General features: G+C 39.0%; 3 protein-coding genes across 5 annotated transcripts; 2 read left to right on the top strand and 1 right to left on the bottom strand.

Annotated features, from left to right (window-relative positions):
* Window positions 1-57,019: 57,019 nt before the first annotated feature.
* LOC135707840 (tyrosine-protein kinase Dnt-like) lies at window positions 57,020-95,559 on the top strand (the record flags this gene model as incomplete). Its single annotated transcript, XM_065229754.1, has 6 exons — window positions 57,020-57,087; window positions 86,477-86,882; window positions 86,950-87,705; window positions 87,770-87,989; window positions 88,064-88,140; window positions 93,955-95,559. Coding segments are annotated over 6 exons (1,639 nt in total), but the record flags the coding sequence as incomplete, so codon positions are not given.
* A 21,721-nt stretch (window positions 95,560-117,280) lies between these two features.
* LOC135707832 (ferritin-2 heavy chain-like) lies at window positions 117,281-118,011 on the top strand. The gene is made up of 2 exons (XM_065229744.1): window positions 117,281-117,564; window positions 117,622-118,011. Exons 1-2 carry the CDS (start codon window positions 117,324-117,326, stop codon window positions 117,996-117,998), a joined length of 618 nt encoding a protein of 205 aa, XP_065085816.1. The 5' UTR covers window positions 117,281-117,323; the 3' UTR covers window positions 117,999-118,011.
* On the bottom strand, window positions 118,007-122,890 carry pigeon (protein). 3 transcript variants are annotated; one of them, XM_065229743.1, is made up of 6 exons: window positions 122,787-122,889; window positions 122,550-122,700; window positions 121,096-122,486; window positions 120,256-121,040; window positions 119,769-120,193; window positions 118,007-118,267 (listed from the first exon to the last, which is right to left on the bottom strand). In XM_065229743.1, exons 2-6 carry the CDS (start codon window positions 122,635-122,637, stop codon window positions 118,116-118,118), a joined length of 2,841 nt encoding a protein of 946 aa, XP_065085815.1. In that variant the 5' UTR covers window positions 122,638-122,700; window positions 122,787-122,889; the 3' UTR covers window positions 118,007-118,115. The 3 variants fall into 3 exon arrangements, with proteins under 3 accessions (XP_065085815.1, XP_065085813.1, XP_065085814.1); XM_065229741.1 differs by lacking the exon at window positions 118,007-118,267 and adding an exon at window positions 118,331-118,810 and having other exon boundaries at window positions 122,787-122,890; XM_065229742.1 differs by lacking the exon at window positions 118,007-118,267 and adding an exon at window positions 118,331-118,810 and having other exon boundaries at window positions 122,550-122,688; window positions 122,787-122,803.
* Window positions 122,891-123,533: the final 643 nt, after the last annotated feature.

Here is a 123,533-nt window from a genome sequence, read left to right as displayed (position 1 = left end):
CAAGTTTACACGCATGAACGTTAACATTATATTTAAAATTCAGATTTTTTATCTGTGTATATGGCCTTTGTAGCTCAAAGTCAGGAGGGTGAACCAAATCCGAAAGATCATTGAAGGAAGTCTTAAGGCCTCCAAGCATGCCCTTTGCAGTTGATTCCACATAAGACTTCTACACCGTTTGAAAAATTCATGTAAATTTCTGCGAGATATAGCGCACATAAAATTAACGCTAGATTTGGCATAAATTTACGCGATATTTCGTGTAAATTTAAGCGCAATATCGCATAAATTAGCAATATTGTATGCAAGCTTGTAAACGATTCCGCTGTTTATGCCAAGTATAGCTCAAAATTAAACGAAGGGAGATTTTACGCGATAGTTAAAATTCAGATTTTTTTCTGTGTAGAGATGACTTATAAAATATCTAAACTAAGACTGTTAGGTCTATGAAAACAGCACGTTAGGCCTCGGAAGTTAAACCATTTCACAGTGATGCATAAGATTTAAAAACAAGCCTTCAGAAGATCCCAGAACTTGTTTACGGAAGTTTCCGAAAATTGACTTTGAAAGATCTCAGATTTTGCCCGTGAATCAAACGGAGCGCTCAAAGATAATCTAACAATCATTAGAAGCAGAATAGGTGCTTATTCAGGAAAAAATATGCTTTTTTCAGTTTAAAAAAAAAATGGTGATTCAGCCTTTGATCAACTTAAAATGTTTGTTGGAAAGCACAGATAAACAGAATTTGTAAGTTTTAGAAGAGCTCCAGAGAATTCCTAGAAAATATTTTCAGTAAATTCAAAAGACTCCATGTAAAAAAAACATGAAAAATGCTCCAAAGAACTCTCCAAGACCTGCAAATTCAAACTATTCTGTATCCACCACCGATGCTCATCGGATCCATATGAAAGCTTATAGCTTTGACATTCACCAAAAGCGCAATAAGCCTGCCTTCTTAGCCATCAGGATCTACCTTCGAATTTCGAGTCTTCGGACCACTAATGGACATTTTACATTCTTGAAAATTCCTAAACCGAAGCGGTAAACGGAACTAAGGGAAGCCCCGAATTAGAATCACCATCTCGTTCAATTCATTATAAAAAAAAAACTCTTTCAAAATTAAGCAAATCTTCCAACATTTAAGCCCATAATAAACCAAAATTTTCGTAGCACTTTCTCCGTTCGAGCCCGGTCATAAAATGTAATCCCTAATCCCGGTAAACCGTAATTACATTATCGGCCCTCCCAGCGAATGCCCCCTGCAATTTTCACACGTACATTTAAGATAAACACATTCACCACCCTTCACGAGCAGAGTATGTACAACGATCAACACCAACGAGTGCCAAAATGCTGCATTGAGCTGGAGAGCATCAAAATCGACTAAATCCTGCATTACATTTCAATACCGGTCTCCGAACGGACGACAAAACGCCAGCAACCAGCATCCTTCACAGCACGTAGTGCCATCCCTAGTACTGCAGTTAGATCGCAATTAAGGTTGAGGTATACGTTTCACAATGTCCGCTCAGGGTTGAACCGTATGGACACAACGCTGAACCAACAGATTTGTTGTTTACTATCGTCGTTCCGATAGAGGAAGACAGAAGAACGGTACGCTTCCGAAAGCAATCAATCATTTTGGGGTGTGTGTCGGACCAACGTTATCATACCGAGACCGGGTGATGGTGACGACGAGGATGACGATACCACACACCACCATCAACGGGATTCTGCAATAGAGGTGATTGCACTGCATTCTACTGCTCGGGAGGAAAGTCGGCACAAGGTGATGAAGTGTTATCGATTTTGACTAGGATGCAGAGGAGGAGACGTCGGGCAGATTTACTGTTGAATGAATTGAATCGAACAGGACCAAATCCCCGATACCTATTAGCAAAGGAACAGATGATCGTCTACTCCGGTGTGTGTATGGTGAAATTCGAGTATGAGGAAAGCAGACTTGAACATTTATTATTGCATCGTTAGAGACTGAATGTGTATATATGGGTAAATAGCGCACACAAGCAGCTTGCATGTGGCCGTGTTGTAAAAAGGGAAACTGTATGTATCTTTCACTGCCGGAGCGGACGAAGTGAAGGGCCGAAGGAGTGTGAAAAAGTGTCAAATTTAATTCCTCTTCATCAGAGCCATTTGTCGTGTTGAACACGAGGGTCCGTTGGTTGAAGTTGATCCAATATAGAGTCGGAACCTTCCGGAGATTGGAGAAGCTGGAACGCCAACAGAATAGATGCTCGAAATATTAATTGTTCGCATTATGAGAGGAGATTTGATTCTCGAGTGAAAGCACCCTACAGTTCATAGACGACCACAATAACAGTGGCAGCTGGTCGAGTGGGTGTAGCGATAAGTACATTTCCATTGTTTCTCCCTCTTTGGCAGAATTCGAGAACACTGTTCCTGATGTGGTGATAAATCAGGGGACTTCTCGTTACTTGCCGAGGAATGCAATTAAGAGGCGGCGTGCGTGCGTGCTAATCGAATGTCCCTCGGATTTGGTCACGCGTCAACGCGGGCCACTCTTTTTGGTCGCCGGTTGACTGACGGTTTTGGGCGGGGTGGAAGGAAAGAGTCTCGTACAAGGTTGAGTTCATATTTTCCGGGCCATTACAGCTGAACGAGCGTTTTCACGACTCGATTAGTGCTAGGTTGTGATAAATCAGTTGTGTGGCTGGTAATCAATAAATTGCTATTTTAGGTTTAAGAAATCTCAGTGTGTCCATTGGAAAACTACCGTATGCAATGATCGGTAAGATTGAATAATAAGCAACTTGATTTTGCTTACCTAGTATCTGTCATATAACTGGAATGATGACCTTCTTTTACACATCCTTGAATATGTCAGCTGCCAATAAATCAATAAGAGCAAATAATGTATGATCATTGACGTAGAAATTTGGTTTTGTTTATAAACTTCTGGAGCTAGACAGCTTTCTGAAATGTGTCTGAATGATTATAATATCAAATTTAGGTAAAATCACAACCATTTGGAAAAATTAACCATTTTTCCAAATGTTGTTCGGCAAAATGACCTCATAATTTAAACGCTTTAAATCAAATGAGTCAGAACTCAGAACCTCATGAATTAGATAGTTCTTCTAAGAATGTGCTAAATTAAAGATGTAGCTCCACCAGAAACCGCAGAAATTCTGGAACAGTTTCATTTGCCTTCCTAGGATGTTAAATCTTTGAGACGATTAATGTGTTATGGGTATATAAGCTTAACAAGTAGTACGAATTTCGTTATTCGTTTTGTTGAAACATACTGTTGTTTAATGGATTTCACAAAGGTTCCTCTACTTACAGGCCTACACAATCCCTTTAAAGCCTTCATACAGCAGCAAGTTGACTTTAAAACAGTGAAAATTTGATCTTTATCGAAGACAACATATTAAAAAGAGTTTCAATTTTTCCATTTTCTCATACAACCGCTAATCGGGTCATCTACCGTTCAAAGGTAAATGCTCCACATGGATTAGATATCAAAGGCTCCCACCTCAGAAGGAAAGTTTGTGTATTTGCTATTTTTTTTCCATGCATTGTTTTCACTTTCTCTCATGTGCTCCGGGAAACCAAGGAACCGGAAAATTCGGGAAGAAGCCGGAAATTCGAATCCACCGGGAGAAAACCAGGAAACTCTTTTGAATTTTGATGGAATATCGGGAAAAAATTTACATACTTCGTATTCAAGACCAGGGCTGGCAAATTTCATATTCAATGAAAGATCTCACGCGAAATTTACAGAGATAATTCTGTCACTATCATCGGATGAGAAAACGATGATAGAGATTTTCTTCAAAATCTCATCGAATTTTTCGTCATGACAAAACGTGACAGTGTTGTGATCACCGTAATTACTAGCTCATGTATTGCTTTTAAAGTTACTTGTACCGAGAAAATCGTAATAATATATTCACTCTACCGATTACATACGGTTACTTGCTTGAATTAATCTAAATCAGTCAGAAATGTAGATGTTAAAACCGTAATATAATTAGTCTCATGAGTGTTTGATCATTGGAAAATGACAAGAAAGCTAATGATAGGTAGTTTCGTCTCGTGATAGTGAGAGGAACTGTTTTCTCATTCTCACATGACGGCCGTGATATTTACCAGCTCTGTTCAAGACGTATTCGACGAGATTTTCATAATTTAGTCACTTTATAGAAGTAATAAGAGAATTTTGATGAAAGCTACAAGGAATTATAGAAATAACACCACGGTATTTCAGATAAAAATTCCTTACTAGTTCTGAGCATAACGCTAAGGGCGTTTTGACTTGAATTCCCAGGAAATTGTTGGAAGAATTCCAAATTCCACAGATTTTCAAGAGAGTTCTGACGAGGATTTAAGAAATTTCCTAGAAAAACTTTGAGGTTGATGAATTCTGAAGATAGTTCCAAAATAATTCTGAAGCAAATTCTATGCAAATGTTTGGTGATAATTTCAAGCGAAATCTTAAGAAAATTCTAAGGACACTTCCAGAACAATATCAAGGAAATCGAATGTTGGGGATGCAATTTCCTTAATTCTGAAAAGGGTTTTAAGGGATTACTATAACAATTTATTGGTTTTGTTGTTATAAGACTAAATTATGGAGATTTTCAACTGTAGGCATAATCTAGCCTTCAACAATTGAAATTGTGATGTGAAATTCTAAGTGAATTCAATCGAGATCCCCAAGAGCAGATCTTCAAAACATTTCTAAAGTGAATTGCACATAAATTTAAGAGGATTGAAAATTTTATACAGAATTGTGGATGAAAACTTCATCGTATTCTTGGGAGAATCATTGAACATTTGAATATAATGTTTGGGTGGATTCGAAAAATTGTTCGAAGTGTTCTGTAAAGAATTTCCCTACAGTTTCAAATACAATTTCATTGCCCTGAGAAGCTGAAATTTATAACATCATATCAGAGAGCATCTCAAGTTCGTTTTTGAGAAATTCTGAATAAAAAAGGTTTGGTTGAGGGAAACTCTTGAGAGCATACCAATCAATGTTCAAGTCACTACATTGAAAACATAAAAAAACGAAGAATTCGGACGCAGAAACAAGATCCAGGATGCGGCTGTCGTAGTAATGATCCATTTAACCTAATGATTCCATCGTATTCGGAGTAGTTGAATTGAAAAAAAGTTAAGTTATGTTTTCTTTAGTAAGGAGGCTTTCAGCCTGGGGCTGGTTCGCCTCCACAGAAATTGTAAAAAAGAGGTTTTCCGCCCACATGCGGAGGAGAAATTTTGGTCCTTCTGAAGTGGGCTCTTCACACTGAAATAAATAAATAAATTCGGTTTAATGCTCAATTTAAATTTTGAAAGAAAATTTTAAGTCATATTGACCTCAACATCTGCATTAAATTCTGCAGAAAACCCAAAACCTCACATTAAATTCCGAGTGTTTCTGAAGCAAATTGCTGGAATACAAAACTCTTGAATTTACATCTTTTTAAAGATATTTTATAAAATTAATGAATTTCTTAAATGAAGATTTCTAAAAAAAAATCAGGAAGGCAAAGCTTTTCTATAAATAGACATGATCCCTGAATGTATCCAGATTATTCTACCGGTGTAAAAATCTGAAACGCAGCAAAAACAATTGGAAATTTTACCCTCACAAATGTTTTGCCTATCACCTAAATTACGTTAAATTTACTGGAAAAACTAGTTGAATCCGCTTCGGAAAGGTTAAATTTGTGTCTTTGAAACGTGCTAATTACTAAAGCATTTCGGAATGTACCGAAACACTTCTGAAAAGGTCGGAATAACTTCTACAGTACTCACAGTAATGATTTACATGAAAAAAAAATCGAAAAATATCGAATCAACTTCGGAATGATTGGAATCACTTTGGAAAGCACTAAATCACTTCAGAAATCTCAGAATCACTTATAACCGTACCGAACTATTTCAAAATAGTTTGTAATCCCTTCAAAAAGTGTTCTTAATCACTTAAGGAAAGTTCAGTATAACTTCGGAAAGTACTGAATCACTACAGAAAACCTCAGAATCACTTCGTAACGTACCGCTACACTTCTGAAAAGTTCGAAATCACTTATAACTAACGTACTGAACAGCTTCTGGACAATTTGGAATCGCTTTTCTAACTACTCATTCTCTTTGAAAAAGTTTTGAATAATTTCACTTTTGAAATTTTTGTAATCACTTATGAAAGTACTGAAATCAGAAAAGTTCAAAAAGTATTTAATCGCTTTGGAAATGATGGAACTTTTTTGGAAAATACTGAATCATATCAGAAAGGCTCAGTTTCAGAATGTACCGAATCACTTATATATAAACCCACTGAATTATTTCAGAAACGTTTAGAATCGCTTTGCAAACTACTGAATCACTTTTTAGAAGCTTGGAATCATTTCGAAAAGTATTTAAATCATTTTTGAAATTTTTGGAATCACTTCTGAAAATACTGAATTACTTTAAAAGAGTTGAATCACTTCAGAATATACCCTTATCACTTCTAAAAAGTTCTGAATCACTTAATAACGTACTGAATTATTGCAGAAAAGTTAAGAATCGCTTTCCAAACTACTGAATCACTTCAGAAAAGTTTAGAAACACTTTAAAATTTAAATTTTAGAAACAGTGTGGAATCATTTCGAAGAGTACTGAATCACTTTGGAATTTTTTGGAATCGCTTCTGAAAATACTGGATCACTCCAGAAATCCTCGGAATCACTTCAGAAATAGCGGCACCGGTGGTGTAGTGGTAAGCGTGATTTTTGCTCTCACTCCAAAGGGTCTGGGTTCAATCTCAGTCCGTGCGGTCGGGATTTTCTGAGGCATACAATCTCTGATCACACCTTCCTTCGGATGGGAAGTAAAACCGTTGGTACCCGGTCCATGAGTTGATGACGGAAAACAAATCAAGGTAAATAAAGATCACTTCAGAAAAGTGAAGAATTGCATCGGAAAGTATTAAATAACGTCGAGAAAGTTAGAAATCACTCCTGAAAGTACTGAATATTTTCAGAAAAGTCCGGAATCATTTCCAAAAGTGCTGAATAACGTTAGAAAAGTTCAGGATCACTTCGGAAAGTACTTAATTATTTTTATACAAATTCTGAAAGTAAGGAAACATTGGATGGAAAATACTGAATCCCTTTGGAAAGTGTTGAATCACTTATTAAAAGTTCGATATCACTTCATAAAAGTTCGGTGTCACTTCTAAAAGTACTGAATTACTTTAGAAAAGTTAAACAAAATTCGGAAAGTACTGAATCACTTAGGAAAATATCGGTCATTTCGGAAATTCACTAGAGAAATACGTAATCACTTCACAACAGTTCATATATATTTGGAACCACTTTAGAAAGCACTGAATAACTTCGAAAAAGTTCGGCATCGCTTTTGAAAGTTCTCAATAACTTCGGAAAAGTTCGGCATTACTTCAGAAAAAACTGAATCTTGTCAGTAATGTTTGGAATCACTTCTCAAGAACTGAGCTCAGCGGCGCCGGTGGTGTAGTAGTAAGCACTCCCCCCAAATGGCCTGGGTTCGTCGCCGCCGGGATTTCTGAGGCATAAAATCTCTGATCACGCCTTCCATCGGAAGGTAAGTAAAGCCGTTGATCCCGTTTGATGAGTTGATGTGTCGATAGGTAGGGTCCAGGTGTGGAAGCTGCCTCCCTGGCGTCGGTAGCATTGGTATTCAGCACGGAAAACAAGTTCGACGGAAAACAAATCAAGGGAAAAAAGAAGAACTGAGCTCATAAATACTTTTAAAAATACTAAATCAAATCAGAAATATTTTTGGAAAATTCTAAATCTCTTCTAAATAGTTCTGAAAGTATTGAATCACTTAAAAATATTTGAAATCATTTTGGATTGTACTGAATCACTTCAGAAAATCTCAGAATCACATTGGTAAAGTTTGGAATCATTTCGAAAAGCACTGAATCATTTTGAAATTTTTGGAATCACTTCTGAAAATACTGCATCACTCCAGAAATGCTCTCTTCAGAAATTTCGGAATCACGCCGAAAAGTGAGAGGTTTTAATCTTCGGATAGGTTTGGAATCCCTCCGGAAAGTAGAGGACGACAAGGTAAGACGGCCACCCTAAGCTTGAAGTAAAAATTAACTAGAACTGTATACAACTTCCACGATAAATTTAGAGAATATTGATCTTTAGAGCACTTTCCCTATTTAAAATGATTTTCAGAAAATTTCCTTTTCATTTTATAATGTTTAATCAGGAATCAAAAACAGACTAAATAATGACAGAAATACGGCCACATAAAATATCCCATGATCCGGGTCATATAATAGGATACTGTCTTCGGCAAAATTGCACAGTAGGTCAAGACGGATTGGTTAGAGAACAGTAGTACAGAATTTTCTCACTATGCGGCGCCAATATGTAGGGGAATTTACGTATTCTCGGCAACCTAAGCAGCGACCTTCTTTCTATAGCCTTTTTCTCTAAGGAACGCACACATATGCAGTATTGGTTTGTTTACAATCTATTGCTGCAAGCTGCTCTAACAATTTCAGTCGAAAGAATTGTCAAAAACTGTTTTGAAACGCTTTTACAAAGCTCCAATCTTCTCTAGTGAGAGCGAGTATTGTCGGCAACCAGTTTTTCTTCGGCAACCGTTCCATTTGAACTGCATGTAAATCTGCTGTTCTATTATCGGCAACTCGAAATCAGCTACAATTTGTAGTGCGTGTGTTTCATTTCAAGAAAACCTTGCTAGATTGCTTTTTCTCAGTGGTAAAAATATAGTCAAATTGAAGCTGAAAGCATAAAGAATCGTTTGCATGCATTCAGCGAAGTATTTTCGTATGAAAATCCAGTGAAAATAGTGTTTCAATTTGGGTTGCCGAAAATAGTCTGTCATGCCGAAGCCGTCATTTCCCCTAAGTCAATTTCCTGTATAAACTATATCTTGAGTTCTTTACTATTTAGAAAATTTCCGTCTTCGGGAAAGTTGTCCGGGTGACCAATGTCAATATATAGGTTATAGATACAGTATGTTCACATGTACACTAGCGCCGCGTAGTGAGATACTTCCAAATTTACAATTTTAAATGGCTTGATCATAATGCCAGAAACAGAAGCTTCTTAGAAATCCTTAGAATGTACTGCTTATACGGATGTCCCGGATTTTCCGGTAGATCTCCCGGGGCTTCCATATCACGAATTCATACTGATTGACAGATCTACAAATGTTTTCGAAAAAAAGCCTATTCTATTTCAGAATCGAAACTTTGTTATTTACTGCATTCAGTTACAACCTTGAGGCATAACACATTCCAACCAAAGGTGGTCGGCTTACCCCGATACAAGTCAAACTGTAACAGCTTCTGTTAGTCCCCATAATTTAAAGAAAATATTCTATTTTTCATCATAAGTACATCTAACAGACTTGTGTTTTCTTTATAGTAACGTTACTTTTACATGATACATTATATAATAGCTCTAAAACAATAAATGCCGTTAACAATTCATTGCAAATTTTCCAATCCTCTCCAAGTTACAATCCATTATACAAAATGCAATTCAATCTTGTTTTCCTAATTTTGGTTGTAGTTTTTTTTTTGTGGTGTATCGAGCAACAAGAAATAGAAATGTATTGCTAGTTTTTACAATAAACTGTAGTGAACTACCTACTTTAATATAAATTCAATATATTCAAACCTTCTGGATGTGATTTCTGGTGCTTAAATTAGTTAGGATTAATTATACAAAATTAATTGCATTCTTTTCGAATACTACATAATTATAGAATCTGTATAAGGTGATGTCTTACAAATTCTGTATATCTTTTAAAAAGAACTGTAAGTAAATCTTACATTTACCGATTAGGTAACGAACTTTACCGACCTTCGATCGAATTGAATCAACTCATATTTGGTTCCGCATTATTCACCTGCTGATTGGACGATTGGTCAACGAACTTGCTAGCGCATCCCAGTACACCCGACAACCAAAAGCGCGGACTAAGCTCACTCAATCTCACCGTGGCTATTAACAACAACCATCGAAACCGTGGCGTAATTGCCGCGGTGTGCATCACCCAAGAAGAGCGCCACCCGTCGGAAGGAATGCAATTTGTTTGGATTAAATTTTATTTTATGGCCAGCTTACTGTCACCGTAAACTGCACATGCTTGCATACAATATTTTAACTCCGGGGTGATAATTGCCTGCTTACGTTGCTCTCTCTGCTCTATCCTCTTCCGAGTGCCATGTACATTCGCAGTAACTAACGATGTGGGTTTTCATCGATGATAAATACCCTTAGAGGGAGCGTATAACGATCGCCCATTACTAATATCCCAAACTCTAATAGTACGGATGATCCGTCTGTTGTCGACTCTATTAAATTTAATCGTTCAATTGCGCTGAACCGTTGAGAGCGCAGAGTACTTCCCACTGACTGGATTTCAAAGCGATTTCCTAGGAAATTGTTAATCACCGAAACGAAAACTTAGAACCATCAATCATCGCTCGTTTGTTGTTCCATCAGTTGCTTGCCATTGAATAACCATGCTGGCTGTCAAACATTTAGAACACGTACAAGGTGTGCGACGACAACAACACAAATCGGTCCTGTTTGTTTGTGACACTTTTTTTTTGTTAAGCTCTGTTTCCTTCCCTCAGGAATTTGACACACTGCTAAATTGGATTTAAATTTTGCGTGTTCTGTTGAAACTTGATCCCTTCTCCTTTCTTCCTGCGGTGCTCCATTTCTTATTTACTCCATTACAACGTCTGACGAGGGTCTATGGGTCGTAATGCTTCTCCAGGAATTGTTGTTGCTATCGAATGTAAGCTGTTAAGGCGACCGCCGGGAAGCGAAGAAAGTTGCGCTCAGAATGCGCTGTCTAATGAAAAGAAATCGAAATTTTACGATGTACAATAGCCATAGAAATACTTGACAAATTTGACCCCGGTCGGCGAGGAAATTGGATTACGGGCGATGAACGATTTCAGACGCACAATTGGAATGCGATCGAAGCGACGACGATAGCGACGAGAGGTTGAATAGAGGTGCCATAAAATGATTTGCGGAAATCATAATCAAGCGGAAATAGGGAAAATCAGCACGCTCTCTTCGGGGAGAAGCTCAGTAACAGCAAACGGTAGCCCTACATACTACACAGGAAAATGGAATTCTTTTTGTTGGATTCGTGCGAAGAAAGGTGTTACTGATGGGCCAAGTTTTTTTTTTCAGCTCTGTAAACGGAAAAGCAAATAGTGGAGATGGGAAGTAAGTTGTTTTGTAGGAAGTTTCCATCGGGAAAATGAGGAAAGTTAGTCCTTATATGTGTTCATCAAGCGTTGGAATTGTGTGGAAAATCTCTGCAATTGACTAGATATCTATGACACAATCAAGATTCAATTTTGATAGCTCTATCATGAAACTTATTCATTCATGATAATACAGTGCTGGTCAGTTATCTAAAAAAAATCGCCCAAAACTCCAAATTGACGAGAAAATGGCACTTCAAAATATTGTAATAGACGATGCAATGTATCCATCAAACCAATAGAAAAACCGTTTGTGGCTAAATGCACTAAACAACCCCCACAGCAGGCAAATGGCGATTAAAATACGAATAAAGTTTAAAAGAAATTAACCACACACACACTCCGGCTTTCGATTGCTGCCGTTTGCCGTCGTTGTCGTTTACTGGGATTGCCTTTCCGTAAACGACCGATTCGATCGATGTAAATGGTCCCGTCACGAGTGAGAAAAACGCAACGCGATCATAGGACACCATAGGCGGCATTCCTATGATGTCGAGTGCCATACCGAACGGCAACAGTTAGTCTATTAGAACCATAAACCAAATTGATGTGTGCGTTCCGCGGGTCAAACCAAGTCGAGTTATTCGATGTTGCCACTGGGTTTGGCATCGAGCCGTAAAAATATCGAGTTATACAACTCGAAGGTCGTAAAAAATATGTGCATATGTGAGAGAAGCTGCCCGTAAAATGCTCCCTCAACGATGTTGTTCGATATATATGGCATGGAAAAATCTGATACACCAATAATGACGCAATAATTCGATTTTGTTTTCCAAATTAATTGCACTCATATGTCCCCACCGACGCGACGGGTTGCAGTTGAATGTGGAACCATTTTCGCTTTTGTTAAATGTCATGCATTTTTAAATACAAAATTCGACACAGCATCAAGCGGATCAAGCTATAAATTGCTGTCGATCAAGTGGTGGACAGTTATGAATGGCTTGCAATCAATCCTCCACTCCAAACTGACCACTAAAAGGAGCAACTCTCGGTCTGTCACTCTTAATTTTCACCACAATTGGGCTCCATTTGTTTATTCATCGATTTCTCGTCCCAAATCCAATCCGCCACAAAAGAGAGAACCCATTTCCGGAAAACCGTTCGATGTTCGGCTCCTTTTAATGGATTCCATTAAATTGAATTATTTACGGACACGCAATTCGCACGACTTGATGCCACCATTTAAGCGTCCATTTGTTTGCACCCCCCCCTTCCCGGCCGTCAGGTAATATTTAATGAACTTGACCAATTCGCAACCTGCTCTCTCCCCGGGAAAAGCTCAAAAATCCACGCGCACGCTCGTCGTGTTTCAATTATTACGTTACTACCGTGCAATTTAATTCAATTAAAACCGTCTGCGGTTACATTCCATCCGCTTGGCACTCTGATCCCTGCAAAAAAGAGTAGCTTCATTTTTATTGTCGTACGATTCTGTAGGACTGTGGTTTGAATTTTCAACCGGACCAGATTGTCGTTCCGGAACAATCAACAACACCTCCCGAACAGAGACAGACGGAGGGGGGGTGAGGGGGTGGTTGCAGGCAGAGGGCCATTCGTCATATTTTATCCCAAAATGATTTACGGTGTGTCGCAGACAGAGACGCCGCGAGAGTCAGTGAATAAAGTCAGTCGGAAAACCGGCAACCAGAACCACAACCGCACGCCGTGGCTGCTAGGTCCAGTGTGTTGCTGGCTGATCTCGGATTCGGGCCCAGGTCGTTAACATTAATCTGATTATTTTTATGGGACTCTAATTTGAATTTTAAAAATTGACCACCGCACTTCGGTAGCTTGCGGCCGGTTGTTTGAATGACGCCACCAGCGCTGTCTTAGCAGATAATCAGGTGTTTGGAAGTGATTTTCATTTTTTAAGCGTTGAAATATATTGAATTCCACGGGGATTGAAAGCTCGAATGTTGTAATTTTTATTGCATGCTCATAACCAAAATCAGAAATTATTCCAAATTTTGCATCCAAAGACAGGGCCAAAGTCCAAAAAAAAAAGGTTTTAATTTCTGAAATTTCAAATTTTTCCCAGCATGCACATAAACGAATCGATTTTATGTTTCCCTCTTCTTACTTATTTTACCTATCAGTCTAAGGCCTTGTTGTCCTCTGCTGTCCAAAGAAGTTGTCTCCACTCTAATCGATCCATGGCCACACTTCGCCAGCCTCGTAGTCTGAGAAGGGTCCGCAGATCGCCTTCTACTTGGTCGATCCACCTTGCCCGCTGCGCGCCTCTTCTTTTTGTTCCTGTTGGGTCGCTTTCTAGAAACATTTTCACTGGGTCGTCGTGCTGCATTCTTACGACGTGCCCAGCCCACCGTAGTCGCCCATTTTTTGCAATGTGGACGATGGATGGTTCTCCCAGCAGCTGGTGCAATTCGTAGTTCATTCGCCTCCTCCACGTTCCGTCATCTGCACTCCACCGTAGATGGTACGCAACACCTTCCGTTCGAAAACACCAAGGGCGCGTTGGTCCTCCACGAGCATAGTCCAGGTCTCGTGGCCGTAGAGGACCACCGGTCTAATCAGCGTCTTGTAGACAGTCAACTTCGTGCGGCTCTCCTAATTCCATGAAACTTCGCATAATTGTTCACTACAGGCAATCGACCAAGTTTGTGCAGGAATTTGACTCTCGCCTAACTTTTCAAAACGGCGCATTCGATGTTTTTCAATAAATCGTAGCACGAAAACGGCTCAAAACGATGTGTGAAACAAAATTGTAGGAAGGTGAATTGCATTTTCATAAAAAATAAATCATATTTCAATTCAATCTCTCGATTTGTTATCCGTCGATTTTTTTTCCATACTGCTACCGACGCCAGGGAGGCAGCTACCTTATTCTACCCATCAACTCATGGACCGAGGACCAACGGCTTTACTTCCCTTCCGAAGAAAGGCGTGAATCAAAGATTTTATGCCACAGAAACTCCCGACGGCGCCGACTGAGATTGAGCCCAGGGCCTTTGGAGTGAGAGGCAATCACGCTTACCAATACATCACTGGCACCGCTAATAATTAAAAAATATTTGCATAACAAAAATTCAAAATGTTTACTTAAAGTTTATGTCTTACGATTTCAGTCAATTTTGAAGTGTTCGTTGTATATATATTAGAAAATCTAGCATTTTTGATACGCTTCTAAATGAACGTAAGTTAAAAAAAAATAAAAGCGATAATCTTAAAAATGTAGTTTTTTGTTATTGAAGTTTTTAACATTTTTTTTTTTCATTTTTTTACAAAAATATGTGTGCTGTTCAGTGTGTATTTTTTTCTTAAGAAAATTAGGCGTGAGTTAAAATGGCCGAATTCCAGCACTAACTTGGTTCAATTGGTTCAATGTGATTCTATACACTATACTCAGTGAAATTTTGAAAAAAAAAATACTCAAACCCTGGAGGCATCCAGAACATGTCCAAATGGGGTCAATGGGGTCCTGGGCAATCAGTACTACTTTTATTGGTCTTGTTTATGAATTCTCGTGTGATTTGATATGTCGCATCATAGGATTTAATTCTAGATGATTTTGATCACTCCTTCGGGGGGTACCCAGATCATGTCCGGACGAGGCAAATGTGGTCCTGGGAACTAAGTACGTCTACCATTTATCTTGTTTTCAGATTCTCATGTGATTTGATGTGTCGCAGGATGGGTTTGGCGTCTTTTTAGTCATATATGGCAGTTGTTCTCAAAGTATTCTCTGTTGCAGCCAGATGTCCTCAGGCATTATTACCTGACACATAAAAAAGAATGGCATTCGAACAGTTCAAAAACTCATAAAAAAATGCCAAGCATGTTCAAATAGCTTAAAACGCCAAATAAATCCAGAATCCAGAACAGAGTAATTAAAACGCTTGAGTACATTACAAAAAATAAACACACCTAAAAATACTCCGGCTAAGGTAAAGCCCATAATTATTTTAATTATTTATTTCAAAAAGTTAAAATTTCCACTTTCCAAACTGGCTTTGAAATGCCAAAATGGGTTGAAAAGGCCAAAATAGTCTTGAAATTAAATTTTGTTACTGTACTGGAAAAATCTAGAGAACCTGACATCTTCAGGGAATTTCAAAATCCCTTTATCATGCAAATTTTTAGGAATAGAATGTTTGCTTGGGGACTTTCAATTTCAACTTCTATTCAATTTTCACACTGCCATACTCTAGCAGAACTATCAACCTACTCTCTTCAGAACTTTCTCGCACTAAAGCTATCACCATGAAGCTGTATTGGTATCAGTGTTGGGAAAATATCAAAAAATCAAAGCTCACCAACGCCCAAGATCACACTTGATTTTCGTAGACAAAAATCAACAAGCAAACAACTGCGGTTGATTTTGCAAGCTGTGATATCGCAGCTCGGAATATCAAGCTAACAAAACTCACCATCTGCAAATCTCACCAAACTGTGGTGAGATTGAGTTTAATGATTTTTGCTTTACACCCGAATGCAACCGAAACTTCCATAACGGCTTGCAGCAGTCCCTTCGCGTCTGCATCGGTGAAGATAAAAAAGAGATAGCAAACTATGCTTTCTCTTTCTAAGGAAAAGATGTGCAATGGAATCATTTTTGTGTCGAGTCAACTCTCAGCTTGATTTTTGCACGTTGTGAATAGTCTCGCAATATCAAAGGAGCTTGTAAAATCAATATCAAGCATGATATTTTGTTCCAATATCACGCGTGATATTGCGAGCGCATGAGAGCGGAAAAATATCACTTGATTTCTGATTTTGCCAACACTGATTAGTATTGCTGTATTAGTATTGCATTTCCAACCAATTCTGAAAATCGTAAACTTCACGTAGGAAGTATCAAAAAATAATTTTGAATATAATTACTTGCTTTAACCTGACTAGTTAAAATGTATCTGACTTCAGTAAATTTGTCCAGATAAAAATTACATATCGAATGGTGGGTATAATATGAGTGGCCAGCGAACCGGGAAAACCGGGAATACCTGGAAAAACGGGAAATACCCGGGAATTCGACGAGAGAACCGGGAAAAATAAATTTACGATACCATAGGAACAAATTTGTATACCAGAATTTCAGAATAAACCATTAAAACAGAGTGATTATTTATCAAATGAATGTCTAGCTCTATTTGCTGAATAATTTTCTTCAGTTTACCGTCTTATTGTTTTTAGAATTTAATCACTCAGCAATATTTCAATTTAATTTTGTCGTTTCAATTTCAGATGTAAAATGCAAAGGCATTAAAAGAAAATATTGAAGATGCTCGACTTTGGAAACAAACATTTCTTAAAACTGCATCTGAACTATTCCTTTCCAAGGTTTTAATTTTTCGTTTTCAATTCGAAATCAACCTTGCAATTTTATTCAAAATTCTCATGATATGAATTCCAGAATTAACATGGAATTCTGTTCTGAAATATTATATTTTTTTCTGAAAGTAACCAGAAAACACTCCGCTTAATAATTATCGTCGAATTCTTTTTTGAATTTTTATGAAACCCCTTGTAAGAATTTGATAAGAATTCTTCTTAGAATTCCCTTGAGCCTATTCGGAGACTTTGATGGCTTTGAAATTATTTTCAAAATTTTCTTTTAACTCTATTCAAAACAGCATAAATCTTTCGAAATTTTATTTAGAAACCTCTTGGAGTATTTAATTATCAACATTTTTTTGCAATCTATTTGGTTAGAGCTCTGTGATGAATCTTTCGCACTAGGGTTGAAATTATCACCATTCTATTGAATTTCTTCTTGAAATTCATCTGTCAGACTCTGATCAGACTCTACACAAATGTCAAAGCCCCAGAATCTTGGGAATCTTCGAAAATCACTTTTTTTTTATTCTTCAGTAATATTCTTCAAGTATTGGTCTATTGGATGCGGGTATTAAATTTTATAAACCATGTTTTGTTTCACGTTGAGCGAGTTCCAATGTCAGTAGATTTTACATATTATTTTTTTCGTGTTTAACTTTGTTCATCAGCCCGAGTACGTATCGTTCAATCTCGTTTTTCGTTGAATATTAACAACCGGGAATATTTAAAGATTTGAACCGGGAATTTTGAAATGAAAATTTACTGGCCACCCTGAGTATATCCGCTCATAATTCACTTACCACGCATGTCTAATGGTTGCTTAAGTCAACAGCTCGACAAGATTCAATAAAGTTATTCAGATGGATTACACCTATTGGATAAATGACAGCTCAGTTGATAACTCTTACACAAGGTGGCGCTTGTGTGTCATTTGAGTTCTAATTGCTTGCTTAACTCGACATCTTGACTAGATAGAAGATTGTTGTCTTCGGCAAAGTTGATCAAACGAATGTGACCTATTGTATGGTAAACATCTCAGTTCAAAATGCTCTGATCAAGTGGCGCTAGAATCCCACCTGGCTTCTAATTGTTTAACTCAGCATATCGACTATCTTCTATTTGCAGCCATCGGAAAAAAAAATGTTCAAATGGTCAAGCTCGAGTGGACAGCTCAGTTCAGCGGCGCTAGGGTACCATTTGACTTGCTTTATTTAACCCGACATCTCGAATAGATAGAAAGTTACTGTCTTGGGCAAAGTTGTTCAGATGCATAAGACCTATTGGATAGTGAACCGCTAAGTTCAGAATTATCTTATCAGGGGTGTTCGTGTGCATTTTAAATTATGATTCTTTCAATAACTGATTCTGTCCCATTGAGGAGACCCACTCCCAAACCCGCATGGTCCAATGCTCGACTACGGAATTTGAAGCGTCTGAGATCGAAGGCCCTCCTTAAATACTGTCGTACTCGTAACCCATTCACCAAACGATTATTTTCAACAGCGAGCAACTAATATCGCACATATAACCGCATTCTTTACAAGAGCTACACAAGGCGTGTTCAGGCTAATTTACGGCTTAATCCAAAGCAGTTCTGGTCATTCGTGAATACCAAACGAAACTACCAGTCGGGCTACCAGTCGAAATTCACCTGGGTGATAGAATCGCCAGTAATTCCCTTGAGAAATGTAATCTTCTGGCAGAACATTTCAAAAGCATTTTCAATGACACTACGGCTTCAATTTTTCGATTACCTCGGTTACAGTAGACCTCGTCGAATCCGCCATCAAGAAGCTGAAATTTGCTAATGCTGCTGGCCCTGACGGGATCCCCTCAAGCATCCTGAAGCGATGCTGTTCAGAGCTTACAACACCGCTTTCGAAGCTGTTCAATATTTCATTACAGCAGGGGGAGTTCCCTACGCGTTGGAGATAGTCATTCATGTTCCCGATCTACAAGAAAGGAGACAAGAGAAACGTTGAAAATTACCGAGGGATCACATCACTCAGTGCCTGCTCTAAAGTTTTCGAAATCATCATCAACGACGCATTATTCTCTAGCTGCAGAAATTACATTTCTTCTGACCAACACGGTATTTATTCAACAAATCTAGCTCCGTCCATTTCTTTATGTCTTCGGAGTATGGAAGCTGGAGTGCAGGTGGACGTTGTATATACAGGTCTTAAGGCTGCATTCGACCGGGTTGACCACACCATACTCCTAGCTAAACTTGAAAAACTCGGTGTATCCTCGGGTTTAATTTGTTGGTTCAAGTCTTATCTGACCAATCGGGAACTTTGTGTTAGAATCGGATCAGAGCAATCGGACTATTTTACAAATAGCTCCAGTGTTCCTCAAGGTAGCAACTTGGGACCATTACTATTCTCGATTTTTGTGAATTAGGCCGGACTGATCCTCCCAACTGGTTGCCGATCGTTCTACGCGGATGATGTGAAGATCTATGTGATTGTTCGTAGCTTCGTCGATGGCTTGCGGCTTCAGCACCTAATCGATACTTTCGAAGATTGGTACTCAAGAAACTATCTCACGTTGAATGTACAAAAATGTAATATTATCTCATTTCATCGCAAGCTGAAACCAGTGGCATTCAACGATACGATAAATCACCATGTGGACAATGTTCGTGACCTAGGAATCACGCTGGACTGGGCTTCATTACTCGGGCATCGTTGCGAAAGCTAACAGGTAACTCGGGTTCATTTTCAAGATCGCTGACGAGTTTCGCGATCCTGCCTGTCTAAAAGCTCTATACTGCTCTCTAGTGCGATCGATCTTGGAATTCAGCTCGGTAGTATGGTGCCCATATCAAGCAGTTTGGATAGCGAGGATTGAATCTGTTCAAAGGAAATTTGTTCGGTATGCCTTTCGTCACCTTCCTTGGAATGACCCTGTGAACCTTCCGCCGTACGAAGATCGTTGTCAACTCCTGGGTCTTGAAACACTAGAACATAGGCGGACGATTAGTCAGGCCGTGTTCGCAGCAAAAGTACTTATTGGTGATATCGACTCTCCAGGAATTTTGGCTGAATTCGAAATCTACGCACCCGAACGAGTTCTTCGGTCGAGGAGTTTCCTGCATCTTGGACCTCGTGCTGGGAACTACAGCTTGCATGACCCAATACGGTTCATATCTGGGCGTTTCAACGAGTTTTACGAGTTTTTCGACTTTAACTGTGCAGCGGAAACCTTTCGTCACCGTATTCAACGCAGACTCCTGAGAAGGTGAGTAGCTGTCCATTTAATGTACACGTGAAGGATTGTGCTACCTGTTTGTTTCCGGTTCAACTGCATGACGAGGACTTCTACCTGATTCACGGACAACTCTATGCCATAGGAGGATAACTTTTTTTATGCTATAGACTTGATTAATGTTCGTTGTAATTGTATTGTATTATTGTGATTCATGTATTTCGAAAAGATATGGGGTTTTTACGCCTTTTCTAGGCTTTTCCCCATCAGGCTTCATTTAGACACGTTAAGTCCGATGAAGAAAAACAAATTAAATTAAATTCGAAATTTGTATAAGTTCTTTAATGCTGTAATTATTATTGCATGAAGAAACACAAACAATCTTGTTGTCCTTCGTCCATAATGCGGTCGTGTTTCGGACACAACTCTTGATTTTTTTTTTTAAATTATTATTATTATATCGATGACCCCTTACAAATAGGCAGAATTGACTGTAGTTGAATAAATCTACAATCATTAATATTCCATGGCATCTATGAGTTTTTTTTTCTTGTTCAAGGCGCGAAAGAACATCCAAGAAAAGAAAAAAAACGCAACAAAACAGACTTTCAGAGATCGAGATAACCTGCTCGCAAGCCTACCTACGAACCAGGGCAAAGCGATTCCAAAGAACAAAAGAACTCACATGTACCCTCGGAGCAAAACGAAAATGCAAATCAAACTGGAGCAACTGTGGAGTACTGAAGCTGCTGGGGGTCCCAACACGACGGTTAAAATTGGGATCTGATGGGGGGGAGGGGCACCTGCGGAGCGAGGCAAGGCACCCTGGAACTGGATTAACCAGCTTGTTAGCATGCATGATTTGTATAACAATCTCCGATCGGCATTCGGTTGGACAGACAGAGAAGGAAACGACGCGGACGAAGAGGACGACGACGACCGAAAGAAGACCTGACTTCTTCGTGTTTAGCTTCGTTTTGGATTCGCGTTCAGATCGCGCGCGCTCAACGATCCAATCGGCGGCTGCCTTCACAAGATAAGATAATGACTGTTTGGACTGCTGCGCGATAAATTTTATACGTTCTCGAATAGGCGCGCGATTGGCAGGATTATGATTCGGGCGGATGAACGACACGATTGAACTGTCATGTTAATCGGTGCCGGTGGTGTGGTGACTATTTGTGGAACGGTTTGGGAGAAGAGTTGAGGTTGTCTCTTTGGTGCTAACCGTAGCACAAGTGAACCGATAATTTAGGACTCCGAAATTATCCACGAATTAGCCTCGTGGGGCCAATTGGGCTTGGCAAGCAAACAAACAATTCGCTCCGGTTAATTGCAGATCCGGGAAATCGGTCATCAGCTTAGATGCGACCCAAACAACCGTCGACGACTAAGGCTCCGCACGTCTCGCCAGATGGTCGGGACAATCTTTCGCTTACGTTTTCTCATCGTAGGCTGCTGCTGCGAACAAAAGTGCAGACTGCATAGCCCCATAGCCGAGATTCGAACTCTTGATCATCATCACGAGCAATTATTATCATTTTTGAATTAAGCTAACTTTTCGTACCAAGCAGTGGAAATGGGAAAATTTCACCGGCCGCCGGAGCCGGAGAATGTCGAAAAAGAGAATCGAGAACAAACAAGATCGAGGGAAAATTATAGCTAATCATATCATTATGCAGACAAACAAGGTTGGTACGATGCTGGAGCTGTGGAGCCCAAGAGCGAGAAACTGAAGTCCTATGTAACTTTTTCGTCTTTTGTTTTGCTGTTTCTGCTGTATCATTGTGTGTGATTCCAGCATTGGGATGAAATGCTTCGATTCAAATGAAGGGCCTGTCTTGTGCATATGCTGGAAACGAACTGTAAGGGCTGCTGCACACTCCAAGGTCATTGCCACAAATTTATGTTCAACCGTAGTTCAGATACAGCTATGGCTACGGTACTCGGACAGTCGAATAATGTTGATTTAAAGCAAGAAATTTCTTCAGCAACGCCCCTTCCTGTTGAATTTGATTGACTTGTCATTTGAACCCAATTTCTCTCGATGGTATAATTAGGAAAATTTATGGAAATCTCCTGTGTCAATAGCTTCTTCGTCATTTACCATCCCCCGAACCCCCGAGTTCGCTCAGGTCAAATCGATTGATTCAGCTCGGCTTTCTCTGGGTGACAGGTCAAATTCGGTGTGTCCATTCATTAAACTTCCTGAAGCATCAGAGCCTCTGTGATAACGAAGCAACCACGCCTGCAATGGAACTAAACCTATACTCGATTGATTAATGATGCCTTGTGACTCGCTGCCTTCATTGCACTACCGTAGCACCGAGACCATGTACAATAAATCACTTCCCACTGTTGGTGGTAATGTCACCGGTGATAGACTTTTATCAACTTTCCATCACTTCCGTCTACCGGCGACGAATGGGGACGACGGGCTACAACATAACCTCGCACAATGTTACTTATCCATGGCAAGGCGATCAGTGCAGCCATTCATCAGTTTGTTGTGCGAACGGGCGCATCCGTCGTCGTCGTCGTCGTCGTCGTCGTCGTATGAACATTGGCGTAGCTAAGGGGCTAACATTTACCAGCACTGGGTATATGACTATTATGGCATTTGATTGCTGACAATTGACTATTGATATTGCTGGCCCGGATTTTGCGGAAAGCTTATCAAAGAACATTAAACCATTATTATCATTGTATTTTTCAACTAACATTTCACTTTTTATTTAAGTGATCATACCACCTTTTAAAACATTGTTTTAACGGCGCCGGTGGTGTAGTGGTAATGTGATTACCTCTCACCCCAGCAGGCCTGGGTTCAATCCCAGTCCGTGCCGTCGGGATTTTCTGATGCATACAATTTCTGATCACGCCTTCCTTCGGATGGGAAGTAAAGCCGTTGGTCCCCGGTTCATGAGTTGATGGGTCGATAGGTAGGGTCCAGGTGTGGGAGTTGCCTTCCTGGCACGTCGGTAGCATTGGTGCTCAGCACGGAAAACAAGATCGACGGAAAAAACAAACCAAAGGAAAAAAAAAAACATTGTTTTCAGCAAGTTTCTGATAGATATTGTGCAGAATATTTTGAAGTAAATGTTAACAAACTTTTGAAAATGATTACACATAAATTCATTTTTAGATGATTTTGATTTCTAGATTCCTATAAATCTCAATAAATCTCATCTAACTTACTCAGCTACATTAACCCGTAAAGTATCAGCACGAGATTTTTTTCAAAATGCTCGTTCTCAGCAATGCTTCAACCGATTTTCATAAACAAGGACTTGTATTTTGTTTATTGGGTATCAAGCTGGAGCTGCGTGACAGCTTAGTTTTCAAGACTTGAACCATTTGAATAAATTTTGCTTCTATCTTTGACAATACAGCAGAAGGACTAGCCTATGTTGGCAGCTTGAACACTGGATTCCGTGTGTATTGTTTCAAGATAGTTATAGAAAAAATGCTGTAACGTGTGCGCGTAGATAAGTAAATCCGTTTCGAACGAAATATCTAAATTATTTAAGTTACGAAAACCGCGCGAATTCCGAGACAACCGAAGCGAGAAAAAAGGCTTATTATCATTTAAAGAGTGCCACCAAAATAAATGTGATAGCCTATGTTGGCAAGTTGATTAATTTTGGTTTCCTCCCTAGATATTCTACTTATTTACTACTGAGCTTTGTTAATTTAAAAAACGTATCAATCATTTCAAGAATTCGCGACTGCACCAAACAAATTCTATACTACATAAGCTCAAAAGCGTTTGACAAGATCTACCGAATTTCGTATCACTTCTGCGTAAGCTCCGTAGACATAGGCGCGTTGAATCCGACAGTCGGCAAAGGTTTAACCTGTACCAACACCGCTTAAGGAACGACCTCGAGTCAGTAAAACCGTTTAGAGCTAAACATCTACATTTCGTAAGATACGAAAATCGCGCAAATTGTGAACGCCAGGCGAAACAACCGTAGAGAAAAAACAGCTTATTATCACTTAAAGGGTGCCATCAAAATAAATGTGATAGCCTATGTTGGCAAGTTGATTAATTTTGGTTTCCTCCCTAAATGTTCTACTTATTTTACTGTTGAGCTTTGTTTCAATTTAGTTATTTTACCGAACGTATCAATCATTTCAAGATTTCGCGACCGTACCGAACAAATTCTATACTACAGAAGCTCAAAAACAAAACTTTTGGTGAGCTCTACCGCATTGCGAATCACTTTTGCGTAAGCTCCGTAGACGTAGGCGTGTTGATTCCAACAGCCGCAAAAAGTTAAACATGCATCAATACCACATAAGAAAAGATCGATTTTACGTATGGTTTAGTTCATAGATTAACATGGACTGCTGTTTACAAATGTAAGTACTTGAACACTAAGAAATAAGTTAACTCAAATGCTTTAACCGCATATATACAAGATTTCGCGTATTGAGAGAACAATATAGTAATCGAGTACAACAAACTCAGGGGAGTACAATACATCCAAAAGTTTAAAAGCTATTAATTGTCATATACCTCTACTTTTACTTATTTCCTAAACTATTCCTCTCCTTGTTAATCTGCTAAATGCTATTGGTCTGCCTGCGCTTTCGTTTTAAAGTTCAAGACTAAATAAGCAGATTTATTCTACAACTTTAAAGGTTAGTTGCCTCCCTAAGCGGACACCCCCCCCCCCCCCTCCCGCATCCTAATTCTTTTGTTAATCTACTTAATGTCATTAGACTTTCTGAAGTTTCTTATTTATGATGATTATGATATCTCATTAGTCTAATTTAATAAATTATTAAAAGCTCTAGTTCACCTAATCAATAATAACCCATACTTTATTAAGTACCTGTACTTGTGCTTGTAATCTAAAATTAAACGTGTTTCAAGTACTTTTGATTTAAGCCTATACCTATTTATTATATCTCAGTTCGACCCAGGTAACACCTTCATGTGACTAAAATGCTTCATTTTGAAGATAGTTTCCTAGCTGATTTTTAAATTTTATAGGGTATATGCTCCAACTATGCTCACACGCTTCCACTATGTCGCACCACAAAAATACGAATGGGTATGTCACAATAGAAGCACGCCACAGTGGAAATCCCGAGCCATATTTCAAACACTTATTCCAAATCAAAATGAAGCACATATAAGATTAGTTACAATACCATGTACAAAAATGATGTTTAACATTGTTTCCTGAGTAATACTTCAATGAAAACAACAATGAAAGCTTGTCACACAAATAGAAGGAGCACCGTTGGGCACTTTCTGAAATATTTCAATAGTATAATTCCCTTGCGAACGCAAATAAATCTATCTGCGAAAAAAAAGAGTGATTCGCGGCAAAACCCGCCAGTATCGCACCCAACGTCAGTGCCTATACCTAAGCGTACTACAACGCGGCTTTCAAATAAAGGAGTAACAAGTGTGATACTATCACTGCTAGACTAGATCTTTGGTTCTCTCATGCAGTGGTTTATCAGAGAGGGGAAGCTTAGTAATCCCCATTGCCTGCCCATGACGCCATTCTATCGCGGCATGAGCCAGCAACGCCGGCCATAAACCTACCGTCTCCAACACTCCAGCATGAAATTAAGCCCGCCCACCAACAGCAAGGTGCAAAAACTAGCCAAGGGGAGGGAACAAGGACTTGTATTTTTTATATCTTTATTAAGGAGACTTTCAACCCTGGGCTGGTTCGTCTCAATATGGACTTGTATTGAAGGGAAATAATGGATCTAATTGTTGACGTATGTTACGGCCCGCTTGACCCCTCTACGCTCTTGATAGATGCAAATATGCGTTTTTTTTTTCGTTTTTTCCACAATTATGATCAAAAGCTATTTGTTGTCTAATGAATCGGTTATCTAATGCATGGAATAGTATCAGATAGATGAAATATGTAAATTAGGGATGGATTTAAATGTTTCTACAATGTCTGACCACATGTAAAATCATGATAAATAGATAGAATCAAGTCAATGAAGACGATATGAGGTGTATCCTGGGATATTTGGTCAGTTTCATATCGGTTCCAGGGTTTTGTTATTCGGTTTTGTGAATTCCAAAATAGGGTTTGTTATAACATTATTACGTTTAAAGTTGCCATATCATTGGGCATGTCAAATCATGTCAAACTGACAATGGGGTCTCAGAAATCAGTTTATGGTATATCCGATGACATCTAGCCGCATTGACATCGGTTCTGGGGGTCCCGGTTCTATAAGCCATCGTAATATTTGAGGCAAATAGTAAAATTTTAAGCAAAATAATAATGCAGCAATTCAAATCATGCAAGCACGAATGCGATATGGAAAATGCAGGCTATTCGAGGTTATTCTTCTGAAACATAACCACATTGGTTTAAAAATTATCTTCGACAAAGTTGCTTGAATTAACTCAGCTACAACTTTTTCAAACAGCACATGTCTTTATTTTGTAAAACAAAAAAGTTAGTTTTTAAAAATCCTCTAATTTGAGGACCACCCTGATGTTTACAAACATTAAAAGAAGGAAATTTCTAAGCACAAAAATTTCTCCCAAGACACTATATGTCCAAATATTGAAACAAGTGTACTAGCACATTTTATTTAAATTTGTCATAAGAGTGGTCCTATGCAAACCATATTTTACCAATAACTTTTTTATTTGAAATTTCTCATGGAAGTCATCTTCTAAAGACTCTTAAAACTCTTAAAGACGCACGTTTTATAGCAGAAAATTTTGTCTGTATCTCTTCTAATAAAAATATACTCAATTATAGTAAAAAATATGAATTAATTCAAATTGATTTAAACGAGTTTAAAACATAACATACTTCTATTTTTTTCATATTATTGAGATTATTGAGATAACGTCAATAACTCTTGATCGGCGAAAGATATTGACAAGCTCAGTGCAGCAAAAATTTGCGCCTTCTAAAGACCTAAAAGTTATTCGAAGACATCTTTGCTGAGAAATTTGAAATAAGAAATCTAGAGCAAAACAACTGCTTTTTTTGAGACACTTTAACTCAATTTAAGAGATGAACTAGCCTATGGCTAAAAATCTCTTAAATAAAGATTAAAAAATAAACCTAACCCAATTCAAGAAAATAGCTCTAAATTGGTCAATTTAAGAGATAAAAAAAGTTCTTTTATACAAAGTTGCTTGAAATTAGCTCAGCTATAACTTTGTCGAAAAAAGTATACCTTAGTTTCTTCAAACAAAAAAGTTAGATTTTTGATTTTATTGATAACAAGAGCCACCCTACAATTCATTGTCATAAAAATGAGGGCCTAGCTATAAGAGGCTGTCCATAAACTACGTAGACAGTTTAGGGGAAGGGGGGGTTGAAAATTATCCACGGCCCATACAAATTTTAAATTTTTTGTATGGACAATTGTCTACGCAGGAGGGGGGTCAAGAATCCCAAAAAACTGTCTACGTAGTTTATGAACAGGCCCTAAGAAACAGCTTTGTAGAAGAAACTTTTAGTCTAAAGTTTCATTTTCAGGTTCAAAACATATCCTTCTACCTAAATCTACATTCTGGACCACTGTGCATTGGTGCTCAGCACGGAAAATCGACGGAAAACAAATCAAGGAAAAAAAAAGATATAGTACTTCTCAGAATTTCGTAAAAATTGTAGTTTTGTTTCTTATCGCAAAATATTAGACCCGTTTTTTTTACATTAGGGTGACCATTTCCATGTTAGGGTGGTCCAAAAATTCAATTTATTTCAAAAATGTCTTTTTTCAAAAATTTATATTTTTTGAACCACCATTTTGCCGATGTGAAAGATCAAAATATCAACTGAAAGAGAGTTAAAATTGTTTTAAAAAATACATATAATGCTATTAAAAATTGGTCGATGTTTTAAACCACCCTAAGACGGAAATGGTCACCCTTATGACAAAAAACCCGAATTTATCCACCTATGGTGTGATCAGACCCTTCTTACTTATTCAAGTTTATTTATTTTATTGTCATTATCAGTGACCAAGCCACCCACCCCCGTGTCATCCAGTGACGCTACGCCACTGCCTGGGGGTACCCGGAATATATCCGGGTGTAGTCTATTTGGTGAGGCTACCAATCACCTTATCATCGTATTTTAATGTGATTTAATGGGTTTTAATTCAATTCATATTCAAGCAACTTCCCCGGGGTACCCGGAACATGTCCAAGTGTGTCCAATGTGGTCTGGAACACTTAACACGACTTGCATTGATCTTATTTTTGAATTCTGTAGTAATTTGATGTGTCGCATGATGGTTTTGATACGTTTTCCGTTAAATCCAGCGTTAAGGCCCATATTCACTGGATCTTATTCCGGCCATATCTCCGGAACCGGTTCACCGATTTCAAAACCGTTCAATAGCGTTCAATGGGACCCCAAGACCTATCATTTGGCGCCGAGTTTGTCCAAATCGGTTGAGCGGTTGCTGAGAAACGTGAGTGCATTCATTTCGTTACATACACACACACATACACACATACACACGTACACACACACACACAGACATGTTCCGATCTCGTCGAGCTGAGTCGAATGGTATATGATGGTTTTGATACGTTTTCCGTTAAATCCAGCGTGAAGGCCCATATTCACCGGATCTTATTCCGGCCATATCTCCGGAACCGGTTCACCGATTCCAAAACCGTTCAATAGCGTTCAATGGGACCCCAAGACCTATCATTTGGCGCCGAGTTTGTCCAAATCGGTTGAGCGGTTGCTGAGAAACGTGAGCGCATTCATTTCGTTACATACACACACACATACACACATACACACACACACACACACACAGACATGTTCCGATCTCGTCGAGCTGAGTCGAATGGTATATGACACTCGGCCCTCCGGGCCTCGGATCGATAGTCGGTTTTTCAAGTGATATCTATACCCTTCTTTGTAAGAAGGGTAAAAATAATAAGGGTCTAATGTTTTGCGATGAGGAACAAAACTACCAATTTTAACGAAATGTGGAGAATCACTCTACGGTTTGGCTTTTGAATGGCCGCATGCATAAATACCTTTGGACGGAATTGAAACTTGTAGGACGAATTTGGAATCAAGAAGCAGTGTTAGATTTTTTACGATATCTCAACAATGTGTGAGCCCCAGACAACCAAAATGCACATATATTCAAAGTTGTTTTCGTGATATACAAACATATATACAAACAAACAATTCGTATAGAATGCAAAGAAATGGCTTATACGTACAGAAGTGGAGGCCATATACGTGCATATTTTAATTTAATTTTAAACGAGTTGATTTAACGTCATATACGATTTAATCTGTAATAACAAATTCATTTTGAAAAGTCTTACGATGGAATCTGATTTAATTTGTGATTCAGTACGACGGAAAAATGAGTCTACGCATATAAGCATTCTATATGATTTAACTTAAACATAATGCGAGGTATGTCATTCTTATATGCAATTTTGACTTAAACTGCAGCAATTTACGATACTGTCTGTACATTGTTATACGAATTCTGGTTGTCTGGGTTTATATCAAATTCACCGGTACTTATGGAAAGGGGAATAAATTTAGAAGTCAACTTTGATAGAAAAATTTCATTTATTGTTAAAACCCGTTCAAGAGAGATAAAGCGTGGGTTTTGCTTAGTAGGACGGAAATTAGATAAAAAATCCTAAGCAAAAATAAAAAAATCTGCATACATTTTTCAGTGTCCTGAATTTATTAATCGGTTAGAACTATAATCTTATGAAAGAGGTTAAAGCCCCCTTATAGAAAATTGTCCTAGCTACGCCAATGCGTATAGGTCGTAGAGATGTTGAACTTCTGTCTCTGAGCCAGTCAGAGAGAATTACTCCCTCGAGAGGTATGTAAGGCTGGAGGAGTTTGGAATTTAAATTAATGGTTCTGCCATGTGGGATAGCGTTGGAGCAGCATCAGTCCGGATGCCATGGATTCTCCGGTGGGGATCAGATATTGGAGGGGAATGTGCATTCACCTGTCTGTTGGTAAACCGAGTCTTAGAACAAATACCATGAATTATGCAATGATGTTTGTCAAGTGGTGTTGGAATTGCGGATTTGTTGCATTTGGCTTGTTGAACGTTGAGTTTTCTGCAGTTTAATTACAGGTAGATTTGAGTTTGTTCAGTTTGACTCCATTGTTTTCGAATATGAAGTTATAATCATGAGTAACTTCTAGCACTGAACACATTGGGAAATTTGACTGTCAAAACAGCTGGTATTTTAGAGCATAATACGCGAACAACACGACGTCATTTGAGACCATTATACTTTGATTCTGCATCATCGTAATCCAAATCATCGCAAATCGGCGAGTTACAGTTCATTCATCCGCCGAAATGACATGATTTTACATAAAATGTACAGAATCGACACTCAATATTTCCACGGCTATTGGATCATCCAGTCTGCTTAAAAACAGCACTTTCGTAAATGGTATTACCTTCACTTAATTTTACGACTTTTAACCCAATCAACTCGTTAAAAAGGCAATCACCCACACATGAAATGCGCACATATTCATTGCCAAAACTGACACCGAACATCATTAAGCGACCACCTATCAAGTTCAAGACAGTCACCAGTATAAACAAAACCCAACTTTTTGATTATGGCTCAAGTTTTCCCCCGCAAACCTTTCACACTTTCAGCTCCCATTCCCAACCAATATAACCAACCATAAGAACAACTTTTCAAACATCCCACCCGCTACACCTCCCGCTTACCCCACGTCAGTTCTCATAAACTCAAATTCCTTAAGAAGAGTCTGCAGAGCAGTAGATAGGCATTTAAAATGTTTACTGCCAACTTTCAAACCACACGAGATGGTGCAAAATAAATTTCGATACTTTACTACCACAGGGCAGTTTATTGTCCTATATAATTTGATTCCGCCATCACCACCACCGCCACCACCATCCCACACCGGCATTCAAGTTGTCATGCTTGACAACAACAGCCGTTATGTACGGTTATTGGTCGGCATCAATCGCAGCCCAGCGAGATGTGGGTATAACTAACTGAACTACGCTTCCTTCCCTTGGCAGTTTTGCGCCTTCAGGAAGATGTAAAAATGGTTCACCGTCTCCGTCCTCCGCGGTGTCGCCGTTGTTTGTTAAACGTGCACAGGTCTTCCCCTCGAATCGTAAATAAGCCATTTGACGGGGTTTCCTTCCAGGAAGACGGTTGCGGCCGACCATGGCGACGCATCATGATGCGGTGGCGTTCGATCAGTCTGATGATCTTTCCCCCTGCGCAGTAGCCTCGGCCTCTGACGGAATGATAAATTCAACAAAAATTACTCATTTGCATAAGAAAACAATCTGGTTGGTTCTTTGATTGGGTTGCAGGTTACCGGTTAACCGCAATCGTCATCGCAAAAGGAGAAGCCCGTTACGTTTGGCTTCTCTAGAGCGTTGCAAGTCTTTTTCCGAACCGCAAAAGATGTGATCGAGAACGAACGGAAGGCCTCTTCTGCTACCTATTGTGGGATTCGTCGGATACGAACCCGTTCTGGGATTCAAATAACCTCGCACCGAACATGGAATATGCAATTCAGAAACAAACATAAATATCATTACTGCTGATCATTCGGTTGATCGTTAGAAGAGATGGTATGTGGGTTGGGAAAAATAGTTCAATCATGCATAAAATGTGGTGTAATTAAATTAAGCATGGAATATAATCGAAATCGTTGCATGTTACATTTTACTGGACTTCTTCAGAATTGCACTTAGTAAGCATCGGCTGAATACGATTTACTGGTAGATTTACACAATAGTACCAAATGGCAGCGACAGAGCAACAATAAGCATAAGCGCGCCAAAAAGCTTGCCACACAAATTCACACTTGCCAGTAGGTAAATCTGGATACGATCCGGTTTTTGGTTTCTTCCTGCATTACATACGAGGGGATCTTGCCCACCTGCCGAAAGGCTTGTTTAGAGCGGTGATAAAGTAAACAAAATCACCGAAAAGCATCTTGTTGCTTGTTCCTCTACTTCTGCTTTCGTGCGGGTCCTTGATGGTTCAATAATAGACCTTGTATGGAGAATAAAACAAATTTAGAAGCTCTTCTTATATTACCTATATCTTTTGAAAATATCGACACAATATTGCAATATATCCTAGCGGTCAGAATAATAAGGACTTATCTGAGATCAGTGTTGGTAAAATATCAAAAAATCAAATCTCACCAACGCCCAAGATCACGCGTGATTTTTGTAGACCAACAAACAACTGTGGTTGAAATTTGCAAGCTGTGATATTGCAGCTCGGAATATCAAGCTAACAAAGCTCACCAGTTGCAAATTTCAACAAACTGGCTGGCAGCAGTCACTTCGTGTCTGCCATCGGTGAAGAGTAAAAAGAGATAGCTATTTTTTCCTCTGTTCGGGACCTAACACCACTGCGACCAGTAATTTGATCTATTGTAGTATATCCCGTGTCCTTAGTTTAGTGCATGTCGTATTACTCCATCACTATTGAGAAATGATAAAGTATTCGATTATATTTACAGCTGTCATTCTTGCATTTATCGCAAGGATGCAACTCTAATTGAAAGGTTCCGCTATTTATAGCCTTTGGAGTGTTGGAACACCCTCCGCCCTTTGTCAGTCAAAATCGGATTACTTAGCAATAAAATTGAGGAATAACACTGATAATGACCATGCATCAGAACCCTAGTCTTACCACTTCAAACTATTTAACAACGAATAGAAGATTAGGAATCACATAGATGAAGACTAACTAACTAATTTTTTCCTTGTTTCAAGATCTTCCTCGGTGGACCAAGCCGAGTCTCGTCACCATCAACAAGGCATAAAAAGTAACAAGGACTAAGATGTGTTCCTTCGATTACTGAAAAATCCTGTTCCCCTAGTTTAAAGTCGTCAGGACTAGGAATCGGTGGTAGATCTTACATCCCGTAACGTACCACAAAAAAGTGATCTACCCACGTTACGGGGCAAGAGATAGCTAACTATACTTTCTCTTTCTAAGAAAACGATGTGCAACGAAATCATTTTTGTGTCGAGTCAACTCTCAGCTTGATTTTTGCACGTTGTGAATAGCCTCGCAATATCAAAGGGGCTTGTGAAATCAATATCAAGCATGATAATTTGTTTCAATTGATATTGCGTGATATTGCGAGCGCATGAGAGCAAAAAAATATCAATTGGTTGCTGCTTTTGCAAACACTGTCTAAGGTGATCGCATGATTACAGTTAAGCCCTTATGATTCTGAACACTAGATTTAAGATCGGAATGTGTTCTTTGCCATTGAACACCATTGGAAAAAAATACACCAGATTTTCAGAATAAACCATTAAAACAGAGTGATTCTTTACCAAATGAATGTCTTGCTCTGTTTGCTGCATAATTTTCTTCAGTTTCCCGTCTTAGTCTTAGTTTCTAGAATTTAATCACTCAGCAATATTTTAAATTAATTTTTATCGTTTCAATTTCAGATGTAAAGTGTATGGGCCTTAAAAGAAAATATTGAAGTATATGGGACTTTGGAAACAAATATTTGTAAAAACCGAAACTGAACTATTCTTTTCTGGGGTTTTAATTTTCGTTATTCAAAATTTTAATGATGAACTTGGAATTCTGCTCTGAATAATCATAGAATTATTTTGAAAGAAACCAGAGAACACTCCGGGTAATAACTACCGTTGAATTCTTTTTGGAATTTCCTTGAAACCCCTTCTGATTGGATTGGAATCCTTCTTAGAATTCCCTTGAACCTATTCGGAGACTTTGATTCCTTTGAAAATCTTTTAACTTTATTCAAAACAGCAGAAATCTTTCGCAATTTTATTTTGGGACCTCTTGGTGTATTTTAAAGAATTTCTTTCTAATTATCAGCAATTTTGCGTAGTCAATTTTTTTTGCACTCTGTGATGAATCTTTTGCACTAGAGTATCGCCAGAACACTTTTAGAACTCTGTTTCTTGTTGAATTCTCATCATAATTCTCTTGGAACTCTTCTTAAAATTCATCTGTCATTTTCCTCACGATCCCCATACAAATTTTCTCAGAATCACGTAGGAATTTTCCTTAAAGTTTTTGTTTCACAACTCCTCTTGGAATCTTCTAAAATTACCTAACAATTTAGCATTCTTTTCCACAGAAATTCATCTAACAAATTCCAAGGACCATGTCAATTCTCCTTAGTAAATTATGAGGGATTTATTATTGGTTTGAAATCAACATTTTGAATACTTTTAAATTTTACTAAATATGCCAGGGTTTGTCAGCAAGATTCTATGGATTGTTCTGAAATTTGTTATAACCCTTAAAATGCCTCCACGACACATAAGTATGACTTTTTTCTTCAAATCTGTGATGTTGAAAAATATCAAAATCTCACATTTTAAATTTTTTTTTCTAATCTTGCATCACGAAGATTGTTATTAATCACAAATTTTGAAGAAAAGATCTTGTTTCAGACTGTACACAAATTTCAAAGCCCTAGAATCTTGGGAATCTTCTTAAATCATATTTGTTTAATCTTTCAGTAAATAACCTTTCAGTAATATTCTTCCAAGTATTGGTCTATTGGACGTGGGTATTAAATTAAATGAACCATGTTTAGTTTCACGTTGAACGGGTTCCATCGTAAGTAGGTTTTACATTTTTTTTTTTTTAGTGTTTATCTTTGTATATCAGCGTGAGTACTGAAAGGTTAATATTTATGTCTGTATTGACAAGGAAGTTAAGGTGAATCGCTGTGACACCCTTCATCTTGGAACCACTTCGAAACTTCAAGTGCACAAATATCAGCTTCTACGACACATGCTACATTCAAATTGTTACTCCAAATTGTTGGACGAACTTTGACGTTTAGTATAGAGGTCGTTTCAAATATGTCGTGCACAATATTTTCAAATTGTTAACCTCCCTCTTATGTCACGCATCTTTCCATACTTATCATGTAAGGCCCCTCCCCGCTTTTTGTTCCCTCTGCATATCGTTATACTCCATTACTATTGAGAAATGATGAAGCATTCGGTTTTGATACGGTCATTCTTGTTTTCATAGCAATGAACCGATCTTAATTTAAATGTTCCTTCGAAGAGTTAGAGCACCTCCTAAAAGCACGCCCGTTTGACAGTCAAAATCGGATTCCTTAGTGACAAAATCAAAAAATGACACCGATATTAACCATGCATCAGTACCTTAGTCTCAACCACTTCAGCAACTTCACTGATGTGCATTACATAAGCATTCTCTCATAGACACACGTCGACAACGTTTATGTCCGCACATCGTTTGCTTCAGCGTTTAAAAAAACATCGTTCGTATTCAAGTGCAGCAAACAGGCGTTGGCGTTGGAAAGAATGAATGATATTAAAAATAATTATAAAACGGAATAATTCAAGCTCGAACCATGAACTTTGAGTTTATCAGACTGGCATGTTCACCTTTCTTCTGTTCAGTGGCGTCGCGTCAACATGTGCAACCTGTGCACGACACAGTTGTAAATAATTAAAAAAAAAATGCGTTTAGAATGTTATAGATTTTATGGTCACATTATAGCTGTACTTCTTTGCTCCAGACCGCAAGTTATCATGAATACACTATTTTATAGTGTGGCTCAATTAAATCTTCGACCTTGGTTTGCCTCAAAAAGGACTAAATTCAGTTCAGATGGTCTGCCTAATCCCTAATGCATTAATTTCTAAGCGTGTCGATATCACTACCATGGCAAAACTCGTTAAATAGTGCACCTAAAAGCGAGCTTTTTTGGGTGGCGGGTGGCAAGATTGTGAATGGTCAAATGCCTGATGTAAGCTAATTAGACCTTCCATCACCTCTTGAAACATACTACAAATTTTCCGCAATACATGGCGGTTTGCATCACTAGTTGTAATTGAGCATTCAGCAGTCACGCGTCAAACGGGAGCAACACGGAAACAGCAGTCTGGTACGCTTTGGACGTGTTTGACCGGTTTGAATGTGTGAGTTTAAATTAGAAGAACATTTGTGATGTATGGGTGCCTAAAGCGTGCATTTCTCACTGTGCACGCGCTGATTGCAGGCAAAGATAATAATGGAGAAAGAGAGCGCAAAAGCTCGCTCTCACTCTCGTGTCAGTTGTAAATCTCTCAATTACCGATGGTTGCGCCGGTGTGCCTGTCAAAACTTATGAGCTTCCCCTGGTTCATTCTGATAGTGTTGTTCTAATGATTAATTCAAGTTTGCTACCCAGGGGACTCATGAATTTTCTCTAGATTTTGATATTGTTTTGTATCAAAAAATGTCTTCCGTAGTGTTTGACGGATATTCTTCATTACACTTCAGTCGTTAGCCTTGTGATAAATAAAAACGAGAATTAGTTAAGTTTTGCAATTCCTCCTAATTCGGTTAGCTCAAAAAGGGCCATACAAGTTTTGCTTACACAAGATGATAGGCCGTTCAAAAGTTACGTTAGGTAGTGATTAATATAGTAATTGAGAATATGTCCCTCGAATTCATGGAGCAAGGTGGTAAGCTATAACAAACCAAGTTTGGTGCACAAGTAAACAAATGAGGCACGCGACGCCTCTGCGTCTGTTATTACTCTGAAAGATATGTAGACTGAAGGCGTTCATCGATTTCGTCTGCCTTTTCTGTTGCAATATAGCAAGCCTCAATGTTCACACTTGCGTACAGGTACGAAGTATCAAGTTCAATGTGCAGAGTACATCTGAGTTAGAAAGGTAGCACTGGCCATAAAAGCATATTAGCATATATCTGGAATAACAGCAAGCCATGAAAAACTTTGATTAAAATTCCCATATCAAGACCAACAATTGAAAAGGCCTTAACTCCACTTTGTAAACAAACCTTTTAAGGCCAATTTCTCGCGAAACGAAACCCACATTCGCAAACCTAAAACACAATCGGGTAGAGGAGAATTTCCCCTAGCTGTTCATTTTGTTGGTTTGCGTTGGCGGACTTCGGTTCGCGACAAAATAGCTTTACAAGGTTTGTTTACAGAACGGAGTTGAGGCCTTTTCAATTGTTGGTCTTTATATGGATTTTCGTCAATTTTATGATAATAACGTTATCCATTATCAATTGGCATCTACTTTCATATTACGTGATAAAACTACGGATTTTTATCATGAAAAAAGTGAAAACAGCATCAAATCAGTTTGTCCCATTAAGCAAAGTAATCGCATATCCAATCCCATCCTAAAATTAGGCCGTCCAGCGGTCAAGTTACAGTTCTGCTTTTTGGATCACAATATTTTGCACTGATATAACAAACCATGAAAGCTTAATTGTAACTGATTTCAACTTAAAAAAAATATCGACTAATTTACTATGATTTTTCAAATATTTACATGCCAATTGAACTTCGTAACTTTAACTGTCATTTCCTCAATGCCTACTTTTTTCGATATGGGGCTGATATGGGATTATAGGCAGACATGCTCTTATGGATGGGAAATCCTAGTTTTGTTATTTTTCATATTTTCTGAACAAAATATGTAACTTTTAGCGTACACTGTACACTGTGCCGGTAGCTTACAATCGAATCAAAGGATAACTCATTTCTGACAAAAATCCATATGGGACTGTTATGCTTTTATGGGCAGAGCAGATGAATGTCAACTAATCACTGTGATCACACTGACAATATAATTTAGTTTATAGAACGAAAACGTATTGATTCGTTTTTATCTGCAACGAAATAGATTCGTAATTTCTATGCAGCTAGCTTTGTAAAAACTCCAAAAATCATTACCTTCGTACCATTATTGTCTACGAAGCAAAACGATAGGTAATAGTACGAAACATCCCAAGTAACATTTTAAGTTTTATGAAATACTACAAAGCAACTATAAAACATCATTCATAAAACCCTGGTCAAGGCTATTTTGTCATTAATGCATCCACCAAAACCTCATTAAGACTAGAACATATCTAGTTGGCCCACCCTGGAGAAGGTTCTGCAGGGTGTATTTTTGAAGCTCTTCAAGATTGATTTGCTGCAAAAGGTTGTATGACGAACGCATTGAGAACAATTTGAAAGCTAAAAAAAAATGCTATTTTCTCCTAGCCGCTTGCTAAATCCACTAGGAAAGCATCAATCAAGATAGAAAAGGATTTATGAATGCGGTCTTATCAAAATAATTAAAATAGAAACTGATGCTTTAAAAATCTTATTGAATATCCAAATTTATTAAAATAGTTCTCATTAAGTGGCCCAGTTTTAAGTGCCTTATTAAATGTTATGTGAAATATACGTGAAAACATCGAAAAAAATAAGTCCGCCTTCGTGAAATGTCGATTTGAGTAATTATTTTACATTGAAAAAAAATTATTCAGATCGAGCTAGGCCGAGATTTTTTTTTATGATTTTCTCATATAAATGTTTGCTCATTGCTAAAGTTACCAAAATATAGTTATATACAAGGAAATTTAGTTTGAAAATCGAAGATTGTAAAAAACAAGCAAACTAATTGTAACATGGCGGTGGCAAAAAAAAGTTGATGTTCATGGGTCATTTGTGAAAAAGTTGTTTTGCTTTCAAGAAATCCTTAACAAGTTCATAAGGTTATAAAATGACTTTTATGAAAAAAAATTGCAGGCTGAATTGTATTTATCTAAAGCCATTTTGCTTGATAATAACCCACCCGTTCAGATTTATGGTAGCATTTATGGAGAAAAAGTAGCCTGCAAAAAGTTAAACGTCAAAGTTTGTTTATCTTTCGATAGTTGCGCTGTGGGATCCAGGATTCTTCTAGGCGGTTTTCTCCCGGTGCAGCTTATTCGCAAGATCTGGAGAAGGCTGGTATGTTTTAAACTTTCGACAATGTTTTATGAATTCTAGGGCCACGCTCACTTTATTCTTCTCCGCCAGATGGTCATTCGTTGATGGTGTGCTGGTTATTCTAAAGAAGTAAATTTTGCTGAAATCGACTTGAATTTTTCATCCTAGACTAATCCTTCGAGATTTCTTTGTCATAAATTTGACTTTTATTAACTATGAGGAAACATATTTTAAGCTCAATATGTAAACAGAGTAAGTGGGGAGTTTATGATGCACTTTAAAAAGCAACAATAAATGCTTTTTGCTCTAATGAAAAACTTAATGGTTTTATGGTTGCTTTTATAATGATATAACACGTTTATAAAGTATGTTATCAAGACATTACTAAACAATTGCTAATGACGTTTATGCTTCAATAACACTCAGGTCTTTTTTACACGAGTGATACGTACCGTGTAAAAAAAACCTGCGAGATTTTGATTTTTCACATGTTTAAATGTTTTAAAAAAATTGGATTTTGATGCCATTTGTAATTATAGCATGCTATGGTCCATACAGACATATTTTAAAAATTTCTGTATTTACAACAAAAATTGTGATTTTTTATAAAGTATGCCATTCTATTCCCTTTAGCTTGAAACGGATAATGTGATTGGAATCAAGTCGATAGGTTGTATAGTTGTCGAGAAATCGTTAAAAACGTACCGTGTAAATCGCGAAAAACCGTGTAAAAAAAACGTGTAAAAAAACGCGTAAAAAACCGTATAAAAAAAGACTTCAGTGTACAGAACAGTTTTAAGAGGGATTAAAAACTATTTAAATCTATTTTTAAAACAAGACAGTTTTTGACTTTCTTGTCGGACTATTAAAGGTTTTTAAATCAGCAAAAAGCTGAATTACTAAACAAGAATGTCTTACACTTTTAAATGCTGTATTTTAACTAAATGGATTGTTCGTTGCCGTTATAAAACAATCATAAATCAGAGTGGATGCAAAGTGGTTACTGAATTGTTACTTGGGATTCGTATACCCATAAAACAACATACTTGTACGAAAAATAATATGAATATGGGTCACAAATATTCCGTTGATAAACAAAATCACCATTCGTAGTGTGTACGAAAATCTTTCGTACGTTCCCGGTTTGAACGAATTGTTTTCTTAGAGTTCACGAATAACACGCGTGATATAGCCAGCATGCACGAATGATGTTTATATTTTGACAATACGAAAGTGACAGCTTGTACGCAAAAACAAAAGAGTTGAAAAATACAAACCAAGATTCTGCCATAGGACTTCATCTGGATCTTTTGGATTCTCCCGCAGAAATAAAAGAGCTCGTGCGTGATACACACCCTTCCTTAAGTGAGAAAATTGATCAAAGATCTAATCAAGAATCAGACAACCAGCTAATAAAATATAACAGTCAGAATTTTATTATCAGTGTCGTTTTGAAATCCCACCTTCATTCCTCAGGCAACACGCAAAAATGCCGCTTAAAAATTACTTCACTTAAGTTTTCTTCTATTAAAACCAGGACCTGTTTGGCTTGATTTGGCTGCTCCTGGTTTGCTCAGGTATACATTAAAAATTATGTTTGAGCTACTTACATATTAAGAAGATTGAGCAACGTTCTGCTTAAGAATAACAGGATTTAAGATTTTTTTAAATTAACTAATCACGATCTTGAGTGTGTGAAATAAAACTTTTAACTCATCGATACATTTTTTCACGTCGTTTGTACGAAATTAATTCTTATGTTTTACGAATTATCCGTAATTTTGGTATTGTAGCTGAAAACACACAAAACGAATAATTCGTACAATTACAAAAAAAAATGTTTTATCTACGAATCTCATTTATACGAAATGAGCTTAAGAAGATATTTTAACCAACTTTATGTTTTGGCCCAAAAAGTTTTACATTGGTGTATTTTTTATTTAATTTTAGTAAAATGATATATCAATTTCAATCAACCATTTCCATGACTTTCGTAAATATATTATTGATGAATATATTCGCATGCTTAAAATTGTTTTCCTTGTTAATATGTGAACTTTGTAAGGTAGGAGCGTATTTTTTGGCCCAACGTCAACTTATGGTACTTTACAACTTTACTAGTTCACAAATTATTTGTTCAAATATCCATCAACCCAAACTAAAGCGTTGCACAGTGGGAAAAAATCGACATAAGAGGAGCAAAATTAATTATTTCTGATCAGCGCTGATTTAACCTTTGCAAATACAATCATTCTTATGGGAAAAATCTCAGAAATCCATTGGAAATAGTTTCGTCCTGTGCAGAATAGGGCAAATTGGGGTTTTTGAGCATTTTACTCAAATTTCTTAAGATTTTGTATAAATGACTTTAAAAATACCTCATTGTGATTAATATACTTTCTGAAATATTGTCACTCTTGTAGAAAAACATCTAAAGAATCCATTAAAAATAGTTTCATACATCACCAGTCTGTGCAAACTATACATTTTAGTATTTTTTTTCCCCTATTACCTTAATTTCGATATTTTTTTAAAGACAGTTGTCAGTGATAAGAAAACCTGTCCAATGATAGTCTTTCTTGAAGGAAAACACCTTAGGGATCCAAAAAATTTCGATTTAGATTACATAGAAAGGTAAGCTGATGTATGGAGCCATTTCCTAATTCTCCCCTATTTATAAAGTTAATCAGTAGTGTTACATGATTGTTCGCTTTAGTGCCTGTCATACTATATCCTCGTGTACTATATTACTGTAAAAATGACTGAAAAATCGAATGGTGATGGTTTAATCTTGAGAAAGTTTCTGTAAATTACTCATTTTGCCCCATTTCCCTTCTTTTATTGAAAAAAACAATTCATGATATACTTTTATACGAATTTAGGCCCGTTATTTAGATCGTTCTGGCACTTTCCCTCTGTAAAAAATTGTGAGGAATTTAATAATGATGATCTCATTTTGTGCTGACATCAGCTTATTACCCTTTTTCCCGATTATCCCCTTTAATTTAATAAATCAAGTAGTATTCGAATTCACGCATGTAATTTTGAATACTCGTTTATTATATCATTGTAAATATTTTTTAAGCATCAAAAATGCTTGTCTCATCTTGTGCAGACTTTAAATAATTAAACATTTTGGCCGATTTTCTTCTTTTATTGAAAAATAAGTAAAATCATACGCCACATTCATATTAAACCCTCAAGCACTGTCCTACTGAAAATATCTAATGGTGATAATCCCATCTTAAGTGAACCTCACATAATGTAGACATATCATTCAATAACTTTATGTATCACATAAAATTAATTATTTCATAAGTTGCACAATCCGTGTTTCGTGTGTAATTTTTTCAGCAATCAACTTTCTAAATATCAGCTTCTTTCTATTTCAGTTTCGTTTCAACTGATCCTAGTACGTAATTCCTTACAGCTAATTTTCCTTACCGCTTATCTTTTTATTTATATCCCTCCAAACGATCGTTTCTATGAACCAGTAAATAGAATATTTATTGAGTTATTTTTTGTCAATCAAGTCATAATATACTTACTCTTTTCTCAATAAATATACCACACTTCTGTTCATCAAAACTATACGCTTTATTTTGACTTAAAATCAATACTTATCCATCACACTAACTGACAAAACGTTTTTTTTTTTGTTCTTGATCTTTTGGCTTCTGGCCAATAATTTTATTTCTCCTAGCTCTGTTTACCCCGGTCATTTCTCTTCATGTTTCGATCATATATTGTCCCATATTATCAATTTTATCAGCATTATAAGATGTGCTGTATTGGTTCTAAAATGTTCAGTGAAGGCTCAACAGAGACGGAGTAGGGATCTATCAACCCAAGAATCGCTGCAGAACCTGTTGAAATCAGCAAATATTTCAGTTAGGAAATCGAAAAACTCAGCCATAGTCAAAATACTTACAAATCTAATAATTGGAGGTGAAGTTTGTTTTTCTGATTGTATCAATATTTGAACTAAATGTGATAAATATCTTTCTACGTTTAGGTTAAAATGGGCAGTTGATGCAAATCGGAAACTGGATAACTTTAAAGAGTTGTGTATGGCCACAGAAGAGGCGTCATTGCTGCTCAAAACAGCATTAAGTTTGAGTAAAAGACGTTAAGTTTTTTAAGCCATTTTTTTTTCGGAAAATGGCTTCAACCATATAGAATTGTAACAACATATTGCGAAAGCATTATTCAACAATTTTGTTCACCAAACTGGGACGAGGGATATATTTCATCTAGATATACAGTTCGCGAATTAGTCACATGTGATCTAAAACGGATTCTACGAAGAAATGTTTTAAAGAAATGAGGTTGCTGAATTTAACGCTAAACCAATCGTAGTTTCATAAACGGAATTGAGTTGAAGGTTTCAATTTCAGCCTTGTACAGCCTGTTGGATGGGAAAGTAGCCAATGCAATCGCTGCAATCGTGACACTCACGCATGACAACTTTGCGCACTGGGTGCGGACGAACGATTAGGACCATCGTATTTTCACTCCCGCTTAAATTGTGTGGAGTGGTTGACTCGGACAGCGGCAAAAAATTCGGACCCAAGACAACCAACCCTCACACATCCGGACGTGAAATCTAAAGCCAGACAGATGGCGAACGAACTCGAAGGGCATTTCAAGATGCACGTAAACCGCCCGAAAATTGGAGGTAGCGAAAGTTCCAATAATGGAAACATGGCAAGAATGCTACTCTTTGAGCCAAAAAAGTTTGCAAAAGTTCTTAATGTGGATGCTGATATGATGAAAAACCTGCGTTTGATAAGCTGTTTGGCCCTGTCAAACCAATTTTTGAACAAGGACAAGAACACCGACAAAGAAGTTGTAGTTGTAAATAGTAGTTTAAAGTAGTCTAGATTTTCTAATTTCAAACAAATAAATTTCACCAATTCTCTAAATAGGCCTGATAGGACTAGGAACTGTAATTAATAATATTTGAAATTTCAAAAGCACTAAAGTTGAAAGACGCATCTGTGTCATTTGTGAATTCGAATATGTTAACCACAACCAAATAAAGATCATTTAAAGTAAAAATAAAAAGTTTTGACGTTCACATCCCACTGAATGGTTCGATGCAAACAAAGGAAATTAAATGAAATTTGTTTTAAATTACAGTATCCGCTAATCTGACAAATTTGTGGCTGGATTAGCGGGGTTGGTTCACGTGGCCATGCCTTGAATTTCTAAAAATCATCTAGAGAAGAAATTGTTTACGAAAGCTGTTAAAATCGGTATTATTTCCTTTCAATGTAATCTAAATCGTAATTTTTTGGATCCCTAAGGTGTTTTCCTTCAAGAAGGACTATGATTGGACAGGTTTTCTTATCACTGACAACTGTCTTTAAAAAAATATCGAATATAAGGTAATAGGGGTAAAATTGGCTAAAATGCATAGTCTGCACAGGCTGGTGATGTATGAAACCATTTTTAATAGATTCTCTAGACGTTTTTCTACAAGAGTGACAATATTTCAAAACGTATATTAAACACAATGCGGCATTTTTTAAGTCAATTATACAAAATTTTAAGAAATTTTGAATAATGAATGAGATAATGAATTTTGCTCCTTTCATGTCGATTTTTTCCCACAGTGCGTTGTGTTGCGTACACATTTAACACTGCTCCAAACTGCCTCTGTATGCTACCTAGTTATCGATTGAGACTACGAATCTCAACTGGATTGGTTTTCACCTTCCAAAAACTGGCACGAGCCAAACATTCCTACTCCAAACTCATTCCGCTGCTAACCACAACAAGCGCCCAATTGGAAACGCCAGAGAATGCCCTCAGCCGCGCGGTCACGTGCATATGCCTTAAAATCAACTTGACATGCCATCATGCCGCCGATCCACGCGCGTTGGTGACAAAAAAGAGCACCGAAACAAACATGATTGTTTGATGAAAGATCGCTTCGCTCTTGTCGCTCCATTCAAAGAAATTCCCATTCATGCCGACTGCCACCAATCAGGGTTCCCCCCCTCCCCCGTTAAAGCGAAATGTGTAGTGTTTAATTAACATTGGTCACCTCACCGCCCCCGAATCTTCCCTTTGCCTTCCGTTCCAGCCCCAAGACGGTGCACAAGAAACATCTTTTCTACATTTTTAGACACATTTCGTTCCGCTACCATCCTAGTTTGTAGCATAGGCACCCACCGCACGGTTGACTTGGTTCGTTTTCTAATTTAATTATTGTTGGAAATTCGCTCGTCCGTCGTCGTCTTCCCCGTCAAGCGTGTGCCGTTGAAAGCCGCTTTGTCTGCGGTGGAATTCGCGCTCCGGCTAATGAGTTGGAACGTCATTCTTAGAACACTCCTTGCACCGTTCTACTCAAATAGTTGTATCGTGCGTTTGCTCACTCGCTAAGGCTAATTTAGCATGATATGCTACTTCAGCCAGCGTCGTCTTGTGGATGTGTGTTGGATACAAACACCATCCAGTAGTAGAAAATGACCAATTGTTGCTGCTACAGCAGCGTACGGCTGCAATTGTGGGTGGGGGTGGGTGGTGGTCTTTCAAGTATAATTTATGCCAAGCGATTATGTTAACTACTTGTTGGCATCGGGCTGCTCCTGCTGCTGCAGCACTAACTGACCACAACTTGGTGAACCGGGATCGTGGGCGTGGGCGTGCGAGTGTGCGAGTTCGTTGTATACGAGGACAAGCGTCACTAATTAGAAGTGATGAGCTGAAGAAGTGTGCAAGTGGAACGGTGGGTGGGCCACGTGGTGTTCCACGTCCGGTGCGGGCTGGTGTCATCGCCCGACGGAACTGAATATCTGATGGTGTCGTCTGGAAGGATGTTGTTCAGGAGCACCCAAGCGTTTAAATCGTCCAAATGAGGCACTGTCATTAGGAGCGGTTCGGATTAGGTCATTGAATTTAATGCGGTAGTGATTCAAATGGCGGATAATTGGACTTTGTTAACGAAAGAGATGAAACGATTTAGATTGGAGAAAATGAGACACTATAAATATATCAAAACCACCACTACAAAAGCTCGCCATCAAGTCCATGACTGGCAAACATTCATCACACCAAAAAAAAAACGAAAATCAAAACAAAACCACATGTTTGGCAAATATTTGTTCATTACCTACAACTGTTACGGTACAGCGTCATGTCATGTATTTGATGTTTGTGTACGCTCGGACTGCAGTATCCCAAATGCATCTGTGCTATATTTTCCCTATTCCAGTGAAAACAAGCCTGAGTCAGAGAACCAGCACTTGGCAATCATCATCCGGTGGAAAAATACGCGAATATGTACAAAACTGTTCCCCAGCGTGTGACGGCATCCTCAACGATGTTGTTGTTCGGGGTGGTTGTGTATGTGTATGTGTGTGGTGGCATGCCACATTTGTCGATGCAAATCACCGGTTTCGTTGACCGGTTGTGGTAGCCGCAATGATATCTGGTGTGTCGGGAAATTGGGCTGGTGCAATTTAAGCACCAGTTGGAGCGAAACTTAATCGTTGGTCTGTCGTTTATACTTTTTAATAGGGATGCAAGTTTGATTTAAAACTAAGTGATCAATTTAACGGAACACTCAAATGGTGGGATTACTATTGAAGTTATTTAAATTGGAAATTAATACGAAAAATCATTACAGAAAATTCAAAAATTATATACGCTAAGGCAGCTCCCCATTAACATCGAAGGAATTATTAAACAATATTGTGTCGAGGAAAGTTCCATTTTGGAGTTGATTAGCACTGAAAAGGGTGATTTGAATCTCATCAGTTCATATGGGCCTTAATGAAATAACAATTTGTTTTGGAGTTTCCAGTTTTATTTTTATGTAAATTCGTACAGAAATCCCCGAATATCGTGACGGGTGATGCCATCCACCCACCGCAATTTCTCGGATGTTTTCCTACCAATTGAGCTGATTTTCTGTAGATAACAAGTTTATGGTTGACCCTAATCACATACAAAATATCAGCTCAAGGAGGTCAGTCGAAAAATTGGGCAGTAACACCAATCGCGCTATTTGGGGGATCCCTGTACATGTTCGTCATCAACGCTAGATCGTGACAATGACTCTTTGTAAGCTCGGTCGTACAGACATGGCGTGGACTTGTAAGCAGTGCTCAGTATTGGAGCAAGAACCACACGACAAAAAAACTCGATGCATCATCATCCGGAGCCAAACAAGCTATTGTGTTCAGATGCCCAGGAACGGGGGAGAATTACTGGGCTAAGAACTTCGTGATAACGAACGACAACCATAGACCTCGCTCTCTCCACATATTCCTACACTGTATCGTTTGGTGGCATTGGCAAGTCTTTCTCCAACTATATTGCAACCGTTCCGGACCATTCTGCATAAGCTGAATGGCAACAAAAAACCGACCAAACTTCTGCCGCTGACCGAGCGGAAGAAAAAGTATTTCACGGAAGATGAGACTTGAATAATAGAACTGACCTCCTCCGACTGACAACAGCAACAGCAGCAGCAGCAGGGAAGTTCTTGCTACGTGCGGTTCAAGAAGCCTTTCCCATATGCTAATGCTGCCTATCGCTCTCGCCTCCCCTTTCTCTCCACACTCCTCAAGCAGAGAAGGTACACTTTTTGAACTTTGCCCGAAGATGGCAGCGGAGAGGGCTGTCTGGTTCGCTTCTGGTTTTGGTGTGCATGTAAATCGTGTGCTGCGGAGAGACGCTCATGCATATTCTTCATCGTTGCATCAGAACGCATCCCAATCCGTCCATACAAGGTGATGGTGCATCTTCACACAGCCACAATGAGTTAGGTTAAAGAATTTAAATATAATGGTAACAATGTGAAGCGAATAAATGATGCGTAATCAGCATAAAATGGGACACGTTATCCCGTTTCGTCTCCAATGCGATGCATGATCCACCCGACCAGTTTCACCAAGGAAACAGTCTCGAAATTGATTGGTTTGTTTCTGAATTTTAATCTGCATAATATGTTCGTGCGGCAACGGGAAGCAAACTCTTTTCTCCTCAGTGGTGGCATGGAAAAAAAAAAACTCCAGAGATCTCAACTCCAGCCGAAGCAGAAAATCATAGGAAAAGTTTTTAAATTATAAATTAGCGTTTTCTGGCTTTCGAACGCTCACCGTAGTCCGGATCCGGACCGGATTCTGGCTTGGTGACGATGAGACCATTTCCACCAAAGTACACTGATAATAAAAAATGAATAGTTTGAAGTGACGGAAAAAATGGGCTACGGAAACTTGCACAAATCTAATTACGTGGCCACAGGCAGAAATAGGAACAGGAACAGGACAAATACCCGTGGTCATGATACTACTACCCGGATTCGGACTGATACGATGCGGATTGTGAATTTACATTTAAATTTGCTATTTGAATAGAAATGGAAATTCGGACAAATCCGGCGGAAGAGGAGTTCGGGCGATGGCAGATGGTGATGATGAAATGAATGAATACTGAAATTACTTCAAGGCATGAGAAAATGTTTGTAGCTTTGGTGGTTTTCGTGCAAAAGTCAAACTGATCAAATATTGTAACAGATTTTCGAATATAACGATAGGCAAACATACATCTGCGTGCCGGACAATTCGACAATTTACACTCAAACGAAAAAATACTATTCACAACTTTTCTATTCGCTCTCAAATTTTGCTTTGCAAATTGGTCCCAATGCGTCCCAACAAGTTGCAATGGTGGCGATCGTTCATTTGTTACCTAAGCTCTTTCCATTTTTTTTATCAGGCAGACATGGTTAACTGAATGCTGCTTTTTAGAAATAGACAGCTTCAGCTCAATAGGGTTGTTCGGTTGGCGAATTTAATCCAAACACATCGGTTGATTAGTGGTTTTGCGTTCGTATACTTAAGAATTTCATCAACATGGCAGAGGTAATATTTCCTGATGAATGTGGGCGTCTATATCTGAGCAAGATAAAATAACTTAATAATACCACATTTAGATATGAAAATAGTGTAACTGTCCACCTAAATATGGTATTTACGAGCCCGTCATAATAGGTAAAATACCAAAAATAAGGCATCAAAAATGTTCTACGAATAACGAACTAGTTAATAAGTAATTTAGATATGATAATAACTGACGGATAACAGACGCTTTTTTGATGCCAGAATACCATAATTTGTTATTTACAAGGTCTTCTAATACTAATCCAATATCTCTTTTCAGTCTTATTGTCTAAAAACTGAAGATCACGTTTTGTTATTTCGATATTTTATAAAATATTTCGATAACTGAATAATATCAAAGCAAGGCTTTATACCACAAGCATATCAACATAATTCAACACAAATGTAAATGATTTCTCATAATAAACAATTGTTTCATGCAAATCGTAGAAGATCGAGTCAAGAATTCAATTTTTGTGCTTGGCCTGGAACTGCTCTAACACCACTTTTCCCGTAAAGTTCCGACCGAGTTCTATCAGTAGCGATTTTCCTCGTTGTTTTCTATCTTAAAAAAATTGTATAATAAGCAAGACCCTAGGATTTAATCCATGATCTACTGATCAGTAGTAAAAATGGTCGCTACTAGGCCACTGAGCTCCTTCCATCAATCTCTACAAATGATGATCGTCCAAACCAAGCAGCAGGAAGCTATTTAAATGAAATCGATTTGATTAATCATGTGGTCTCCAACTTAGTAAGTAGCCGTGTTTAGAAATGTTTATAATGTAATCAAGCCTCAAGGGATTAAACCAACGACCTTCTGTTCAGAAGGTAAAAAACGGTCACCGCTAGGTCTCCGAGTCGCTCATTCCACCACAAACCAGTACGAGGAGAGTAATTCCTTGCATTAAGCACTATCAATCTCAATTAATCATACTGTCTAGCAGTTTTGGGACGACCTTCTACCAGCGATGTCATGAAAATGAAGCAATAAATTCCAGATTCCAGATTTTTTTCAAACTTAGTATAAATAAGACCATATTTGCTTGATGTTCTAGAAGAAAAAAATATAGACATATTGTTCCTCGGCAAAATTCAAGTGGTAAGAAACATCACTTTAAACTGCTCTAATGATATATGAGTTGAGAGTCAGCGTAAATTCCCAGTGGGGACGTAATAATAAGAAGAAGAAACAGAAGGAAAAAGCATTTACTTTCCATTCAACCAGGGTTGCAAAATTTCGTCAGACTGTACGGTCTATAGAATAATTTCTCTAAAGAAATTAGATGCTTGAATGCACGAGAAAAAAAATTAAAATAAAAGTTTCCCAACTTCTACCAAAAATTACTAGCAAGTTTCCAAAAAATTCGGTGCCAAAACCATTTTAAATATTTTTTTTAGATCAAAACTTCTCTTACTGGGGCTTAGAGGACAATGAAATACAACTTTCGGCCGAACATACCATGACTGTACAACTTGTAATTTTGACAATATTTCAGCGTTCAACTAAATATTCACTTGATGTGAAATTGCTCGGAGATCAGCTTGCAAACCTATGATTACTATGATTAAAATCAGTGACACAACTTGCATGCAAATTATGGATGGAGAGCAAACATCTGAGAACATTGCTGAAAATGGTACAGTCTCTAATGTACACACCAGGGCTCTACAATTTCGAAGCTCTAAAATGAACTCGTGTTTTGTTTCTCTCATACATACGTGTTCGACGCTTCATTTCTATAACGCCTAGCTAGACTATCAGCAAGAAACGAAAATAAAAAAGAAGGACGCTTGGAAGGAAAGGCTGGCTGTGGAACTTCTCGTCGTTGCTTTGCTCATCGCTTTCAATGTAAATAACGTCGATTTTCTAGTTAAACGAACTTCATTATGGCTTTCAATCCCCTTTCACGAACACTCTATCGCCGCTCTTTCAATTTGTTTAAAATGCGTTATGTCCCGTTTTCGATCATTTTTTTAGATAAATATATGGATGGAAGATAAATTAGAAATATGACGTGTAATCTTCAAGTGTTTTGACGTGAGAAATGCTTTAAATGTGTTATTTCATTTTCCGTCATATACGTCATGAAACCTCTGTTGATGTGTTTCATGAAAGAGAAAACTATCAAAGTCGAGCGCTCTTTCGCTCATCCATTTCGACGAAGCTTGAAAGGAAGACCAATGGAGAGACGGGAGAAAGAGAGACAAGCGATTGAACATTTGTTTGTGCACGCCGACTGAGGTTCTAGAATGCTGCGAAGCTGTTCGACTTTAACAGAAAAAGAAAGCCAGCAGTCTCTTCGTCGCATCGATTTGGTCGATTGAAGCTGATATTGTGACGCCCTGGTACACACTAATAAAGATTCGAGGCTTCGGTTATTTTTGAACTACAAAAGCTTAAAAATCAGTGAAAATTATAAAATTTATCCCGAGCTTGTGCAGATGTTGTTCAGTTAACCCCAGTTATTGATTATTGCCCCGTAACGTGGGTAAATCACCTTGGTATGTGGTATGTTACAGGATGTAAGATCTACCACCGATTCCTAGTCGTGACTACTTCAAACTAGGGGAACAGGATTTTTCAGTAGTCAAATGAACACATCTTCAGGGTGGCCAGCGAACCGGGAAAACCGGGAATACCGGAAAATATCAGGGAATTTGAAAAGTAACCGGGAAAACCCGGGAACTCGACGAGAGAACCGGGAAAAATTAATTAACCATACAAGAGGAACAAATTTGTAAACCATAATTTCAGAATAAACTATTAAAACAGAGTGATTCTTTACCAAATGAATGTCTAGCTCTATGTGCTGCATAATTTCCTTCAGTTTCCCGTCTTATTGTTTATAAGAATTTAATCACTCAGCAATATTTAAATTTAATTTTGTCGTTTCAATTTCAGATGTAAAGTGCAAGGGGATTAAAAGAAAATATTGAAGATGCTCGACTTTGGAAACAAATATTTGTAAAAACTGAATCTGAACTATTCTTTTCCAAGGTTTTAAGTTTTCGTTTTCAATTCGAATTCAAAATTCTCATGATATGAATTCCAGAATTTACTTGGAATTCTGTTCTGAAATATCATAAAAAATTTCTGAAATTAACCAGAAAACACTCCGCTTAATAATCATCGTTGAATTCTTTTTTTATTTATTTTCTTTAAACTCCTTGTGGATTGAGCCTATTCGGAGATTTTGAAAGCTTTGAAATTATTTTCAAAATTATCTTTTATCTCTATTCAAAACAGTGATGAATCTCTTGCACTAGGGTTGAAATTATCACCAGAACACTCTTAGAACTCTGTTTTTTGTTGAATTCTCATCATAATTCTATTGAAATTCTTCATAAAATTCATCTGTCATTTTCCTCGCGATCCCCATAAAAATCTCTTCAGAATTACGTAGGAATTTTCCTTCAAGCTTTCTTTTCACAACTCCTTTTGAAATATTCCAAAAAAATCTAAGGATTCAATTTCAAACTTTTTAGAGCATCCTTCTCTACAAAAATCTCTCCAAATTCATCTAATGATTTCTAAGGACTACATGTCAGAATAATTCTGGAATTCTGCTCAGAACTTCTCCTTCAAAAATAATGTGGGATTCCTCCTCAATATTTGTTTGAAATCAGCACGTTGACTACTTTTAAATTTTACTAAAATTTCCATGGTTTGTCCGCAAGATTCTATAGATTGTTCTTTTATGTGTTATAGCCTTTCAAATGCTTCCTAGTCTCAGAGCCTTGACAATTATGACTCCAGTATGATTTTTTTTTCAAATCTGTGGTCTTGAAAAATTTTCAAAATCGTTAATTTTCAATTTTTTTCCAAATATTAGATATTAGCGATATTTTTGAAGAAAAGTTCTAGTTTCAGACTCTACACAACTGTCAAAGCCCCAGAATCTTGGGAATCGTCGTAAATCACTTTTTTTATTCTTCAGTAATATTCTTCAAGTATTGATCTATTGGATGTGGGTATTAAATTTCATGTACCATGTTTAGTTTCACGTTGATTGAGTTCCAATGTCAGTAGAATGTACATATTATTTTTTATACTTTGTATATTAACCCGAGTACTGAAAGGTTAATATTTATGTTAGTATAGACAACGAAGGTAAGACACATACTAATTTCTTCTAATTCTCATTGATATCAAGTCCATTTTTTCTGAAACATTTTTTAATTAAATATTTTATTCTCCACAATTCTGTCTTATTAACCTATTCATCCAGATAGCATTTAGCCTAGTGATTTTAATATCTGTTCCTCAATAAATTCTAGGGCTTTTTAATCATAATATGTATCAAGATTAAAAAAAGTGTGAGTTTTCAAAGTATCTCGGAAGATCAATGATTTGTTTGGAATACATTAAGTGACTCATAGAGTTCAATTTTTACTTGCAGCTTTAAAAAACTTTCTGTAATTTTGCTTTTATTTTTTCCACAAATAACTACCAAAAATTTACAGTTGGCCGCCTTTTTAAAAATGCGTTCAATATCGTTTTTTGTTGAATATTAATAACCGGGAATTTGTTTAAGATTTGAACCGGTTAAACCGGGAATTTTAAAATGAAAATTCACTGGCCACCCAGTCATCTTAGTCCTTGTTACTTTGTATGCCTTGTTGATAGTGACAAGACTCGGCTTTGTCCACCGAGGATGATCTTGAAGCAAGGAAAAAATGAATAAGTTAGTCTTCATCTATGTGATTCCTAATCTTCTATTCGTTGTTCCATAGTTTGAAGTGATTAAGCCTAGGGTTCTGATGCATGTTCATTATCAGTGTCATTCCTTAATTTTGTTGCTAAGGAATCTAATTTTGAGGGTGTGTCAACACTCCGAAGGGTTTAAATAGTGGGACCTTTCAATTAGAGTCGGATACTTGCGATAAATGCAAGAATGACAACTGTAATATGACATGCACTAAACTAAGGACATGGGATATACTACAATAGATCAAATTACTGGTCGCAGTTTTGTTAGGTCTCGAACAGAGGAAGAAGAAAAAGTAAGAGGTTGTTCCCAAGACACGACCGTAGATTTGACGTAGGATTACGTGCTCGGTATCAATATTCGGCGACTGTGTTAGGGAAATCACTTTTTCCCATCACGGAGACGCCTCGTGTTCTGATGACAAAACTACGCCTTTTCGTGCACAAAACGCACGGAATTTTTGGTTTATTCAATAGATAATAAAAAATAAAATTTTCCAATCGTGAGATATTCAAGATCAATCATATAAATTCAAGATTTTTTTGATTTTTCTAGCATCCTGGAGAAAACCTTACCTTAATTCGAAGTGTTTCTGGTTAATTGACAAAGTAATGTGGTATTCGGTCATTGCGTGAATGTGTATGTACCACTTCAATACTGTTACGCATTTGACCACAAAGGTTTGGTTGCTGGGTACAGTATCAAAGAGCTTTGGGGGTGATGTGACTGCCAGCAAGGCGAGCGAACGTTCATTGAAAATTAAGAGTGACGCGCTTGGCATAGATGGCCCACAGTGGCTAACGACGAACAACTGAATCCAATCAGTAACGGTGTGACTTTTTCCTCCTTCTTCGGTGAATGGACGCCCATGTGGGGTGTAACTCGCTGCTTGCGCCTTTCGCTGTGTACTGGATAACAATATTCAACGCCACGCGCCGAAAACACTGCTGCTGGTACTGCTGCTGCTGATGACGACCGACAGATTGGATTTTGAAATCTGTGTTAGGGAAAGCGCCTTTTGCAGGCAGTCCGTGTTATTTTTTATCACCATTGCAACATTTGTACATTTGTGTAATTTTCAATAGTGACCTATTGAAAATCGATAAAGTGTTTGTTTTAACAGATTCGTAGAAAAATTTCTAATCGATTGGCTTGTTTATAATTAAAATCCACCTGATATTGACAGAGTTATAGGTGGCCAAAACCTGACCACTTTTTGTAACGCGGTTGTTTTTGGTTTTTGAAATTGCACCCACAATATGTTGCCGAAAGACGTAATCCTACTTCAAAAATATTATTTGTCGCTTTTATTGATTTCTTACGTGTAGGTCATTTGAAATTTTACCGCCTTTTTCAGCTGTTCAAAAACCTGGTAAAATTTTACTGACATCGGTGATCTGAATTCTCTGAGAGTGAACTTATCTTGTGTAACAAACGCTATGATATTTAGCTGAGTAAAGTTAAGAAACAATGCAACGGAAAACTTATTTTTCGCACCACACGCTCTAAAAATTCCCACAATCCTCTTATAGCTTTATCACACTCCAGGAACTTGTCATGGTGCTGAACGCCGTTGTACCGTATAATCGAAAATTTGGAGCCCAAAAATTCACATGATAGAAGGTACCACTTGCCACATGTGATCATCGAGCACTCACTTTCAGGAGCATTCATGCCGGTGTTAATGGGTGGGTTGAGCCAGGCAAACCTCAACCAAAGAAAAAAAAACTATGGCAAAAACAAGAGGTGCCACCGCATTTCAAATGGTAGTATATGCTGCCTAGTGTGGGCAGTGGGAGGTAATCCTGTTGGAAGAAGGCGGAGGAGAGAAGTGTTATAAATAATAACGGCTATAATTAAATACATGTTTCGATTCAATTTGGCTCACTGCTGCTGCTTCAGTCACCTACAACAAAAGCCTTAGCAGCAGTAGGAACAGCAGCAGCCGGTCAGCCGAATTTTTGGCCTGGAAGAGTGAGGGAATGTGTTTTTATGTGCGATCCAAAGTGGATATTCGCATCGGGTCCCACACGTGCTAGTGTAGTAGCTATGAATGGGTGTAGCTTCTGTTTTTCTGTCTGTGTTAAAGACTATCATTAAATTTAGCATAACCAGACGGGGCGGCAGGACGCCAAATAACCGCGTTTGTCTGGTCGGTTGGTTGGTCGGTTTGGGTGGTGCACTATACTGATGTGCGCGGCCAATTAATGAGCATTGATCTGGGGGAAGTTGAAGGTTGGATCCAGTCGGATGTGGCGATAGAAGCGTGGAACGCGCCGTATTGACACCGTATTGGATACACATGTGGCGTTGGGCGTCGTCGTCGTCGTAGTCGTAGTTGGGTTGTGAACCGTTTTTATGGAGTACAAATTGGCTCGGACAACGTGGCCGTGTCACCGGGATAGTGGATTATGGTAGCTGGGAGTTTTTGTTTACTTTAAATATAGCTTGTCATCGTCGACGGTTCATTGGTTGCATTATTGGCGCAGCAGTGAAAATTATCTCCATTTGTGTCCCGCGGGTGGTCATGAAGTGTTTTTAGTACTATAATTAGTAAATGGATAAATTTTATCACCGACGCTGAAATTTATGTTATGCACTTTCCGACTCTCGTAAACAGTTCATTATTGTTGTGTAATTTATGTAGGTTGTCTGTTCTGTTGAGTGCTTCGTTCGATGATTTTGCGATGCAGGAAAAAAGAGGCTATTAACAAGTGTTATTAGTATATCAATAAGGACCCTACAATGTATACAGGCAATTGGAGTTTCATGTTTACTATCACTTCATTTTAAGATGGCTTCACGTCGACCAACAACTGTGATTGAAATGATTAGCTATACCATGTTACACAAGTTCAAGTTCAGTGAATAAGAATAAAATCGATTCGATTTTCGATCATCGATTCACCATCGTCGCTGTCTCTTCTCCTTCCTCAATGAAAAAAAAATGCCGTCTAGAAGACAAACCTCTTATAGATAAGCTCCCCCGTGCCGGTTGGCTTCTGGTCTTGAAAAGCACGACCGACGACGCGAACTGTTAAAAAGCTTGTCAAATCGAAATGTGCGACCGATGTGAGTTGCATAAATTAATGGTATCGTTTAGTTTCTTTGTTTTGCGGCAGTCTTCCTTTGGTGCTGATTTGCAACGTGAACGACGGCCACGCCATCGCGACGTGCAAATCAAAGAATGAAATGATTTGAGAAAATTAAGAAATTAATTTTAATTAGAGCTTTCGCCGCGGGTGGGTGTGGTCGTTTCTGGTTTCCCCCGAGGAGGAATTTTAATTATGATGCTTGAGATTCACGTCACGTTCTCCACGCAGGACAAGAGATGTGACCAATTTTGTCGTATCGTGAGCAGTTTAGTGCGCGGATTTCGGAAAAATCAGATAGCCTGGGAAACTTTCCACCTCTACCTTCTGGGCATTTCAAAGGTTACCAGAAATGAACCACGGCGAAAGAACTTGTATTCACTGTTCGTTGATAATAGGAGCCACCGTCATTATCCTACAAGAAGATGGTGGAAAAACGAGATCAGCAACCGGTCGAATTCACGTCCCAATTCACATAAAACAAACAAACCATAAATAACCACTATAATCATCATAATTGTGCCTAATTTCAACGGAACCAAGCTGGGAGAGGGAAACAAGACGAATATGAAGAGTTATCTAAACAGGCGCAACAAACTTGCTTGGTCCAGCATAGTGGAAGAGGCTATATAGCAGCTTGCAGCAGCAACAATTTCGATCCGTCTCTTTTCAACTCTTCTTGTTGTACCAACATAGTTGGCAAAGACGATGAAAAAACTCCTCCAATAAATTAACATAATTGCCCACGATTAAGCGAACAACAACAACAACAACAACAACAACCACAACAGCAGCAGCAGACACATCGCGAGGCTAATCATCGTGAATCATGATGATGCGCTTGCTTCTTGTTAGAGCCCAGGAGAGAGAAAAAAAAGTGATAGGAGACCTCAACAACATCAACGCCATGGCGTGCCAGGCGATCGTTTGGGGTCTAGAAAAAGAAAAGCTGCGGCGGCTGGATTTTGGGGCAAATCAGCATCATTCTTGAAATTGAAGACGGTAATGCAATCTAATGAAGTATTGTAGAAATGCATGAGGTCGATTTTTATTTATCATATTCATATCACTACAATTGAGACTAGCATAGTGGCCTAAATTAGGCCCAGAAGACCAAACTACGGTGACATCTAGCACCATAGTTGACTTTGAGTATAGATCCAGGCTACCGTCTTCGTTTATGTTTTCAATGGGAATTTGCATTGCAGATGTTAACAGCGTTAACGGCATTAACAATCATGGTCCAGATCGAGGACAGGAACCTTTCTAGATCAGCTTAGAGCAGCTTTTTACATTCACGCTGTCACGAGTCGTGTCCCCAACCCGGGACGTCCCGGAAGCAAGATTACCGGGAAATCTTCCAGTTTTTTGAGAAGTCATCCACTTTTATCTAGTTTACATATTTTGAAGAATTATTACCAGTACATAATGACAGTAATGCTTATAGTTTAAACTTGTATATTGGAATTGAAATCTGGAATTTTGCAGGTTTTGTATTATGACAGTCAACATAACTTTATGTAAGAGTTAACCTAACTGATGTTGAGATCATGTAACAAATCAGTAAGTTTTAGAGCAATGGAACCATCTCAAATCTTGCCGTCAATATTAATGATTTATCTCTGTTGTTTATTTACCAATATTATTTGAAATTATCGAGGTTTCTTATGCCTTCTTCATCTTCTCCTTTGAATTTATTTAATGAAATTGAAGTAAAATTTTAGCTCGTTCTTATACAGGGTGTCTACTCAATTTGGGGCCTCCCTTAGTTCAGTCGGTAATGGCTCAGCTACAAAGCAAGACCATGCTCGAGGTGGCTGGGTTCGATTCCCGGTCTGGTCTAGAAATTTTCCGGGTTGGAAATTTTCTCGACTACCATGGGCATTGAGTATAATTGTACTTGCCACACAATTATACTAATGCAAAAATTGTACAGACATCGAAAGCTTTCTATTAATAACTATGGAAGTGCATCTAGAACACTAAGTTGAGAGCACGCAATAAGCTAATATGCGATACGCAATAAGCTTGAAATTCGAAGAACAAGAAGTCTAGTCAGTTTGCTAAATAAAATTTCCTGATGATTCCAGGTTTTTCCAGAATTTTTCGGATGATTTCCATGCTCATAAGAAAGCTGCACATTAATCCAGTCTTTAAGGTTTTACTGGGTTTTTCAAATTCTGTAAAAATCTGTGGAAAAATAAAAAATGAGACAATTTAATCCTAACTTGTCTAAGTCTGTACAGAACCCATTTCCATTTAATTATAGAAAATAAAATTTGTCGATTTAATTGATTATTGACAGATAATGGCCAATAAAAGTTTTATAGACTTTTTCAGCAATTCAAAACCTCAGTAAAAAAGACTGACTCTTGCAAATATTCTAAGCGTGTGTTTTCTAATGGTGTTAAATATGTTATTTAATATGTTATTTTTGATAAAACAACAACCTTATTTCCACAAATGATTTCAAGACATTTCAATCAGTTTTAAGAGATCAGTCAGATCATATATTATGTCACGCTCTAAGGGGGGAGGAGGGTCTAAGATTTTGTGACAAGCAATGCATTAGGTATAGCAAAAACGTCACGATAGGGGGGAGAGGGTAATTTTTTGCTCGATTTAGCGTGACATAATTAATGCGTGATCAGTATACTCCTGAAACTTCCAGGGAATTAACATAGGAATTCCTTTTTAGTTCTGCTCAGAATTCCCATTATTTCTTAGAAATGCTCCTCATAATTCATTTGAAATCTTATTTTGAGTTTTCTAAAAATTATCACCAGAATATCCATTGAATATTGCTCAGAATTCCTTGGAAATTTTCTTCAAAATGTTTTTGAAACTATCCTCGGAATTCAGAGTTTAGTTCTCTTGGAATTTTCCTTGGAATTAAAATTTACCTTAAAACTCTTCTTGGTGGGCTAGAAGAATTATATTCAGTATTATTATTCTCAAAACTTCAAATGAAGCTTATTGCATGGTAATTCGTTATGTGCACCCTTTTGAAATTGTAATTTGGATGTTAAGGGAAGTTTACCGCCCCGAAAATAAAAATATATTTTCGACGCGTTTTTATTTTTGGGAAATAATATCAAAAATCCAAGAAAATCAGTTTCTTCCTTAGATTCTTGACAAAAATTACATGTAAAAATATGTTTGCTATCTCATCATGAAAAAAGATTGCAAACCCGGAAAGACTATGTTTTGGGGTTTTTTGGGTCCAACTTTATGCCATGATGACTTACAAAACATTTTTTTGCTCATGAATTTTCTTTAGAAAATTATAAAAAATGTGATTTTTTTTAGATTTTTGATATCTTTCTCCAATATTTTTAAAAAAATCGATAGGTAATTTTTTTTTGGTCTCCGTAAAGATAAGCTAGGCGCTTTTCTTCAATATAATTTTATAATGTAAGGGTGTTTTATTATGTTCACTAAAAACTCAAAATGTATACTGCTTAGATGATAAATTTATATTTTTTTTTTCAAAGGGTTCAAACGATACTCGCTTATCTCAGTCGGTAAAGGCACAGCTACGAAGCAATTCCTTGCTGGAGGCGACTGGGGTCGATTCCCGTCTGAATTATTATTTTTCGGCTTGGGAAAATTTCTAGACTTCCTTGGGCATATAATGCTACAGGTATAGAAAGCTCTAATTTAAAATGTTGAGAGCAAGCCAAAAGCTAAAATATTATTGAAATGCCTTGTAGTAGTAAATGGTATTTTTAAGCAATGAAACCAGTTTTTTTATTTGTCGCGCATTAGTATTTGAAAATATTGTAACAGCCCTGAAACTGAGTGGAAAAATTAAAAAAAAATCCAGGGGACCTCTGAATAAACTTCTCGTGGACATTGAAAGACATTTCCAAAAGAAGCCAGGAGAACTTTTGGGGAAGTAGGATGAAACTTCGCGAGAAAGTTAGAATGAAATTTTCTCGGAAAGTGGAAAGAATCTCCCAAGACTGTTTAGTGCAAAGCCAGAAAAGTTTTCGGTCGAAGAAAATTCCAAGCAAAGCTGGTAGACGCTTCCGGGGTAAGCTGTGAGGAATATTCGGGGGATGTTGAAAGAGACTTTCAGGAAAAGTTGAATGGAATTTCTGGGAGTCAGAAGCCACAAGCAAAGACAGTCACATGGACTTCTGGGGAAGCCGATATAAACTTTCAAAAGTTGTCAGAAGAGTCTTCCGTGGAAAGTCAGAAGGAACTTCCGTCTAAACATGGGAAATTTCCGCTTTCAGAGGAAGCCTCTGAGGAAGACTACTGTTGGAACGGAAAGTTTGAAGAAACTTTCGTTGAACGATGGAAGATTTTTTTCCGGAGAAATTTGGAAGAAACTTTCGTAAAAAGATGGAAGATTCATCCAGGACATGTTGGATAAACTATCTGAAAAATTATGGAAGAAACTTCCGTGCTAAGTCGAACGAAACTTTCGCGAGAAATCATAAAAGTCCGTCCGAAGAAGCCTGTCAAAATCTTCAAGGGAAAGTTGAAAAACTTCCAGAAGATTTCTGAAATATCCAAACCAGTCTGAATGAAGAATGGGGAATTATTAAAATATTAAATTGTATTGAACAATTTTGTATGCTACATAAGTCGACCAGCAGATGTTCTAATTTTAAAAACTGATCGGAAATTATATCTGGTCACTGAATAAAAATATTTACCGATTCTCGGAAATACCCGGGATGAGCCATCAGCTGTTCAATGATTCCCGGGTAGCCAGAAATGTCCAGGAAATGAAAACACTATTCCCAACTATCTTGTTCTATAAACTATCTAGGCTTGAGGTCCTTTGGACTTCCTGGCCATCCACGGTTACTAACAAATTGCTAAACGAGTGTAAATTTGTTCAAGCAAGTGACTCTGCTCAAACAGCAATAGAACGAAACAAGTGAAAACAGAAAGAATATGAAAAAACAAATCTATCCAGTGCAAAGCCGGTTTAAAACGCAAAACCAAAACGATACAGATTATAAATCAGTCAGAGAGCAGTTTATGGCTCTATGACGGAATCAGTTGAATTAATTGCATCAATTTTAGTTTATTCATCAAACGCATTTTAAAAATATTGTGATTTACCGCATATCTATTTATCCGCCTATTTAAGCACAAACATCAAATTCAAAACCAATATATCTACTGCAATCACCTTTTCTCCCTTTAGCACAGCCCATAACGAGATAGCCGTACGTTATCGTTATATTTTTATTTTTTATTTCGCCTTAATATATTTATGATGAATTTATATGGCCAATATTTCTTGCCTCCCAATAAGCAAGGAATCGTCGTCGCCTTCCACCTATGCATGCCACCCATCCATCCGACCACCAACCAATTGTGGCTCAATTTCCTTATGCGTTTTCCGGTTTGCAACTTTTTCTCCTCGCCTTCTCTCGGTGTTCGGTTTTCTGCTGAGTCCAGCGCAAGCATATGCAAACACATAAATAACCCCGAGCGAGCTGCAGGATTCTAACCAAAGAAGCAGCAATGGAAAGCAGGTCATATTTTTATTCCAGTTCAAATTTATGTCTTGACGGTGGGGACCTCTTGGTTCACCTTTTTCGAAGGGGATGTCTCCCGTCCGAAGCTGGGTGTTGAATATGCAGCTACTTGCAGAAGGCTCCTGACCGACCACCCGACCGTCTGTTGTGCTAATTGAGATTATACCAAAAGACTCGAACCGACTGAACAACGACAACGCCGACGATGTGTGGTCGTCTAGTATCTTTTCAAGTCGAAACTGTTGTGGAGCCTTCTCTCAGCTTGGTAATACATAAAATGTGAAGCACTGTCTTTTCCACCCACTAGGGACGCCCGAATGACGCGTGCAGAAAGGTAGAACATCTCCAACCACCATTGTGGGTAGTTTACCGAAAAATCCGAGAGCCAACTAGACAACGACGAGCGACGGCGACGCACGGTGCAGTTCCGAAAAGTCAAGAAGAATTTATTTATTTACTCTCCACATTGCTGGACGTGATTTATTTTAAATTGCATTTCACCTCCCACCTTATCTTGTGCTTCATCTCCAGCGCTTCTTACCACACCACGATCTGAGTGGGGTCTTGACAGTGTGCAAAAAAGCTGTATGAATATGAAAAATATTATCCGTACGGCCGGGGACAGGCGTTGATCAAATGCGGTGTGTGAATTATGGATTGTTTTGAATTGGCAGTATTTTGACAATATTAGGCACGAGCCATACACTCACTTAGTGCTTACATACAAATTAAAAAGAATTTAAATTGTTTTACGTGTGAGGTCCAAAAAAATGGGCCCCACTTCGATAATCTATGTCAATTTTCTGAAACTAATTCTAATATTATTTAATCCAAATTTAACTCGGTAAATTTTGAAAACAAGACTAAAACACTTGTATAGACCATGGACCCTCGTCATAACGTCATGACACGTAAAAGTGTCATGTAAATACATTAAACTGCTGAAACTAGAAATTGTTTAAGTTTCTCGCCTGTTTCCAAGTCTTTTCCTAGGGGGCGTCACATCTAAATCTCTATTCATATTCTCAGTGAATCAATCTACTTCAAATTATCCTGTATTTCTAAAAACGTGAACCTGCCCAAAGCCGAAAGTCTTTTTCATAAAAAAAAAATTAACTAACGTCATCATTTCTGGCATGTAAATCTATATACTAACATCGGGCTCCAACTTTTTGCCGGAAATCTTCAAAAATGTTCATCAATCTTTCCCTATCCTCACAGCATACGCGCATCTCATAACAACAAAACAAAATCTTTCCTGCATCTTACATAGAGTCGGCCCCTCTCGGTCAGCTTCGAGTCTAAGCTTGGAAGTTTAGAGTTACTTGCATGGAAGAAATTTTCAAATTCCTAATATTCTGATCCCTCTGAGCACCCCTCAGAGTTCATTTGAATTTCTCCTTAGGATTTTATTGGAAGTGTCCGCAGAATTCCCTTAAAATTCTTTTGGAATGAAATACTCCCACTTATTCCTTGAACTTCTCTTCAGAATAACCTAGGAATTCTCTTCGGAATTTCCTTGAAATACTCCCAGTAATTCCGTGGTTTCTTTTTCAAAGATCCTTTGGAACTTTCTTCAAAATCGCTTTTAGTTCTGTTTGTAATTCTCATGGAATTCTCCTCAAAGTTCTCCAGTAATTCTGAATAGAGAGTTTCTTTGGATGTGTCTGAAACTCCTCATCGTTTCTTGGATCGTTCTTTTGATAGATTCCTTTCACGATTTTCATTATTAAATAAATGTAATCAATTCTACTATGAATTCAACTCAAGACAATTTGTATTATCTTCATAGAAGATTTACAATTTAATGAATCCATTGACAATGAAATAAGTAGCTGCTTAATACATAAAACTAATAGCGTTGTAGAGCAATATCGACCAGCATAGAATCAATCAGTTCTGCATAAGGGATCTTTATAGACATTCCATTCAAGGCATCTATCGATTCAGGCAAAAAGTCAGTCTGGTAGCACCAATGCTACCGACGCCAGGGAGACAGCTCCCACACCTGGACCCTACTTATCGACCCATCAACTCATGAACCGGGGACCAACGGCTTTACTTCCCTTCCGAAGGAAGGCGTGATCAGAGATGTTATGCCTCAGAACATCCAGACGGCGCCGACTGGGATTGAACCCAGGCCTGTTGGGGTGAGAGGTAGTCAGGCTTACCACTACACCACCGGCGCCGCTTTAGTCTGAACTTCCATTCAGGATCTTAATGCACCGGTTGATCAAAGTATTCACCGAATCACGCAGTAATCAAACAGTCCCATACAGTGGATCACAGCGGACATACCGCTCAATGCATCCATCAATTCACATAGGAATAGAACATTCTCTCACGAAGACTTGTAATGGATCTGCGGTTCAAGTAATCCATATACTCATGCAAGACTCAAGATATCTTTCACGAGGAATTGTAACAGATATGCCACTCATGGCACCCATCATCTTGCGAGGTAATAAAGCTCGCGTGCAAGAAGAATTGTAATAGTCCTGCTGCTCAAAGCATTCATCGACTCAAACTGTCCCTCTCCAAATATCGTAAGGCATCTATAAACTCACTCTGGAGCTGTCCCACCCCCGAGGGATCGTAATGGACCTACCGCTTAAGGCATCCATCGATTCAGGTATGAATCGAATCCGTACTGGCATCCATCATCTCACGCAGTAGTCAAACTGTCCCTTATGTGAGATCACAATCGACCAGCTGCTCAAAGCATCCATCAGTTCACACAGGAATCGTACTATTTCTCGCGCTAAATCGTAATACATCTGCCGCTCAAGCCATCTATCGATTAACGCAGGAATCAAAATGTGTCTCACAAGGAATCGCAACAGATTTGCCACTCTTGAAACCGATCATCTCACGAAGGAATCGAACATTCTGACACGAGGGAATGTACCAGATCTGCCGCTTAAGACATCCATCCGCTCATGCCGGAGTCTAGCAGTCCCGCCGCTCGAAACATCCATCGACTCCCGGATTAGTCAAACAGCTGTCATTCTCAAGAGATCGCAAGGAACCTGTCGTTAAGGCATCCATCAACTTATGCAGGAGTCAAGATGTTTTTCACTAGGAATCATAACAGACCTACCACTCTTGGCACCCATTATCACACGAAGGAATCGAGCAGCTCGGTTTGAAGGATCGTAATTGACATGACACTCAAGACATCCATTGACTTATGTAGGAGCCATGCTGCCACCTTACAAGGGATCTTGATGGACTTGCTGTTCGAGGCATCTTAAAAAACATGAATCTCATATTCAATCTCTTGAATGATCGGCATTTTCACTCTTCCCAGAGTTCAGTTCCGATTTGGAACTCCATAACGTCCATAATTTCCGATTTGGAACTTCATAACGTTTCCTTGTTCGATCTTTTGATAGGTTCTATTTACGATTTGCATTTCTCTAACGTTATTCCGCAAACTGAATCTCCGTGACATTCTTATGTATTTTCGTTAAATTATATGTTTTTCGCTCATTGCTTTCATTATTCTCTTCAGTGTCCATACAATTCCCTTAGAATTCTCCTCAGAATTTCCCAGGAATGATGCCAAAAAGTCTTCAGAATTCGCTTGAAATACTACAGAAATTTCTAGCTTCAGAAATTCAAGAAATATATTCAGAATTTCATGGACATGGACATTCATCTTGGAATGCTCCCAGAATCCATTGTAATTTACAGAACTATCGAGAACTGACTGCAACTCGAAATTCCCTTGGGATACTCACACACAGCAAAACAATAATTTTAATTCCACATCAAAGTGGATGCACTTCAATCGTGTCGAAAATATGGTGTAATATTACTTGCAAAAAAAGGCAAAATTATCATTAATACAGTATATGAACTGACATTACGTTGCTTTTACTGCATTTGTTTATTTGTGTTGCCATAAAAACTACATTAGATTTTCGACATGATTGAAGTGGATCCTCTTGGATGTAATATTAAAATTTATTTTTTGCTGTGCAGTGCTTCCTTGAATTTGCTTTCCAAATTCTTTAGGAACTCTCCTCAAAATTTCGTTTCGAAAACTCCCTTCGAATGCACCTCAAAGTTCTCTAGGAACTTTCATTAGAGTGTGTTTGGATGTGTCCCCAGAATCCCTTTACAACTCTCCTCATAATTCCTTAGAAATTATATTCGGAATTTTCTCAGATAGCTCTATAACCGCAAGATATATGAGGTTATTCAGGTATGAAGAAAAAAAATCAGATTTTTCAGAGCTCATTAAAAGACAGGACAATTCGATTCCTTGGATAATTTGACAATGGTTATGTGCAAATGGGCTTTTAAATGATCGCTCCAATTCAAGCTTCCATTCGAATGATCTAGTTTTAACGATTTGTGGTATAATGAGGCAAAATGGACCCTATTCTGAATTCTGGACCATCACCATACAGTTTTCCGAACATTTTTGCATTAGTTTAGTGCAAGAGAGTGTAATATTAACGCTGCCAATAAACTATGAGGGGAGAATCGGGCAAAACAGAATTTTTAGGCATCCCAAAAAGACGGAACAATTCGATTCCTTGGAAAATTGACAATCGTCAATGCACGGTAAAAGTTAAATTTGTTAAAATGATTAAACTGATTTTCATAGTTTAAGGGGAAATAAGGCGAAATGGGTCTCTTCCTGACGTTTGATCAAAGTGATACCAGTTCTATTCAACTCCCCAGAGTTTTGTTTTACAATGGTACATTGCATGTGGGTTCAATCTAGTAGCACCATGCTCAATTTCTGGATGGTAATTCAAGTTTCCTTAAAAAAAAAAGCGGAAAATCGAGCAAAATGAACCACTTCATGAAGTCAGCCATAAATGGGGCCATCACAATTTGTTCACAGGAGCTATTTTCATGACTCTTAACCTGCGTCATCTACTTAAGTTGGATTTTCTCTGCGCTATTTGGAATCAGGTGTCAGAATCAATCTATATGCATTAATTGGATGTGTTTTGATGTGTCGCATGACCAATTTTACGAAAAAGTCGATTTTTGCCACCGGAACCGGTATCCGAAAGATCTGGATTAGGTCACTATCCACGAGAAACAAGAAGAATGGCAACCCGAGCAGGAACCGATAGCTAATCGATAACAAATGAATATCTTAATGTGGTATGATACTAGATTTCGGTATGCTTGTGCTATAAAACCTTGTTTTGATATTATTCAGTTATCGAAATATTTTGTAAAATATCAAATGAATACCAAAATAACAAATTGTGATTGTTCAGTTTTTAGACAATAACACCTAAAAGAGTTATTGAACTAAATTATTTATCAGTTCGTTATTTGTAGAACATTTTTGATGTATTATTTTTGGTATTTTACCTCTTATTTCAGCCTCACTAATACCATATTTAGGTTGCCAGTTATGCTATTTTCATACCTGAATTTGGTATTCATAAGTTATTTTTTCCTGCTCGGGAAAGCATTCAAATAATTGCTTCATACGCATCAATTCGATGTGTTTTGATATATAGCATTACCATTTTTATGAGAAAGTTGATGTTGGCCAATACGTAATACATATTACGTATCTCGATCATCCGGGATAGGTCACTGGCTAACTATAATATTGGTATCCGGAACATCCGCCATCTGGATTAGGTCACTAGTAACAAGAATAGTGTCAAAATATTCGAAGAATCGTTTCACACGCATCTATTTGATGTGTTTTGAAGTGTTGCATGATGAGCAAGTTGATTGTGAATTCTGGAACCGTTATCTAGAACATCCGGGATAGGTCACTGGCCACCAGAATATCGGAAACATATTGGAATATTCGTTTCAGAAGCATCAATTTTATGTGTTTTGATGTGCCGCATGACCATTTTTATGGAACGTCAATTGTGCTCTCCGGAACATCCCGTTAGGTCAGGAGTAACCAGAACATTGGCAAAATCGTTTCCCACGCATCTGTTTGGTGTGTTTTTTGCTGTGTCACATGACCATTTTTTTGAGCAAATTGATTGTGGCCACTGGAACCGAAATCCGGAACATCCGGGTAGGGTCGCATGTAGCAACTGTTCTCAGTAAGGTATTTATTTCACCAGAGCGATTGACTGCTTAGCCTAAGTGTGATAGCACTGCACTATTCAATTCATTGCTCTGTCCAGACCGTTTGTACCAAACGGTAAAGGACGAGGCAATGAAAGAGTCAACAAAAACATTCAGTCACTCACGAACAGGCGACTCACTCCGCTTGCCTTCACTCACACTGTGCGTAATTGAGGCATTTTTCCATATAAACTGTACGCTCAATCATTCAAAACAAGGATTGGGTACCATCACGGAAGAATAAACGTGCTGACTGAACTACTGATTGAGTGCTCGGCTGTTAGTGACTCGTTTACTTCCCAATCATTCAGACTTTCAGGAGGCAGTGAATGATGAGGCGAATTTCAGTTCATATTCATATGAAAATGACTCATTGAACCTGATTGTTTTGCGCACTGGATTTCACTATTTTCATTCATCGCATAATCGCATAACGCTTCCATTTCCTTATAGATTTATGATATTTGATGAGTGATCAAGATACCAGCAAGGGTCCACACCTGACTTCATTCGGCGTCGATTCCTTATGGCCAGAAACTCAAAATTCAGACTCTGACAAACAATTTGACTATAAAAAATATAGATTTGATGATGAAAACCATATCCAAACACAGTTTGAAGTCCGGGTCAATGTGACTCATTATTACCATACTCGTCACAAAATATTAACAACCAAATGAGCGAGGATGAGCCATAATTTTTATAACCTGTAGAATTTCTTCGGCACTTTTCAAAAAACACTGCAAATCTGGAAAATTCGTAAATCCATAGTAAGTCTTAAAATCCGTAGATCTTTGGATAAACCCGTAGAACTGACCACACTGCCTGTGACTGTGCCAGATTCTTCTAGCAGGGCTGGTAGTAAGTCACTTTTTAGTGGCTTGGTCACTTTTTTCAAGTTAGTCACAAAAGGCTTTTTTTTAAGGTCAAGTCACTAAACTCACTTTTTCTTGTAACAAGTCACTATTTTCAACTTTTTTAGCGTGAATTTATTTCAAGATTGATTATTCTTTTTATTGTGACGTTTAATCGTCTTTCTCTATATACAGTACCTCCTGAGTTTTCCAAGTAAGTAAGTCCAAGATCTAAAAATATTCAATGTCTTGAAGTTTCTTATTCCATGTAAAAGATATTGAAAACATTCAAACTGCCAGAATTAAGTTAAAAATAAATGATTTATTTCAAGTTCGTAATTAACTTTATGAAAGAATAGAGATCATCATTGTAGTCCCATTTACTTTACAACAATTGTAGGAACTTTGCAGAAGTTCATAGGAATGAAAGGAAATGCTGACAATTTCAGTGAAGCCCTTTAAACAAACTGCAGGAACATAAGGGAAGTTACCACGCTGAAAATATGGGAAACTTACTGGAAGCTGTAAGAACCTCAAAGCGGTTCTTCTAGCATCCTAGACATCCTAGAGAACTTCACAGGTATCAAACGAACTTGCGAAATTTAAGAAATTAAAGAAATTTAAGTTCTAAGCACCTCAGAAAAGCTGGATCTAGAAATTTTTGGGGAATTTCAGAGCTAAAGAGCAGTTCCCGTAGCTATAGTCTAGACTTTTGGAGCAGTTTAAAATCTATAATCGTAAATTTAGATAAATTCAAGATAGTTCCATGATGTGCTGAAAACAAATAGAGAACCCTTAATATGTCCGCGAATTTCAGGTAAGTACAGAGACCTTCACAAAAGTCCAGAGAATTTCAGGGAAATTTAAAGGTGTTTACGGAAATTCCATTTATTTCCAAGCAGATCCGAGATCTTCAATAGAATGGAGAGCTTTAGGGGAGCTTCGACAACATCTAGGCAGATTAGATAATCAAAGGGCAGCTCAAATAATTTCAAGGAGAGAATTTCCAGAAACTTCTGCACAGCTCCGTGAGAATATCTGGAACGTGATCAAAATTATATGGACATCCGGAAAACGTGAAAATTTAGCTAAATTGATTAAAGAACGTCAACGAAGCAGTGATATCTTCAAGAAATTCCAGAGAACTAAATTTAGATGCCGGCGTCGGTGGTGTAGTGGTAAACGTGATTGCTTTCTCACACCAATGGGTCTGGGTTCAAAACTAACCGAGGTCGGTGGGATTTTTCTGAGGCATAAAAATCTCTGGTCACGTCTTCCTTCGGAAGGGAAGTAAAGCCGTAGGTCCCGGCCCATGTGTGTTGAATGGGTGCGATATCCTACACAGGTGTGGAAGCTGCCTTCCTGCACATTCTATTGCTATCTATGGATGGCAATCGATGTCCGTCGGTGATTGGCACTAGATTTCGGAATAGAGACCGACGTTAAAAAAATAAATAAAATAAAATAAAGGATATATTTAGATATTTTTAGACAGTTTAATGATCTTCAGCGAAGTTCCGAGTACTTCGAGGACGATCAGATAGCTTCAGAATAATCCCATTAAATTCCAGAAATTTAGAAATTTAGAAAACTTCGGAAACTTCACAGAAGGACAGTGGTCTTCAGAAACATTACTTCATTGAAATCTATGGAGCTTAAGATAAGATCCGCAAACTTCAGAAATTTTTATGAACATTAGCAAAATGCGGAAGTATTTGAAAGAAGTTTAGTAAGCTCCGAAGAGTTCTCAGATTTTCAGATAACTTCAGAGACGTTAAAAATTTATTTGAGTTCACTGAAGCATTTTTAGGACGATTTAATTAAATTCAGCGCAGTACAACAAGCTTCATGAGAACTGCAAAAACTTTAGAGAAGTTTTAACATTAGAAAAGTCACATAAATTTGAAAGAAGTTTAGAGAACTTCAGTAAATTTTAAAACCTTTAAAGAAGATCCATGATCGTTAGAAAAATTGAGGAAACTTTAGGAAGTCCTATAAAGTTCAGAATTTGAGGAGAAGTATTGTGAGCATCAGGCTAGTTTATCAAACTACGAAAGAACTTCAAGGCAGTGTCATTAACTTCAGGGAAAATTTGAGAATTTTCAAGTGATTCTGAAGACCTCAAAATAGTTCATTCCATATTTTACGGAGATTTTCTCAAAATCTCGATGAAGCTATCTTCATTTTCTATTTTCTTTTAGTTTTCCTCGGAATTACTTTAAAATTCTCCACAATTAGAAATCCTTTGGAAAGATTCTCCGAGTGTTTGAATTCATTCCAGATTTCTTTTTTAATCTCACTCCTTCCCTTGGAATTCTACTTACATTGAAAGTCTCCTACCAATTCATCGGCATTTCTCCTCAGAAATTCCTTAGATTTCTCCTCATAATTTGTTTGGTAAACTCTTCTGAATTTATTTTCCAAATTCCTTTGAAGATGTTCTGGAGTTATTCTCACATTTAATTGTAATCCTTTTAGAACTTTAAAAAAAACCAAGAATTTGTGCTCCGTATTCATATTTTCCCACAAACTTTATGAAATTATCCTCAGAATGCCCTTTGAATTTTCCGGTGAAGTTCACAAGAGTTGTGCTTCTCAGAAATTCCTAAGATTTCTTGTAATTCTACTCAAAACTAAGGCTTCATATGAAATCTAAAATTCCTCAGAACTACCTCGAAAGACGATTGCATTTGATGTTTTTCTGAATGATATTTTTTCCAGAGCTCCCTTGGAATGAGGTCCTTAGAAATGATAATAAAATTCCTCGAGTCTTTAAAACTGTTCATGGAATTTTAACGCAGATTCTTGGAAATTTCTTGAAGTATTATAGCTATTAATTTCAGAACTAATTCAAATTTTAGCTCAAATGTGAATGATTAAACATAGCAAACAATTGTGCAAAGTTTCATGCACATCGAAGACGCGACCGTCTGATCGATTCGTCATTTGGCGTGGAACTGCTCCATTGTGTTTGGGCCTTAAATTTGCGACCAATCGACGCTTTAGTTTATTGTTCACATTTTTGTGTTTGGCCCTTCTGGCATGTTTATACTGAAATCAAAAAATTACACAGCCAATACTGATTGCATAATTTTCAAAAAACAACTGACTATAGAACCAACGCATCTGAGTAGCACCGCACAATTATGGCATCGTACACCATCAATGCTGTTAAAGTTTCATATTATTGCTATTTTTTGCTTCTTTCCTCGAGAGCCCCAGATTATAAACTCAGAACATTATGACACTTTCGGTTTTCACATGCCGCCCGGCTGGATTTGAACGTTTTGAAAAACGTTATACTTTGCGTAACCCGTATAGGTAAAAGTTGGAAGAAGCATGATGGTAGAGGGAAAGGTCAGAAAAGCTTGTTTTGCGGTTTGCCTCAGAATGTCGATCTCCGTACCTATACCACCTTACCGCACTCGCAGAATCACAGTTTACGGTAGGATATTGCTTCTCAACGAAAGTGGATCATGCGGGACATGAAGGAGTTGGAGCACAGAGGGGGGCACATATTGAGTGTAGCCAGGTGGAAGCCATGCAACCGAATCCATAGTGGCAGCCGACCGACACCTGAAGTGTGGTTATTTACGGCCAAAGAGGTCGAAGTGCTGCACGTATACTGTAGAGAGATAAAGAGAGATAGACAGGTATACCGGCTCATACCTGGTACTCCTTCCCTAGAGGAAATTGACATGGTGCGATGAAAATCTGTTTTGGTCGTTACTGTCCTGTGATATGACATCTTGTAGACGGACACGCGTTGCCATTGCATCTATGAATCAAAGCGTTAAGGTTTAAAATATGATGGCATAATGTAATTGGAATATTAAGTCGTGCCACTTGTTCAAAATAAGCGCAAGATCACCAATTTTTCAATTGTGAAAATGTATACCATCAATAGTATGAATTTTCTGAATGAACAACCACAGTTCACCTTTCATCCGTCACAATAGAATGAAATTGAAGATGGGTCACGTAGCATAAATAGAAAATCATGGCCCCTTACAATTCATCCGAAACGCTTCCACGAAACTTCTGCGTGCTTACGTGTTGTTAGTTTTTCGAAAAATCCACAAACTGGAAACGATGAAACGAACAAACGAACGAACTGAATTTTACACTTTTCACAGTGACGCTACCTGTTTCTATTGTATGCTTGTTTTGCTGCGTTCCACTTTCATTATTCTACGAAAATTGCGCTATTATTCCTATTATTAATCGTTACCTGACATGAAACCGGAGATCATATTTACCGGTTACCAACTTCTTTCCCCTGCTTCATATTACAACTAAATGGAAGATCTTTTTTTATATTTACGCTGTTCAGCCATCAATTTTTATCTTGCTGCTAAATTGTTTTTTTTTATTTAACAAATTCAGTGCAGCTAAATGGGTCTAAACGACTTTCTCACGATTTTCCAACCAAAACATCATCGTCTTTCTATTGTTCCCTGGCACCGCCATCCGGCAGACGGACTTTATCTCGAAAGGTGTGAAAAACGTTAGCTCACATCATCTGCCACCGAAAGAAAGACGTCATCATTCATTGGGCAGCGTAAATATATGATTTAATAAAGACAAAAAAAAAAGTATGATGAAATCCGCAATTACTTCGTTCCGTTCATCCCGATCGCAAGCAGTGTGTAGTGGCCGATTGTAGGTACCAACTTCTGTAGTTTTCTTCAAGTGCGACCCCGATTTTGCAGACTAACAAAGCCCTTCCGCGGAAACAAAAGCTGTCGGCAAGTTCTGAGAAGGAGCAGAAGTTCTCAAGTGCGTGCATTCGAAGGTTGCCCCTTTGGTGTGGGGTAAAGATGAAAAAGCTAGAACAGTTTGGTGGAAAGAAAATTCAGCACCAGTGTCACTAGAAGGGATGATCTTCGGAGGGGGGATAAAGATCTACTTCCCCCACAGGTGAACATATCTTCCGCTACTGGTAGGTAGTAAATAGTGGATTGTCTATGTCTCATCTAATTATTAATTTATTATCGAGAAACACCAATAGTAACATACCAAGAAGAAGAACAAACAAGGATACGATCAAAAAGACGATGCAATGAAAAGCACTGCCAGGCAATTACATGACCAATTTAAAGTTTGTTGAAAATTAAAGTTCTACATTGTCCCTAACTCTCAACAAAATCCTTGGCCTGCTCATGACCAATACCACGATAACCGCAGCCGAAAAAAAAAGTTTGAATTGCACTCAAGTGGATGCATTTTTGTTAGCGCTGATTTTCCCATTCATTCACGGGTCCATTCATGCATAAATAGTTGCGTCCAGAGGGAACAAAAGTTTTATTTTACGTCGTTAGCCGTCTGTAGCGCAATGCGCCTTCTGTTGCCCGGAGTTTCTCATTGTTCGTGCTCAATGCGAAGCATCAGCGAATTTGAATGAGGTGTGAGGAAGCGTGTTTCTCGGAGATTGGTGGTTAACACCTCGATGTTGCACGGGTGTTCAAAATCGTTGAAAATCTACCAAGACGAACGCAGGCAACAAAAAAACACCTTCGATTAATGTCATCAATAAACACTAGTACAACATCGGTCGGTGACAACGGGAAGCCTGTCATAATCCACAACGGTGAGAACAACGTGCGATGGCATGTTAAATTTCATATGACACCTTCTTCTCACTTCTTCGGTTCGAGAGAAGCCCCATAAACGTCAGTGTCACACCACTTGATACTTTTCCTTGCCGTCGTCCCATGTCCCTCTCTGTCTGCGGAGTTTTCTTTCGTTTTAGCACCGAAAAATATGATATCCTTTCCGCGTGTAACAATGTGCGGTGTTCTACTGCACTATCCATGGGCTACGTTTTTTTTTTTGTTAATGTCGTAAAAATATAGCAGCACGCACGCGAGAACTTGCAAAGATCGTCGGAGGCGAAGAGCTTTAAAACGAAACAAGATAAAATGCCAATAAAAACAAACAGAAACGAGATTAAACCATAAAGCCGAAGATAACGAGCCGCGAAGTTTGGTATGATGGTGAAGACGGGGACGCGAAGGAAGGACGACGGATGCGAATTTGAGAACTCTCGCTTGCTGCGAGATATGGCCGTAATGAATTGGTGAAGAGAAGAAAAGAGGGCGGGAAAGGGGGCTACATGACCACATGGGACCTGAATCTTGTCGAGATAAACTTGGAGTGTATCGGAACGCGCCGGTAAGGAGTGTTACTTTCGTACGTCCGGACAACATGTGGTCGTCGAAATTTGATATAGCTAGATGATGCTTATTTCGATTCGATTAAAAAGTTTGTTTTTAAGTGAACAGAACTTTCTTGCGTTTGTCTGTAGAATTTGGAACTAGATTACGATTTTATCTCTGATTACAATTCTTGACTATTTTTCCAAAGGGACGTATCTGCTTTTGTAAACAAAGATCCAAGCGTTAATTTGCCGAACTCTTAGCAATCTAACGCACAGTGAAAAAAATAATACGCTGAGTACTTTTTGCCCCAAAAATCGGTTTCATTTACCTTATTTTACAGAAATTTACTCTATTTTTGATAGCAGCCTGGGTTCAATCCCAGTCGGCGCCGCCGGGATGTTCTGAGGCCTAACATCTCTGATCACGCCTTCCTTCGGAAGGGAAGTAAAGCCGTTGGTCCCCGGTTCATGAGTTGATGGGACCTATCGGGTCCAGGTATAGGAGCTGCCTCCCTGGCGTCCGTAGTATTGCAAGGCTGGTAGCGTGTCACTTTTTAGTGACTTGGTCACTTTTTTCAAGCCAGTCACTAAAAAGTCTCCTATTTTAAGGCCAAGTCACTAAAGTCACTTTCTCTTGTAATCAGTCACCATTTTCAACTTTTTTAGCGTGCATTTATTTCAAGATTGATCATTCTATGCTTTGTGACGTTTAATCGTCTTTCTCTGTCTATAGGTGTCAATTCGATTTTCTAAATAAAATTAACTGAGTTTTCCAGGTTTTTTTTTCCAGAACTTTAACGGATAAATTCCAGGCTTGTAATAAGAAAACTATTTTTAAAAATATTTTTGGTGGATCAAAAATAACACCAATTAACCCAAACGTTTTTAAAACTTGGCAATCAGTTTTGAAGAAACAGCTTTACAATCAAATTCATTGAATGTTGAAGTTTAACACTTACTTAATTTCTCACTTTCGTAAAGTTAGGTTAGGTTATATTTATTAGCGAGACTTTCAGTCAGTTCATCTCTTTTCATAAATTTAAAAAAAAACTTACCTAAGATCTAAAAATATTCATTGTATGAAAAAAACATTTATTTCATGTTCGTAACTTAATGAAAGACTAAAGATCTTCATTGCAGTCCCATTAACTTCACAGCAAGTGTAGGAACTTTGGAGAAGTTCTGAGGAATGAAAGGAAATACTGAGAATTTCAGTGAAGCTCTATAAACAAACTTCAGGGACATAAGGAAGTTAACACGCTGAAAATATGGGGAACTTACTGGAAGCTTTAAGAACCTCAAAGCTGTTTTTTAAGCATCCAAAAATTTTCAGGAACTTTTAGGAAGTTCCTAGAATGTCAGCGAACTTCACAAGTGTCAAGCGAACCTGAAATATATGGAAAACTTGAGGGGTATTGTGCCATTTTTTTAAGAAGTTTTAAGCACCTCAGAAAAGCTAGATCTAGAGATCATTGGGGAATTTTAGAACTTAGAGTAGTTAAAAAAAAAAATCAGATTGACCGCCCACGGTTGACGGTACTGAACATGAGGGTACCCAAAATGAGAATGACATTATATTAATCTGAATTGTTGATTTTGATCCCCTGTACCCCTGTTCCAGATATACCCTTATTGCATGGTATTTGACAATTTTTTTTTAAAACGATGACCACCATCTTGGATTTCTAAATGGCGGTGGGCATCGATTTTCGATCTCTTACGTCATCTCCGTTCCGAAAATATCCTTATATAAGAGACCAGCGGAGACACTGTTATGATTCCAATCGAACTGTCAAAAGCGGTTCCAATCTGCAAAGTTAACAAATGGTTAGGGAGGAGTATTAAAATCGTTTAACAATCACTCATGAACTCGCTCGTTGGTGCATTTGCGAATGAAGTGATGCCAGGATTCCTTTGATGTTTATCTTGTTGCCAAATTCATGTTTTTTTTCTCCGCTGGTCTCTTATTCCAGTGTTTCTAGTAGTAAAGGGCGAACACGAAATTATTGCGACACATTCAACAGGGCATAACTTTTTTACCATCGGGTAAAAATCAACCAAATTTTGCACACTTTCTCATTGATGTGTATTGTGTACATGCTGTCAAACTCAAAGTCGTGTTTTTCGATTCAACGAAAATGGAGGTGAACCAACGCGAGTTGAGAGAACAAATTCTTTCCAAACACCTGGAATTTCCTGACCTGTCGCACCGGCAGTTGGGAAAAATGTTGAACATTCACCATTCAACCGTCTCCAGAGTGTTGAAGCGGTTCCAGGAGCGGTTGACGTTGGACCACGGCAAAGGAGCTGGAAGAAAACCGGGACCGGAGAACAAAAAGACGGAGGGAAAGGTGAAGCGGATGATTAAAGCAAATCCCAACGTCTCAAGCCGTGATTTGGCTAAAAAGATCGGCATGTCGCAGAGCTACGTCCAGAATGCAAAGAAGAGAGCTGGACTACATACATACAAGGTACAGAACTTCCCAAACCGCGATGAGCGGCAACAATCGACGGCTAAAACTCGGGCACGGAAGCTCTACGAGAAGATGCTGACAAAATATGGCTGCTGTGTGATGGACGACGAAACGTATATAAAAGCCGATTTTAAGCAAATTCCGGGGTTGGAGTTTTCACCGGCAAGAGCAAGTTCGATGTGGACGACAAATTTAAGAAGAAGAAAATGTCGAAGTTCGCCTCCAAATATCTCATTTGGCAGGCCATCTGCTCTTGCGGACTGAGGAGTGAGCCTTTCATGACAAAGGGCACAGTAAATGGCGAGATCTACAAATCTGAGTGCCTCGAGAAGCGCCTTTTGCCGTTCTTGCAGCAGCACGACGAAGCTCCGCTATTTTGGCCAGATTTGGCATCATGCCACTATTCTAAAAGTGTCCTGGAGTGGTATGAGGCCAATTCTGTCCATTTTGTTCCAAAGGACATGAATCCGCCAAACTGTCCGGAGCTGCGCCCGGTGGAGCAGTACTGGACAATAATGAAGCGGGAACTTCGGAAGAGCAAGAAGACAGTCAAAGACGAGAAGGACATGTTAAGAAAATGAAAAAAAAAACTGAGAAACTGGTACCGGATGACACTGTAAAGACTTTGATGGAGGGCATCAAGCGAAAATGCGTTCAATTTTACACTCAAGGCTCCATCGATTAACTTTTCCTTTGATTTTTGAAGTAAATATATGTATAAAACTACCCTAGAATATTGGTTTGATTCTAAACATTATAAGAAAATTGGCATGACATTTTCGGTGTCGCAATAATTTCGTGTTCGCCCTTTATACAAATGCTATTTTTAGGCAATGAAAACAGTTATTTTTGTCGCGGATTAGCATTTGAAGTCGTGGATTTCTTTTGAGATATCGCGGATTTCGCGGATCAAATTTAGAAAATCTTGTAACAGCCCTGTAACTAATTTGAAACAAAGCTCAATAGTAAAATAAGTAGAATATCTAGGGAAGAAACCAAAATTAATCAACTTGCCAACATAGGCTATCACATTTATTTTAGTGGCACTCTTTAAGTGATACTAAGCTGTTTTTTCTCTACGGTTGTCTCGCGCTGCGTTCGCAATTTGCGCGATTTTCGTATCTTACGTAATTTAGATGTTTAGCTCTAAACGGTTTTACTGATTGGAGGTCGTTCCTTAAGCGGTTTTGGTGCATGTTAAACCTTTGGCGGCTGTCGGATTCAACGCGCATACGTCTACGGAGCTTACGCAGAAGTGATACGCAATTCGGTAGAGCTTGTCAAACTCTTTTGAGCTTATGTATAGAACGAATAGAATAGAATTTGTTCGGTACGATCGCTAAATCTTGAAATGATTGATACGTCCGTTAAATTAACTTATTTGATACAAAGCTCAGTAGTAAATATGTAGAATATCTAGGGAGGAAACCAAAATTAATCAACTTGCCAACATAGGCTACACAGCAAAAAATAAATTTTAATATTACATCCAAAAGAATGCACTTCAATCATGTCGAAAATCTCATATAAATTTTATGGCCACTAAAACAAACAAATGCAGTCGAAGCAACGTAATGTCAGTTTATGCACTGTATTAATAATAATGTTGTCCTTTTTGGCAAGTAATAATACACCATATTTTTGACACGATTGACGACACGTGATATCAAAATTAATTTTTTTTTTTTTTTATAATTACTTTATTTGTACAGGCTCAATCGAATAAACTTTACAGAGCCGAGTTATCCTTTGCGTTATACATTATTACTGTCTTAAATTTAAAGTTAAAGGAACTGGACCGAGTACTCGCGGTTGTCTCGAGGTTAGTGGAGATTTACAATTTTTTGGATGGAAAAAGGGAAGAAGGAGGTTTGAAATGTGGTTTACGATACAACTATTTAATTAATACTAAAGCATGAAATTATTTCTGTTCATCTTGAAAACAAACATTGAAAAAAAAACCCCCACACGTACAAAATACAAACTAAACACAAGGTTAATCAAACTTACAATCTAAGGTTAATATCCTTAAAGTAAACATATATGAGTTTCATAAACTCCAGATCGCGTCTAGCCAAAATATCCCGAACTGGAACATTAGGTTGTCTACCTCGAGCCCAAAGGGAATCATAAAAATGTGATCTGACTCCACGATACTCTGCACAAGACCAAAGGATGTGATCAGCGTCCTGGTAACCTTGTCCACATTCACAGAGATTGCTGTCTCCCAACCCCACATAGAACAAGTGAGCGTTTAGACAATAGTGATTGGACATGAGACGAGACATCACGCGTATGAAGTCTCGACCCAAGTCCAACCCTTTGAACCATGCAAACTTCGACACCTTAGGGATAATTGAATGTAGCCATCGTCCCAAGCTCCCTTCACTCCATTGATGTTGCCAGCTAACGAGCGACTGCTGACGATAAATAGAGAAAAATTCACTATAGGCGATCTGTCGATCATAAATGTCGCCTTCCATAGCGCCCACCTTCGCAAGTGAATCCGCCTTCTCATTGCCCAAAATTGAGCAATGCGAAGGGACCCACGCGAAGGTGATGATGAAAGAGCGCACGGATAAAGTACTAAGCAGTTCTCGTATTTTCAAGAGAAAATACGAGAAGTGCTTTACCGGCCTAATGGAACGGATAGCCTCGACAGAACTGAGACTATCCGTAAAAATAAAGTAGTGGGCTGGAAGAAGTGAAGCAATAGTTTCCAAAGTGTAGTGAATTGCTGCCAGTTCAGCCACATACACAGAACAAGGAGCTTCAAGTTTTCGAGAGGCGCTATGAAATTCATTAAATACACCAAAACCAGCGGACTCCTCTATTAGAGATCCATCTGTGAAAAACGTTCTTGCAGAATCAACATGGCCAAACTTTGCAGCGTATAATGACGGAGCAATCATAGGACGATGATGCTCTGGAATTCCGCGGATTTCCTGTGTCATAGATAAATCAAAATTCACTGAATTGCCGAAATCGGAGAAGATTACACGATTGGGAATATTTCTTGAAGGGCTGACATCCTGTGTTAAATATAGGTAGTATAAAGTCATAAAACATGTTTGAGGATTTAGCTCCAGAAGCGTCTCAAAATTTTCGATCACCAGTGGGTTCATTACTTCGCAACGGGTGAGGAGCCTCAGAGATAACTCTGAAAAACGGACGGATAGTGGCAACATGCCCGCCAGCACTTCGAGACTCATAGTATGAGTCGAGTGCATGCATCCTAACGCGATACGAAGACAACGATACTGGATTCGTTCCAGCTTGATGATGTGCGTTTTAGCTGCCGACTGGAAGCAAAAACTACCGTACTCTAAAACCGATAAAATCGTTGTCCGGTACAACGTCAGAAGATCTTGTGGATGGGCTCCCCACCACGTTCCGGTAATTGATCGAAGGAAATTGATCCTTAGTTGGCATTTTCGTCTCAGATACTCAATGTGGGATCTCCAGGTGCATTTGGAATCGAACCAGACCCCGAGATATTTAAAAGACATGGAATGAGTGATCGGTTTACCCAAAAGTTGAAGCTTCGGTTGTGCTGGGCTATGCTTCCTAGAAAAAACGACCAACTCAGTTTTCTCCGTGGAGAATTCGATACCTAGCTGAATAGCCCAAGTAGACAAATTGTCCAAGGTATCCTGTAAGGGTCCTTGCAGGTCAACCTCTTTTGGCCCTGTGATAGACACTACGCCGTCATCTGCAAGTTGTCTCAACGTGCAATTGTCACTAAGACAGACATCAATTTCTCTAACGTAGAAATTGTACAAAAGGGGGCTTAAACATGAGCCTTGGGGGAGACCCATGTAGCTAAATCGAAAAGCTGTAGAGTTTCCATGAGAAAAGCTCATATGTTTTTCTGACAGCAAATTGTACAAAAAATTATTCATTAATGGAGACAATCCACAAGCGTGGAGTTTCTCTGAAAGAACTTCAACGGATACTGAATCAGAAGCCCCCTTGATATCCAAGAACACAGAAGCCATTTGCTCTTTCTTAGCAAAAGCTAACTGAATTTCCGAGGAAAGCAACGCGAGACAGTCGTTCGTTCCCTTACACCTACGGAAACCAAATTGAGTATCTGAAAGAAGGTGGTTCGTCTCAACCCATTTGTCGAGGCGAAAAAGGATCATTTTCTCCATCAATTTCCGAATACACGACAGCATCGCGATGGGCCGATACGAATTGTGATCCGACGCGGGTTTATCAGGCTTTTTAATGGCTATCACCCTTACTCGTCTCCAATCGTCGGGAACAATATTGAGCTCCAAGAACTGATTGTACAAGTTCAACATGCGCCTCTTAGCGACGTCTGGGAGGTTTTTCAGCAAGTTGAACTTGATTCTATCAGATCCCGGGGCAGAATTGCCACACGAAAGGAGAGCGAGTGAAAGTTCGACCATTGAAAAAGGGTGACTGATTTCGTCTACCGAATTCGCGGTTTCGCGAGGAATCAACTGCGACGGCACGGAATCCGGACACACTTTTCGCGCGAATTTAAGAATCCATTGATCCGAGCATTCCTCGCTTTCGTTGTTAGTAGACCGGTTACGCATTCTTCGCGCCGTACTCCAAAGCGTATTCATAGACGTTTCGCGCGACAATCCGTCTACAAACTGCCGCCAGTAACCCCGTTTTTTGGCCTTGATGAGGCTCTTGAGTTCGCGTTCAAGAGATGTGTATGCGTCGAAATGCTCGCGTGTTCCGCGTTTCCGTAAAAGTTTAAACGCGTCGGACTTTTTACGGTAAACCTCCGTGCATTGTTGATCCCACCAGAGCGATGGGGTTTTCTTACGAATAGACGATCGCGGCACCGGTCGTGTTTGAGCTTGAAGTGCGCTGTCGACGATGAGATTAGAGAGGAAATTATATTCCTCCAACGGCGGAAGCTCTTCCACTGACGATACTGTATCGTCTATCGCGGATTGGAACTTAGTCCAATCGATGTTACGGGTTAGATCATACGCGACGTTAACGGGTTCTGACGAGTTGAACCCACTGGCAATCGAAATTTTGATCGGCAGATGATCACTACCGTGCGGATCCTGGATTACATGCCAAGTGCAATCCAACGATAGTGAATTAGAGCAAAAGGTGAGGTCTAATCTGCTACCATTCGAGGATGGACCAGCCAAACGTGTTACTTCTCCATTGTTAAGTATTGTCATGTTGAAGTTGTCGCAGAGATCATAAATCAAAGTAGAACGGTTATCATCGTACAGCTCCCCCCAGCCTGTACCGTGGGAGTTAAAATCTCCCATGATCAACCATGGAGCGGGAAGTACCGCACATATGTCGAAAAGTTGTTTGCGATTAACAGAGACTCTAGGAGCAATATATACAGAAGCAATACAAAGGCTCTTACCTTTAATGGTAGCCTGACATGCGACAACTTCAATACCGGGGAATTCGGGAAGATTCACTCTATAGAAGGAATGGCACTTTTTGATCCCCAAAAGTACCCCTCCTCCACGTGAATCCTCACGATCCAATCGAATAATGTTAAAATCAAAAAAAGGGAGATCAATTTCTGAAGAGAGCCATGTTTCACAGAGGGCAAATGCATCGCAATTATTGTTATGGACTAAATACTTGAACGAATCTAATTTCGGAATAAGACTTCGACAATTCCACTGTAGAACAGTGATCAAATCCCCGACCTCGTTTGGAAAATTATCCATCGAAGGAGATGATAGCTGCAAGAAGGGGCCATTTTGAAGTCAATTGCTTCAAGAAGGATTTCACAGTCGGAAGCAATGTGAGGACAATGCTTTTCAGAGGATCAGAAATGTTGAGGTATTTGAGAATACCGTCCACAATGTCATCAAATGAGAACAGCCCAGATGAAGAAGGGGTTTCTGTTCTTAAAATTGGGGCATCAGGGGTTTTGGATGTCCCCGGAAGAGGTGGAAAATCCTGGGTATAATCAGTTCTGCGGAATCCAGGTGGAGTAGAAGTCTCCTTTTTTCCACCACTCCTTGATTTGGGCAAGCTGATTTGGGGTTCTTGATCTGCAACTTTCCGCGAACGGATGCGTTTTCGTTTCCGGGCAGAACCTTCCGGAAAACTGAAAGAAACTCCCTCCTCAGCCAAGTCAGAGCCAGACTCGTCATCTGACAAAAGAGCGAAGGGATTTGTTTCGTTGGTCGATGGCTTGGCTGTCTTAAGCATTTCTGCAAAAGACCGCCTGGAACGTTCCTTAAGGGAGCGTTTCATTTTGTCCCCGAGCTGTTTGTACGCCGGGCACGACGAGAGAGCATGAGGAGGAGTTCCATTGCAGTACACGCATTTTGGTGCAGTAGCTGCGCAGGCGCCATCCTCATGCTTCTCCCCGCATGTGGAGCAGCGTGCCTTGTTGCCGCAGTGGGAGGCCGTATGTCCCAACCGCTTACAATTCTGGCAGTTCATGACCCGAGGTACAAACAACCGCACAGGAAGACGAAGTTTTCCCAGCTCGATGTATTGAGGAAGGGCAGATCCAGAAAAGGTCACCCGAAACGAGTCTGTGGGGGTAAAACTCTTTTTACCCTCGCTGAGCGATACTGACTTCATTCTATGAACGGCCAGTATCTTTACCGGAGGAAGCAAGGGGTTCTTGAATCGGCCAACCGCTTGCTTCTCCAGTATCTCGGGGTTCAGGCTCGCTTCAGTGACCACGCCTTCGATCTCCACATCAGAGGCTGGAATGTACACCCTATATTCCAGTGTGAAAAACTGGGAAACAGCAATTTCATTAGCCTGTTTCAGGTTAGCGACGGTCACACGAAGTTTGTTGTGCCTAACCTTCGTTATTTCGGTCACGGCAGAGAATCGCTTTGTCAGATCATCAGATATCTGAACAACATTCAAGGGTTTGTTTTTGGGCTGAAAATAGACAACCCATGGGCCAGTCGAGTCATTCGGGTAGGCCCGCAATCTGGAGTTTTTCTCAGCCTGCCCATTGACAGACTGAGACGACGAACCAGGGATGACATCATCATTTTTCTTAGATGAATGGTCATCCATGTCGTCTTCTGACAAAACATCCATTTTGTTCAACTAGTGGGAGCGCAAAACGCTCTCCCACTGAACGCACAGACACAATACACAGAAAACACTACAACACAGAAATACAAAATGAAAATTTGACTAATGGGGGAGTAAAAGAAACAAGGAAAAAACAAAAACTTATCTGATAATCCTATACTACTACCACCGAGCGTTATATGTGTAGGCGTTTACACAGATGGCTGGGAAGCGACGCGCAGCGTGGATGACCTTCGCTGTGGTGCACTTGATCGAGGCGCGGCACTCAGCGCACACAGGCGCACGATGATTGATGAACGATGTAGATGTAGAAACGGGTGCTCACACTCGATGATGATGATACGTAAGCGGGTATGCGTGAGCGCGTATGCGTGACCACGCAACGATGATGCCCAAATTGGTTTGCGAATTACCAATAGCACGGATTAATCGTTCCGAAAATGACACTTTCTACTTTAAAAAAAAACTCACTTTTCGATCAATTTACCGGGAACTATGCCAGGAGTCACTTAGTGAGAAAAAATTGATAATTTATATCAAGCGAATACCGAGAAAACTTCCAAAACAACGGAGCGCGAAACAAGTCGACCGTACTTCTTGCTAGGACGCAGTGGTATATCAAAATTAAAAAAAAAAATTAATTTTTTGCTGTGCATCACATTTATTTTGGTGGCACTTCGGTTGTCTCGCACGGCTTTCGAAATTCGCGCGGTTTTCGTAACTTACATAATTTAGATATTTCGTTCGAAACGGATTTACTTATTCAATTGAATTACTACGCGGATGTATCTACACGCACACGTCACAGTATTCTATAACTATCGGAATCCAGTGTTCAAACTGCCAACATAGGCTAGTCCTTCTGCTTATTGTCTAAGATAGAAGCAAAATTTATTCAAATGGGTCAAGTCTTGAAAACCAAGCTGTCACGCAGCTCCAGCTTGATACCCAATAATAAAAAAGCAGCAAATGTAGTTGTATTTATTTGGAAGTTTGAGTGGTATGTAGTAAATGTTATATTGAACTGTTCGAATGAATAGTAAATTTTCAGATTTTATTTCATTTGTATCTACTATTGTGGTTGTATTCCTATAATAGTGCAGTCGATAAGAAACACTAGCATAGAGCACTTCTTGAAAAACATGATGTCTGTTGATCGAGGATGACCTTTCCTGACACATAAATAGATTACTTCCATGTGGACGCGTGAAGCTAAAATTAAAATTGTGTGTCACGTTCTATTGCTATGATAGCCAACTGACACTTGATCACTACCTGGTTCACCGAATCAACTGCGACACATGATGGAGAGCGCAAACAAAATTGTTTTTCACCATCTCCCGCGATGCTCGTTATGCCACTTGATATTCCCACCTTGAGTTTTCTTCGTGCAAACCAGCAGCATCATCGACCACCACCAGCTTCCGTGCCTCTTTAATCTCATTGCTGTTGCACCGAACAGAGTTGCAGTTGCAGTCCGTGCAAACACAAACGACAAGAGACGGAAAACAAGGTCTCATCCTTTAAATCCTCAGAGCTTCAGCTGCGTTCTCGTTGTTGCAGACTAACCAACGAACCGTGAATGACGGCTTGGCTTAATAATAAAGCAAACAATAAATAAATTTCTCCGAAGCGGGTTGGAAGCAGGGAGAGGCTGGGAACTGCAATTTAAGCGCGAAATATGAATTTCGGGTTTACGCGCGGGATGGGGCTCGCCTCCTCTGAAACGGGAATGAATTATGGCAGCCAGCGGAGAGGCCCCGGCAATCATCCGAAAACATGAAGAAGGAGGCATACCAATAAGTTGGGAAGTGTTCGTTCATGTGTGTGCTTGATGGCAGCAGAAATTGAAAAGTCATAACCCTTTCGTTTACTTTTATTTTCTCGTTAGTCAGCCCGAAATCGAACTAACGAGTCTCGAAAAGAATGCTCCCGGCCGGGCTAAATGATGCGAAGCTGGCAAAACACTTAAGAGAACGAGGGGGCTGGGGGTGTTTGAACCAAATTGAAAAATCAATATGTGAATCATTTGTTTGTCTTTGTTCCGTTTTCCTCCTTCCAGCTTTTTAAATTATGAATTATTGCTTTTTTGTGTACGGTCCCAAGTGAAACTAACCAATTTGTTTCTCTCTGTCCGCTCCACAGGTCTCTCAGCCGAGCTGTACTACGTCCGAGAAGGTCAGGTCAACGAGTATGCCCTTCACTTTACGGTACCGGTGCCAGCGAACGTGCAGGACATCTCCTTCACGTGGCAAAGTCTCGCTGGAAAACCACTTCCTTACAAGATCAACATTGTCACGTCCGATCCCTTGGTCCTGCCGAAACCTTCGATGAACATCTCCCGAGTCGGAGAAATACCCACGCAGATCGAAACATTCGCGATCGCACTCAAATGTGCCGGACGGGATCCGGCAGAAGTTGAAGTTACGATCACCATCGAAGTTACACTGAACCGGGCCACTGGAAACGCCACGGAGCTAGTCTTCCGAAGAAAAAAGATCTGCCTCAATAAGTATGATCCCATATGTCTACTCATCAACAAATTAGATATTCTAACAACTAAACATCCCTTCTTACAGTGAACACCCGGATGCCAATCAACCGGATCCATATCTCCTGGAAACGGTAACTCACACACAAAACGGCCTCATCACCCTTATCGTGGGAGGCATCCTAGCGATTGTCCTGGTAGCGATCCTCATTTCCATAGCCTACTGCGCACGGGGTCCTCTGAAACGGAAACCTCACCACGCTCAACCCATCAGGACTTCCAGCTTCCAACGTCTCCAAACACACCCTCCATCGGCACCATCGTCGATCGTTTCTCCACCGTCGATCACTCCCACGATTGCCACCCTATCCCGGAACAAAATCTACGCCAACGCCGAACCAGAAGAGTTGCAGCGACGTATCTCCGAACTGACCGTTCAACGGTGCCGCGTTCGGTTGTCTTCTCTCCTTCAGGAAGGCACCTTCGGCCGGGTCTACCGTGGTTCCTACAACGATAGTCAGGAAGTTCTAGTCAAAACCGTTGGACAGCACGCATCACAAATCCAAGTCTCGTTGCTCCTGCAGGAAGGAATGAGCCTGTACGGTGCACAACACCCGGGAATCCTATCCGTACTTGGCGTTTCGATTGAGGATCACACAGCCCCCTTCCTGCTCTACCTTGCACCGGATAGCATGCGAAACCTGAAGATCTTCCTACAGGAACCCATCGCTCGAACCCTGACTACGATTCAGATCGTTAAAATCCAACTACAGTTAGCACAGGCTCTGGGACATTTGCACAGCCACGGAGTGATCCACAAGGACATCGCCGCTCGGAATTGCGTGTAAGTGCAACGTTCAACCGAATTGAACCTGTTAAAATTTAACCAATTTCGATTTGAATTCCAGAATCGACGATCAGTTGCGAGTGAAGCTGGCGGACAATTCGCTTGCGCGGGATCTGTTCCCCGGCGATTACTACTGCTTGGGTGACAGCGAGAATCGCCCGATCAAGTGGCTAGCACTGGAAGCCATCCAGTACAAGCAGTTCAGCGAAGCGTCCGATACGTGGGCCTTCGGAGTGCTGATGTGGGAACTGTGCACGCTGGCACGGCAGCCGTACGCTGAGGTGGGTTGAAAATGAGAACTGTTCATTTTTTTGGAATTCTATCTGACGTTTTGATTGTTTTTCGATCCGTTTAGGTTGATCCATTCGAGATGGAGCACTACCTGCGGGATGGATACCGATTATCGCAGCCAATCAACTGTCCCGATGAGCTGTAAGTATTCCGTTCCGTTCTCCTGTTTCAGTTATTCATTTGTTCTTGGCAGTAAAGTGTCCAAGTGACCACAACTCAGAAGAGACGTGAGTGTCGCTAGTATCCAATCTACGAAGTATATCATAACAACGCTAACGCTAACGCTAACGCGTAAAGTGTCCAAGTGACCACAGCTGTTAAATGGATCTAACATATGGATTGGCAATTCTAAGCAATATTTGACTTCAAAATGGCTTTTTCTACTTTTTAAGGCTTTTCAATGCATTTTTAGTTTGTTGAAGGTTAAAATTGCATTTGGTTGCTATTTTAAGGTAATTTTGGCGTTGAAACCGCTGGTTTTGGCGTATGAATGGCTTTCTGCGTTTAAAATATATTTTCGGCTCATTACCAAAAACGCAAACCAGTTGACATGAGTGTTTCCGATTTGAATTAAACATTACTCATATGTTCGCTGCTACCAATGGTTGCATTTTACATTTACATGACTTTTTTTATCCAGAGCAACTTTTGAAAAAGGTGCATTTAAAAAATGGATTATATTAAAAAAAAAACCATAATTGATCTATTCAAAATGACATCTGAGAAAAAGTTGTAAGTAATTAAATCTAGATAGAGCTGGAATTAGAAACTATCGCCTTCCTCGGTAATTTTTACCGAAATCTGAACAGCTGTTCGGTAAAATGTATGCAATTTAATTCAATTGCTTTTCAGCTACTTTGAAACTAAATCTCCACTAAAATGACAAGATTTGATCATTTAAACAAGGTTGAACATGTTTTGAAATTATTTTCAAATTCAATAGCCTTTAAAATGAAGGTCGAAGATTTACCGAACGTTCAGCTGTTCTGATTTCGGTAAAATTTACCGAACACAAAAACAAAATCTTAGTGTGTTACAGCTTTTGTACACAATGAGTTCTATCGATGATTTCTAGGCACTCAAGGCACGTCCACGCAGACCAACATAACGATTGGACAGGGGAAGTCTTTCCCTACCTGATGAGGATGTTGGTTTGCGTAGGCGAGCCTTTAATTTCTAGAAATCATCGATAGAAGTCATTGTTTACAAAAGCTGTTAGACCCTTATTCCAGCTATATCTAGAAATGATATTCCTTATTAGAGAGTTGTTATATTTTTCTCCTTTGGTTTTTATTAGTTATGTAGGTTCTGATTCAACAGACGAGGCTCGGTAGCTCAGTGGTTACCGTTTCTGCTTACTGAGCAGAAGGTCGGGAGTTCAATCCCAGGCCCGTCCCCTTCCTTGCAATTTTTCACTTTGCCTTATTCTATACCCACTAGATTTTAATGAAAACAAATTCTTCTTTAACACCGATCGCATCACTTACCACAGTGTGGGTCCTGATAAAAAAAATAGAAATTGGATGAGTGCGCGCGCGTGTGTGTGTGTGTGTGTGTTTGTGTATTATAATCGCTCTACCAAAAAACGATCCCTGCGTATGCGTGCAACCTTTCCCCACATACAGTGGTTTCTCGTGGAAGCGCAGAGGATTTCTCGGTTTTCTTCACAGCGAGTACCACGTCAACACGTGCGTGTGTGTGTGTGTGTGTGTTTGTGTATTATAATCGCTCTACCAAAAAACGATCCCTGCGTATGCGTGCAACCTTTCCCCACATACAGTGGTTTCTCGTGGAAGCGCAGAGGATTTCTCGGTTTTCTTCACAGCGAGTACCACGTCAACACATTCCTTCCCATTCCCTAGTTAACCTGCACGGCACGGCCGGCGCTGGTATTGCTAAATATTAGATCTCCAGTTCTTACACATTGAGGATGAATGTTAGTCCCAAACATCATCTGTTGGTTCTCTGTGTAATTGCAGATGATCTGGTAATAACATAGCAGCAACAGTGGGCGGTCAAGCTGATTTGATTTGATTTTTGATTTGATAGGTAGGTTCTGATTCAACACATTGTAGTTTCATTTTTATACCTGTGATCTTGACTTTGAGTACTTAAGGGGGTTAGATTTTGATAAGTTCTTTAGTGGGAATGACACTGATGAAGACTGCACATTGTAGTCAAAATACGTATCTGTCATGGTTTCCAAAATGAATTAAGTGGAATTAAATGGAGGATAACCTTTTTTGCTGTCTTATAGAAATGTTGTTTTAGACAAAAAAATACACATAAATTAATAGTAAAACAAACATAAAACGTTTATTTTCTCAAAACACCCATCTTTGATTTTTATAGTTTTTTGTAAAGAAAGCTTAAGTAATAGCATAAAATGTAGTGAACTGTGTAAGCTACTAACTTACTTCAAAAAAATACTAAATTTTTTAAATTTTTATTGATTTTTTTTTAAATATAACGAAAGTAAAATAATAACTTATTTGAATTCTACGCATAATTTTTGATAAATTTGAACATCTAAGCATCTTTCCTAAGTCCAGCCGTTCTCAAGTTAATTCGAATTTAATATAATAATAATTATGAATTTGCAACATTCTAGACCATTTTCAAATGTTGGTCGCGATGTCCAGCAACAAAATGTGTTTTCCATGGTTGTAAATTAAATAACAAACAATTCGTTCTCAGGTATAGTGGCTGTAAGTCTTTTTTTTTCTCTGTTCGGGACACAACATCACTGCGACCAGTAATTTGATCTACACACTATTTCAAAACTACCCAAATTTGGGTAGAATCCACCCAGGTCGGTCAAAACTGAACCTACCCAAAAATGGGTAAAATGCGATGGGAGTTACAATTTGACAAATGAACAACATCGACATGAATCCGATCTACGTTGTTAATTTGTCAACTTGTCACTCCCAACATAGTTTACCCATTTTTGGGTAGGTTCAGTTTTGAAAGATCTGGGTGGATTCTACCCAAATTTGGGTAGTTTTAAAATAGCGTGTCCTTAGTTTCGTGCATGTCGTATTACTCCATCAGTAAAGCTCGATTCAAAGTAAATCTGGACGCACGGTTTAATACACCACCGCGCCCCTGGTGGTTGAAACAAAAAACGTTTGACAGGCATTTGTTGATGTTTCATTGACGAAGAAATTGGTGAAAAGTTTTTCTCGATTGATCGACGCATCCCGAAATTAAGGATCATGGAACTTGAGAAAAGAAAATTAATTGTGCACAAACATCTAGAGAACCGTTCGTGGTCTGCCTTAAAAATAGCAAAAGTGTTAAAATTCCTAAAGTCAACGGTGAGTCTTGTAATCAAACGTTACAAGGATACTTTGAGTGGGGATAGAGCACAGCGCATCTATCATAAATAGATGAATAGATCATGATGGCATCGATCACAAGTAAAGTGCGACAGTTCGTTCGAAACGGTGAAATGTAATAACTTGTTATGTATCGTTTGAAAGCTGAATAAATACCCTTTTGTTTGACGTTTTGATCAAATGTGTATGATGTATAATTCTTGAGTTATGATCACTTGAATGCGTCCAAATTTACTTTGAATCGGGCTTTATTGAGAAATGATGAAGTATTCTTTTTTTTTTATCGTTGTCATTCTTGCATTTATCGCAAGGTTCCTTAGCAACAAAATTAAGGAATGACACCGATAATGACCATGCATCAGAACCCAAGTTTTAACGCCTTCAAACTAGGGAACAAATAATAGAAGATTAGGAATCACATAGATGAACTCATTTTTTTTCCTTGTTTCAAGATCATCCTCGGTGGACAAAACCGAGTCTTATCACTATCAACAAAGCATAAAAAGGACTAAAATTTGTTCCTTTGATTACTGAAAAATCCTGTTCCCCTAGTTTGAAGTAGTCAGGACTAGAAATCGGTTGTAGATCTTACATCCCGTAACGTACCACGAAAAGGTGATGTACCCATGTTACGGGCGGCTGTCAGTCTTGCTCGTTTCTATCTAGGCGCAGCGGAAGTGTATAGTCAAATTTTTTTAATACGCCCTTTTTAAAAGTTACTCTTGAGATAAAAAAATATATATTTAGATATAAAATGCAATCATTCGTGAACATGTTCATTCAAATCGGAAGGGGGTTGGAAATGCTCCAAATGGTTTTTTAAAATATTTCACATCTATGATTATTTACCTACCGTATGCGTGATAATGTTTGCACCAGCAATGTCAAAATTTTAAAAAATCTCAAAAATTTCGTTCTCGAGTTTTTTTTTATTTATTCAAAGGGGGATTGTTTCTCAGAGTCTTAAAACTATGTTAATCATCTAATGAGTTTCCACTTGCTGCAATTACGGCCTTCACACGCTTCCGGAATGCACGGCAGGTTTTAATAATGTAGTCTGGATCAATTTCTCTCCAGGTACGGGTCAATGTTTGTCTGAGGCTTGCTGTACTCGGGTGGCGTTTAGAACAGGCCTTGGTCTTCATGACGCGCCATATTGAGTAATCCAGCGGATTAAGATCGAGGCTGGATGGCGGCCACATATCCTTCGCCCAAAACGGAAGATGTTCCTGCAACCACTTCTGAGTGCGGTTCGAGGTGTGGCACGGAGCCCCATCTTGTTGAAATACAACATTTGGCTTCGGACCGCACTGTTCTTTGATCCACGAAAGAACATACTTACTTAAAATCCCGATGTTGACCTACGTATTGACCTTGTCGCCTTCTGGAATGAAACCGGGTCCATTTTTTTTTGCCATCGGAAGCCACCAATCCAAACACCATAACGCTAGCAGGATGCTTGGTCAGATACACGTTCTTGTGCTTGTCGGCCACGTCTTTTACTGGACGAGAACTAATATACCGGTCGGTTCTGGAATTTGATACGGGATCGACGGTAAACATGCTCTCGTCGGTGAACAGGATTACCGGATTTTTTTTCGCTCAAGGAAGTTCAAGATTTTCTTGCATCGTTCGACTCGTAGCTCCCGGATGCGGTTGGTAATCATGTGAGTTTTTTTTCCGTGCCCTCGACTTCGCCCCGCAATCTTCCTTTACGATCTTCTGCACGTAAAGTCACTGATCCCGTGTTCCTTTGCCATTTTCCTTATTGAACGCATTGGATTCACCTGAATCTTCCTTTTGAAAGCAGCGATAACCCCCGTGGCCACCTTCGCGGATAGTTGTCCTTTCTTTTCTCGCTCTAAAGCCCTTTTGACGGTCTACCGGGACACTCCCACGGCGATTGAAATGTCTTTTTGCGACATTTGCGCGTTGGACAAATCAAGAATACGCTGTCACTTCGTCATGGTGCAACTGTCAAACTATGTAAGTAAATCATTTTCTTTTATACACAGCCTACTATACGGTATGAGCTATAGGTTACGTGCATGCAAAGAAAACCAAGGCATTCTATGCACAGGTGAAACGGGAACCTTATTTGTACGATGGTGCAAACATTATCACGCATACGGTATAGGGTAAATAACAGCTTTGGCAGGCAGTGAGTGTTTTGGGCAACCAACATTTAAATGTTAATCTCACTGGATTTTTCACCAAAACACTTTGCTGAATATATTCAAACGATTTCGTAGTCTTTCAGCATCAATTCTAATAAACTGTGGACATTTTTAAGCTTCGTGGAACCTCAGTACGTCCTGTGAGACGTTTCAATATTCTTATAAAAGGCAAACAATATGCGTTTTTTGCTTTTTTGAAAGTAATGTTTTTTTATTGTTTCTAAAATAACTTTTGGGAATTTTTACGCTATAATCGCTTTAATCTATACTATTTATTTTTTCACAAATGTGTTATAAGAAGGTCCTAAATTTATTCACAGTTGTTCAAAGCCATACTTTTTCTTTCAAGCCCATGCTTTCTGTGGTTCAAATACTTCACCTATAATGGCATATATAAAAATGTTATTAACCTAAATGTGTACCAATTTTTTTTTCAGGTTCGCAATCATGGCCTACTGCTGGACGATGCTTCCGATGGAGCGACCCTCCTTCGAGCAGCTCCAGGTGTGCCTGCAAGATTTCTACGCCCAGATCACTCGGTACGTCTAGGGTCTACCGAACGCCGCAGCAAACGGTGCGGTAGTTCCTATTATGGCCAATGGTCAACGTGATTCAAAATTACAAAAACAGCTACTCCAATCCCAACACCAACAACAGCAGCAGCAGCAACAACAACAACAACAACAACAACAACAGCGGTTTTACATGTTTCCTACGCCACGTGCACTTTCGCTTAGCTTTAGCTTCCGGGTAAAGAACCGACACAACAACAGCAACAACACCAGTAGCACATTCGGCGCGAACAGCACTATGCCGCCGAGCAGTAACAATAACAACAATAATCACATCTACGAGAGCCCGCAGGATGCCCTGGTCGGTGCCTGCCAGACGCTGCCCGTTCGAACTAAAATTGGTGCCGTTTCGTGACATAAGGCCAAAGTGGCCACCATCAGCCGCAGCAATGGTGGACCGCTGGCGACGATTCGCGAGTCACGCAGCAGCAAGACTCGTGACAAGTCACTCAAAAAACACATCCGAAATAGCATACAATCAAACGGTGGCAAGGAGACAAATAATGGAAACGCTTTTGTTATACACTGCAACAGCAATGGTATTGATAACTGATGCTTGTAAGGCTGGGGGATTGGACACTGTGGAATCTCAATTAGGAATGCAGGTTGAGCATTCAGAGCAGTGGAAACAGAATACACATAATTCGTGCCAAAAAATATTTGCTAGAACTCGTAGGATAGAACTTGTCGACATCGATTAATCAACACACACACAACTCCAATATCCGTTTAGCTGAGGTAGATTAAATTTTGACAAAGCGGAAAATCTTACTTATACACATACTGAACACATTTTATATCGATCGTACACACCCGTAGACACCATCAAATTCATATCCATTCCCATGATTGCAAGATATCCTGATATAGACAATTGTGTCTACTAATGTCTGTAAAATTTGTTGTAAATATTATTTTTATTATGAGATTTTTTAATTCGCTAGGTTTAATGACAGAATCAAAACTTTAAAGATCAAACGACGTATTTATTTAAATCATTTTGTTGAATCGCGAAGCACAACAAATTCCATATAACCATCAATGAACACTGTTGTTGGTAGCAAACCGATTAGCTTAAACCATAACCTATGAAATAGATCATCAATAAAGGAAAATTCACATAATCTGTCCTAGACTAGAAAAGCCGATAGGGAAAAAATGCCTCGAATTTACTCACGCAAGCCACGAAAATTTGTAACGCAGTAAAATCGAATTTGCAATTAACCGACCCGCACTGCCGAGATTTGTAGACTGAAAATTATCCTCCCAACAAGCGACACTTTCACGTTTTCGCCGATTCTCGAAAGCAATGTAAATATACTACTTAAGTGTACAAAGTTTGTTTCATCCGTTTTCTGCCATTCCTATTTTGAATCCTACGTGAGTTTTTCTCTAGTTAAGTTTTCGCGATTCCTGTTGTATAGATTGGCGAACAAGGAGGAGATTGTAATTAGTTGAAATGATAAGAAACCTATAAATAAATCGAAAGGTGTGGTCTATAAGCTTTGTTGACGACGGATAGGATGTAGTAAGGATTTAAGCGATGAAGAAAAGATTGAATTTCGATCCACCACTACTGCTGGAAGGAATGTTGTAAAGGAAAAAAAAACTTCTTCCACGTGGTAACGCATCAAAGTAGAATAGGCGAAAGATTGTAAACTCTCAACTGACTAAATGAGAAAATCAAATGAAGTAACAATGCAACCATTAATAATGCATGAAGCAAGAAAACACAATGTTGACATATTTGTAGGAACTTATACAGAAAAACAAAAGTGTAACGTGGAAAAGCTAATCAATTATGCAATAAAAATTGTATATTTTAAAATCGGTGGGCTTGTAAACATATACTTCTTCAACTTCCGAAAGTTCTTTTTCATTATTTTTGGCTGCAGAAGCTGTTCTACTGTTAAAATTGTTAATTGGGGAGGGACCTAGGGGGCCTCTCTTAGCTCAGTCGGTAAAGGCGCAGCTACAAAGCAAGACCATGCTGGAAGTGGCCGTGTTCGAATCCCGGTCCGGATGCTAGGAATTTTACGGGTTGGAAAATTTCTCGACTTCCTTGGGTATATAATGACCCATATTCTTGTTTTCGTTCGAACCGTATTTTCCATACAATTTTTTTTTTTTACTTAGGACTACGTCTTTGATTTCTATATGGGGGTACACTTTGTGAAAACCGAAAATGGAACATGTAACAAAATAAGAAAGATTTTGAACGTTAATAACTCAGCTGTCCCTGGTCCAATTTCAATAATTTTATCACCAATCGATCAGAAATATGACTACGCATCGATAAAAATGCTTTCAGAAATATGACTACGCAGCAGCAGTAGCAGTGCTTTAGGCGTGTGGCGTTGAAAATTGTTCTCCAGTAACAACGAGCCCACATAAGCAACCATCAAAGGAGGAAGAAGCTGCACCGCTATGCTATGGATCGGAATCAGTAGCTCTTCGTGAGTCGCTGCGGTCATCTATGACAAGCGTGTCACCCTCGCTCCAAACGACATACAGCTCGACAGTCTCACCCGTGTTGAACACCCAGCTCAGAATTACCCAACCATCACTGCAAAACGGTCCTTTTCAGGGCCACCAAAAATTTGTTAAAGAGTATTATTTGGACATTGATCAAGGTCATCAGTTCCCGCAAGCAGCTAGCTATCAAGGCGTAACCTGTCTATAGAAGGTTTGGAATTGTAGGCCTGAATATATTGGTGCAATAAGTTTTTCCTCGGCTTTCATTCCGCACGATTCGTTTCTTTCGTTTAATCAATCACCCTTGTAGTCGAAAAGATTGAAATTTAATGTGGATTATAGATTTTTTTGTATGTTACCAAAATTTATGAATGGTTTGCCAATAAATGTTGAGATAATTTATTGATTTTTGAGTTATCACACTGTATACCATGACAAAGCAGCCTGTTTGTGAGTTTTTGCCTGTTTTCAAGTAAGGAGTTATCATAAAAACAAATCGCCAGCGCGTATTTCCCGGCGACTTTACAAATAAATAAAATCAAACAAAATCATCATGCAGAACTAGCTAGGATTTGTTTTACTTCATATTTCACAAAATTGCTTTCGAGTGTTAAGACATCGACTCCCGCAAAGTTTACATTTTTCCCTCTACCAACACATACATCAGGGCTAGATAGATCTCCACAGGATCTATAGAATCCACGCAATTTCAAAAAACCAAAATGCACAGCATTACGAAAAGCCCGATACGACCAATAGCAGATAGATTTTAATTCTAAACAATTCAAACGATTGGAAATTTATCTACCAATCTGCTAAAATGAACACTTAGTTAATTTTCAATATGTCACTATTGAAAAATACCAAATGTCCAACTGTTGTAATGGTGATCAAAATTATCACCAAATGTCTGAGAACAGCGCATTCCCTAACACAGACTTAAAAATCGAATTCGATGCGGTCCCACTGAACGGTGCTCACCGTAAGTGGTGGTGTCCGGTCCAGCAGCAGCAGTCGTAGCAGCAGCAGCAGCAGCAGGAGTGCTTTCAACAACAACAACAACGAAAGTCTGCCTGCAAGCAGCGAGCTGCAGACCTCATATGAGCAGGGCTGGTAGCAGGTCACTTTTTAGTGACTTGGTCACTATTTTGAAGCCAGTCACTAAAAAGTCGCTTTTTACACCAAAAAGTCACTAAAGTCACTATTTCCATAAAAATAGTCACTAAAGTCACTTTTTCACTACTAAAATAGAGTGAAATTTAAAAATATCAACAAAATGTTTAAATTGAATACTTGGCACTACAGTAGTAGTCTACAGTAGTTTAAAAAAAAAATACACATCTGTTTAAAAATTGAAAATTTAAACCAGGGTGACCAGTGAACCGCAAAACTTTAAAACACCAGGAAAACTATTGGGATATGCCTTCAATTTATATTTAAAATCGAAGAAAATAAACCTCCTTTCCCAGAAAATAAACCTCCTTTCCCAGAAAATAAATTGTAAACCTTGGAAACTTCCCAAAAGTATTTGTCTGTGATAGCTTTTCAAAAGTCTTTCAAGGATGATCAAGAACTTTAAAAAATCCGCTTAAATTTTAAGCCAGGTTTACCTATATAGTTAAACTTGGCTTAACACATACGAGCGTCGCATTTGATTATTGCTTAAATTATTAGAGACGCAAAATTCAGCGCCGAAACAATTTTGGAAATAATTCTAATATAATTGAGAGTGCATTTTAACAAGAGTTATGAGAAGAATTCTATGATGATTGGACGAGGATTCTAGGTGCACTTCTAATAAGAATTAAAAATTAGTTCTGAAATGTTTGCTTAAGGGGGATCTGATGAAAATTCCATGAAAATCCCGTTAACTCCAAAGATGGTCTCTGCCGATAGTTCTAAAAGAATTTTGGGGTGATTTCTGACGATACTTCTATTCTTCTATTCTAAACAGTTCGAAATAAATTCCGAGAAGAATTCCAATGGAATCGAAGTTTGAGGGTTCAATCTCAAAGGAATTCTGAGAAGAGTTTCAAAGTTTGTGATGGATTTTTGTTTTGAGAATTCTGAGGAAATACTATGGGGATTCTAAGGAGAATACGAATTGAACTTCCAATTGAATGCAGGGGAGAAGTCCAAGATTATTCTAAGCAGAAATCTATGAAATTTCTGGGGTTAATTGCATGGAAATTCTTAGGATTGATTTATGGAAGAAGCCTTCAGGGAGTTCCTAGAAGAATCAACAAAAAATCGAAAATAATCTACTTTAACTAATCATGTGTTATTATTTCATGCGTGAATTTAATGATTTACATAGGCGGATATGCTTAACGTCAAATATCAGACTTAAAGTGGAGATTTTATACGATAGATGAGGAGATTCAATTATAGAGTTGATAGTTCCGTTATAGTACGGCAGTGTGAAAATTGTATATACAAAGTAAAAAGCTAGCAAAGGACAATTTTGAGAAAGGTACGAATGGGGTAGTTGTTTACGTCAGATATCGTAATATTTCGACTTGGGTGTGAAACAATGGATAGAATTGTTTCCACACATCAGAGGTACATGAGTAAATCGGCGATCGATCATCCTTTTTGCCAGTGGTGGCAGGGGGAAACACCCCTCACCATCCCTCATTAACGGATGAGCTTGGCAAAGGAGATGCTCTACCCTATTCGTACCTTCCTCAAAATTTTCCTTTGTTCACTTTCTACTTTCTATATACAAATTGCACACTGCCATACTATAACGGAACTATCAACTCTTTACTTTCATCTCCTCATCTATCGTATAAAATGTCCACTTTAATTCTGATATTTGATGTAAAGCATTTCCAACTACGAAAATAATCTATTTCCAAGAATTTTGTTGATTGCTCTGCAAAAAAAGTTTAAGAGAATGGGAATTATTCTAAAATAGTTCTTGAGATCATTCTGAAGAAATTCTGGGAAAAGTTTATAGCGAATTATCAAAGTTATCTACCTAGATATATCAAATATTTAAAGATTTCGGACGCAGAATCAAATTCAAGATCATACAAAAATGGGAATTACTATTTGCTAGTCATCATGTATAACGTAAGCAAAATTATAAATTATTAAAATCACTCCAAATGCTCTTCACAGGAGATTCCGTTGTGATATTCGATTAAATTAGAGGAATTTATGAAATTTGATTTTAAGATCAATGACGTAGCAAGTTTATTTCAATCTCATACCGTATTTGAATTTCTAAGTTACCAAATAATCAACCATACATACACTTATTTAGTATTTACAAGTCACTATTTGGTCACTATTTCCGTAATTTTAGTCACTAAAGTCACTACTATTATAACGCATCGACACTACCAGCCCTGTATGAGCAACCATAGAGAAGGAGGAAGAAGTCCCACCGCTAGACTAGGATCGGAATCAGTAGCTCGTAGTGCTTAGCTCAGCATTACTCAACCATCACTACAAAATGGTCCTTTTGCAGGACCACCATAAATTTGATAAGAGTATTATTTGGACATTTGTCAAGGTCATCAGTTCCCGCAAGCAGCTAGCTATCAAGGCTCAACCTGGTCTCAATATAAGGTGTGGAATTGTAGGCCCGAATGTATTGGTGAGATTAATCATCGTCCGATCATTTTCCAGAACACGCTGGTAGCAAGTATTAAAAATCCATATAGAATTTGAGAGAAATGGGAATAATTCGCTTTGGGTGTATATTCAGTCCCCAGAAAGCCAATAAAATCAAATTTGTGAGAAAATAAGCTCTCACGAGTTCAATCTCTCGAAGTCCCTCCTTTTTTTACATATTCTGCACAAACGATACGCCCCATTCATATAATTCGGAAGGAAATCCTGTGAGGGGTGAATTGAATACACTTTAATACCAAAATGCACAAAACTTAAAAATTCCTATATAACAAAAAAATCAAAATACACCTTTTAAAGTCGGGTACACGCTCGCTCAATGTTACTCAAAAGTGAGTAACTTCTACTCAGTTTGGTATTTTTGTACAAAATGTCAAAATCTGAGTAACATTGATTGAGCAAAGTGAGTAACTTCTCCTCTGTTTGTCTAAAAACATTGTTTACTCATTTCTGAGTAATCCTGCACAAAGTTACTCACCATGCTTATGTCAAATACTTGTAAAAAAAGTGAAATTTTTTGTTGGTGATTAAACTTCCGATTTCCCTTTGAAGTTTTGAAAATTTAGAATAAAGGAATGAATCAAGTGGCTGCAGAGGTAAATAAGGATTCGTTTCGTAAATTGGAAAGGTAAGAAAAATGAAGTATTTGAAAATAAAAGCATCTTATTCAATCCTATCAAAAAACAATAGGCATATCTAGGAAATGTTGATGTGGGATGTTACATCGGACGTAGTGGACAGCATAGAAATGCAGATGGAACATCAGCGTTTTCTGAAGGACATTGGGATCCCTGTGCTCACTCATATTGCCATGATAATGCCATACAACATTTTTAGACATCGCTGAAGAGCGTCGGTCACCAGCCTCGTCGTTGCATTTAGAGAAGCCTCATAAGACACCGAAAACATTGTTTTTTAAATATAAATGTACGTCTCCTCTTTTATATTTTAATAAAATTGTTTGTTCTATCGTTTTAATTTTTCATATTTTATCAATATAAAATTAATTAATTACTCATTTCGAAAAACGCTTAATTGATATGAACTGAGTAACATTTACTCAGATATGCTTTTTTACCACAAATCAGAACTGAGTACAAGTTACTCTGATTTTGACAAATGCTAGCATTACTCAAAAGTGAGTAACTATAGGTTTACTCACTTTAGAGTAGTTCCACTTTTACCGAAAGAGAGTAGATATTTACTCACTTTTGAGTAACATTGAAGGAGCGTGTAGATGAATCGAAAATACTCAAGATGACAGTCCCTTGGATTCTCTTCATCAACTTTCTTTTTGAAATAAATACTACAAATTTGATACGCTTACAAATAAAAAACGGGAAGAGTTAAGATAATTGATGATTGATCAATTAAAAGAACTAAATGTTCACATTTGTTCCGTCCACTAGCGGTCCTACGTCAAGCTTCCGTTCGGGCGCCTAGGCACAGACCCTTCTACTTTTTTGTATGGAAAATACGGTTCGAACGAAAACAAGAATATGGGTGAATATGATTGTACCATCAATGTATCAGTCTCCATATATCGCTCTTTTAGTAAAAAAGGACTATTTTTCGGATCAATTGCAGTAAGTATATAAATTTGTATACCTACTTGCATGCGAGCTTGCATGTTAAAAAACTTAGAACTATCTTAGTTATTATTATTTTAGCTGAAATATGTCTTATTGCTGAGAAAATCGTCTTTTTTTTATATAAACAGAGAGAGAAAGATTAGTAATATCCGTTTAATTCCAGTACCTTATTTGCTTATTACGCGTATTTCGTCTACAATGTGCAGACTTCTTCAGTGTCTTGTACTAATACTCGACTGTCTTTTTTCAGTTGCATGATCGACGAAAATGTCAGACGTCACGCGTTGTTATTGTTTTGTCTAAGGTGTCAGCTTTTGAAATAAAAGTTAAATCTACGTTGTTTTCGTGTTTTATTTGGCTAAAATCAGCACAGGTGGGTAGATTTGAATATATTATGCATGCTTAAATCAAAGTTTCTTAAGAACTACAGTGCTTTTACTTGGTTCTGAATCAAAATTTAGTGAGAAGATTTTGGTACACTGCAAATTTGAGGAGTACCAATTACCGCTCATTACAACATCCTTTTACCGACAAACCGGCATGAATGGCCATAGCAAAAACAATGAAATTTCTGACCAAATCACACTACTGCACGGACAGAAAATTGTTTGCATTGAACCAACAAAAAAAATTTATTTGTATTTAAACAAACAATTCCGGTTGAAATTATATTGCAGTTTATTGTTTTGATAAAACTTATTCAAATAAATTCAAAATAAGATTCTTTTTGTTTTAATAAGCCACTCTTCAACTGCAACTATTGTTAAAATAGCAATATTCTTTTATTAAGCCAACAATAGTTAATTTTAATTTAGCATTTATTTGTTGTGTCCGTTCCCCGGGCCATGAATGCAAAAATAATTACCAACCATTCCCCTCGTTCCCGGACGAAAATGTAAACAATAACACAAAACTGTACTCGTTTAATTCAGCTCTTTTCTGTGTTCGACGTAAATATTGTTTTTAACAGTGAATTTCGGGAAATAAGTGCAAGATTTCCGAAAATCTTAAGACTTGAGGTACGTCAGTATGCTGCAGTTGCTAAATATAATCAGTTTTTCTGTTTTTTTCCTTGATTTTTTTCCGTCGATCTTGTTTTCCGTACTGAGTAGTAATGCTCCCGACGCCAGGAAGGCAGCTCCCACACCTGAAACCTACCTATTGACCCATCAACTCATGAACCGGAGAGATTTTATGCCTCAGAAAGATTTTTTTTTAAATTCAATTGCAATTCTGTTTGTTACTAAAAGAAAACACAACATTATTGAATCAATAAACATATTTTTATTTCTACTGCGTATATTTTCAGACTTAATAAAATAAATAAAAATAATAAAAAAATTAATCAACAAGAAATCTCTCTTGAAAACAAACATATTTTTTGCTGACCCAGCAGCCAAATTTGACAGCTTACTTCAAAACCATGAAAGCTCTTGTAAATTCGAAAAGATTTTCTTTTTTATTTGACAATCCATGGGTTTTTAGAAACAAAAATACTGGATTGTTGAAATAATAATGATTTCTTTTTTTTTTTTTTTTCTTCGGTTTGTTTTCCGTCGATCTTGTTTTCCGTGCTGAGCACCAATGCTACCGACGCCAGGAAGGCAGCTCCCACACCTGGACCCTACCTATCGACCCATCAACTCATGAACCGGGGACCAACGGCTTTACTTCCCTTCCGAAGGAAGACGTGATCAGAGATGTTATGCCTCAGAACATCCCGGCGGCGCCGACTGGGATTGAACCCAGGCCTGCTGGGGTGAGAGATAATCACGCTTACCACTACACCACCGGCACCGCTAATAATGATTTCTTATTGCAGCCAAAACAAAATGAAATTCTTATTAATTTTACGTCAAATCTGATTCTGATCTATTCTGGACAATCGATGGTAGTATCAACAATCAATACGAAACTAACGATTTTAAATTGGCTCACCACTTTAGTAGCCTATTGGTCCCAAGCAAACGATTAACGTACCCTATTCTAGTTGAAATTCTATTACTACACTATGTTTGTTTTGATTCGCTATGAAAGTTTGACAGATAACATCAGGGGTGTGTGGATTCATGCAGAACATGCAGAGGTGAGTGAAATAGCTTGGGACTGCTTGGGACCGTTGTTCTGGTACTGAGTGAGCCAAAAATAATAATGATTTTCTTCGGGACCCAGTGGTCTTAGAGTTACCTCTATGGTAGTATGGCGTACAAAGTAGTGTTTTTGTTGAGTTGTGCTGTGAAAATAAATTAATAATTTCGTGTGAAATAGTGGTGTGTGCCGCGAAAGGATTATTCCAACGCGTGCCCGTGGTGTTTTTCTAACAGGATAAGTAGAGGAAAGGTTGCAACTAGTTTTTGTTTAATTTTGTATTTCCCCCCCCCGGCGCGCTATTGCTTTTGTGTAGTGAGCTGTGGCGGTAAAATTTTATTTTGTGTTCTCCTCCCCTGTATATGTCTGCTGCTAACAGTGTTAGCGTTTAATTTGGTAAATGGATGTGTGTAATGTATGCGAGCAGTCTATTGCTATGAGTGGGCTCCCAGTTACATGTGTAGGTCCGTACAATGGAACGTTCCATTTCGCTTGTGCGGCACTCACTAAGACTGCGGCGAGGCTTATAGCAGATAATGCAAATGTTCTGTTCAAGTGTGATAGTTGTCTATCAGATCAGAGTTGTGACGAGCAGAATGATCTGATCTCGCGTGTCAAAAGGATAGAGGAAGAGATGAAGAAGGTTTTTCAACTCTCGGACTCGATCACTGGCATGCGAGATCACATTGCTGCTCAGGTGGACATCGCGGTTAAAAGCGGGATGGCAGACATTAGAATAAATGTAAATGGTCTTGAAAATTTAATTTGTGAGAAATTGGATAATTTTTTTTTTTTTTCCTTTGGTTTGTTTTTTCCGTCGATCTTGTTTTCCGTGCTGAGCACCAATGCTACCGACGTGCCAGGAAGGCAGCTCCCACACATTCCATTTGTTCAGTTACGGATACTGATTTGAAAATAACCGATCATGAGACTTTAGTGATTAATGTCTTAGACCATGTTAACGATAACGATAATTTTGTAAAATTGAAGTGCTGGAGGAAATATTCGATGCAAGCTGTTTCAAACCTTGTTGAGAGAAGCCTGGATTTTCCATTCGCGTACGGTAACTTAGATGAATCTACAGCTGTTCTTAATAACGCTTTGAAAACGTGTACCAATCAACTAGTTGAGCAAAAGTTTGTTTCTTTGAAAAACTCGAACAGCTGGTACAATTTGAATCTTTTGCGTCTTAAACGGAAAAGGGACAAATGGTACAAAAAGTTTTGTAGATCTAATAATGACAATCATTGGACTAGGTACACAATCGCGCGTAATAAGTATTCACAATCGATAAAGAAAACTCGTTGGGAATATGTTCAAAGGAAGATTGATCAACATCAAAACAACAGCAAAGAGTTATGGAAAATTTTGAAATCTTTATTAAAACCTAGTAATTGCAAACCGCGGTCCATAACTTTGAATGGCACATTAGAACAGTCAGAACAAGTAATTTTAGCTTAGTTTAATGATTATTTTGTAGACAGTGTTTCATTGATTAATCAATCTATTGAATTGGTCGATGAACCTGACGAAATAAAACAGCCAGTTAATAGTAGTTGCAGATTTGAAGTTTTTCACCCAATTACATTTGATGAACTTAGAGTTATTTGTTTTTCATTAGGAAAATCGGCTGGAGTAGATAATGTTAATGCTAGAGTTATTCAAGATTGCTTTCATGTCATTGGCCACATCTTTCTGGACCTTATTAATAAATCATTGCAGAATGGACATGTACCACAAATTTGGAAGGAATCCTTAGTGGTTCCTATTCAAAAAGTTGCTGGCACGATTAAAGCCGAAGAGTTTCGTCCCATCAACATGTTGCATACTTTAGAGAAAATCTTAGAACTTGTTGTTAAAGGCCAGCTGTTGGAGTATTTGAATAGCAACTCTTTGTTGATACCAGAACAATCGGGATATCGGGAAGGGCATTCTTGAGAAACTGCATTGAATTTGGTGTTAGCAAAGTGGAAAGACAACTTGGAGCGTAAAGATACGATTGTTGCTGTTTTTTGGATCTGAAACGCGCTTTTGAAACAATTTCTAGGCCCTTACTGTTAAGTACAATCAAGCGCTTTGGAATTACGAGTACTGCATATAAATGGTTTGAAAGCTATTTGTCTGACAGAACTCAACGGACTGTTTTTAATGATTCTGTTTCCAGTCCCATGGGGAACAACCTTGGAGTGCCCCAGGGAAGTGTTTTAGGGCCCCTTTTATTTATTATGTATATTAATGACTTGCGACGTGTTTTACGGTTTTGCGACATTAATCTTTTTGCAGATGATACTGTGTTATTCATTGCAGCTAAGGATTTAGAAGTTGCCGTCTCACACTTGAATGAAGATTTGCAGTATCTAAGTAGATGGTTGAAGTGTAAGCAGTTAAAATTGAATACAAGTAAAACTAAATTTATGGTGATTTCGCGGAATCGATTAAATGAGATCGTCTCTGTTGTAATTGATGATGAGACTATTGATCGCGTTCAGGAGATTAAATATCTTGGCGTGATTATTGATGACAAACTTAAGTTCAACTCTCACATTGACAATGTCATCAAGAAAATTGCCAAGAAGTATGGAATTCTATGTCGATTGAAAAACGATTTAACTATTGCCAGTAAAATACAGCTATACAAATCAATCATCTCTCCTCATCTAGACTGTTGCCCATCCATTTTATTTCTGTCCAATGCAACACAAATATCGAGATTACAGCGCTTGCAAAAAAAAAATAATGCGATTGATTTTGCGATACAATAGATTCACTTCCTCAACTTTGAAGCTAGATGCCTTACAATGGTTGTCGGTGAAGCACAGAATTGTATATTTGACTATGGTGTTCATTTTTAAAGTAGTTAACGGTTTGCTGCCTCGATATTTGTGTGATCGAATTGAAAGAGGAAGTGACTATCATAGATATAATACTAGAAACGCGGATGAAATAAGAACACCACATTTCTTGACTTGTGCTTCACAGAATTCATTATTTTTTAAAGGAATAAATGTTTTCAATTCGATGCCTAGACACATTAAACGTTCAACAACATTAGCAGAATTTAAGAGACATTGCATTTCACACGTTAAAACTTTCTTTTGAACGGTTATCCAGTGATTTTTTTTTATGATTTGACAAATTATGTATCTTGACGAAGTTATTTTTAACGGATTATTTTGTATGGGTAGCTTTTATAACAACTTTTTAATAATTATTGTAGCACTGCAAAAACTATTTTGTTCGCCACGATGGTGATGATGGATTTTTGATATATGATTTAATAGTAGTAGTAAAAAAATAGTAGTCTACAAAGGTTTGAGCCTCGCGCGCGTATTATGGATATAGAGAACTGAATTTAATATTTGATAAAAAAGCTTGAAGCTTATTTGGAAGATACCTTGAGTTATTAGTAAGTTTTCTGGCAAATGTTGGGGGTTCGTGAGCATTCCTGACATTGCTGAAAATTATGATAGCATCAGATTGCGGGGTTACTAGTGTAATAGGATGCTTTGTTGATTGTTCATTAACTCTTGATTGCTTGTAATGCTTATGTATATTTAAGGTGGACAAAAAGGCGAACTAAGAGGTGGACGCCTGAGCTTTTCCACATTTATATCGCTGTGTAGCAACTGTAAACTCTAGAGGGAATTTATATCTGTAACTGAAACCAGTTCGATTTTGTTTGCCATCCTGATTAAAATGTCATATTAAATTATGTTAAAGATAAATCGTCCAGCTCAAACCTTTGTAGGGGTAAGAGGTGGGACCATCATCATCAATTCGGATCACTGCACATTTAAATCGGTCGTTTACGATTTTCGGGCATAAGTCAGAATTAAGTGTCATGTCGGTTTGTCGGTGCTAATGCCACTCTGTCAAAAGCGGATGGATTTTAATTCTAAACAAGCCAATCGATTGGATATTTTTCTACGAATCTGTTAAAAAGATTAATAACTAAGATTGATAACTTCAATAAGTAACTTTTGAAAATTACACAAATGTCCAACTGTTGCAATGGTGATCAAAATTATCACCGATTGCCTGCAAAAAGCGCTTTTCCTAACACCTAACACTACTATATATTTAGTTTAGTTTGTAAGGATTAACTAGTGTTCATCAATCTTTCTTCTTAAATGAAATAAAGCTCAACCATGTAGATTAGATTCGCCTCCGTCTTTTCCAATGGCTCATACCTACTAGACTAGCCTAGCTCTTTATTCTGGACTCTCATCTCGAGCCTCTTTTCATATCTTGGTCGATTACACTCTTAGCATTAATTCGAAGACTGGCAACTTTGCCAGAATCCAAGCGACAGATACAATGGCGCTACGCTTGAGTGAAGGTGGAAGCAACGCATAGAAAAATGAGCAAATACGCAAACCCTTCTTCTGAGGATGTAATCTTTGCTATCAAATTCGTTCGAAGCATTTACCTTTGAGTGGCAGATGACGCGATTGTACCTGTCTCATAGCGTTCGTATGAGAAAATGGAAGAGTTGCCAGTCTTCTTGATTTGTTGTCTTCGATTAATTACTCTGAACAGGTTAGATACTACAATTTCAAAATCGAATTCCATCCAGTGTGGGATGATGTCCGGTCGGTCGTCATCAGCAGCAGCAGTGCGTTCGGCGCGTGGCTTTGAACGTTTGAACGTCTCCAGTACACAACGAAAGCGCTGCCCGCATGTAGCCCACATGAGCGTCCATTCACCGAAGAAGGAGGAAGAAGCCGCACCGCTACTGATCGGATTCAGTAGCTCGTCGTGAGTCGCTGTGAGCCATCTTTAAGGTTTGATTGCTAAATTGAAAAAGTTTAATTTTACACTTTATATTATGAAATTAGTAGCCGGCGCTGGTGGTGTAGTGGTAAGCGTGATTGTTTTCTAATACCCCGATGGGTCTGGGTTCAATCCTAGCTGAGGTCGGTGGGATTTTTCTGAGGCATAAAAATCTCTGGTCACGTCTTCCTTCGGAAGGGACTTCCGTTGGTCCCGGCCCATGTGTGTTGAATGGGTGCGATATCCTACGCAGGTGTGGAAGCTGCCTTCCTGCACATTCGATTGCCGTCAATGGATGGCTATCGATGTCCGTCGGTGATTGGCAATAGATTGCGGAACAGAGACCGACGTTAAATAAAGGAAAGAAGATTATGAAATTAGTTCAAATCTGCAGGTAAATTATCAAAATTCCAAATCTGATCGACTACCTGTTAGAGCAGGAGTTCCTCAGGGTAGCATTCTTGGGCCTATATTGTATAACATTTTCACTTCGGACCTCCCTGATTTGCCTCAGGGTTACCACAAATCTTTGTTCGCTGATGACACAGGCATTTCCGCTAAAGGAAGAAGTCTTCGTGTTATTTGCAGCAGACTGCAGAAAAGTTTAGATATTTTTTCTTCTTATTTACAAAAATGGAACATTTCTCCCAACGCTTCCAAAACTCAACTTATAATATTTCCACATAAGCCTAGAGCTTCCTTTTTGAAACCTAGTAGTAGTCACATAGTCACTGTGGTGAATGTTGAACCGACAGCTCAGTAGGCCTAGCATTTACAATATTAAGAACCAGTTAGTCTTTCATAACCAACGATCGAGTCTAGATCAACCGTCCCTCGGAGCGATAGGAAGTCATACAATAAAGATCCATATAATAAATGAATAACAAGTTCTCATTAAATACCACATCTGGCGGCGAGTAGAACCCACCGGAAATTCGGAGAAGTAATGTGGTAAGTTAAAAAAAAAACCCATCAACTTTCACAAAAGTTGGGAAATCTTTCATAAGAAAGATACACATGCCTAAGCGACGGACAAAGTCCAGTTGGGTCAGGTTAGAGAACGTTCGCCTCAAAGGAGGGAACAGCCTAAGCGACGGAAACATTCCGATCGGGTCAGGCAAAGTATAAAAAGTTCCTCGTTTCGAACGAGAATGGGCAGGTTCGGCCCGTGAAAAAATCGGACGCATGAGTTGTCTAGCAACAGGAAAAACATATTAAGGTCAAATGAAGGTGCCTTATATAGAACAAAGGAAAAAGTACGTTGCTAATTAACAGTGTGGCTAACAAAAACGAACCTAAAATAGGCGTCTTTCTCAAAGATCTCCCAAAGTTTGTAAAGGTATTTAAGTAAATTAAATAGGTATTTACCAAATCGATTAATCGTTTTCCACAGACATGGAGGACCAAATACTCAAACTTCCACCGTTTGAATGCGAAAATGTTCCGATGACGGAACTCAGGCAAAGATGGTTCGACTACAAGAAGCAGTTCGAATACATCGCCGAAGCCATGAGCAAAAAGAAGAAAAAGAAGCTAAAGTATATTTTTTTGGCTGTAGCTGGACGTCCACTTCAAAGAGTATATGAAAATCTACCCGAACGTGACGAAAATAATCCTGAAATAGGTGAGGACGGAGAGGACGATTTCAATAAGGTCATTCGTAGACTTGACAGCTACTTTGCTCCTAAGCGCCATGATACATTTGAAAGATACTCGTTCTGGAATCAAAAGCCGGTCGCCGGTGAGACGTTGGACAAGTTTCTATTGCGGGCTAAAATCTTGGCAAATAAGTGCCAATTCGGAACCACGGAGAGAGAAAGTAAGGATGCAGCTGTAATCGACAAAATAGTAATGCTTGCACCACCAGAACTCCGGCGGAAGATTCTGGAGAAACCCAACATCAACTTAGTCGATCTAACAAACCTCGTCAACACTCATCTATCCGTTCAGCAACAAATTCGTGAACTTAACCAACATGCCCCCGGTACAGGAAATGTCCTGGACGCTAGTCGTGGGAACGTATTCGTGAATAAACTATCCAGCGACAATAGCTCTCGTTGGCCGCAAAATCGTCTGGCGGGCGATTGTGGCAGATGTGGTTACAAGCAGCATAAATCTGAAGAACATTGCCCCGCTAGGAATGTCAAATGTCGCATCTGCAACCATATCGGACATTTCGCCAAGAAATGTAGATCAGTTCTCAAGAAGCAGAATGTAGAAACGCCAGAGTCACATAAGCGGAAGATTGGAATTCCCGCTGATTACCAACATCAACATCGCTCTAAGGTACCAAGAATCAACGCCATCGGGAATCAAGAATCCATCCGTGCAGAATTCAGAGAAGTCAGAGGATCAAGTTTTAGATTCGTTCATCTATGCTATCAGTGACAACCATGACGAAATGATTTGGTGCAAGGTAGGTCATGTACTAATTGAGATGATGATCGACTCAGGAAGCAAGCACAACATCATTGACGAGCTAACGTGGGGCTATATGAGGAATACGGATGCTACCATCAGAAACGTGAGGCCATCTACAAAACGTCTGTCGGCTTATGCTCAACGTGGCACCTTGGATATTATGTGCACTTTTGATGCTGAAATCGCAGTTGTAGAAGGCAAAGCGCACAGTTTCGTAACCAGTTTCTACGTAGTCAAAGGTGGAGAGCAAAACTTGTTAGGACGGGACACAGCTAAACAGTTGGGAGTCCTGTTGATTGGGTTGCCAAGCGCCACTTACACGGAATCTGTTCAACATGTCGCTGAGAATGCTGTCGAAATTTTCCCTGTAATAAAAGGCGTTAAAATATGCATCAATATAGACGACAGTGTCACACCTGTAGCTCAACACGTCCGCCGCGTTCCCATAACTCTTCATCAACAGGTTAAAGACCAACTGAACAAACTTCTGAAGTTAGGCATCATTGAGAGGGTCAATGGACCAAGCCCGTGGGTATCTCCCATTGTAATTGTTATCAAAGATAACGGTGATGTGCACGCATTGATATGCGACGTGCAAACACTGCAATCAGGAGGGAATATCACATGATACCGACGCTTGATGATCTCCTTGCAAGGTTAAACGGTTCCAAATGGTTCTCCCGACTCGACATCAAAGATGCTTACCACCAAGTGGAGTTACATGAATCAAGCCGGTACATAACGACATTTATTACGCATCTTGGAATGTTCAGATATACTCGTCTACTGTTCGGAATCTGCAGTGCCTCAGAGCATTTTCATTCTGAGCAGTTGCCCGAACACTTTCAATTTCCAAGATGACATTTTTATCCATGGGAAGACGGAAGCAGAGCACGACGCTGCTTTTAAGTGTGCCCTTCAAACACTAGAATCTCACAATGTTATGCTGAATATGAAAAAATGCAAATTCAAGGGTACTGAAACTGAATTTTTGGGTCATCATATTTCTGAATATGGTGTCAGACCAATGGATAACAAAGTAACAGCTGTTGAGCAATTCAGATCTCCTAAAAGCGCAGAAGAAATCCGAAGCTTCCTGGGACTCGTGGGATATGTAGGAAGATTCATTCCAAATTTGGCCACAACAACCTTCGACCTACGACAGTTGATCATTGGCGGGCAAAAATTCGAATGGACAACAAAGCACGAGGTAGCTTTAAACAATCTGAAGCGAGCTGTTTGTTCCGCGCCAGTGCTTGGGTATTTCGACAATAGCCGGCGAACTAGAGTGGTTGCAGATGCCTCACCTGTAGGATTAGGAGCTGTCTTAATACAGTTTGAAGATGAGAACGACGATAAACCTGTCGTAATTTCGTATGCCAGCAAGAGTCTATCTCCAACAGAACGTCGTTACTGTCAAACAGAGAAAGAAGCTCTTGCAATCGTTTGGAGCGTTGAAAAATTCAGGTTATATCTAATCGGAAGAGATATCGAGCTCGAAACCGACCACCGACCGTTAACGGCAATTTTCAAATCAACCTATCAGCCTCCTGGTCGTATTGAAAGGTGGGTACTCAGATTACAACCATTCAAATTTTGAACCATTTATAAGCCAGGAAAAGAAAATGTAGCAGTCCCGCCTTTCTTTATCTATGGATGATAGAGATGTAGACGATTGTGACGACAAAATTTACATTAGTGCTATCACCGAATCAGTGGCCATTGATGTATCAGAGATAAAAAACGCCCTAAGTACGAATCCTGAATTGCTACTAGTCAAAGATGCATTGGAGACAGTAGACTGGAGCAACGAAACGATTATGAGCGGTGCTAAAAGTACATACCTTTCCAAAATGATCTCAGTCTTCTTGAAGGTTACGTCATCCGTGGATGGAGAATCGTTTTTTCTCAAAGTCTACGAACAAGAATATTGCAGCTTGCTCACGAAGGCCATCCAGGCGAAACATTGATGGTTTCCCGTTTACGTGATAGAGTATGGTGGCCCGGAATAGATGACGATGCAAGAAAAGCTGTGAAAAACTGTGAAGGATGCCGTTTGGTTAGCAGGCCGTCGCCACCGGAACCAATGCGTCGTCGTACAATGCCGAGTGAACCATGGGTAGACGTAGCTATGGACTTCCTAGGACCTCTTCAATCCAACGAATACTTGCTAGTGATCGTAGACTATTATAGTCGTTACAAAAAGGTGTGTATTATTAAGAGAATCACATCAGAGGAAACAATCAAGCGAATCGAACCCATTTTTGTGCGGCAAGAATACCCAAGGACAATTACTTTGGACACCGGCCGTCAATTTATCAGCACAGAATTCGATGAATAGTGTCGTTTGAAAAACATCACGCTCAACCATACTGCTCCATACTGGCCTCAAGCGAATGGAGAAGTTGAGAGGCAGAACAGTTCACTTCTAAAGCGGCTTAAAATCAGTAATTCAATGAATCGTGAATGGAAGACAGACTTGCTTCAATATCTGTTAATGTATAATACAACCCCGCATAGTGTCACAGGTAAAGCTCCCTCCGTGTTACTGCAAAACAGGTTTATCCGTTCCAAGATTCCGTCAATAAGCGACATAGAAACAGCACCGGCAGTGAGTTGCGGTGTTCAAGATAGAGACACTATTCTGAAATACAGAGGAAAAGAAAGAGAAGATTTAAAGCGTCACGCACAGTTTTCAAATATTCAAAAAGGAGACCGTGTCCTGTTGCAAAATCTCGTCTCAACCGGAAAAATTACTCCAACTTTTGGAAAAAAAAGGAATATAACGTCATATAAAGGGATGGAAACCGAGTGAAGATTCAAGATCCTGCGTCGGGCAGTGTTCTAGAAAGGAACACCGCTCACCTCAAGAAAATCTCCAGTTCTTGTACTATTTCTATAACACCATCGAACTCTGAAGACAATGTCAGAAATCCTAATAAACATGCGGAACCATTGCAGCCAGCTCGTCCTTCTCGCTTGCTGCGCAGACCATCATGACAGCAAGATTATGTTATCAACAGGTTGTAATCTGTTGGAAAAAGGAAGATGTGGTGAATGTTGAACCGACAGCTCAGTAGGCCTAGCATTTATAATATTAAGAACCAGTTAGTCTTTCATAACCAACGATCGAGACTAGATCAACCGTCCCTCGGAGCGATAGGAATTCATACAATAAAGATCCATATAATAAATGAATAACAAGTTCTCATTAAATACCACAGTCACTATGAATGGAGTTCCAATTTCCTGGTCAAACCAAGTGAAATATCTTGGCTTAATACTTGACCAAAAATTAACTTTTAAAGATCACATTGAGGGCATTCAAGCCAAATGTAACAAATATATAAAATGTTTGTATTCCTTTTATAAACAGGAAATCCAAACTTTGTCTGAATAATAAATTTCTAATATTTAAACAAGTTTTTAGACCGGCCATGCTTTACGCTGTGCCAATATGGTCTTGTTGTTGCACTACCAGCAAAAAACACTTCAAATGATTCAGAACAAAATTCTGAAGATCATTTTGAAGTTGTCTCCCTGGTACTGTACTAACGAGGTAGATTGAATTTCGAATATTGAGACTTTAGAACAAATGTCCAACATGCAAAAATCATTGCAATCCTCAATTACAACGATTAATTCCCTTTATACTTAGGTAAGATTTAGTTTTAGTTTTTAGTTTTAAGATTTCAATTATTATACTGACATGCAGGTTTAAAAAACCTGTTTAAAATACTGAATTGCCAAGGCAGGAACAATGTAAAAACACTTAGATATATATCATAACAATTAAGGCTGGTAAGTTACAGTAGTAACTGGAGCACCTAAGTTAAAATTAAATGTAATTTATTTTGAATTTGGAACAAATAAAGAGTTAAAAAAAAATTTCAATCTTGGAATAAATTCACGCTAAAAAAGTTGAAAATAGTGACTGATTACAAGAACAAGTGACATTAGTGACTTGGTCTTAAAAGAGTGACTGGTTTGCAAAAAGTGACCAAGGCACTAAAAAGGCCCAGCCCTGGCTGTTGGGATTAGAAATTATTTCTTCAGATATTTCAAAAGTTACGGGAAGGTGATCAGAACCAAAGTCATGAGTAACCAATTGGCTACAAAGTTGACATGAATCAGTTAAGACCAAATCAATAGTTGAGGGATTTCTTGCTGAAGAAAAGCATGTTGGGCTGTTTGGATATTGAATAGTGTAATAAACTGCAGAGCAATAATCAAACAGAATATTACCATTGGAATTGCGTTGAGCATTATTCCACGAGCGGTGTTTTGTAATTGTAATTGTAATTGTTCAGTGCATAGGCTGTGCCTTCCGCTAAGAAGGCTTATCTAGGGACCAACCCCCTAGTCTATACACCTACTGTCCTTCCCGTTGCACTCGTCAGCTCGTGCGATACTCTAGACACACATGGGTGGTCGTATCCGGGTCCTCCCCTGGGTAGGCTCGTGTCCGTCCAGGTTCTGGTACATTAACTTATCTATATGCATGGTAATTATACTTTTAAAACTCACCTTTTGATTATAATGTCGAAAATGCTGAAAGGTTAGCGATCCATATAAGGTGTGTGCTGCGACGGAGTAGTAATTGAAGGAAATGAGGTTCTGCTAACAGTTACTAATAAATGGGTACGATAAATCACTCATCAATGAGTATTGCCACTCCCACTGAAAAATGGGCAAAACCTTAATCATAAATGGATATTCGATTCCTACCGTGTATTTAAAGTTAAGTTAGGATCTTATCAAGCAAGCACACACCTTTTACGATTCTTATCCTACTTACGGTTTCCTGCACATACGACTTTTCCTAGATACAAGCTTCGTCCAGTATACATTGGCTGTCTCCAACCGGCATGATCCTTTATGTCTGGTTCCTCTTGCCGGTGCAAGTTTAATTCTTCTTTTCTTGTTCGAATTTTTCCTATTGAACTTCTGGTCGTGTTCCCATTTGTCCTCAGGCAGTTAATATTAGTACATTATATGAAGAAAGAAAGAAAGAAATAGAACAAGTTAAGTGTGAGCTGCATGCATTGGTTACTTATTTGGGTCATGGTGTTGTCTTCCCTATTTATTTGCCTCTATTCGTTCTCATATCGCAACGTTTAACTAACCCCCTTCCCTCACACTATTATGGTCGGAAAAGAGAACCCATATTTAGTAATCTATCGCGAACTGCGATGCAGAAGATATTAATAGCAAACTAATCTGGAACTGGTCTAAGACATATGACCCAGTGAGTATTGACACCTCACACTGTTGTGAATGAGCACGGACGCGAGATTTACTAGAGTATTAAATGCAAAACGCAAATTTAAAATAAAACTTGACAAGACATCGTCAATCCCCTTATTCTTGGGCAGGGTCTGACGATGTGAATCTGATTTTGATCAGTGAACGGGCCCCATATGGTACATTTTCTCACTATGAACCTGTCATTTCCAGCCTATTTGAACTATTTAATAAATGGAAACCATAACATGGGTTACGCTCCTCCTAAGCGGGCCCTCCGCATCCTATCTCTGTCTTATCTCAAATGCCAATGGTTTGAATGTATCAATATATACATTGGAAATGACGTTCAATCAAATAAACCCATACCCCACTCACTTGGCCAGTCTTCAGAATCGTCCAGTGGGCAGTGCGCTCTACACTCCAAGTTCCCTTTCTTTCAAATTCACCCCAAATTTGATATTTTACCCATTTGAGTGTTGATTAATCACAATGAAACATTGTGACAGAGCACGGACTTGAGGTTACTAGAGTATTAAATAATCTAGGTCCTATTTAGGATTATATCTGAAAAATCCAAATTTGGCCAACGCCCACCTATTCCACGAGCGGTGTTTTGTATTAAAATCACCAATAATGAAACATATTTAGACCCCCTCCCCCTACGTAGACAATTGTCCATACACATTTTTTTAAATTTTTATGGGCCGTGGATAATTTCCACAAACACAAAATTAGTAGGTACTGTGTAATTTTAAAATCTGAAAATTTTTGTATGTTATATTTCAAAAACATATGACCAAGTTTTCCGAATTTCTGCGACCCACCATAGATTGAGAAACGCTGGTCTATGAAGTTTGAAATTACAACAGAGAAGGACTACGAACTAATTTTCAACGGCAAGCGAGTTTCAATCAATATTGATGACAACGCAATCCAAGTTGCCCGGAAACACTCGCATACTGTCATTCGTTTAAAGTCAAACCCCTTTAACAAACAATGTCCATTTTCCGGCAGCTTAAACTTGCAACCAGCAGAAATCGTTTGCTATCAACGAAGCTAATCGCTCCCAGCCGTGAAACCAATGGAAAAGTCGAAAACCTTGCGGCTCCGTCAATTAACACAAGCATCCACAATGCGATCAACGAGCAAATTAACGTTGAATTGGCCGCCGGCTATACTTATCTCTCTATAAGCTACCACTTTTCGAAATCGACCGTCGGTTTGATGGGACTCTCCGGTATGAACCTTATTCCACGATCCAAAGAACGATTGTCTACTTACCACCACTTTTCAGATCTCTACCGCGTCATGTCCAAGGAGGAGCTGGATCACGCCGACAGCCTGGCTCACTATGTCCTCAAACGCAACGGTTCCGTAGACCTCGGTTCAATCAGAAAACCACCCAGTTGCAGTTGGTCCAACATTGGTACAACGCTGAACGAAACGCTTCGGCTGGAGAACTGCGTATCCGAGTCGCTGTCCACTCTATACCGATTGGCCGAAAAGCACAACGACCCTGTTACGACCGACTTTATCGCTACGGAGTTCCTCAAGGAGCAAATAGAGTCGATTCGCAGCATTAATCTTCTGGTGGCAAGGTGGACAAGCCTAGAAAAAGCACCCAACGGAGTCTACCTATTGGATAGGGAACTGCGAAAGAAAACCAATTAAGGGTATGGTTTCTACTCGTAGAGATAGTTTTATTCGGTTAGTTAAAACATTGCACATTATCCTTTTGATTAAAAATTGTCATTGTTGAATACTAGTTTACTGTCATCATTGCATATCTTAAAGCTCAAAATCATCCACCGAGCTGAGGGTGGTTTCGATCAGTAGATTAAAATCCAGTTCATTCAAACTGGCTTTGGCCGTTAGCAGGTCTAGGAAACAGTCCAAGGGTTCTTGCATCTTTTGCACGGCGCTCATCTGCTCGCCCAGATCTAGGGAAAGTTAGAGTTCGTCTATGTTACATATGTTTTCATCTGGGGTTGATAGATCCTTATCTATCACAGTATGTGTATTGTCTACGAAGATAGTCTTATTTGATAACATAATTTTGTCTGGAAAAAGCTCATGCAAATGAAACGTATGGAATCAGGATGATGCAAATCGAACAGCTTTGTACCATTTCGAAATTAAATATACAAAATGTTTATCTATAGAAAAATAGGTAAAGAACGTAACAGCAATAACGAGTGTAAGATAAATAACAACTAAAACGATAATCGTAGTATGTGAAGGAGTTCTACGGTGGCTAGATGATGCACAGGGCGTCGTTGATGAGTGACGATCGAACAAGTCACATGTCGATGAAGGAGTGTTTGGTGGTGTCTGATGATTCACCGGAACTCGGTGCATGGGAATGGTATTCAGCTGACCGTAGGTCCGTGGTGATCGTAGCGGCAATGGCGATGAATATGGAACATTTGGTCCCATCTGCGACCGCACGGTGCAGGGCCAAAAGCAGCAGAAGCAAGGGCAGACTGGGGGATGATTTTTTTTGGTAAGTATTGCATTGAAGTCTCTGGTTAGTGGTTATTATATCTATACGTCACATTACAATCTAGCAGGGTTATTCTGAAGTGAAGTGATGAGATAACGGGCCTTATTACGGGTGTCACTACACGGTGATAAAGAAGGGATATTGAGTATAAGAGCCGTGATTGCCGTACAAATCAAATGGGAATCACTTCACCGTGACGACAAGTGACAAGTGACAAGTTTTCACCGTGAAGTGACATTCGTAATAAGCCCCAATATTGCACATCGAACGTGTACCGAACCAAGGGGTTCACTATGGAGCATCTTAACCACTTCAATTGGGTTAAGGATGTAAGTGTAAGCTCGACGAACTAGCCGCACGCTCTTCTTCGGCTGGGCTAACCATCAATATCAAAAAGACCAGATCGATGGATGTCAATACATACGAAAAACCCTTCCATCTTTACGGTAGCTGGGGAAGCAGTGGAAAAAGTCGTATATTTCCAATATCTTGTAGATTAAATCACCACTGCGAGTGCTCAGGCAGGAGATATGAGCTAGTAACACATAACATAATGATATAACCAACCAACCAGGGTTGTTAATCGATGACCGTCGATACCGTCTGCAGTGCAAATTCTCAATTACAGACGTTAACGCTAACGTTATCGATTAACAACCCTGCAATTGACGCCCAACGTGTGAAATAAATGACGAAAACACAGCTCAACAAAACATATAAAACGATGAATAATAGACAGCACAAATATTCAATGAACAAACGAAACAAATGTATCGAAAAAGAACAGAACTTTTCGGCATGCAATAAAATATAACAATTATGAAGACAAACATAATCCTCAAAGGACATTAAATGAACACATCACATAAAATCACAGCCACGGTGTGCGAACAGTTAATCTATCCACAGTAAACCAAAAACCTGTCAATGACTTCTACCTTTCGGTTTGTACTCCCGTTTCTTCATCTGCGAGTACCCGCGCAGGTAAACCGAGTTCCCAGACAAAACGTTCAAGGCGTGCTCCCGGCCTTTCAGCATGGTGCTGACCGGATGGTTCCAGTTGTTCAGCAACCTTCTGGCCCGTGATCGGGGCAGTGTCATCAGTAGACTCAGCTTCCGTTGAACTCCCTCCGTGGAATCATCTATGTCGGCAATGATCACCTTAATCACGTCGATCTGCAGCTCGAACACGTGATGTTCGACGTACTGCATAAAGTTGTCGAAACTGAGCGCCCGATACCCCAGGTAGGTGAAGAACGATGAGAAACCTAGCGGAAAAGGAAATGCCAGGGATTCCGCTGCCAGGCAGTACCGTTCCAGGAGGGTGAAGAGCTTTAGCTGCTGGTCGCTCGATAGTTGATCACTGAAAATGGAAATTTATGAGATGTTATCTCCATTCTAATCTTTCTTTTGAGATTAACCTACACCAAAGCGAATCCTCTTTCCGGTTCCAGTGCCAAATCCAGCCCAGCAGTCTTGCAAACCAGAACGCAGAGGGCTCTGGATTGTTCAAGCTGGGCTGCAACGTACCTGGTGGCGACCGCATGAACATGCGAAGGAGCGGGATTGCTATCGTAAAATGCATTTTTCAACCAGCGGAAGCCACTGACCTCTTTGACGCTGTGCTTCACCAGATGCATGCTGAGTTCTCTCAGATTGACGTTCAGTACCAGTTCCTGCTTGCTTGCGGTGCATGCTTCCGTCTCAACGAACGGCAGCATATCGTTACTCTGCATGCGGCGACTGCTAACCGCGGAGAATTCTGCGGCAATATTCATTATTGGGTTAACGGGGGACATTGGAGTGGAGCACCGGGAGAGGGCTTCCGGTTGGTAGCAGGTTAAAGAATACATGAGTTTTTCGGTTACTTGTTCCTGGGCAAATCGATCCCGTTCTTTGTTGTCGTTCAAACGTTCCCACAGGCAGGTCCAGATGTCCTTGCGAAAGGGAGACAACCGCTGCTGTGGAGAGAGCAACATCATCGAGGTGTTGTAGAGAGTCTCATGCGAAAGGCCCACGGTCAGGTTAGATATTTTAGCTTGAATGGGTTTCGAGGTGTTGCAGGTCGTCAGAGGCAGCAACCGGAAGAGAGCCAGTTGGTCTTGGGAGAGACCCTTCTTGGAGGAGGCGTATGAGCCGGAAATGAGCGCCTCTTTGAGCAGAGGAACTGTATCTAGGTGCAGCGGACGTTCCATTATGATGGTTAGAAGCTAGAATTGATGTTAAATATATATGTTTAGCACAAGAAATAAAAATTGGTCCTACCTCCGAAAAGATTCCCACAATATCGCCACTGGAATGCGCCAGGAAGTAGTGCACAATCGCCAATCTATTATCGATCGATGTATCGTTCCTAAACGCCTCAATGAGATGGTCCTTTGGAATTGTAATCGAAATCAGATCCAACGTAGCCGAATCGTAGCAAATGTTGTTGGTGGCAAAGCACGGTACCAAATGAGTCACCGGTTGTCGCGTAAACGGCGGACATACAATATGACAGCAAGGTTCATGTGACAGTCCAACGTCCAGCAGATGCATGAAGAGATCCGCCTGGAAGACGAGCATATGGTGGTCTCCGTGGAGCGTGAAGGTCGGTTTCAATGTTTTGGCCTTCCCCCAAGGAATTCCTGGAATTACACAGTGAATGACGCATCCGTGGTGTAGAATCGTTACGGAATAGGCGAAATGGACGTCGCAAATGTTCTGCGAGGTGGTTGCTTCTTCGTCCGATTGTTTGATCGGCTGATACAGATAGTAGTGGCACACGTAGAGCATTCCGATCTGGTCGCTGACGATAATCAGATTGAGGGATGAATCGTGAATCCGTAGCGGAACCGTATCGTCCTCGTAGATGTCTTCCATCCCAGAACTGGATGTTGGAATGTTTGGCAAATTTAGTGGAATGTTCAGCACAGTTTCCGTGCGTAGATCGTCATGGAATTGGAATGCTGATAGTGTAGGGTTCATCTTCTTCTCAGCGGAACCGTCGTCTTTCTCGAACAGCGTCTTCGGTGCCGGTTTCATATGAATGTAGTAAAGAGCTTGCACGGTTGGATCCCACTGAGCCCAAACAAAGCTCTTGGTAATGGTTTCACTTTTTAAGCAAGATTTGTCCAAGTACCACGCCGTTGGATCAGTATAATTTAACTTTGAGCTACATCCAAGAAGATCGTCATCGCTCCCATCAACATTCTGCTTCTTGATCGTTACCGTGTACAAAAGAACTTGTTCGCTATGAATCAGCAACAGAAATTTGTCCTGTTGGCTCTTCTCGAAGGTAGCTAAATTTCTCCACTGAAACTGCGCCATCATCTGATGGCTCCGATCCACTTCCATCAGCATAAGTGGTTCTACTCCCACATTCTCCTTAATCTCAACCAGAAATGTTCTGTAGATGTCCGTCTTTCTGCCGGACTCTTCCTGTTTCGATTCTTTCGTTGTGTACAACAGCAACGTCTTGGTCAGATTCACCGAAGCCTGGATGATATTCTCCTTACCAGCAAACGTGTAGACAATCTGTAGCGTCTTGCTTTTCGGTGTGTAAACTCCGATTTTACTTCTCTGCTCGGTTTGGTTCTTCGGATCGAACGAAACCCAACCTGCCAGCAGGCATCCATCCTGTTCCTTTCCTAGAATCCTCCACTCGATGGCAATGTCTGCAAGTTGCATAGTTCCCTATCAACCATTTAATTTTACTCAACAACCCCAAGAATACGTACCTCTACAACCACTGACGGACAGCAATCCGCAGAAATTCGCGGCCAAGTTCTCCTGTTTCAACATCCTAGCTTGGGTGCAAAATTCCATCACATCCACGTTCTTGGCAGGCGAATAAAAATTCCGATGCCCCCAAATCGCCTGGAAATGTATCTCTAAAGCCAATCAAGTTGAACATTATCTACATTTTCCCGGGAATTTATACCAAAAAATGCTTAAAACCTTTTAATAAAACTCACTTTTATTTCATTCTTGGTTAGACTCGTCACAACTCACACTGAAAACTACTTGAAAAATCGATAATCTGAGCCTAACTGATGATATTTAAATAAAGGCAAACACATTCAGATAGACACAACAATCATGATGCTGCGGATGATTGGATGACGATGATGTAAACAATCCCGACACGCGACATAAATAATAAAATGACATTGCGGTGTAAACGGTGTAAACCGACCAAAGTTTCACGTCTTATTATCAGCGGAACTATCTGAAGGGTGTAAAGGTCTACTGAAATATTACGTAACGAAGAGGATTTAGTTCAAACTGCTCACTCGAAAATAATACGCAAGTGTGTGTGTGTTACAAACGTCAAGAAGGTCAATCCTAACCGCAGCGTGACGTCATAAATAAACTCAGTGTAATGGGCTGAACTTTTTTTACAGTTCAGTGGTACTGTTTACAAGCACTTAGTCGTTTTTACAAAAAAAAATATTCTAAAATTTAAGAATTTTAACTTGAAAATTGTCGAGGAACAGCGCGTAGAAAGGATGTTGCTCGTGGACATTGCAGAAGTGTGGTTTACATTCTCACTGCAGTCGGAAAAATTATCGAGAAAATCCACCCAACAAAAAATCGACTAAGTCCACGTAAACAGTACTACTGAACTGTCATCAGATTGAGGTTAACCCCGACGGTGCAAAACCTAATTAGGACTGGGTTCAGGCTGGGGGGAATGTTCCAAAACTTCTACTGCTACTGTG

This window comes from Ochlerotatus camptorhynchus, unplaced genomic scaffold (genome assembly GCF_037179485.1).
Source record: "Ochlerotatus camptorhynchus isolate MF236.1 unplaced genomic scaffold, CSIRO-AGI_Acam_v1.1 ptg000320l, whole genome shotgun sequence".
NCBI lineage: Eukaryota > Metazoa > Arthropoda > Insecta > Diptera > Culicidae > Ochlerotatus > Ochlerotatus camptorhynchus.
Note: the sequence above shows the minus strand (reverse complement) of the source record. Positions and strands in the feature narration are given on the sequence as shown.

Coding starts and splice junctions, on each gene's coding strand:
- LOC135707832 (XM_065229744.1), top strand. CDS start 117,324: ATGTCCATTTTCCGGCAGCTTAAACTTGCAACCAGCAGAAATCGTTTG. Junction 117,565..117,621: donor CGGTTTGATGGGACTCTCCG/GTATGAACCTTA, acceptor ACCACTTTTCAG/ATCTCTACCGCGTCATGTCC.
- pigeon (XM_065229741.1), bottom strand. CDS start 122,637: ATGGAATTTTGCACCCAAGCTAGGATGTTGAAACAGGAGAACTTGGCC. Junction 121,041..121,095: donor TTGTGGGAATCTTTTCGGAG/GTAGGACCAATT, acceptor CATCAATTCTAG/CTTCTAACCATCATAATGGA. Junction 120,194..120,255: donor GAAAGAGGATTCGCTTTGGT/GTAGGTTAATCT, acceptor TTCCATTTTCAG/TGATCAACTATCGAGCGACC.